Below are 141,230 nucleotides of genomic sequence, written 5' to 3' on the forward strand. Positions count from 1 at the left end.
TGATCTCACAAAGTTCCGTGGGATAGTCACGGAATTATTTTCTCATTTTTCCGTGGCATTCTCACGGATCTCCGCATATTTCCGTGGCCCTGCCACGGACTTTCTTTTCCGTGGCATTCTCACGGATTGGTTACTCAACTGCTTTTTCCTATTTTCAAACCATTGTCGCTTCGGTTTAGGGTTAGATTTGGTGTTTGCGTTAGTTTGTCACTTTAAGTATTGGTTTATACAATTTTTTCTGATGTATTCTTTTATATTTTCTAAACTTTAATCAATTGTCACCTGGCGTTGGGGTTAGAGTTGGGTTTGGGTAGGGATGTCATTTTATGTAAATCTAACCCTAAACCGAAGCGACAATGGTAAGAAAATAGGACAAAACAGTTGAGTAACCAATCCGTGAGAATGCCACGGAAAAGAAAGTCCGAGAGGTGGTACGACAAAAAGTATCGGGTACTACGTACTGAACCCAGTGGAAAAGCTCCCAAAAGTTAGCTGACCAGACCCAAACTAAACTAAACCATGGGGTACTATGCAATTGAAAAATGCCATTACTTGGCACCTATCCCGTGATCGATCCTGAAATCAATTCTGGGACGTGTTTGTGTGCACACATCAGTTAATTTTCTGGGATCAGTGCTCTGAAAGGCAACCCAGGCTGCAAAACCTAAAATACAGTATGTTGCTCCAGTTACATATCACTGCATCTTTCGATGGATTGAGTTGTTTCAGTGTGTTTTGACACAAGATTTTTCTAATTTTTGAAGGAGACAGGTATTCAAATAAAAACGTGCTCATCTTTTTTATGTATATTTGTGCTTTTTGGTACTTATTTATAATCATATGAATTCAAACGGGCAGCATGCCTAGCAAACTACGCCATTCTTGAGGTTTAAATGTATTAAAGCAACATATTTCAGGTTATGCAGAAATGTAGGCAGATGTTCATAATTCCAAGAAGCGTGTGTAGGTGAAAGCGGTTTAAGAGTAAACTCATGGGTTAAAAAGCAAATCAGACATGTAATATGTGATAATTAGCAAGTCAAACACTTTATTTATTTGTTTCAGCAAGCATTCTGTTTACTTTCTCCCTCCTAACCAAATAAAAACTGCTTCAGGCTTGTAATGTGCAGCTTGTGCTCCTCTATAAGAATCTCTCATGTTCACCCCCTTCCTGTATCATCTATTCATCTATTACTGTCAAGTGGCCAAATAAGTCACCAATGATAGGCACCCTACTACCCCTCATCATTTTACCCTAGTGCAGGACACAGACAATACATAAAGGCTTTTCTAAGGGGGAGTCTCGGCCCTCTATTCATAATGGTGACGCCCAGCTGCTTAGCTACGTCCTGCAGACTGTGGCCTATTGTTGTTGCTTTAGTCACATCTTCACCCAATAGACTCCCCCTGATGATCTATAGCTGGGCGGCAGTGCTAACCCAGACCGGCTCCATGGATCTAGCTGGGTGTCTCACTCCTGGGGTTGACGGATAGCCTGTCTTTTACCAAAGTATCCTAAATGAGTGACTTATCTGTCAATATCTTACATTTTTTCCACCATCGAGAAGGTGTCTATCTAAAAAAAAAAAAAAGTATTTTGGTTTGGTAGAGTAGCACGTCATTAAGATTAAGGCAGGACAACAGATGAGTCCAGTTAGCCTGAACACTTATAAAGAGTGTATTAATGGTTTATGTACCTCACTGGTGCATTGTTAATGGAAAATGTAATTTACTGTGTGATGCAGTTCAGGCCATTCTGAAAACTTTATGGTTGATCTGTCATGTCAACTGCTCAATAAAAAATCCTTGAAAATGTCAAATGAGACTCAGCACAAAGACCTGAAGGCTAGGTATAAAGCTCTTCACTGTGCCACACAACAAAATGAATAGTTTACATTCAAATCTTACAAATAGAATCAAGCAGATCTGTTCGATTCATTGTGTTGATATCCATAATCAAAACCCCTTACATTTGCAATTACACACATATACACAATGACTGTCATACGTCAGGCCCATTTAAAGTGAAGCGAAAAAGTTAGGCAAAAACTGCCTACAAAAATGTGTATCTTTAAAAGTTTGATCATGAACCTTCTGCAGATTATTTGCTTTTAAATGAACATTCTGTCATCATCTACTTCATCATCTCACCTTCCCAATTTTGCTCCAGATTCATGACGATTTTCCTTTTGAAAATAATGTCAGAGTAGCTCTTCTTCAGATAGTACATGCATGTTGTCCAGATGCAGTTTTGCTTTGTTTAATAAAAAATATTAAATATGCACATAAATATGTAGTAAATACCACTATCACATTGTACACTTATTTAGTGTTTTAGAGTTTTTTCTTTGGATATGTCTTATGCTGTTTCAATTAAAACAGTATGTAACAGTAAACAGTATATTTTATTTATTTATTTATTTATATTGCATTATTCACATATATTATCTTGCAAATGTCAGTACAATGTGGTCACTGTTATTTACCTCCTTTATTGTTATAGTTTGTACTATTTACTGTTGTACTTAGCACAAATGTGCCAATGACAATAATAATGACAATAATGATTGGTTTAATCAGAGCCTAATTATGGTGCTTCAAGGATTTCTGTTGTGTGGGGTGTGACAAAAAAGAGAGAAGGGGAAAGAGCGAGCAAATGGTCGTCTTTAAAAAGGTGTGATGCTTGATTGAAGTGTAACGTTTGGGTTAATTGCAGGCAGAGCTTCAGCCAAAGAACAGATGCCACACTTGTGCATCAATAAATGCTTATAAGTTACTTATTTAGTGCTGGCTGCCATGAAGGGAAATGACATGACTTTAAGCACAAGTGGCCTTGGGCAATTCCCCCTCCTTGTCTTGTCATCTCATATCTTCGGATCTACTCACTGCCTGAGAATAAACAGACATAGACAACAGGGCATACTGCAAAATACAAACGACATATGACCTAACACAAATGTTCATGCTTTACAGGCATGTTATTTTTTTATTATTTTCTGCCTCACTACAGAAACATTCCTGCATGGCACATTTCTCAATGTGTAGCAGAAGGCAATATTGTGCTGAAATTTTTATTTTAATTACACACAGTGTATTTCATTTTAGTTTTCAGTTTTTTTAATTTTTTACAATGTTGCATTGTTTCAACTCATGAAATGTAAAATTAATATATGAAACTGCAGGACATTTAGTTAATATGATAGATGGCAAACTTAAAAGGCATAAGGCATGCTTTCAGCTTCCATGGAAATGGCCCTTAAAAAGAAAAGAATATTATTTAAGAACAGTATATTAAAGTAAGTAACATATTTAGAGAACATACATAAAGATTTGAATTTAAAAGAAATTGAAAATTTCAATCAGTAGAATAAAAGTGATAATAATGAAATTAAGAGAATGTAGGTAGTCTTCTAGTAAGCAAGCCAAAAGGACGATGGCACTAATTTAACAAATTTTTATTTATTTGGTACTGATTACAAGCAATTATTTTTAAAGTTTATTCTGCTATATTATTTAACATACATCTATATGTTATTTATCTTTCTGGCCAGGTATATAGTTTTAAGACTAACCATTTTTATTGTGCTGTAAAATTGGTATTGCCTCATTTCTACTTTTGAAATGGAAAATAAGGTGAATAATAATATTTGCATTAAATTACACGTTATCCATTTTTACAGATGAATGCAGTCTCGCTTGACCGGTAAAACATGAATTATTTCTTTAAAGTCAAACTGTCAGTTTGTTTGACACTTTCTATCATTATTATGATATCTGCTCCCTAAATATTTATTTTTTCTCACTCTCTGTCTCACAAACACATGAACTGAATTCTTACTGCTATTAAATTGTGGTAGATCAGGTTAATCGACTTGTATTTGCATATTTGAGCAGAAGCTGGTGCCAGCAGCTCTGACAGTGTCAGAAAAAACACAGTGACGTGTTAAAGGTGACTCATGTTTGTTGTGGCTAAATTCAAACACATTGTTACTTCACCAATTCAAAAACCCACAAAAGTATGTGATATGTGATTTGAGAGTGTGTATTTGGAATTTTTGCTCATCTATTTCGACTACCATAAAAAAATGACCCATTTGCTTAAATTCTTGGTGTATTTCCATATGTTTTGGATCTGTATTATTAAATGTCTTTTGTCATTTATTCATGCATTTTCACAAGACAGACAGCAACTGTAATCCTCCTTGTTTGTTTGTCTATTCCTGTAAAAATAACAACATTTAAACACAACCAATGCCCTGAATACAGTAAACACACACAGCCATCAAAGATACATACGTTTTTAAATGAATGCATATTTTGTGAGTCAGTGTCAGTTAATAAGCTCACTTCACAGGCTGACATTGATTATGCTCCTTTTACAGCAAGGCATGAGGAAATGTTTAGCAGAGGGTTGAGATGAGAACAGAAGGTGGAGAGGAAAGGATTGAGGATCACTCACACTTGCACAGTGCAGCACAGATGAGTTCGGTCTGCTTCAGCCCAGCTGCCTGGGCATCTTCTCATAGCAAAGTACAGCAGACCTGTTTCCATGACATCATTTATCAGGCATTAACACTGTTAGCGAGCCATTATTTTCAGCTTTCTCTCCATTTTGCTCTCCCTCTCTGTTTGCATCACCTTTCCCTCCTTCTGCTGTTTTTTCTGTGTGTGTAGTGGCATTGAGCCAAAGATCTGCTCGTGCATTTCATCTGCAGGGTAATCTCTGGCCTCTGTTTAAATGGTGAACACTAGTCCTCCACTGCCCTGTGAGTGTATGTATTTGCGTGTGACCTGGGTGTGTGTGTGTGTGTGTGTGTGTGTGCGTGCGTGCGTGCGCGTGCGTGTGTACCTGGTAATTATCACGTTGTGTGGACCAATTGTCCCCACAAAGATAGGAATACCAGTATTTTTGTGACGAGGAAGCAAGCTTATAAATCAAACAGAATGATGTTTCTTGAAAATGTGAAGTAGCAGAAAGTTTTCTGTGATGGTTGGGGTTAGGGAATGGGGTAGGTAAGGGGAATAGAATATACAGTTTGTACAGTATAAAAAACATAACGTCTATGGAATGTCCACACAAAACATGAAAACCAGTGTGTGTGTGGGTGCATATGTGCGTGTGTGTGCATATTTGCGTGTGTGTGCCAAATCTTCTCACAAATACAAAGAAACATCATTAAACTTTAAATGGCAAATTTAAATCTAACAATCTTAGAAGGTTTGTGTGAACAGGGTTTAGGGTAAAAGGGTTAGAGGATAGGGGATATATTATTGTGGTATTTAAGCATTTAAAGTCTATAAAATGTCCTCACCAATATAATGAAACAAATCTGATTATCTCAAAATTTGAATTCATAAATTACATTTATATAGCGCTTTTCACCATTGTTCATTGTTACAAAGCAGCTTTAAATGGAATAGAAAAAAAATGTCAGAAAAACTGAAGAAAGCAAGGCAATTTTAGAATGTATATCAAAATGTAAAAAAACAAAGATTTGTGTTATATATTTGTTTTAGACACCCATTTATAAAAACTCCAGCCTAAGACATTTCAACCAACCTGCATTTCTAAATGGCTAAAAAGTTAAGTCTTTCAGGATTCTTTGTTGCTATAGTTACAGAATCCATGAAAGAGACAGATGTCATTTCTCACACCTGTTTGGTGGGTTGCTAACGTGGTTGCTTAAAAAACAACCCATCAACATTTCTTCTACGGGTAATAGCCCACATTGCCCTCTATGACGATTTCCAATATCAGACAGATATTAAAGATCAATTTAAAATCAACATGCTTTCATCTATCTTAAGAGTGAATTAATATTAAAGCAAGGAAAGTTTATCATTTATTTTAATCTTTAATTCAGGATCTGAACCGTGAGTTAAAAGTACGATGCAAAGTCATGTAACGCTTACTGCATCTGATGTCGCTGCAGCCTTTTTATTCTTTTCTGATCTCATTTCTACCACCTTCTTTTTTACTCCTTTCCTCCTCCTCCTTTCCTTTTCCCTTGAAATTGATTTCTTCTTGTTTGTCTTGGCAGTAATAAGATCAGCTGTGGGATTACATTTCAATGGCATAGCACCTTCAACCCCAGGCAAATGATTTGTCCAAACTTAATAATAAAACACTTACGATGTATTGTCAGAGGTAAACAGTAGTTGTAATAAAACGTTGCCTGGGGTACTGACTTCTTTTAACTTGTAAAACCCTATTTGGGTTGGCCTACACACCCACGGTAGCCACACCGTTATGATAAAATGAATTGCATTGAGACTGACAAGAAACAAATCTGTGCTATCTTCACAGCCAGGGAACGCCACAGTTCTGACCCAAATGAGACCAACAAACCAATAAGGTAATCCCCTTAGCAGAAAAAATCAATGCTTCTTTTAACAAAGATTTCTTGTATTAGTGGTGAAAAGCAGCACAATGTTGTGCAGAGACAAAAGTTCTTATGCAAACTTTCGGAGCAGGTGTGTATTCATGTGAATTACCCTCATTCTAATATCAGTGAATCCATTTTACATCAAGGATATACACAATTAGTAATTTTTACAACCTCTCGTATCACATCAAACTCTATGCTTTAAAAATAAAATGTGACCCTGTTTATATTTTATAATAAAAAATTTATATTTCATTGTATTTAATATGTTTGTTCACTATATTTAAAACTACTATTTTACCATAAATAGTGTTGACCTTATTTTACAAGTCAAACAAAATACAAAGACTAAGAACATAAGTGTAAAATAACCAGACATGGGGACTTGTGACTTGGTGACTTGGACTCGAGTTGACTCGAGTCGCTATTTTTGTGACTTGTGACTTGACTTGACAAAAAATAAAATACTTGAGACTTGACTCGGACTTGGACTTGGAAGTTAAAGACTCGGGACTTGACTTGACTTGAGACACGATGACTTGAATGACTTGAGTGTTAATCACATCATGTTTTCAGTTTAAATATAAAATATATAAATTATTTTTAAAAATAAAGTCGACCCAGCTGGAGCGCAGGCTGAGAATGGTATTGTCATGACTGAATCATTCATCTGGTTAGTTGGTAGTTAGCTAATGTAATAATAGCTAATGTAGCCCTCATTATACTGTTTTGGGGACAAATGTGGGCAAAATAATTTTGATTTATTTTTTAAAATACTTATTTGAATTTTTGAATCCTCCTTTTTAAGTTTGCCACCTGAACACACACACAGAGAAAAATAACTTGATTCTACAATGTTAGGGGCAGTTCACATGTCGCGTCTTTTGCGCGCTCAAGTTCGTTATTTCAAATTTAGGCGCGCGAACGGAAGAGGTGTGACGCGCTCGTTTTTTCTGGGCACATGTTTGAGATAGAGAGAGAGAGAGAGATAGAGAGAGAGAGAGAGAGAGAGAGAGAGAGAGAGAGAGAGAGAGAGAGAGAGAGAGAGAGAGAGAGAGAGAGAGATGAGAAAATGTAACAAAGTTTAATGTTGTACGTAAACTGTGTTTGAGAGAGAGGAAGGTTTTCAGAGAGGAGTCTGTTGGATGTTAAGCTGTTATTTGTTTTATGGACTCAATGTGGAAAATTTCAAACACGGTTGGCAGAAGTGAAAAATTAAATAATTTATAAAGTAAAAATTTTGTTTGATTCCAAGATGTATTTTACTGAACATGAGTATTTACAATGCAAATCCAAATTATTGTAATTTACTGATAGTTACTTATTGTATATCTTGTCACTTTAAGATCAGATTCTGCAGGTAAAATTAAAATAATACGGTGACTTGACTTGGACTTGACTTGACCTACTACAGGACTTGACTTGACTTGACTTGACATAGCCTGTGACTCGACTTGACTTGACTTGCCCCAAAAAAAAATACTTGGGACTTACTTGAGACTTGAAGGTTCAGACTTGAGACTTACTTGAGACTTGCACATGTGTGACTTGGTCCCATCTCTGAAAATAACTAAACTCAGTGCTGGAATTTACACAGTTATTGTTTATTTGATAAAGCAACACATATCCAACCTACAGCCTAAGCCCAGGCACTAGGCAAGCAAATTCATTCAAAGTGTGAACACTGACCTTACAAATAAGTTTTGTAATTGTACAGTGATACTATCAGATGAAAATACTACTTTGAAGAATACCATGGCTGGACCATTACAAAATTTGATTTTAAATTGTGACTAATGCCTTTGACCAGTAATCTAGAAACCGAGGGTTTGCATTATAATAATTACAAATGAATTATAACCAATATCCTACCCTGCAACTTTAAAAGAACATTCATTTATTTTATTAGTCATTATTACCTGTAAGAATATTCTCACAAGGAGGTTTTGTCAGATTAAGTTCTTTTTTAGGGCAAATTTTCTAAACTGTAGGCACAAATACACACATATTTTAAACAAAAATAAAAATGTGACTCTAAATTCTGACTAATGCCTGACTAAACACTGTTTGACTGAACTGAAAGTCCAGGCCATGGTAGTCTACAACATAGTTGTGCTATGGTAAATGAGTAGGTCAGTTAAAGGGCTTATGTGTGTGTGATTCTGGGAGCATTTGTATGATCCATGTGTGCATTGCAAGTGCCCTCATATGCAGGTTTCAGAATAGGTTAGTTAAACACCTGTTTGCTCTGACTAAGAACAGGAGCTGTTAATGGCCGGTCATAAATCGCTCACTCTATTGTGCTGTCACCAAGTTGAATTTGTCCTAAAAAAAGAACTTAATCTGACAAAACCTCCTTGTGAGAATATTCTTACAAGTAATAATGACTAATAAAATAAATGAATGTTCTTTTTAAGTTGCAGGGTGGGATATTGGTTATAATTCATTTGTAATTATTATAATTAGATATTTTGCCAGTCTTTTAACTATGCTATGTGAGATTAGTTTTCTCTAATACTCTTATCTTGTATATCTATGTACGCGATGTAATAAAAGTGTATGACATTTTTTTGTATTCATTCTCATTTGAATTTTCCCCCTTATTTCATGTGAGAAAACATTATTTCTCACATAAAAGTGCATTCAAATATTATACTGATTTGAATAACAAACATTAAACAGAACTGATATTGCTTTGGGGCTGGTTAAATTTGACTGCTTATATTTTCCTATGTTAAACACGTGTGTTTGCCTTAACACCCTATGTTCTTTGTGGCGCTTAGTTCATGTCTGTTAGCTTAATGCACTCTACTAACACCACTAAACATTGGAAAACTTTACCTTTAGCACAGATGTGCATTTGTAAACATGTTCCGTTTTGTAAATACAGGAAAAATGTAAAACTTTGATGACTTATATTAATTCTAGAGTCATAATAAAATGCTTTCTGAAAGTAGAATGTTTCCTTTTTTTAACTCTGTTTGCTCAAAGTTAAATGAACATGAAACATTTTCAGTCTTCAGTCTAAGTTACTGGCAACCAGCTGCATAATTACAGCACATTTTTTTAAGGGTGTAGGAAAGAATTAATGTCTATTGAAAAAAAGTATTGTTCTGCAATAGTATATTTGCACATGTTTGCCGGTAGTCTCCTTCTGTCTGTGTGTGTATAAAAAAAGTGCTCCTACTCCGAAACAACATTAAAACTCCCCTTATAGACTATTAAAAAAGGATCAAGCTCTTTGATAAGTCCTCTCATGACTTCCTGTTTCAGTAGGTAATGCATTATCCACTAGCAATTAATACTGAGCACTTTTGCTTTGTATTTCTACAGTACATAATGCATTCATATAACATTAAATTATGGACAATATATACTATATTCTTATTTGCTTGCATTCATTTTTTTTCCAAAATACCTGGATTTAACCTAATTGTGTGCTTAGATGCTTAGATGTAGTATCATTTCTTTTTTTTTAAACAAATCAATTTAGACAGAAAGATACTGAACATCAAATTCAAAGAAATGTAGACAGACAGTTTTAGTAAAAGAGCAATTTGAAACAGACGGCCCTCTCCATGTGGTTAACACATAAACACGAAAATCAGCAGCATGCTCTCTTTTGTTTTGTTATTTTCCAAGTCATAAAAAATAGAAAGAGAGCATGGAGGGAGGTGGAATAAAGCAGCATCAGATATGGAATCAGCTGTATACGGTCGCAAGACTCACCTTTTGGGCTGAGCCTTTTAAAACTTACATTTAGGGCAGAGACAAAAAATAACAGAGAGAAAAGGGGAGGGGTTTAAGGGATGAGAGGACGCAGGGGCTGCACAGACTCTACCACATTCTCTGTCTGGTTAATGCGGGTAGGCTGTAATAAAAAGCCACCATGTGCCAATTGAGCTTCCACAATTAACAGATTAGGGTGATAAAGAGGTGCATGACTGCAAGGCAGGGCTGCCCCTAGGCCTTCAGGCATCATGGGTAGGGAGTGGGCTGCTCTCCTGATGAGGGGCCCAGATAATCTTCTTCTCTCTCTCATTCTCTATCTCTCATTCTCTCTCTCTCTTTCCCTCCATTCTTAACCTCTCTCCCCCTCACAACCTCGTGCCCTAGAGCACCTTGGCAAATACCTGTTCAATATTCAAGTGCGTTTAGGCTGAGTGGCATGTCTGTGAAGGAGAGATACAAAAGCCAGGCGGAAACAAAAAGCGTGACATCTGCTAAAATGATTGCGAGTAAATATGTTTGACAATTATTGTTTACAGTGACAGTGGTAACAGTTCACGAGATCCTACCACATTTCTGTTTGCATTGAGGCAGATGGGCCCACAGCGATTCATTAGCAGACTGTCAAAAGCTTCATTCCCAACTTACTTATTTCATGTGGATCTGCTCAACAGTGGGAGGAAGGAGCTTATTCTTGGTAATGATCGCGATCAATTTGCCTGGTATAAATCAGTCGGTTGTCTGTCATTCGTTTCTCTGTCCTTTTTTAATCTTTTATATGTTCTTTTCTTCCTCCCACTCTTTCAAGTCTGCAACTGTAAATATTTACTGTTCAGTGATGGTTCCTTGATTTTGTGTCTTTGGGCTGTAAGTTAGAATTTGCTTTTGTGTGACTGAAGAATGACTTTAACCTTCGAGAATACTTGGAGAGGGAAACAGTCATGATGTTGTCCCGCGGGAAGCAACAGAATCTGTCAGCAACCAGAAATATTTTCCAAAATCATCCGTAATCAACCAAGGTTCTGGCTTCCAATGGAATGGTTAGACTGCCTCCCCTAGAGTCTTTCAGAGCTAAACCATCTCCATAAAGTACCGACTCCAGAGAGTTTGACTGCACCAAGACACGCTGCTGTTATGTGCTGTACCGTTAAGTTGATCCTAAAAATATCCAGTTATTATAAACAACATGGGCAGGTGCGTGAAGTTATGGAAGGCTTGGCATGATCTACGATAGGCTGGAGATATAGACACAAATTTTTAACATTAAGGACACAAATAGAGGCTAATAAATGAGTCGCTCTCCCCTTGAGTCTCCATCGCTGCTGAACTGATCCACTCAATCAAATGTGTTAAGTCATAATTAACCCCAGCTCCCGTTGCTCTAATTGAAGCCTATTAGATGGTGCATGTGATAGCGGTACAAACAGAGACAGACAGCCGTTGGATTGGTAAGTAAAGTACTGTGACACCTCACACAGTGAGAAACCAACACTTAATTATCAATGAGCTTTTCCAGCTTTCAATTGCTCTTTCTTTTTCTATTGTTTTCTCTTTCTTGATTCCCTGTTGTTCTCTTTTCTCTCTCTCCTGCTGCTCTCACGCCTCAGGTCCTCGTTCCTTTCATAAAAGTAATGGACTCTTTTAATGAAACTTGTGTTAAACACAGTGCTCATGTTTTTCTGAAGTAAAGGATGAGATTTTTATTCTACATTTGATTTCAGAAAATCGACCAATCAAGCGCTCGGTAGATAAGCTTTAAACGACACTTGTTGAAGCTACTGACATGGTCACTAACTTTCCCCTAAAACATACACTACCAGTTAAAGGATCAGTCACAAACCAAAATCGCATTGCTACAATCAACCAACTTCATTTGGTGGGATCCTCGCAGAAGTTCCCATGTTTGCTTACCTGGGCACTTGTTGGCTGCTCTTTTACAATTACTATTTTAGTTTAGTAAATAAAACTTATAAGTGGGTACAGTTTATTTGTCTACAAAACAAATTTTAAGCGTAAGCTTTTGAATCCGGATTTTAAGACTGTAAAAAATGAAATTGTGTTACTTGAGTCTATACTTTTTATTGGTAGAATAAATATGGTATTTATGTCCATTTTAATCTTGAAGTTGATTTAATCGAAACCTTAACTTTATCCATTTGACTGCATGTTTTAACAAGTAACATATGTCTGATGACAAATCTGATCAAATAAACCAAAATCTGTCTGTCCTTACACAGACTTTCATAATCTGTAGAATTGCTGCATTGCTTCTGGTGTTTCATGCTGTTAAGATGGTGCAATAGATGAGGTGTAAGTTAGATGGAAACACCTTGACTAAGGATTGTTTCTCATGAACATCTTTTGTTTGTGCCCTAAAAGACTTCTGGCAAAATAGCAAGAATTAAGAGAAAAGAATTAAAATTTATTTCAAATTGCCCAGGGCAATATTTCATAATAATAGTGAATCATATATCGTAATGTGGTATATTATTACCACACTGCAGTAGTTTGGATTCTGTGTTTCTCTAGTAAGTGATCCTAAGAGCCTAAAAATCCAATAGACAGCCCACTATCCTTACTCTCAGATGTCACATCCAACACAGATAAAGTGTTAGGCTGACTTTGTCACTATATAGTATGACTGTATCACATCCGTCGCATATTACGGCCTTGATTTCTGACTGGAACCTGGAACATTATTAAAGGAGTGATCAGCTGTTTTGCATGATGGAGGACTGAAAATATATTATTGAGGGTTAAACACCAATCTTTTCAGAGTATAGAGTACAGAGTATATATCAGTGTCTCAAAGATAATCATACTCCATGTTGTCACCAAATGTTGCCAGGGTCAATTAAACATGAAAAGAAAAGTTTGAAAAATGCTGCGGTAAACTTTTTTGAAACTGTGTTTTGCAGAAACGGTCTATATCATTGTAAAATTAGTGACATCGAAATAAACAGCATAAGGGATTAGCAATTTAAATAAAAATAATGTTTGACAGCAGTGCATCCAGCGTTGAAAAAGTGTCTAAATATATTCAAGTCTCCTGTTCAAGCTCTTTTCTAAATGCACAACATTGCAACAAGTAGATGTTTAACTCAACATCATGAAAAGGTTTTCATTTTGATCATGACATCTTATTTTACCATCCATGGAATTATCTTTAAAACACTTTCCATAACACACACAAAAACCTATTTAGCAAAATTTGGCTTATATGTTGCAATTTGATTTTACAGCAAGCTGCCTGTTATGCATTTGTCTCTTATTTCTGATGTATTAAAAGGTAAGTTCAGCCTTTCTGCAAATGCCATAATTACCTAATTACATAAATGCACATGTGCAGTCGGCTTGCTTGACTGCTTAGTTTAAAATAGGGGTCAAAAGGAAGTCATATAGGCTACATTGATGTAAAAATAAGATCGTACGAATTTACTTAACCACCTTGTAAAATACGTACGAATTGCCCTGAGATTGTGTTGGTTTTTGTGTCATCTAGTGGTGGATTGTGTTTAACCATATTAAAAGTTTGACTTATATATATATATATATATATATATATATATATATATATATAGTTCATTGGAGTTTTAATATATGCTTCTGATATTGAAAATAAATTTGAATAACATTTTGATAAAATAAAGTAAGTTCGTCAATTAATTTCCAGTAACAGCTGTTTGTGGCAAAAAAATATATTTCAAACCACTATTTAAAAACTGATCAAAAAATTATTTAATATCGTCTTTAATATTGACCAGTGTTTTCAGGACAAAATACTTTTTTAAATGTCAGGTCGGCGCAAGCTGTCACATTTAGATTGGGACACATCATGATATTTAATATTTAATTTAATATACTAATAAGCGTATGCAGATTTTTTTATTTCAGTTACAATATACAAAACAGTGTTTTGAAAAGTTTCTTACCTTTATCTGAAACGTCTGTAGTATGCTGTTTAAAGTGCGGCTGTATATATATTTTTGCAATAACGGCTGCATTGTTTTATGGTTCTTCCGAAGAACTTTAGTTGTATATATTTAAAAAAAAAAAAAAAAACTAAAAGAAATTAAACGTGTGAGGACATTCAAATATTGCATTAATATCACAACCAGAATGACACCTCAATTTAAAATAGATTCACAATATTTATAGTGGACCTACATCCTCCTTAATGTTTGTTTTAATAACCTTAATATTACCGCTAAAGGTACCATGAACCAAAGTGTGCAATAATGGTGTTGTGTGTATTGTGAAAAATGAAGAAGGGGACACGGGCGATCAGGCGAGCCTGTGTGTGTTTAAGTCGTTTATCAGGGTCGGGCACTGGCGCTGCCTGCAGCTATGAGTCGCCTGGAGGAAAATTCAGACCATGATCATCAAACTTCATCATAACAGCAGCTGCTCTCTGATGGGACAGATAGTCACATGAAATAGTATTCTTTTCAGTGTGAAATTATCACGTCTATTAATTTAGTCTCACTTTTCCTTCTTTACTCTCTCTCCGTGAAAACATGCTATTTCCAAACAAATGGATCATTTAGCTGCAGACATTTTTCATCATCGATTTACATAAAAAAAGTTAACCCACAGTAAACAAATTGCATTTAAACGCATCCCTCATTATATTTGCTTGTTTCTTAAGTCAAGCAACTAAAATTAGTTTTTAAAGTCTGTTTTTGAAATAACCAACTGGTGAGTGAGTGGCATGTTCTTACAATATTCCTTTAAATATGTCGAGCTAAATCACCAGAAAAATATTTTTATTCTATCTGCCATAGTATGTCCAAATGCGTATTATTAATATATTATTTTAGTAGTAGTAGTAGTAGTAGTAGTAGTAGTAGTAGTAGTAGTAGTAGTGGTAGTAATAATAATAAAATCTGCGCCTACACATGAATGAGTGGTGTAACATTTTCAGTGAGTTCAATTATTTTTTTAATTATGAAGTTTTTTTTAGTTATTTGTTTGTGTGTGTGTGTGTGTGTGTGTGTGTGCGTGCGTGCGTGCGTGCGTGCGTGCGTGCGTGCGTGTTTTTGTAGACGAAATCATTGACGTTGAAACATTTACAGTTACATTAATTACCGTTTCAAGACACCAACAGGCCAGGCACTATATACACTGGAAACAAAAGAGACTCAGAAGATGAGTTCTTATTAAGACTGATTGTAAAGATTGAAGGCGAGACTTTTTTTATCATCGTCAAATCTTAGGTTATATAGCTACTACAATCATGGATCAATCTGACAACGAATTAAGCCATTTTTAATCTTTAATCGGTGTAAATGAGCATCTCTACAAACACACAACTCCAGCCGTTGAGCAAATAAACAAACACTAGAATAGTCAGTCGATCATGAGACGACGGGTCCTTTCGGACGTATTGTGCTTGCTGTTGATGAAGCGTGAAGTGCATTGTTACATGTTCACATCATTGACGAGGTTCTGAGGTTTGATAAAAAGAGACAACCCTCAAGAGCAGTTGATTGAAATGGCGTGTGCCTGGCTGACGGGAGCCAGAGCGGGACAAAGCCCTGCAAAAGCACGGCCACTCCAGCAATTATTCCTGCACGCTGAATTTGGATTAGTGCAATGGAAAGAAGCATATGTTTGGCCTGCGGCGACACTCCCCCCGGCTGGCTTTAGAGAATGAGAGAGAGAGAGAGAGAGAGAGAGAGAGAGAGAGAGAGAGAGAGAGGGAGAGAGAGAGAGAGAGAGAGAGAGAGAGACTAGAATATCAACTATTTCAGAAATAAGGGCCAAACATAACACAGTCGTGAGTCTTTATTTGGGGGTACATGCGATGCAAATATGCTAAGACCTTGGACGGAAGTCAGCATGTGTATAGTTCGCGCAATGTTATAATGAAAAAAAAACATTCAAGAAGTATTTGATATTCAATTCAATTTATGAGTTATGCGACATCAAAGTTCAGAAAATCACACTTGATGTTTATTTTTTAATTTGCAGATCTTTGAACTTTATATATATATATATATATATATAGAGAGAGAGAGAGAGAGAGAGAGAGAGAGAGAGAGAGAGAGAGAGAGAGAGAGAGAGAGAGAGAGAGAGAGAGAGAGAGAGAGAGAGAGAGAGTCCTAACTTTATATCTTAACTTAAACATTCAAAGTCCACCTATTTAGGATAATTTGTTTATTTAAAGTCACTTAACGTTATCTAATCGATTACCTGATGGCTCGGGTAATTTATGGGTGATTTGATGAAGCTTCTGACCTTTTTTGACATTAAGGAGGCCAGCTCTGTTTAGTCGGGTGGGGTCAGTTGTGCGGGTGATGGGAGGTGTGGTTACAGAGCGCAGCGCAATTAACCATTTTGCGCTTCATTGGAAACAATCGCGTAATTCGATTTTGAAGTTTTTGTCGTTTGTTACACGTTTGCAGTATTTCCTTCCTAAAACATTCCTGACATTTATCAGAATGATAAAAAGCATAATGCTATCAGTGCTAAATATATACAGTCTTTATGTGATTATTTAATAACTTAATGTTGCATATAAAAATACACGTTTTATTGATATTCTTGGTTAATTGATAGCATTTGTTTCTTTTGATTATATTAGTTTTCTTACACATCCACAAACTGTGAAACCATTTAATTTTTGCCTTTAGGATTGATTTTGACTCATATAATCTTTAAAATACATTTGTTTTGGTGTAACTTAAAATTAAACATAAATGAAACCAGTAAATATATGTTACCATGTAGCACGTTATTTGAAAAAATGTTTACCTAACATTCAGACATGCAATACATTTTTATATTCGTTATTTACAGACAACAGAGCCACTATATTAACCGATTATCATTTTAATAAAAGGCCGATTTTCCCGATTCGTTGAAAATTGCAGTTTTCAGTTCAAATTAAAATCTCAGTGTTGCATAAATCGATTATTCCTCAATCCAGAAAAGTTGATTTTCCAAAACCACCAGGGCTGGGTTTCCCGATAACGATAAAACTTAGCACTTAAGAGCGCTTTCTACAAGCTACTTAACGAACATTCGTTGTTCATTTACGTGGGTTTCCCAAAGATGCACGTGAAACATCGCTCTCAGCTGGGTTTTAAGTGCTACTTACGAGTACTTACGAGTCACCTATAGAATGACTCGAATTTGTAGCAGAAGCTTGTTTAGGCAAATGATCTTTAGCCGATGTGCACTTATATTTTTTATAATATTTTTTATAATATTTTTTATTATTGTTCAATAACCTTTTAAATGTTTTAAAATTGTTCATAATGAAATATTATTTTCCGTATTTAGTTAGAACTCGTCCCACTGCAAAATGCCTTCTGCATTTTATCTTATAGTTTAGATTATTATTATTATTATTATTTGTTTTTATTATCATCTATGTTTATTTATAATTAGGGATTATTGCATTGTACCGTAAATATTTATTTGGTTTCCATACCCTTCACTGCTGTCTTACGATGCACTTATGAATGAACGATTACTCCAGAGCACTCGTAGATCTACGATGATTTTCAAGTGCTACTTAAGCTACGAAGCTTTTGGGAAACGGCCCGTAATTCTAAGATGATTCGTACGATCGTTTTTACGATCTACTTAGCCTTACAATGCTTTTTGGAAACCCGGCCCAGATCGCTTGTGATTAAGTAAAACTTAAACGCTAACACCCCCGTGCACAGGTGCTGAACTAAGGCCAAACACTTTACCAATATCCCGACAATTTTGTCACTCCAATACAAATGCCGCCAATGGTGCCAAAGAACGCAAACATAAAATGCAGATTTTAAACATTATTAAATATAGTACATAGATTTTACTACTATACATTTTTCTACATTAGGAATACATTTCCTACATTTTCCTGCATTACTTTGTTCAAGTAGTCCTAAAAATTCTTTGAAAATTTTTTGCATTTTAAAGAAAATTTAAAGTATAAAATAACAATTTAAATGAATTATGGCATGTGAGTTGATTTTAAATACACGTTATATGTTTGTCGTTATTTATAAATATATTGCTATTTCAAATGCATTCGTCCCGCTCAAACAAAAAATGATTAGACCTCTAATACATTTGAAAAATGGCATTAGTGTTAATGACACACAGGCACGTGATGATATTTCTAATTCTAATGAGTACTATTTAACATGATTGTTTTCCCTTAAAATTCATGCGTTTCTTCTGCATGTACAGGAGGAGCAGTCGGGTATCTTTTTTTTTAGAAAAAAAAAGAGCTATTGTGCCCGAGGTTAAAATCCCACACACAATCTGAGAAGCAGCCAACAAAAACAGTCTTGACAGACAATGCCTCGCTTCACCTGCTGCTGCACTGTGCATTGCAATTATGCCAAGGACATGTACAGTTAGGCTTCATTCATGCTATTTGAAAACAACTACATTTAAATCGAACAGACTCTCTAAGCCAAAAAAATTGTGGAAAATGACTGGCCACTATAGTAAAAATATTGTGCATGCAAATCGTTCTGTAATGCAGTGACAGGCGTCGGTTGTTCATGATCATATACAGCCAGCAAATCCAGTACGCTCCAATGGAGATGGATTTCCATGCGCGTGCTATCAATAAGCAATCAAACTGTAGTTAAATCTGAGTTATGCAATTCACAAAAATAACCATACGTGTTCAGACACGGTAATACCGGCATGTATATTCAATGAATACTAAAACTGGATGAGTTAAAAATTTTACCGGGATTGAAACACTAAAGTGGGGTGCCTACAACTGTAAACGAACCGTAAACATCAACTAGTGATTGTAATGATAAAAATAGTTTTTCGGATACAGCCACGTTCTAAACATAAGGTGGCGTCTACGAATAAAAGCATGGAAATAACAACTGCACTAACCTTCAGCTGGATTCTACATTTGACTGATTTTAAACAGCACTCTCGCTCGAGGGCTGAACTACACACATTCACTTCAAACACGAAAGAGAATTCATTGTTTTCTGTGTCATTTGGCTTGGCACAAAGCTCCCTGCCATATTTGAATGATCCTGTGCTCTGAACTAGGAGTTGAAAGTAAGTTTTTATATTATACTTGAGGGAAACAATGGGTTCAACTGCTTATTGCATGGAGCAATCGTCAAGGGAGAGTTAAACTCAATTACAGTAACCGTGCTGAATAGAGAGAGAGAGAGAGAGAGAGAGAGAGAGAGAGAGAGAGAGAGAGAGAGAGAGAGAGAGAGACTCGTGCGCAAAAGTAATGAATAAAAATCGACATGAAGCGTATCAAATATTTATTTTTTTTCTGGGCAACAGAGAACTATAATACATCGACAGGCATGGGAGCTATTGCCAGCACAGGTTTATACAATACAGATAAAACCGCCTCCAATTTAGACAGTGGACATACAATATCGGATGGTCCCAAATGTTGTGAATTTATTCGAAAGTAATTCGTAAGACAATATCCATTTATTGCTCTTGTGGTGCTTTGAGGGAAGAACAAGAGGTGATTGGCACAACACATAAAAAGCTCGTATAAAAACAAGATAAAAACACAAAACTAGCATTTTAATGGTCTCTGTAACGACCTTTTCGTTCTAAAATCGAATGGCATAAGTATAATATATATAGAAGTTGATGTTTACTTATTTCAATTTGTTCACTTGCTTCAGTGTCGCCTCAACATGCTACAAGAGGGCTGAATTGAAATATCCCAGAGAAGAATACCCCAGACTTCTGTTTTCTAAGAATCATAAAACCACATGAAGAACTAAGGGAATATTCAAACCCACTAAAACAGGAGGCACCAGATAAATAAAAAAGAAATTTTAACAGACGTACCATATTTACAATTCCCATTAAATTACACATAAATAAATATATACATACATGAACACAGATTCCCTCATATAGCAGTGAATCGTGTTAAAATTCAATGTTCAAGTTGGTCGCTCAGAGTGAACTTGAAGTCATGGCGTGGAGCTGCAGGTTCGTTTTTGTTTTAATTTTGTGTTTTGTTTTGCTTTTTGTCAAGTTTATTATTCACAATACTGATAAAAAATCATCCTCTTTCAGCCTGTCACGTGGCTACAATCGTAAATTAGATATTTAAGGAAAACGCTGATTTTCAGTCCATTGAACTCATAGAAAGGAGAGTTCATGTGAACGTCCTGTTGTGGCGGGTGTGTACTCCTCTCAGTGCCACTTCGATTTCATTTTGATTTAGAGAAAGGCCTTTTCCACGAATCCCAAGGTGAACTGTTTAATTCTTTTCTATTAAAAAATAATAATAATAAACGCGTTCAATTGGTCAAAATCAGGAAGTGGCGCCTCAATGAGTCATCTTGTTCACTAGTGTGTTCGTTCTATGCATTTTGTCATTTCATTTAGGAATGTGGTGGTTAAACATCACTTTCTGTGTTTCTCATCTTTGTCCCCTCCTTTAGAGCCCGTCTCGTTGTGACTGTTGGGGTTGTTGTTCAAGTACATTTTGTCCATGGCTTTAACAGCCTCCGTCAGATAGTTCTGCAACGCCGTGAGGGCCGCGCACATGGCAGGAGTCCCGAATCCGTGAGAAATAAGACTGAAGTGGGTCAAACAGCTCTGAATCCCGGGCTCGAGAATAGGTTGTGGACGTGAATTCCCCAAGGGCGAACGGTCTTGCGAGAGCAGGTCCGTGAACTCTTTGCAGATTTGTCTAAAAGGAGACACAATGCAGGATGCGTGTCAGGGTGAAGCTAATTACAGCTGAAGGTATGAAGTCAGAAATGTATTAGTAACACAATGTGCTCCTTATGTGTCCCATAATCAATAAGACACAAATTCCTTTTGACAGCAACTGACTTGGATAAGGCAGAATCACAGGAATGGGAAACACTTTATCAAATTGAAACAAAAATCGCATAAGTCAGTAATACGTTAACGTATTTATTTTAAATGTTCTGTATTTTAAAATTTTGAAATCTAAAGGTAGTGCATGTTCTATACAGGTCTCGTTTGCTGAAAATCTAAGATGTTCAAAACATTGCTAATTAACAGGTTGGGAAAATAATGTCAGCCTTTAGACTTTACGAATATTTTTTTGTTTTTCCATGTTGTCATATTACGGAAAACCACTTCATGAAATAAATTCCAAAAAAGTAATCCTTATTTATTACTAGTTACATATTAGCACATGTAAAACCAATTGACAGCAATCTAATGGAAAATAATTGGAAACAGATTGTTGGTATATAAACCAAACCACCACATTAACTGATTAATCTTGACGAAAATAAGTACTCGTAAATAGTGAAATTCGCTTGGACATTTAGATTCAGAATAGCACTTACTTCGTTGCCAATAACATGTTTTTTCTTTGGACTTGTTCATTTGGGTCGGAATGCTGTCGGTTCACGTATTCAGCTACCGCCTTGGCTGGAAACTCAGTCTCACATACATAACCAAAATCTCTGGCCAGATGCACAGCTTCACCTAGGAGAAAATGAGAATCAGTGTGCGGCCTATTCTTAAATATACTGCCATCAAATTTAGAGCAATTAACATCTTTTATATTTTTATCTAATTAACTTTCTCATCCAGTAAGCAGGACATCACTCTTTGTCAATTTCTGATATCGTTGCACCTTCATTTCATAATAGAAAATATAATTCTGTCAATACAGAATCCCTTTTATTTCGGACATAAAAAGAGTTAAAGATAATAACTGCAAATGATAATGACACTGTGCAAATGATTCGTGATCTTTACGAAGAAAGTTCTATATAGCTCTTTCAAAAACAGCTAAGAGAAAACCACATTCTTATATTTTAGTTATGAAATTTAGGTTACTCCAACCAGGCCTATGTGTTGGTTGATTTTTCCCCAAGTCTTTGGTTTTAATTTCCTGAAACAGTTGTTTTTTACAGCGGGCCTTCCTGTCATAAGCACAGAGTCCGGAAGAACGCATGCGCCAATTAGCATCAAAGCACAACTGCACTAAACTGCTTTCCATAAAATGGAGCAGATCATAAACAATAACAGCACTTCAGAAAACCAGTGTCCTCTAACTAAATCAGCGTTTGCATGCGTGTCCCTCAAACCCCCCTCTGCCCTTATCTCGCAGGAATCATACATTTCTTCAGGCTCATTACCATACAAGACCAAATTTCAATGAAGCACGATGAATATTACATTCAGTCTTCAGCGGCAATGATTAACAGGAACCAATGAACCGTCTCCAGCTTTCACCTTTAAAACCCACGGAACACCAAATACCACTGCACGGAATAATCACCTCCAACTTTGCAAGCAAAATGGATTTATTCAACAGCAACGGAATCTTCGCAGTGCAACATAATTAACTCATTTATTTTTTATAATTGCCTTTCAACTTACAGGTCAACTCCATCCATTCAGAAGGAATAAAATCGACACTGAATATAATAATAATAATAATAATAATAATAATAATAATAATAATAATAATAATGCTGTTAGGCTATACACCCTCTGGCAACAACACAAAATTTTAAAACGCCATTGAAGCCACAAAAAATCTATCTGATGAATTAAAAAATTTATTATGCTCCTCACAGGTATTTAAAGGCCCCTGTAATCCCACAAAATTCTTTAAGAACTGTATCTTTAGATTTTATTCTCTAAAACAGCCCTTCTCTATGTTCTCTATCCATTGTTGCTCTCTATTTCACGGATGAATTCAAATCCTGATTTAGGATCCTGCTTTAATGTAGCGGTAGTAAACACCTGCGTGATCATTAACCATACACCTACATATATTAGTCAAAAACTTACCTTCCACCAGTGACGTCAGGAGGGTGACGTTGGCGGCCTTGCGTCTTCCTGCAGGTAGATTTAATCCGATTTTGTCCAATTTCTCCCTTAAGGATCTTCCGCCATTCTTGGATTTTGCTCTTTAGAGGAAATTACAAAAATGTTACTACACACACAAATACACAACGCAAAGCGCTTATCAAGATGTAATTATTGGTCTATGTAATGAAAGTTCTGCTCACCTTCTCAAGACCCCACCAAGCAGAGAGGCGTTTAGGCATTCAGGCGGAGAGAGGCGTCTCTGAACCTCCGCTACTGTGACCTTGTACTTTGATGTTGAGCTGAGAAGTGAGAGACGACCCGGGACCGAACAAAATACTTCGTTTGGGTTTACCACACCGCCAAAAAGTCCATCCTTATTTATCTGTATGGCAGAAACGTTGCTGTTGTTCTTGGATATGGAGACAGGACCTAGGGAAAAAAACACAATTAGGTCCCTCATTCCAGTCTACAGCACCAACCAAATGGAAAAAAAGATGAATTGTTATGCAGCAGACAGCTATTGAGTAAGATGAAACATATGCGCTTATATGCACATCATCTCGCACGCCTATTCTGAATCAAAGGCAATATGGTCTTATCAAAATGGAAGGAAAATAGATACCACAGCAATAGCTTTTCATTCAGCTCATGAATGTAACTGCTGAATATGCCCCGAGTAATAAAGTGGCCTAGACATCAAATATTTCACATTATCACATGCTTACTCCGAACTCAGAGATGGTGACAGCTGAACATGCATAGCATTGCCTATCGTTCAGCACTCACAGCACAGTGCAGCAGTCAATGAATTGCGAAACTCATGTATAATATGCTGGAACTTAAAACCGACAATGAATAAGGAGAATCAATTCACAATACACTGGTAAATGTAGATTTGCCGAGTGCATGAATTGACTATCTCAAAAAGATTAATTTAAACACGTAGGTTAACACACAAGCGTACACCATATTGCGTACAAATAAATGTTGAGGCCTTAATCCTGCTGCAGTGCCTGTTGTTTCTTTATGTGCTAACCGGAAACAAACGCGCATGCACTTCTGGATGGATCAGTAGTGACAATAATCGCTCAAGTGAGATTATTAGAGACAATAGGACATAAACAAATTTGTGAGATCCCAATTATCACGTGTAGCCTATGTTCAATGAGCATATCTATAGATGTATACACGGTGCAATAAATTTAACTTTAAAGAACTCGCTTGTTTAAAAACGCAAAAATCTTATCTTACTGCATCTGAAAAAACAATTGGATCTCACCACGTTCTTCTACATCCCTCTTTGATCAATAACATTCTAAACGAAACAAAAGGGTATTATGATAAAAATGATTTCTATAAAAACATCCAAAATAATTATTGCACTATAGGCTATTATCTTCCCTTCCGCGTTTCTCACTTCTTATGCTATATCATATAAGGTAACCATTTTAAATTTAGTCCGAGACAAGCTTCGATTTAACAAACACCATCACATTAACAAATCGTTACCTATAGAGCCCGATGTGGAAAACTTGGTTAAATTGTTATCTTCAATCAATCGCAAGGCCTACAAATTCACCAGAAACAATTAGAAAAAATAAAAAAATGTCTTACCTTTCTTGATTACAGTTTGGTCTGGAATGTGAATTCCTTGATCTTCAACATGCTGCAAATATGAACAGCCATTAATTAATGGAATTAAGTACATGAAGAATGTAGACATTGTACCCCGTATCTTGTTTGTTAATAAAATAGATAATAAATCAAATAAAATGCTCACATCCTGCACAATAATTTAAGATTACATGTGGAAACCATGACTCATAAGCATAATAATCAAATAATTAAATCTTGTACTGATATTTTAACAATATGATTTATTACAAATTTATCCAAATACTCAAATAATAAAACAACAAATATATTTTGTATTTTGTCTTATGTATTAATATACTATAATTTTCCGCGATGTAGCAGGTAGACTACAATTATATTACTGGCAAACTAAGGGGGAAATACAGAAATTTAGTAAAAAAAAATTAAAAATAAAATAAAGGCAACATTCATCCAAAAAGCTCTATTTATATCTGTTACTGGGGTGAACAAAAATAATGAATACCTAAAAATCTGTTAAAGCAAAAATCTAAATGTAATGTGTATGTATTTTTCAATATATATATTTCATCTACATACAATATAAAATGTTCGTCAAGACTAGGATGGATAAGGTTTATGATGGAACATAAATTAGCGCAATGTGCAAAATTAAATTCAAGATAATATGCAAAAATTTTGTAAAAACTCATATTAAGCTTTTTCTTAATTCAGCGAAATTTCTTTTTACCAGTCAGAAATAAGATGTTGTGCTGTTATTTATCGAAATATTCAGCTAGAACAACTACCTAAATAAATTATCTTAAATATTTGACTACAGTATTTTATTACTATTTTAGTTGCTGTGACTACTAAATGTCACGTCTGTGTATAATATTTTTCATTATTTTCATTCATTAATTTTTTTAAATTTCTATTTACCTGGACATCTTCTAAAGAGTGAGGTATTCCATGTATAGGGATTGAATCCGTGAGTCCGGTCTCGATACCGTGACCAGACGGCAGCAACACTTCTCGGCGGTACTCTCGGCACAGCTGATGCGGTAACCCGCGGTGCTGGTGCAAAAGGCTGCTTTCCTGACTCTGCCGCTGGCCGGGCCAGCCCGGGTGCTGTGGCTGCGGCTGTGCGTGCAGAGAGTTGATAGAGTACGGGTCGTTAACGTGAGAGTAAGGGTCCTGAGATTGTGGGTAAATGGGCTGGTAAGGTGGCGGAAAGTATGGCGGCTGGAAGTCTGAGTTGGGCGTGTGAGAGAGTGGAGGAGCGCTGGTGTACGGCGACTGACCCACGCCGCCCAACTGGGGTAACCGAGCTGTGCCATTGCTGGTGCCGTCGTGGCGATCCTTGGGGAAAAAAAGATACACCGTTTAAGGGCTGTTTACTTTTTTCTTTCGTTTCTTTTTCTCTGTTTCCCTTTTTAAACACACCTAGAAACAATATGTCACCGTACTTTACGGAAATAGTTAAATAGAAATTTTAACATAATTTTTATTTGGCTAGTAATAATAATTAGAGTTAATATAATAGCTTATAATACAAGTTGTTAATGTTAAAAATGTCAAATAAACATATAGCTATTGATTTAGAAATGAAATATCCCAATGAAAGTCGAAGAAAATAACCAGTGCTCACATCAAGTATAAAGTCTTTGTAATAGCCTTTGATGCTACCAAGAACAGCTTGCATGATGGTACAGACAAAATGACAGGATAAAAGCAAACAATCGGAGAGTAATTGTTGAACGCAGTCCTCAGTTCTTTACCCCCAATAGTCACTCACCATCGCGGAAAAACTGTGCACTAACATCTGCGAAGATTCCCGGGGATTTCAAAAGACAGGAATTTCGGAAGAACAAAACGAAAATGAACGAGTAAATAAAATCAAACCAATGATAACTGCAGGACAACGTGTCTGTGGTCAGTGTTCAAATAAAGCGATAATCCATCAGAATCTAGGTAAATTCCAACTGTTCTTCATCAGCTCTTTAAATGCAGTGCTTTTCTCTAAAGTTTCTTAGATCCCTTTTGGCGTCTTCTGGCTCTGTCAGTGAGCTGTTCCCTCGCTTGAGCTCATGTTAGCACAGATCTGCCGGTTCCTCTGCACTCCTAATAGTAGATATTCATGACTATTAATATTACACGAATACTTAATAAGGAAAGAATGGTCGGAAATCGAGCGTGAAGCGAGGAAGCAACTCAAGGCAGACTGCACTAAATGACGTCCATTGAATGAGGAATCAGTATATCTAATCAGAGATGAGGAGAGAGTGAGTGGGAGAGAGAGAGAAAGAGAGAGAGACAAAAAGAGGGACATTCTCCTGCCTCTGACGAATCAGAAGGGGGGGGGGGGGTTTGAAAGGTTCGAGGGCAAGCAAAAGTGAAAGAAAAGCAGAATGAAAGGGGGAAGAACACAAGCAAGAAAACAATGTGCACCTCTGATTCTGTTGAAAATCCAGCAAACGCTGAGGGCATCTGGACTGGCACATTTTTACTGATCAATGGATGCTCGTCTTCCTCATTGTTTTTTATATTAGTCTTCGTCTGTTCGTACTCCATGGCCCACTAGAATCCCTCAGCACGAATTGAATCGCAGCAACGAAACATCAACACACTCCGATGCAGCTCAACTCATCCCCGAAGCGAATATTCAACAAACTTTAGGCGTTTCCACTTATCGTATACATACGTTTGTCTCAATCAAACGCGATTATTATAAACGTATTTATTTCGATCGATGCGAAAGAAAACCATAATGTGATGGGAAGTCTAGGTCTTTCCTGCTAATAGGGTGTGCAATCTTCAGAAACACGCGAAAACACGTTTTACTGGCTTCGTCACTCCGAAACTAATCGCTTTTTACTGCATTCGCCACAAACAAATCAGAGGAAATATAAGAACATTATGAAGAACATTTACAAGGATTTTTAAAACTAATTTAACAACTGTAATCGATTTTTTTTTTCAAATATGTTTACCAAACCTGCGGTTTTTGAGCCTTCATTTGTCTTTAAAAACAATAATTTCGATACTAGAACGTATAACGTCGAAAGGAAATGCAACGCGAAAAGGTGTATTATTATTATTTTATTATTATTATTATTATTATTATCATCATCATCTTCATCATTATTATACTATTAAAAGTATATAGTTTAAAATATAGGCATGTTTGAAAAACTTAAATGTGTTTTAAAGCATGTATTACTGCAGATATTTTCCCCCTTCTGCTGAATTAAACAAAACAGTCTGCACACAGCAAAATAGTCTAAAATTTATAATAAAAGTTTACTGTCGGAAAGTTTTACCGTGCAGAAATTTGGTTAATATCATGCAAAATTTGTATCAAAATGTGGTTAATCGGCTTACCTCACAGTCTTCATATTTAATATTATCAGTTAACTTCCAAAGCATTTTCATTGGTTGTGTGTAGAGTGAAGTACGCCTTCGAGTTTGACACAGTGCAGAGGGCTTGAGCTGCGCGCTCAGATCTCCCTCTAATGGTGGAAGAGAGATGCTCGCAAGCTACTGTAATAACCCTCATTAGCATATCAAGAGACCAAAGCCAATGAATATACACAGGTAGAAACTGCAAACAGAATTCCAGTAAGAATACTTTTACTGGGTTTCATTTGCATTTCAAAAGGTGTCAGCAAAAGCATGGGTTCATAGGGCGTCTGGTAAAACTTCTATTTATTTTTCAAAATTAGATTGATTTACCTAAAAAATATCAGGCAAGATAGTAGGCTATGCAATAAATACCTGAACCATTGAACATATCTGACGGATATTTCTGTCTATCAACTCTTCAGTGCTCGCGCTTTAACAATAGCTGTTAGAAAAAAACTCTCGTAAAAAATATTAAATAATATAAAACCAATTCAACAAGAAACAAAAGTGCCTCTATTTCGTCGGGCACCGTTTCAAGACTATTGTAAATTGTTGTCTTAGTCCTATGGTGTACCTGGGCCTGCAAAACACTTACAGTACTGTTATGCAAACATAGTCGATTCTACAGTAGACATACAGCTCTATTTAGACCGTGTAACGGCGCAATTTGATAAATGTAAATAATTAACACAACAACACGGCTTGTTAAATGTGAATGAGGTCAAGAGACAGGTCGCGGGGTCCAAGGCGTTGTCCCACTCTTATCTCCATTACCATTTTTGGTGGGGTGAATTCAGTTGTCATTAATGAGAGGCCGAAAGAAACTAAGACACAATGACGATTAAAACAAGCAGAGAAACGCGCAATAGAAGTGGATGGGTGTGTTTATTTTTGATTAGGGTCCTCATTGAAACTATTTGCACAAAAGCAAAACTTGTTTTCATGTCTGACACTACTTGACAATCTTTACCGTGGGAAAATGAGCGTTAAATTGTGGTAACCACATACGTATGCAAAAATCACATCTAAACACTCTGAAAATTGAATAGCGTTAATTTTAGAAAACAAACTATTTCGGTTTGCAAGCTGATCTCCTTTATGTTTAACGTAATGGAGCATGTTGTAATACCTTACAGAAAAGACATGGGTTATTACACTACCAAGAAAGAGACATTTATTAAACCGTCTTAAAAATGTTTAATATAGGAAAACTGGCTAAGAATTACGTAGGCCAGGCCTGCCCAGAATTAGTAAAATTAGTAAAACTTTCATAACACCCATTATTTGTTAAAATAAATAAATAACAACACGTTGATTTCTCCGTTCAGTTACCTCGAGGGTGCTGTATTTTAGACAAATCTGTTCACGACAATATTTTTACATGTTGTTTCGCAATTGCCTGCACTGTAAAAGTGTAGTCACTCTTTCACAATCCCAAACACAAACCACGGTGTAGGCTACAGTCATTAAAAAAAAACAATTTCACTTCAATTTAGCATATACCAATATTGTTTAAAAAAACTTTGTTAAAATGTTCTGTAGAAAATACAAAAGTAAATGCGTTCTCTATCACCTATACCTTATAAGGAAGAGAACGTACCTGCCAGTCTCCCATTCTGCCTATAAGTGACATTTTCGTGTCTTCTTTCTGAATATGGTACATCACACAGTGTTATCTCATTTGGTCTTCTGTCCTTAAGCAATATTCCACTTTACCTGAACCTAATCTATTCACCTGGCCATAAAAACAGAGCGCCACCTCACGGCGCATGCGCACTGTTACGGGCAAGACAGTAACACCTGAAAAAAGTAAAAATAAATTTTGGTATTCGTACTGCAGAAGCGTAAAATTACGTTGTATTGTTAAATCAAAATGGAAAGGATCCGAACGCTTTTAGATTATGTAGAAAACATGCAACGAATCAAGTGATGTTTTACGTTTTAAATTAAATATTTAAAATAATTCACTGTTTAAACATGTGCTAAGTAAAAATGTTCAAACAATAAATAAATACTATTACTACCGTAACATCATTTGTCGTATTAAAGCACTTAAAAAATAAAAAATATTTGGCCATTTTGAGTCAAATGAGTTTTTACTTATGAGTATCATCCAACATGTGTATCATTATTTTCTAACACAGAGCTTCTGTAATGTGAGAGTGGTTGCTGTATGTGTGTGCGCGTGCATGTGTCACCGACCATCTTTAACAGTTAAAAAGTAAAAATGTGCCGATCAGTAAAACAGAGATTTTGGTGCTGCTAAACACAAGCACATGCACGCACAGACACACACACACACACACACAGACACACACACGCACGCACGCACGCATGCACACACATTTTTATTTTATAATTAATAAAAACTTTATTTACTATAATTTTAGTGTTTTTACAAATAGCCTACATAATTAGACACGCGCCTGTATATACAATATTAAATTATTACCATTGGTTATTTAAGATTTACCCATCCATACCTAAATCCAAACAGACTTAAATGATATTTAAATGATGCTCCAAAAATGCTTGTTAAACACACAAAAATATAAAACTGACAGTTGAAATATAAAAAATAGTAAGAAGGAAAATTTTGAGAAAATTTTAAGAAAATAATATTTGTTATTATTGATACTAATTATTATTTTTTATTACTTATTAATTTATTTTACTTACTCAGGTCAACAGTGAGTTCTTGTCTAGACGTTGACATAACTAACCTGTCCTTAACCTATATTTGCTTTCTAAGCTTAAGCGTGAAATGTGTGAGACCTTTCCTTCAGAATATTAACAAGTATATTCTTTCTCTGACTAACCTGCTGTTCTCTGGTGCCCCCTTTTGAACAAAAATATGCTCTCCTGTACGAATGCCTAGTAAGCCTCTTTCTACCAGCTATAATTCCTAACCTTTGGACACTTCATTTAGCGATTTATGTCACTCATTCATATAATCTACAAAAATAAATAAATAAACAAACAAACAAATAAAATTTTATTTGCTCGCTTTTGTTAGTTTAACGAGGAGATGAACATCTATAAGGTCTATTAGGCTATTGCATAATTAAGTGGCTACATACAAATATTCGCCCATGCCAGAATACATTACTAACCATGATGCTCTACACTGAACGTTAAGCTGGATAATAAAAAAAGACAGTACAATATGCAGAGAACCTGGTGAGAAAAAGACGACAAATGGATTTTTTCTTATTTGGTCATCTGGCTCCATCTAACGATGGCATTTTGAACTGCAAAAAACTATATTAATTTTCATGAAAACCATGCATCTCTTAAATTACAAAGGTGTAAGCTACTTCTATTCTAAAAGTTTCATTATTTTTTTAACATTAATAAAAAACAGACCTCAATAAAAATAAGACCTGTCTTGCTTACCCTAATAGAGCTGAAAATGCAGTAACTAGTTAAAACACATAGCTTAAACTCCTAAACTATTAACTTAGCTCCTTGTACGAAATTGTGTTTAATATTTTTGGTTCCTAGACAACAGAAAGTTTGTGGCATATCATAGTTTTTAATGGCTATAAAAATTTAAATTTCTTCATAGTCGCCAGTTGTGATGCTCCGTAATTAACAATTAAACCGATTACATTAATTAATAAAAAAATAAAACATAGTTTATATTCAAAAAAAAAATTTGTGTGAGTTTGTTTTAACGCTAGACAAAATGTACTCCAAATAAACTCTATTTCCCATAACACAACTCGCAACGTCGTACGTCGAGCGTGCTTTTTCCTGTGGCGGTTGAATTATTGTGATATCAAAGGATCAAGAAACAGGTGCTACAGGAGCAGCTTTTGTGGTCCAGAGGTGGAATGCCCAAGCATCTAAGAGAACCTCAATTTTTTTAAGTGTATTCACAGTTGAGTTGTATGCAATTGTAATGGCAGTGCAATGGACGGAGCAAATTAAAAATCATAAAGTGTTGATATGCAGTGACTCTGTGTCAGCTATTAAGAGTATTGAGAAAGGGTCATCAAGGAGTCGACAATATATTATATATGAAATTCTTTTGGCAATTAGAGATGTGAAAATAAGAGGGGTAGAAATATCATTGATATGGGTGCCAGCTCATGTAGGTATTGTATCAAATGAAAAGGTTGATAAGTTGGCCAAGGAAGCTGTCCAAAAGGAAAATATAGATGTCATCATAAACCTATCCAAGGCAGAGGGCAAAAATATTGTGTGGCAAGAAACCATTTTAAAATGGCAACAGCTTTGGGAGCAGGAAAATAAAGGGAGGCATTTATTTTCAGTATCTAGTAAGGTATCTGATTCCACTAATGCATGTTAAAGAGGAGGAATGAGTCGTAAGGAGCTGATGATTATGTCTAGAATGAGGATTGGTCACACAATTCTGAACAGCACTTTATTGATTTTACGAAAGCATCAGAGTGGGATGTGTTCATGTCAGGAGACGGTTCAACATGTCTTGATGTATTGCAGAAATTATGATCACCAAAGACAAGGGTTTATAAGAGAGTTGTCTGAAGTTGGTTTGGAAGAAATATCACTGAAAAGTATTTTAGAAGTAGGATCAAGCGGGAGGGGAAAACATTATTTTGTCAAATTTTTGATAGACACTGGATTATACTACCGAATAAACGGGTATAAACGGAGGTCGGAGCCATCTGCAAATGGGTGGGTTAGCAGCAAGTGGGTGGAGCTTTAGCCGCTGTACAAACTTTCAGAGGATTCACCACCGTCCCATAGAGACAGAGCGCAGCGCCCTGAAAACCACGCCCACCGGGGGGAAAACAATCCAACAGTCTCCATTGACTTTGTATTGCGAGAAGCCGCCTCCTTGTCATTTCTGGCTTATAACAAAAAATAGATTAATGCCTAAAAACTGCTGTGTGACAATATGTACATATAACAAGCCAAATAACCCAGAAATAAGTTTTTATACGCTGTCGAGCCGTTAAACCCAGCCTTTAAGGAGAAAAAAGTGGATCGCCGACTACGTTTCCCCTAGTGGACGCAGTTCTACTAATAGGAGTACTATGAAAAGTTGCCTGTTTCCACTTTTGTGTCTTTAAACGCTGGTTTTTTGGGGTCGACAGCTTATAAAAACTTATTTACAGATTAAACTTAAAAACAGAATGATACTTAAAGGACAAGTTCGGTATTTTAGACTTAAAGCCCTGTTTTCAGATTGTTTATGGTGAAATAGAATGGTTTTGACTGAAATTTCGACATTTTCGGCTGCCCTGAGAATTTTCGCGTGTTTGTGTTTCAGCTCAGACCTCTGCAATGGGTTTAATGGTACACTGGAACAATCCTTCCTAAAATGCATTAAACTTTCGTTTACAAAGACGTGAAACTCACCGAGTGGTCAGGGGTGTTCACTGGTATGCTCACACAAAAATCGCTCCAAAAGTCACTTTAAAGGTTGGGTTTAACGGCTCGACAGCTTATAAAAACTTATTTCTGGGTTATTTGGCTTGTTAGCTGTACATATTGTCACACAGCAGCTTTTAAGCATTATTCTGTTTTTTGTTATAAGCCAGAAATGACAAGGAGGCGGCTTCTCGCAATACAAAGTCAATGGAGACGGTTGGATTGTTTCCCCCCGGTGGGCGTGGTTTTCAAATTTGCATAACTGCGCTCTGTCTCTATTTGAAGCGTAAACTCCTCCTACTTGCACATTTCTGAAATCCCTCCTACTTGCGGCATAAGCTCATCCCACTTGCGGCATAAGGTCCTCCCACCTGCAGTCTCCGGGCTGCAGCGATATATACTTGGAAAATAGTGCCGTAAGGTGTCAATCCAGTAGATGGCAGCAATGCAACTTTTTTGGATGCCGGCTGCCGTAAAATCTCAAAGAAGAAGAAGAAGAAGAATTATTGTGATGTCATAAGCAACTTAAGAGCACGCACAGGAGCAAGGACATCGGCCACAGTCAGCGAGTAGGAACGGTTTCGTATTTTAGTTAATAGCGTTGTAGTTTATCACTGCGTGTAAGTGTTTGTTGGTCTGGTTGGCTATACTCGTGTCCTTACACGTTTGGTGAAACATGTCGAAACCATTTCTATTCTATACAATCTCTATAAGCTTTAAGTCAGTGTCTGTTTGTGTTTCACAACGTGAGTAGGTATTGATGATGGCTGTGGATTGGGCTGGATATGGATATGCAGCACTGGTGGCATCTGGAGGAGTTATGGGATATGTCAAAGCAGGTAAGTGCATGTAGCTTAAACCATACATTATAAAAAGTAATATCATAGGGAATATGGAAATTGTAAGAATAAGTCCAATTGATTCCAACACCAACGCCTTTGTGCTAACTTTGAGGTTGTTTAATTAATGTAAGGTGTAGATTAATTTAAATCTAGTATTGGTGGTTATAATTGGGCCAGTATAATCTTGTGGGGGGGACAATCATGACAAATTGATCTGTGTCTGTCAAATGTAATGCCCAAATGTAAAAAAATATATATATATATATATATATATATTACATATTGACACCAGGACAGGCTAAAAGTATGCTAACTTTGATAAACTTCTGTTGACAATACCAATAGAAAATGTCTGAATTTTTACAACGGATTTGTTTTTCATCATCATGGGCCAGTTGTTCAAAAAGTTTAATCTGGATCAAAATGATCCGGATTTGGAAATCACATTTTTTCCTATTTAGGATCAGGTAATCCGTCTTACTTTTATGCCGGTTTTTCAAAGCAACATTGGATTGGATCACCCTGATCCAGATACACAGTTTTCAAGATTACCAAATCCAGATTACCTGTGCTCTAAATGGGACAACATATCACAACATGTGCTACCAGCTATGTGAAGAACGGGTAGAAGAACCAATATGGGATCACTGTAAGAGTTTTTAATTTTGAGACAAAACACAAAAATAACATAAACATCCATTTATAATTTCTTTTATGAACCCTCATCTGAGTCACAAAAAAAAAATATATCCAATAACAAATACATTGTGGGCGCACAGGACGCTTCAAGTGTCTTTTCTGAGCTCCTGTGACTGCTGGCTCTACCAGTGAGGGTCCAGGTTGTATTTCAATAATACAGTAGGGCTGAGATCCAGAATGAATGTTTCCTCACTTTCCTTTACAATCGTAGGCTCACCATCCCCTACAACAACTCGAATCCCATGCAGAGCTTTATAGTTTTCACCTCCAATAATGTCCAGAACCACTTCTGTGTATTCATCAACACTTCCATTGCAAAACAAGATGTGCAATTGAGCTTTTAAATGGAGTTCTGAAGAGACGCTTTGCATGCCTTAACTACTTGCGTGTGGAACCACAGGGAGCATGCAACATAATACTAGCGTGTAACGTCCTGCACAACATCTTTACCAGGTGCCATGTCACTCCCTGTGATGATGTTTATGATGCACCTGAGCTGTTTGAAGAACCAGACCAACCTCTGGCATTCTGTCAGAATGAGGGACTGAGTGGACGTATAGTAAGGGATGCCATTGTTAGACATTGTTTTTGACAGGCTCATCTCTGGTGATTGTTTCTTTGAAATTAATATACGGTGATGAATGACATAAACTTTTTTGTTTGTGATTGAAATCTGTTTGGGGGATTATTTCACATTTCATTATTTTTACTTTACTGAATAGCTTAATTGGTAGCCTATGTCTACTATATCTACTTTATCACTGTTACAACGGTTACACAAGTCAAGTGCAAAATATAAATATACACTAAATGAAACAAATGTGTTATTTGACCAATTTTAAAGTTTTTCTTCATTTCCCTCCTGGAATCCACCTTTAAATCCTACCCCCTGTTGGGATCAGGATAATCCAGTTTTTTTGGATCAAAGTTATCCAAATCCTACTGACAAGTTTTGAACAACACAAACTGAAGGTTTGATCCAGATTTAAACTAGAATTGGATTCTGTGATCTGATCTGATTTCAGATTCCTTCTTTCCCTTTTGAACAACCCATTTTCAAGATTTGATCCAATCCGATAACCAAAATCCGATCAGCTTACCTTTGAACAACTGGCCCCATGAGATCCGCTAATCTAATCTGTTCTTTCAAATGTTCTAAATCAGGACCTTTACCCTGTTTGTCCCAACAATTGCCACTTGCAGCTATATTTAGAAACTGAGTAAATGGTGTTATAGCTTGATCTGCAATGCATGTACAATAATGTGTAGTGTCATGTACACAAAATAAGTTTTTTGCACTTTTAAAGATTTAATATTCTCCTTGCTTGCTGTTGCTATGTTTCCAATATTTAGCAAATGAGGCCCATTGTATAACAATGTTGTTTGATTTTTTTCATCCAGGCAGTGTTCCATCCCTGCTTGCAGGGTTGCTGTTTGGTGGTTTGGCTGGGTTTGGGGCCTACCAGACATCACAAGATAACCAAAATATTTGGGTGTCTTTAGGTTAGCAGTTTTCCACATATTGTCATGATAAAATTATTGCTGAATTAAGTGGCAGTAATGTGTTTCATACTCAATAAAAGCAAAGACTAAGAAGGATTACACAGCAGCTCTAACCGAACATCACTTTTTCTCAGCCACTTCCGGGACTCTTGCGGCTGTAATGGGAAAGAGATTCTACAGTTCACGCAAAATCATGCCAGCTGGTCTTATTGCTGGAGTGAGGTAACATTTTTGCATTTAGTTTTATTTATGTTCTTTTAAGGTTTAGTTCAACAAATAATTTAATTGCTGTTATTCTTCACCCTCACGCTGCTTTGTAGTATCCTGATGGTGGCCAAGCTTGGAGCCGGAATGCTACAGAAACCACAGCAATCATGATACATAAAAGGGTCAATCATGTTCTGCTTTTCTTCAAATGTATATGCCTTTCTTACAGACATGGTATTTTGTATAAAATTACAATAAACTGTAAACAAAAAATATAATTTCTTGTACGTATCAACAACCGATTACAACATAATCTTTATTTCAGCTAGGTTAAACCCATTTATGGTCACTAGTATCTACATATGTTTAAGTGACAGTTTACATGACAGTTCTTTGGATACAGGAAAGACTGGAAAATGCCTTTTTTAATAATACATGAAAATATAAAAAATAACCTTGCAGGAAGAATCAAAATGTACATTTGAAATGTAGAAAGAAAAAGAATTATAAACTGCATACTTAAACATGCCAAAAAAGTTTATATTACAAAAATATTTGGGGTGCATATACTGTGATCTACCTATTACATTGTAAAAGAGAAGAACATTGAATGCAGGCATTAGATGCATTGACTGAACAAGAATTAACAGTGAAGAGTGAAATTTTGTTTGTCAACTTTTCACAATCAATTTGAGCGGCCATGAGCCTGAAGTTTAGAGGTGGTGTGGACCTATCCTTGCTGCTTCTCTCCAGAACATCATGATATAAGCAGCCAGTGTATTTATTCAGTATTCACGAGTGTTGAATGGACCTCAGTCCTCATGGCGTGGAAGCTCTATCGGTGACTTCCATATTTTGCAGCCCAGTCGACCCGCCCGTGCACTGGCTGAACCGGTGCGGCACGAGAGACAAGATTGGCAGAGTTTTTGCCCAGAGCTGAGTAAATCGATCCTTTGAGTTGGGTTCTGTCAGCTCTCCTTTTCCATCCATCATAATCTGTGAAGACAAACAGTATTTCACACCCTGGCAAAGTCACAGAAGCTGAAAGTTGCTTTTGATGAAATTACATAATAAAGAGACTGGGTCCAAAATGAACACTTGCAAATGTGAAGAGAGAGAGAGTTTTTATAAACAAATGCAAATAAATAAACCTTTTACAGTTGGCCTGAAACATAATACATGAGTTAAGTAAGAATGATCTAATGTCACTGATATCCTTCAAGCAACATGCAGAATTCAGATCAAACTATCTACTAAAAAAGCATCAGACAACACTCACATGTCTTCTAATTCAATTCGAGTTCATCTCTGTAATGCCTTTTTCAGAATGGTGCATTGTTGCAAAGCAACTTTACAGTAAATGCATATAAGTAAAGACAGTACAGACAAAGAAAAAAAATGAAGATATATAGTTCACATATACTCTGAAAATAATTGGCTGTAGGTTTGTATTTGGGCTGTTATATTTATAATTTATATTTAAGCATGTATGTTTATGATTTGTTTTCATAAAATTAATATCACCAAAACTGTACAATTAGTGACTTTAATATAGTGGGACATTTTGGGAAATCAGACAATGATCTGCACTGTTTGTCATTAATGTGCTAAGTAAAAAAAATAATACATAGTCACAGAGATACTGGCTAAGACTGCTACTGATCTGAGGTTTTACCTTCAGAGCTTTCAGTGAGTGAAACTGTAGAGGAAGGTTTGGACTTTGTAGATTTAGCTTTGCCAGCTTTAGAGTCAGCAGTGGCAGAGAGATCAACTAAAAGCAAATATAAATTATTTGTTGACAGGAAGACATGGAAGGAAGGAAACATCATCTCAATTTACTAAGCTGAGAGCTTTAGCAACAGAAAGAAGTTTATGATGGTGTAAGAAAATAAAGTAATAAAAGGTGATATGGCATACAGAATGCAAAAAAGGACACTAACTCACTATATATTGGGACACTGATGACTTATTTTCTAGTGACGGGACTACTTCAACTACTTGTATATCACCGCTGATTTATCAACAACAGACAGAAACGGTATCTTTCTGAACAAGAGAGCTGACTGAGACGCACCCAGAGTGACAAACCATCAGGAGAACTGGGGCCCGTTTCACTAAGGAGGTTAAACCAACTCTTGAGTTAAAACTTGAACTCTTGAGTTGACTTACTCTGAGATAGAAAACTCAGAGTTTTCGGTTACAGAACAGCTGATCTGAGTTAGTTCAATCGACACTGAGCACGTTGACTTTAAGGTAAGCGCATGCACAACCACTATGAAAACCCATCATCAATGGTGCTCAGATATTACGATTTACCTTGGCTACAGCATGTAAAAAAGAGGTCTAAATCCTTTTTATTACTAAAAGTGTTGCTGTAAGTGTACAGAAACTACCAGCATATATTTTAAAGAAAAGAGTTGTTGTTGGAAATACTCTAGTACAGTTAATTTTTCCATCACCGTTAAAATGTCAGAAGTAAATAAACGGAGGACTGTACGTACACCTTATAAATGAATATAATGACATGGTTTTCAAAAACCATATTTAAACCATGGTCAGTGTAATAAAACCATAGTTTTACTGATAGTAATCAATACACCAAAAAGCCATGGCTAATTTTTGTAAGGGGTTTGTCATGAATAAAACTGAAATACGCCAAGCCGGTAACCGAACTCAGGTCGCCGACAGTACGTCTGCCCACAGTACGTCTGCCCAGACTACTGCGGACAGCACTACCCAGTGGTTCTGATGAGGGAATTTATAAGAAATGTAAAGGCAACTGTTCAGATCATCAACATCATCATCTACAGGATCCTCTATAAAAGTACATGACATTTTAGTCACTTAGACGGTCTATGCACCAAAGTATATAATATTAGCTTTACAAGTCATTTCAATTTACTATTTAATTTTTTTTTTGAAAGTTTAGTGTAATATATAAAAAATATAAAGTCGTAAGTTAAAATGGTTTGCACTGGCAATTTAATTATAACTTAAAGACAGCCAAATATTTTACAGTTTATGTAATAAAAATGTGCAAAGAGAATGTACTAAAGCAACCAACAAGATTAAACACAGCTACTTCTTTAAAAATGGCGAGGAGACCACAAGAAACTCTTGAGTTTACAGGATAAAACCTGCTCCCGACCAGGTTAGGTTCACAGAGTAAGTTACCCCGGAAACAGACTCTGAGTATAAGTTACCTCTCCTTCTGAAACAGGCTTGACTTACCAAGCTGTCTCAGGTTTAACCTACCTCTCATTTTGAAACGGAAAACTCAAGAGTGTCCCTCATTTCAGGGTTAACATACTCAAGAGTTTTCACTTAACCACCTTTCTGAAACGGACCCCTGGTCTCTGTTCAAAAAGTCTGCTTACTGTATGTAAACATCAATGTCTGACATTCATTTTTTTAGTTTTCCAGCCACTTTGACAAGTGCTTTCCAAAGCCATAAAGAATTTTCACTAGCCGAAATTTTGTTCTTAGGAAATTACGTTTTATATCATTAAAACTTACTTGCTTAAACCTTGCTGTGAAGAACCTTTAAAGCACCTTTATTTTCAAGATGCTTTTTTTAAGAGTGTTCCGCAAAACTATAAAAATATATCATCCCTGCAGCACTCTATAAAAACACAGAGTATTAAACAATGCGAAATAAAAAATATGGTACAGAAAAATTACATTTTGATAAATGGAAACAAAAATTCCACGAAATCCCATGACTTTCAATGTCTGGAAAACACTTTTTAAAATTCCATGAGATTCCAGAAATTCCATGACCCGTGGGAACCCTGTGTATAATACTTATAACAAGTGACCATTGTAATATTAGACACCAAAACCATAGTGCAGGCAAAAATAAATATCTAACTTTTATCTTTGTCTGTTATGGAGTATAAGGTTTTTCAAAAGTACAAAAAGCTGATTGACTGCCATTGTCTTTCTTTCTGATTTGTGTGAACGATATCCAAAGTGACTCACAAAAGTAAAGGAAAACAACAAAGGGCCAATACACTACATGATATTCATCCTGCCCAAATAGCTAGTGGAAGTGACTGTGTTACACGCCATAGCTAACACCCACCAGCATTTGGCAGGTATTAACTGGCATTAGCTCTGGTAAAGATTGTTATTAATAAAAGTGAACTATTAAAGGGGCTGAATGTAAGTTATTACTTAAAAAAATCTTTAAGATAGAGTTTTCATTTGTATATTTATAAGGCAACCATAATGTAATAGAAAGAATGACACCTTGAGTGTCCTCCACGGTTGTCTCTATCAGCCTGTAGGCTCTTTTCTGTTTGAAGGAGTCGGGTCCGAATTGGCGCGAAATTCAAAATGTGACGTCATGCGCGTGCTCGTCTTCCTGGGCGTTCCATATAGACGCGTACGGCAGTCATTAGTAAACAGCGGCAATCGCTAGCATGTTTCAAATGGACTCTGTAGACGGAAAGAAGCAAGCAACTTCCAGCACAATCCAGACACTTGTTATACAATAATATGGAAACTCCTCGTAAGTTTAAAAAAAAATCCTTATCTAGTGCGGCCAAAATAGTGCGTGACCGGCGTCGGGGAAAAGACAAGATTAAACATCGGATTGGCATTTGATTCTTGGAGGGAGCTCCGGTCAGCGCTGGGTATGAAAACAGACCTTGAGCAGGTTTCCTTTTTACTGCAAAGGTAAGACATAGTTACAGGGCATCTGTAATATATTATGTTATTGTTTTTGTGGTGTAACGCTAACGATAGCATTTATTTTGTGGTGTAATGCTAACGATAGCATGTAGCACAGGACCGTTTCAAAAGTTACTTTCTTATATGAATTATCTTTATTCAGAGCACGAGTGCATTAAGATTGTGAGTGTCGGGAGTGTGTTTTACAGTGTCGTGTTACAAAACTTTTAGAAGTAGACTTCTGTTGAAAATAAAGTAGCACTGCAACAAAATTTAAGCACTTCTAAAATATGGTCTGTCAAACAATAACCTTACAGTACTGTAACTTTTCTTACATTTGTAAACATGCAGGTGAATCTCAATGAGCTGTCTGTGGTTGCTATGGCAACTCTGGTTGTTGTGGTCATGCTCGTACGAGTGTGCCCACCGAGTACGAGCATGAGACTGGCTGCAGTTTCTATAACGGCCACTGGTGTCAGTAATGGTTAGAAATTTCTCAACTTACGGAGAGCACCTTTAAAATAAAACAAACCAATTTAACAAAATAAAAACTTGCCCAAAAAGAATATCTGCTCAAAAATTGTGCACTGTGCTAAACTCTAATGAAATAAATTTGAGAAAGTCCCTAGCACACTTCACATGGGTGTTCTGTGTATGAAATGCAGGCTTGCTATTTATGTAATGTGTTAAATTCAGTAAGTTATGTTAAAGTCCCACTGTGGTGATAATCAAGTTTTGATAACTGCTGAATGTAGCATCAATTTATAAATATATGGTCCAAGGTGGTGGACAAAAGAGAAGGCAGGGACTAATTCACATAAACCCCATTCACACAGACCTCTGGTCCCAGAAAATACCCGTAAAATTGCCAGACAAGCGTCTGTGTGAACAAAAACTCGTTCCGTTAATCTTCTGGGATCGTTGCCGGAAAGAGGACCTAGTAAGATACGCGGGTAACCCTCTGTGTGAACAGAAAGCCGCAAGAATGCCGTAATGGGCGTGTCGAAGTGAGGACGCGCGCGTCATCATCACAACACAAGTTATGGTTCAGCTCCTAACAACGAGAGATAACATGCATATAAACATTCAGGGAGCTCGTCAAATATCCACTCTGAAGCTGAGATCATTCACCAGAATAGAACTGTGCGCTCACGAGCTTCTTTGTAGTCTTATCATTAACAAAAATGCACGCGAGTTGTTTCTGGAGAGAGAAATAATAAAAAATATGCAAACTTCAGACGCTGCGTAGAAGAGAGGGCGGGACTTTCAACAGGTCACGTGTCTTTCCGGGACTGGGTAATCATGTCAGTGTGAATGAATAAAATATCAAACTGTCCCGGAAAATTCCAGGATGCCTGTCCCGTGTATCTTACGGCATATCTGTGTGAAAAGGGCTATAGTCATATCCATGGTCAGAGCTGTGTGACTGAGTAGAGGCGGGGACTGATTTGCATATTAATTGATCTGCATACTACATCAGGGGAGGGGTATATCTTAACATTCAAGTTGTTTAAAAGCATTAAAAACGTACTTTAACAGAAAAAAACTTTTACACATGCTATTATGATGCTCAAAGACTACTTTTAAGTTACCGACTATAATCGATTATAGGGGTATTTGAGATGTTGTCTTAAAATGGGTGCCCAAGCTCAGTCCTGGAGGGCCAGTGTCCTGCAGAGTCCTCCAGCTCCAATCTTAATCAAACACACCTGAAGCAACTAATTAAGGTCTTACTAAGAATACTAGAAACTGAGGACCGAGTTTTGTCATCCTTGCCTTAGAAGGTATGTGCAGTAAACAGCAAGGCACCTCACTAGTGTTTGGACAGATGTGTAAAATTCCTACATATTAAATGGCAAAACTGAATTCTTACGTGCATGCTGGTTTTCGAGTGGGGTGAGTTGAATTCTTTGTCCTACTGATCCCACTTCTTTCTTCTGGAAAGAGGGGATATATCGTCCAGATAGATTGTATGTGGTAGTTACAAAGTTTCCTGTAAGCACAAAAAATTAAAATATAAACATCTGGGAGAAAATGTATCATTTTATTTTATTCTTAAAGTGTCATTTTGGGAATAGTGAGAACAATGCAGAGAACAACGTTTAATCTGTTCACTTTTCTCTAGTGTTGTTTCTTTAGCTATATCTGTGGCTTTACCACTGCGTTCTACTGAAAATGTGTTAACAAATGAGGGAAGTGCATGTAGGGAGAAATAATTGACACTATTATTTCAGAAGTAAAATGCGACCTGGAGTAACATCAAATGACAAGCTTTACAAGCAGGACTGGAAAAATAATGTATACTCTAAGAATCTATTTCCTTTAAATTTAAAGATCAGTGAGATCAGGGACTGCTGAGGAAATTTCACAAAAAATAGGAACATTTGAGTGTTGTCCCAACCATTAAACTTTTATGGGCAACACTAGGGATGCGCAATAATTTGCATGTGATTGTCATTGCGCATCTCGTCAGTAAAGCCGGTTCCGTGATATGAAGTAAATTGCCATCACTGCTTTCAGATGGAGCAGCATTTACTGACAAGCGGGTCAATTTCGCATTAATTATGTATGCAATATGGCCCACCTTGTTAGTGAACTACGGCTTTGTGTAGTAAATGCTGCTCCATCTGAATAGCAGGTGATGGCGATTTGCTACAAATCAAGAATCATGATATCGCATGCAAATTATCTCACATCCCTAGGCAACACATGATTTGATTTCTTCAACAAACAGTGGATGACCATGGCACTCTTTTCCTTAACAAAGACTTTATTATTTTATTACACTAACAGACCTGCTAACCTTGGAATTTTTTTTTTGAGTACAGTAGCATCAGCCGAAAGGACAGAACACAGGTTTTTAACATATAATTTCTCACACACGCACGCACGCACGCGCACACACACCTCTTGGTAACTTTCAAGGTAACATGCTGCACATTGCACTCACTTTTTCCTATCCTGCCATACTCTGCTTTGAAAATAATTATAAATGTAAATAAAATCATGTTTAACAAAATTTGCCATACATGGTGATTGATAACATTATTAATGTTAAATACTGTATTCTCCAAAGTTTAGCACGTCTGCACAAACACTGTTAAAGTGATATTCCTGTTAAATAGTATGTGATAGTTCACCCACAAATGACATTCTGTTATCATTTACTCACACTCATATTATTCCTAAGCTTAATGATTTCTTTCTTTAGTGAAACACAAATTATTTTGACAACAAAAATTGTTGATTTCCCTGACTAGGAAAAAATACAAATGGAGAGCAGTGGGGACCAGAGACTGTTTGATTACCAACACTCTTCAAAATAACTTGTGTTCCACACAATAAAGACACTCTTTGGACGCTCTGTTCTGTTATGTAAACTGAATGACTGAATACATTTTTTTTTTTTTAGTTAAGTATCCCTTTAAGACAGTATTTTAGAGTTAACACTGCTTTAAATTCAACCATAACTGTCTGTCTTTAATTTATTGTAGCTTTGTTTACAGTGCAGTACAGTACGGCATAGGCACCTATCACGTGGGTGCTCGAGACACGAGATATTCTCCATGTTTAAAACTTTATTTGATGTGGTTTGTATACAACATTTAATTTATAGACAATTATCAAGAGCACGTTATTGCAGAGTGCGTCAGGTGGATTGCCTTCACTGAGAGTGAACTTTCCGTTTTTATTTGACTAAAACTGGATGCTTCCCCCACGATAAAATCATGGTACTTTTTCGTAAGCGCTCCATTATAAATTATGCTAATTAACAAATCATAAGTAATGTTAGCACATCTTGCGGTCAAGTGCACCTTATGAAACGGAGCCCGCGACCGTCAACTTTATAGGATTAAGCATAGGCGGAAATCGCGGGGGGTCGGGACCCCCCAGTAGTTATATCGGACCTGCATCTGCCAAAAAGTGATTTATGACCCTGTCAATCACATTTGACAGGTGGGTGGGGCTATCAATCAAAATCTGTACAAGCTGTCGAGTTTTGAGTGTCGTATTTTATGGTTTTAGTCTGCTGTCTGGAGTGTGTCAATCAGCGCGTTGTTTTTCATGTGTGTGTGTGTGTGTGTGTGTGTGTTTTTTGTCACGCGAATGTTTGTCATATTTATTGATGTGAAAAAAGTTTGTTGTTTTGACTGTCCAGTTTTTGGACTGTCAGTTTTTACGACCGGTGTGTGTGTGCTCTCCCCACAGTCCTGCATTCCTTCACAGCGGGGGCAGGTGTTCAGCGGTCCTGCCAGACTAAAACCTGTTTATTTTAAACTAAATAAAATTTTAACCGGTTCACGAGATCTGTGAGTCTTTTCACGACCCGCTCGCTATGTTCACGCGCATTAAAGCTCGCTCATCGGCGGTGCCAGAGAACGCGCCGGGTGCACGTTCTTATGTGCCGTTAAGAAACTTTTAAACGTTTTAAAGACATTTTATCTCATCTCCTGGGTTTGTTTTTAATTAATGTCTCCATAAACCCCATCTGTGAATATGTATTTATTACACAATAAATGTAATTCTACCCCCTTTGACAAAAAGTAAAATGTTTATTTTAGATTTAGGGAATTCTTGAACCAAGTCTCTGATTAAAACTTTTGATTGTAACATCACAATTTATTTAATGAAATATTCCGTATACGTGTATAGTTTAAGCAATGCCCTATGCCATAACCCTCAGTGCCGTCAATACTACTTTCTTTAGACTAAACTAAACTTAGTCTAAACTAAATAAAAATTTAACCGGTTCACGAGATCCGTGAGTCTTTTCACGACCCGCTCTCTATGTTCACGTGCATTAAAGCTCGCTCACCGGCTGTGCAAGAGAATGCTCCGGGTGCACGTTCATATCTGCCGTTAAGAAACTTTTAAACATTTTAAAGACATTTTATCTCATATTCTGGAGTTCGTTTTTAATTAATGTCTCCTAACCCCAGGTGTGTAGATGTGTATTTACGATAAATGTAACACAGTCCGCATTGTCAAAATAAATGGTTTCTTGAACATGGTTTTCCTGTGAAAAAAAGTTAGTTGTTTTGGACGTCCAGTTTCTGGACTGTCAGTTTTTACAAGCAGAGTCTCTCTCTCTCACCATCCGTTTTCACCCGCAGCCCCCAGCGTGTCTGAACAGCGGGGGTGTTCAGCGGACCTGGCTGCTTCTAAAACTCTGTGTTGGTAAAATAAATGTAATACAGCCACTTTGACAAAAAGTAAAAGGTTTATTTTAGATTTTAGGTGGAGCACCAGTGCCTATTTATGGCAAACACTGCAGGATCTATACTTTTGTTTGTAACACCATGAATTTATTTAATGAAATATTCAGTACGTGTATAGTTTAAGCAATGCCCCTATGCCATAATCTCTGGGGCGTCAATACTACTTTCTTTAGACTAAAGGTTATTTATTTTAAACTAAATAAAAGTTTAATTGCTTCACGAACTTCTCGAATCTGTTCATGCACCGCATTCTATTGCTCACACCATTAAAGCTCGCGCACCGGCGGTCCCAGTAGAGAACATACGCGGATGCGAGCTCATATCTGTCGTTTTAAAAGAAACATTTTATCTCATTATCTGATTTGTTTTTAATTAATGTCTCCTTAAACCCATCTGTGAATATGTGTTTATTACACAATAAATGTAATTATGGCCGCTCAGGCAAAATAAAGGTTTATTTTAGGCGCATCATTATGCCATCCTCACAAAGATCATGATTAAAACATGTTATTGCATAGAGCAATAAAGCGCATGCACTCTCATATCTGTGGTTTTAAAAATAAACTTTTAAAGTTTTTTACACATTTTTATCCCATCTTCTGGTTTGTATACAATGTGTCTCCTAACCTCCAAGTGTGTATATGTGTATTTACGATCGATGTAATTCTGTCCGCATTTTAGATTTAGAACCATGTCTCTAATTAAAACATGTCATGGTTTTAAGGTGAAACGCCCCAGCGTGTATTTTATGGCAAATTTTGAAGGATCTAAACATTTGTTTGTTTCTTATAGACAATCAAGAATTAAACATTTAGACGTGTCTGAGTAAACTTATATTTGATGTCACATGAACCAGGCCACGTCGGGCTTGTGTCTGTGTGTGCACTTGTGTCTTTGGGTGTGTGTGGTGCACGTGTGTGTGTGTGTGTGTGTGTGTGTGTGTGTGTGTGTGTGTGTGTGTGTGTGTGTGCGTGCGTGGTTGGCAGTTATCACGTGGTAGGGGTCCCAAATGATCATTGGACGGGGTTTTGTGAAGCGGAGCAGGCCCTGGTCAGCCTGTGGGGTTAGGATCAACTTATGGCGCTTTTCCATTGCATAGTACCCCACGGTTTAGTTTAGTTTGGGTCGGGTCAGCTCACCTCACTTTGGCGTAGTTAGCTTTTCCATAGAGTTTAGTATCACTTCGGAGTGGGAGGGATTATAGGCGTGTCGTTATATTTACGCTGCCTACTGCTGTGACATCATACACGTGAGAGTGTTGTTGTACATTCCCATACATTCATTTATTTCTCAGTCTGCCACAAAATTAAAACTGGCCACCACAAATTGATGTTTGCACATCGCGTTTATAACTACCTCTGTCTCACATGACAGTTTCTGTTCAAACGCCCGACCCGTGGCGTCAGTCAACGGCGCTCCGCTGAGCCTCTTTCAAGTTGCATTTAAGCATATATAATGCGGACGTGCACGTCGCGAATGTGCCGCCACAAACTGCAAGTCTGGAAAAAACTGTTATGGTGTCCCGGATTCTCAACCTGTGGATGTTTTTCATCACTAAAAGGGTGTTTGGAAACTTATAGCAGAACACAGATAACAACATGTTTGCTTGAGACAGCGCAAGCTAGCAGTAAGCTAAAGCTAATATTTACATTATAGCGATGACGCTTCTCTCAGACAAATCCGTGATCTACAGTGTTTTCGCTAGGGATGCACCGAATCCAGATTTTTTGGGTTCGGCCGAATACCAAATCCACTGTTTAAGATTCGGCCGAATCCGAAACCGAATACCGAATCCTACTCGCATCCTTATTCCATTACAGGGCTCACAAAATTTCAAAATCCCTAGTAGCCCTTAGGGCAGGCACTCTTCAGTTTTTGGTAGCCCGAAATTTTGCCAATACAAAGCCAATAGGGCCTCTAACCACAATGTTTAATCTGCTATTCTTGTTGTTGTTTTGATGCTGTTGGTTTTTTAACAAACAAAAAAAACTGGATTTCCATGTTAACCATTTTGGTTTCCATGTAAAAATGTCCTGCTCATCCCCACACCAGATATACCCACCATTTAAAAGTGGTTCAGTGGGTCACAAAACTCACAGTTTGGATCATCCAGTTAGAGATTGGATAATTTTTTCGATCAGAAAAACAGGGGCTACTGTCGCTTTAAGAGCGATTCTGCACAGAGTCTCTTCACTGCCCGTACAATCTATATCACTTTAAAGCTTGCTGCGAGAGATTTAATTTTCTTACGTGAGGATAGTAATGACTGACAGGACAAAGTTGGAGGATTTGCACAAAAATCCATGACAAATCAGTACGGATTGCTTCATGTACTGCGGCTTCGCCCGATCGCGAAAGTGAAAGTAAAACTCGAGCGCGCGCTCAAACGCAATTTAAATACCCAATGCCTGAATTACATGCACCACAATTACCCATTCAAATCTGTGAGAAGATACATAGGCATTTAAATATATTTTTTTCCTCCCTATAAGTCAAGATAGCCTGACGGGCAGGGCGGGGATGCATTTTGATAGCCCGACTGCAAAGCACAATGAAAGCGATGCGGTGCGATGCGTTAGTTTATCCAGGTGCATCCACGAAATGTGAAACGCCCCTAAGGCTCACCGGAAAAAAAAAACACTTATCTTCACGTCAGCACCTGATGTGTGTAATTAACGGCTGCGTGACGTCGACCAGTGTAGCGCAAGCTTAGGGTTCGGTGGAAAAAAAATCTAAGATTCGGCCGAACCCGAACCCCTTCAAAAAGCCCAGTATTCGGCTGAATCCGAATCCTGGATTCGGTGCATCCCTAGTTTTCGCGTCACGTTTGGTATCAGCTCGGGTCGCTTGGAACCCCAACCGAGGTGGTATGAAAAAAGTATCGGGTACTACGTACTGCACCCAATGGAAAAGCTCCCAAAAGTAAGCTGACCCGACCCAAACTAAACCAAACCGTGGGGTACTATGCAATGGAAAAGCACCATTAGGTTAATTATCTGGGTAAATTAGGTAAATTATCTGGATTTTTCTTTTAAGAAAATGGAATATTACTTTAATTTATGGCATAAAATTATGCCATTTTAATGCACGTTAAAACCCCACATGGATCGAAGGCTTAGTCAAATATGAATATCTTCTTTATTTAGTATGACATGTTTTTGTTTAGAAAGAAAATCCTATTTAGCCTACCTTCTCCTGTGAAACCCGTTTTTCTCATTAATGCCAGCTGCAGAAAAAACTCTGCTCTGTGGTTATCCAGTGAGAACAACAAATGGATTTAACAAATATATCTGAATTTAATATTATGTTACAAATAATGCAAGCTGGCTTGATACATTATTGCTGATGGTGCAAAGTTACGAGCTTAATTTAACAACACTTCACAAAACGGAGCTATTGTTTGCTGTTATGGCATTTGCCGTTATCTGGTTGGTTATAACCACATCCACAGATAAAATAAATGTTCTCCGTTTTTCGCTTTCCATGTGTGTCTTGTGTCGTTTTAACAACAAAATAAACTAGGCTATATAAGGAAGCTAACAAATCTCTCATGATGCACGCTGATGCGGCGGCAGAGAAGCACGTCTAACAACCGGCATTAAAACTCTAAACACTTAAATTAGTCTGCAATCTGAATTACCAAAACAATCAGAAATACATATTTTCATGTAAACTTTACATTAACTCTTTCACCGCCAGCGTTTTTAAAAAAAATTTGCCAGCCAGTGCCAGCGTTTTTCATAATTTTCACCAAAGTTTAATGCCTTCCAGAAAATGTTCTTCTTTAAATAAATAAACATACAATATACCAAATGAAAGAACAGACCCTCTGCTTTCAAACAAAAAAAAACCGTTTCATCCTACCTTTAGTGGTTCTTTTGTAATCAGCTTTTGAATATGGGTAGGTTTTTGCAAAAACACCATATTTTGAGCAAAAAGCAAAAATAATTCCATTTTTATGACGGACTTTTCATAGAGATCCCTTCCAGAGCGATCTTTAAAACAGACACGGACATGCAGCAGCTTGCCATAGGGCAATACTTCCGGTTTTAAAAAGTGGATAATAGCGGTATTGCGGAAAGACGGAAAATCTCGTCATTGGCGGGGAAGCGTTTTCTCTTAATTGACGAGATATCTCGTCAATGGCGGGGAAAGAGTTAAAGTCTGTAAAAGACCGTAGAGGTGATGTGAAAAAGGATCAAATGAGCAGTAGCCGTAATGCTGCGGTGGCGGATTAAAAACATTTGAATATCATTTTTTTCCATTCTAATTACGCGCGCACGTAAAATCAGCATACTTTAATCAAAAAACAATGTTAAAACATCCTTGAAGCTTAAAGAGAATGACACATTTAATATTTTACAAATGTTTTTATTTACAACTCACGGAAATGCCTGGAAGTGTTGTGAAGCATGACACTGAAATAAAAAAATAACAAGAGACAGACAGAAATGAAAAAAAATATATATATTTTGCCGATGTTCGCGAAAGCTTCATGGGACAGAGCCACTTTGTCCTCAGCCGGCGTCTGTGCAAGGTTGACGATGACGGGCCATTGTGAATGGCAGTGAGTGCTCCACCAAAGTGCCCAGAACCATTGCCTGAAAGTAAATTAAAATCCATAAAATATAACCTTGCAAACTATCATACATAGGACTAATATGATAAAACAACGTGTATCCATACTGTATGGCTGATATGCAGTGAATATCAACATACATTTCTGTTCAATAATTATAGTAATAATGCATTTTATATGTAGGGCCCCTTACATTGAATAAACAATCTCAAAGTGCAAGTGTTCATAATGTAAATTCAACTAACAACACAATGTAAAGATTTCATTGACAGACTTTGATGCAAAATGTAGTCCTTTATTATACAGAAATTTGCTGTTGGTGTATTAGCCTAGGACAACACGCTCGCCAGATTGTTTTATCTAAACAGCCCTATGTTGTTAAAAATTACTGTTTACCAGGTATACAGCCACCAGGAATGAATGGGGCTAGGCTAAATCCTAACACATTCACAACTCGATGTACAAAGATTAAGTGCATGCATTGAAAAAAGATAGGTATGTATTAATTAGTCTAAGTTGAGGTAAGAACATAGTAAAATATTGAAAAACGGTGGGTTTTCTTTTAACATTACTCTCGCATCAGCTGTTGTGTAAACAGTCACATTTACCCACATCACGAATGACTGCCTGCGCAAGCGCGCACCACAGCCACCGTAATGAAGTTACTCGTAACGTTAGTTCAAAATTCGAGTAGTAGCCGTATATCTCGGAACTCAGGGCAGAGCACCCGGGTAACAATAAGCCTAGCTAACAATCGTCCTGCTAAGTTAGCTAACATTAGTCATTTTGCTCGAAGCATAGGCAAACTTTATGCAAGGTCTACGTTTGTGCATTACTCGCCGTTGACTCGTTCCTAAAAATACAATATAAGCGGTAGCAAACGCTAATTTAAGTCAAGCAAACAAATAGTTGTTGTTTTTGCTCCAAAAAAGTTGACTTACCTTGAATAAGATGGTTCCTTCATGTTAAAAGTGTCCATCAGACTTGCGTGGAAGCCAGGTGTGTCTCTCATCCAAAGGACCGCGCTGTCTTCAAGATTCTGAAGGAAGTGCTAAGATTCCGTTTGGTCCAGAGAAAAGCAAATGCTAAGATTCCGATTGGCCCAGAGAAATGTCAATTATAAGGATTATCCAATAATGTTTGGCAATTCTAGCCCGCATGGCATTCAGATAAAGGGCAGCCTCCCGAACCCCCCACCACCTCAAAAAAAAAAAAACTCTCAGGTTCTACGCCATTCACGTGAATGACCCAATTGACCAAGAAAATGGCGATTGTCGCCGAAAAGCGACAAGTTTGCAGGTCTGTAATTATTATTGCAGATCGAATATTTGACCATTCGTGCACATCTCTAATTTGAAAAGCAATCATGTTTAATGTCTGTTATTCTGGATGTTAATCTGAACGAATGTTTAGTCGGAGCTTGTGAAAACTGTACACAAATGCCCAGAGAAAATCCGCGGGTTTGGTCACAAACATTATGGGCGTGGGCGGGAGTGGAACTCACAGGTTGCGGGCATCCTGGTCAGAAATTCGGCGGACGCGGGTTTGAGAAAAATCTAATCCACACCGCAGATATGTTACTTCAGACAAGCACGTGCAGGTCGCGGTTTCTGTTTGCGTCATCACATTATTTTATACAAAATTTTCGGTGGCCGAATATTCGGTGCATCCCTAAAAATAAACCTTTTACTTTTTGTCAAAGTGGCTGTATTACATTTATTTTACCAACACAGAGTTTTAGAAACAGCCCGGTCCGCTGAACACCCCCGCTGTTCAGACACGCTGGGGGCTGCGGGTGAGAACGGATGGTGAGAGAGAGAGACTCTGCTCGTAAAAACTGACAGTCCAGAAACTGGACGTCCAAAACAACAAACTTTTTTTTCACATCAATAAATATGACAAACATTCGCGTGACAAAAAACATGGACAGGAAAACCATGTTCAAGAAACCATTTATTTTGACAATGCGGACTGTGTTACATTTATCGTAAATACACATCTACACACCTGGGGTTAGGAAACATTAATTAAAAACAAACCCCAGAATATGAGATAAAATGTCTTAAAAACATCCAGAAACTGGACAGTCAAAACGACAAACTTTTTTCACATCAATAAATATGATAAACATTCGCGTGACAAAAAACACACACACACACAGGAAAAACAACGCGCTGATTGATACGTCGTAAAACACATTCCTGACAGCAGACTAAAAACCATAAAATACGACACTCAAAACTGGACAGCTTGTACAGATTTTGATTGATAGCCCCACCCACCTGTCAAATGTGATTGACAGGGTCATAAATCACTTTTTAACAAATGCAGGTCCCATATAACTACTACTCCCCCCCTATCTGAGGGTTGTCCCCCAAAATATCATTAAAATGTGTATTGAAAATAATTGAATTATTTAGAATACTTAAAATAGTTGTGTAAGAAGTAAAACAATACAAATGCAAACGGAGCAACAACAAAAACGTTTTAAACATTTTGATTCCCCCTCCCTTGTCTCACAGTGGTTTGGTCCACTGCCAGCACCCCTTTTACCTCACCACCTACACACAGTCCGGTGGTAGAGAAGTGTACGGAGCCGACGCGTTAATCAGCTATATACCTACAAAACAACGTTTCCCATCACTTATCAGTTTTTCCTCATATGTTTTAAAACTGGACTATTTGAACATATTTTGTTTTATAAGAACAGAAGCAGATAAACGAACAAGAAAAAATTTTTATGCATTCATGCAGAGGTGGAAAGTAACAAATTACATTTACTCACGTAACTGTAATTGAGTAGTTTTTTGTGTACTTTTACTTTTTTTGAGTAGTTTTTAAGTATGTTTTGTTTAAAGTATTGTACTTCGCTTCATTTTAAATCATATCCGTTACTAAAAATAAAAAAGCAGGGTGATAAAGACGTGCCACGAATGATTAATTAATGGGCGGGGGAACGCGCAAAAAGAACCATGGAGAGGGACGAGACAGGCGCGGGCCAATGCGAACCCTCAATTCAATCCTTATGAAAGAAACCCCTGGCCACTGACGCGAAGCGATTGTTGGTAAGAATCATGCTCTGGAGTACAGAATTGCCGAACAGGTTTTTACCGCTAATTTGCACAACGCGTTTTTAATACATACGCATTATCTTTCGAGGTCTAGCAGCTTCGTGTCAAGTCAAACAAAACTTAAGAAGTCCTTGAGAATGCGAAGGTCATTAGACATTACAGAGAGAGAAATTGAAAGACATAAGGTACACAGGTCAGGGAAGCTAGAATACAATAAACGTGTAAAGGATAAAGGTATATAGCATGGCACTCATCTCATTATATGCTCATTTAAACTAGGTATGTAGTTTAATAAAATTATGTATGTTACCAGCAATACATCAATTACAACCTTACTAGTAAATTGTATTTACTAGCTGCTGACCTCATATTATTTTTGCTTCAAAAGTGCATAACTCACCTGTAAAAAAATCATTAAATAATTCCATAAATTTTTCTTAGTTATAAAAAAAGCTTTTTCTTCAATTAACTTTTTGTTATTGCACTTTAAAGATGTTCCTACAATAAAAAACAACTAGTTTGAGATTTTTATTCCCTTGTCCTTTTTTAACTATACTAGAATCCTCCACCTCTCCCCGCTGTAAAAAAGTAACTTTTTATTTTAGACCAGTAACTTTACTTTTACTTAAGTAAAATATTATTAAAGTAACTTTACTTTTACTTAAGTAGAATATTTTATTACTCTTTCCAACTCTGCATTCATGTGTATTAAAATTACATTTGTGTCCGTTCATAGAGAAACGTTTTCTCTCTGTACACATTTCCTTGCAAGTACAATTTTGCCTGTATTATTGGTGTCCCCTTCAAAAATTGTTCTTAAAAAATTTTATGTTTATTGTCCCCCCCAACATTTAGATGAAATTTTCGCCCCTGGGATTAAGCTAATGCATTATTTCAGTTTTGCACATCCACCCTGACCAGTTTACCTTAGGGGGTCAGACGCCTTCACTCTCCGTTGAAAAAGGCTGTGTCCCAATTCAAAGGCTGCGACCTTCTAAGGATGTATTTTAAGACCGATTGCAACCCAATTCAGAGGATGCTTAGAATAAAGCCTCAAAATGCGTCCTTATTTCTCCGCGCTGTTAAGGATAGAACGAATGGATCCTTAACAGCCGAGGCTATCCCAAGATTCATTGCGTGCCTGCAACGGCTGAATATAATGGCTGGATATTCTAAAATAAACAATTAAAACCTTTATTAATTAAAAGTCTGTATTTATCAAAAAAAATTCTTGTCACTGTTTTAGTATTATAAGTTATGTTTTGTGTTTATATTCTTCTTTTTATGTTGCGTATATTTCTAAGGTTGATTTATTTAATATACTGTTGAATAGTTTAATCTACATCAACGTGTCATATTTTCTAAAATAAATGTTTTCTGTTTAATATTTTTCTGATTCCATATTTATTCAGAAACGTTTCCGCTGTGTCTGACAGGTACGGTGGGCGCATGCAGCAGGTGGGTACACTATATAACATTTAACATTTATAATTCCACCAAACTATTGTAGAAAGCTTTTGGAAGGATACCCAAAACGTTTGGCCCAAGTGAAACAGTTTTGGAGCAATTCTACCAAAAACTAAGGAAGTGTATGTATACTTCTGACTTTGATGAAAGTGATAAGAAAAATACATTAAAAAATTTCCCTTGCTCCATTCTGACATTTAACAAATGCAAAAAATATTTTAATATTTATTGAATTATTTATCTAAAAAAGAAAAAGTTTATTCTGATGTAATGTATGACAGAAAAGACATTTGTTAAGTTTTTGTTTTTTTCTGAAGTGTATGTAAATATCTGGTTTCAACTGTATATCCAGAGATTGGATGTGGGCTACTGTTTAAACCACTGTTTTGTCTCCACAGGTTATTTTTTCCTGCGGGTTAAAGAAGAAAGGATGTCGTTCATTAGTTATTGGTATTTGGGCTGTGAAGAGTAATGGGGATGCTTTATAGATAGTTTTGAATGTTCATTTTGATGGTTATGAAACCCAAAGCTGGCAACCCTGGCTGTGCGCTCGCGCGGATATGCAGTTCGGATTATATAGAATGTACACGTTAACCAACATTTTAATCAGATTGCAATGTTAAGGGTGCATGTAACTGTATTGTCATACCCTTCAATCGGATTAAAGGAATAGTCTACCCTTTTGCCATATTAAACTTTGTTATAACCTCAACCTAGACGAATTAATGCATACCTATCTAAAGGCTAAAGCGTGCACTGTACACCGTGTTGTGAATGTGTTAGCATTTAGCCTAGCCCAATTCATTCCTATGGTACCAAAAAAAGCTTTATTTTGTGGCACCATACTTACTGGTATAACTCCTCATGTAACAGTCTTTAAATAGGGAAAACACGGAAGTGTTTGCTGGCTTCCCTGTTTGGTACCATAGGAATGAATGGGTCTAGGCTAAATGCTAATACATTCACGACGCGCTGTACAGTGCACGCATTGAAAAAAGATAGATGTGTATTAATTTGTCTAAGTTGAGGTAATAACACAGTTTAATATGGCAAAAGGGTAGACTATTCCTTTAAATTTAGTCAGATTGACACAATGTTGTGCATATAAACAGAGCCTGTGAGTGGTGGTTGCCATGGCAAAACTCAAGAAACAAAATTTTGCAATAATGTTACAGAGTCAAAACGATCCCACCCTCATGTTTCTAGGATTTTCTGATGCAGAGACACAGGTCTTGCTAAATGGAGGTTAAGGTATTCTCATTGGTTGCTATGAAATGGTTTGGCATCCACACACGATTACTCAGAGGTGGAAAGTAACGAATTACATTTACTCACGTTACTGTAATTGAGTAGTTTTTTGTGTACTTTTACTTTTTTGAGTAGTTTTTAAAATCTGTACTTTTACTTTTACTTAAGTATGTTTTGTACTTCGCTACATTTTAAATCATATCCGTTACGGAGTAATTTTTTTTTAAAACAAGGTGATAAAGACGCGCAACGGATGATTGATGGGCGGTGGAACGCGCAAAAAGAACCCTGGAGACGAGACAGGCACGCGGTAATACAGACCTGCCTCAGTTCAAATCTTATGAAAGAAACACCTGACCATATTTAAAGCGACCACTTTCCACTGACGCAAAGCGAGTGTTTCTTTCATATGAAAGGTAGGATTCATGCTCTTGAGTATGAAACGACCGGGTTTTTACCGCTCATTTGCACAACGTGTTTTTAATATCATGCGCATTATCTTCCGAGGTCTAACAGCTTCGCGTCAAGTCAAACACAACTTCAGAACGTCCTCAAGAATGCGCAGGTCATAGACATTCCAGAGAGAGAGAGAGAGAGAGAGAGAGAGAGAGAGAGAGAGAGAGAGAGAGAGAGAGAGAGAGAGAGAGAGAGAGAGAGAGAGAGAGAGAGAGAGAGAGAGAGAGAGAGAGAGAGAGAGAGAGAGAGAGAGAGAGAGAGAGAGAGAGAGAATAAAGGTCTGACATCAGGTACCCAGGTCAGGGAAGCTTGAAGACAATAAACGTGTCAAAAGTATATAGCCATGGCACTCATCTCATTATATGCTCATTTAAACTATAGTTTAAAGCCCCACTGTGTAGGATCTACTCCCATCTAGCGGTAAAGCTCTATATGACAACCAACTGATTATTAGTTTCTAGCCCCCCCCATTCGGAACGCGTTTTAACTAGTACGGTGGCCCTGTCATGCCAAGGTTAACATGGCTTCCAGTAGCTAAAGCAAAAGCAATGAAAAAAAATGAACAATTTGCATTGTCCTTTGCCTGTGATCCGTCAAAGCACACAGATTTATGTTAAACATGTAAAAAGTCTGATTGTCATGATATGTCCGCTTAAAATCACATAAGTTACAAAAAGCAATCATAAACGTAGCTTAGACACTCCTTTTTCATCCACGCGAGGAAAAATATCACAGGGGCTGTTAAACTTGGTATTAAGATGTGTTTTCATCGATCAGATCACAAGTGGACGAGAGAGAGACATTACGTTTACACTTGGTGTTTAAATCCGTCTCTTTTTGTCCATTTTCGACCGCTTCTCTTCAGATTACTGAGGAGATGGTCTGTGGACCAGTTCCTCTCCTGTCATTTACTCATGAGCTAGAGTAATGACGGGTTTAAATGGACGCGAACTAATATGTCAGAGTCCAATGCTTATGTTTAAGTAAACGTTACATGTCCGTGTATATGTAAGAGCTTTCTCTGATATTGGTAATAAGATCGCTCAACTTTCACACGCTTGTAAAATGAAACGAAAGACGCGCAGATCAGACGCTTTTATCAATGAAAGGCTAAAAATAGCGCTGTACACCGTGTGTTTGTGTTAGAGTTCAGAAAAGATGAAAAACATTTATCTCAGTACCTCAGATTACATAAATGGGCGGAGAGACGGCGTGTGGCTGTTCCAAGACATTAAACCACATGAACGTTTACACTAACAAGTGTTACGCATACCCATGCTATAGTTAGCCAAGGAACTATAAAACTTCAAGTTTACAACATAAACTGTATAGATGTAAACGAATATGCTGAATTACCTGTGGTGAAGATAGAAAGTAACTTGAGTCCAATGAGCCCCATCTTGGAAAACTAACTCCAATATTGACTTTGGTCTTGATGTTTTTCCTGTCGCGTTGTCGTTTAAAATCCCTGTTTCGCTTCCTTGGCGACTTGTTTTAATGTCCTCGAGAATAGTTCTTCAACAGGCTTTCAAAGCATTAGATCGCAGGTTTATCACGGCGTGCGGCCGAAGGATTCGCAGGTCGCATATCCGGGCTGCATACGTCATCAAGCCTGGTTTATTTAAATTAACTGAGCATTACATTCGCAAGTCATAAGCATATTACATCAATTTACAATTAACTAAGAATAAATGTCAGCTTTATAATTGTTAATATTCTGAAATAAGACTGTCTTGATGACGTATACCGCCTACACATGCAACCTCCGTAGGCTTCAGCTCGCGGCCAGCTTGAGTGTGCTCTGAAAGCGCGAAAGGCGGAGCTTGAATTTCAGGAATGTCCCTCGTCGGCGAATGTATTTCAAAGATGGAGGCACAACATGGATTCAGCCAGAGAGCGCTACGGCGGTATGTATTTTAAATAGCAGATTCTACACTTACGAGAATACTTTGATTAGTGGGGTGGAAGTAATTACACATGAATGAGCACATACTTTTGGAAGAAAACATGGGTTTTTGCTAAGAATTAACTAAAAAAAGTACACACTGGAGCTTTAATAAAATAATGTATGTTACCAGCAATACATCAATTACAAACTTACTATAGTGTTTGTATTTACTAGCTGCTGACCACCTTCAAAAGTGCATAACTCAAATGTAAATTAATTAAAAAATTCCATAAATGTTTCTTAGTTTAAAAAAGCTTTTTATTTTATTAACTTTCTGTTATTGCACCTTAATTGTAAAGATGTTCCTACAATTAAAAACAGCTAGTTTGAGATTTCTATTCCCTCGTCGTTTTTGAACTATACTAGAATCCTCCACCTCTCCCCGCTTTAAAAAAAAGTAACTTTTACTCTGAGTAAAGTTAAAATGATTTACTTTTTACTTTTACTTGAGTAGATTTTTAGACCAGTAACTTTACTTTTACTTAAGTAACTTATAAAAGTAACTTTACTTTTACTTGAGTACAATATTTTATTACTTTTTCCACCTCTGCGATTACTTTTCAAACCACATGTAAAACGAAGAATTATTAGCCCTCAAGAGTTCCTTTAAAAAACTTCCTTAAGTGTTCCTAAGGCCACAAAATGACACCTTCACAAAAACTGCTCTAAAAATATCATACGTCAATATTTTTTTTCATTTTAAACGATGCAGTCTTTTAGAACTACTTCTGCCTGAAACATAGATATCAAATATTGATTAAATTTGTGGAAATTTTAACCATTTATATGCCTGTTTGTTTACATTAGCCCATGTTTTTTTTAACAGAAAAAAAAAAAAAACTAAATATTTTCCAAAAAACACATTTGAACCACCATGTGATTATTATTATTATTATACCCTAGGATGGGTCAAAGATTGGTAGCAACATTGATTTTCATGCATTGTTATTTTTTGAACAAGGTCAGATTTTATAAAAAACTTCCTTAAGTGTTCCTAAGGCCACAAAATGACACCTTCCCAAAAATTGCTCTAAAAATATCATACGTCAATATTTTTTTTCATTTTAAACGATGCAGTCTTTTAGAACTACTTCTGCCTGAAACATACATATCAAATATTAATTACATTTGTGGAAATGTTAACCCTTTATATGCCTGTTTGCTTACATTAGCCCATGTTTTTTTTACAGAAAAAAAAAAACAAAAAACTAAATATTTTCCAAAAAACACATTTGAACCACCATGTGATTATTAGGGGTCAAGCACCGAAGGTGCTGAGACACCTATTGGAATTGTACTTTTTTCTTCTTCTTAGCCATTGGTGTCTATGGCAGCCCTATGAACCGTATGTAGGAAAATGATGAAATTTGGCACAGTTGTAGAGGTGGTCATAAACAGTCATGTGACCAAAAATGGGGTCTCTAGCAGTAACTCTATAGCGCCACCATCATCTCAAAAATTCAATGTTCAAATGGTTATAACTCATGATCCATTTGCTCTATGAAAATTCTACTTAGTACACGTGATTGCTCTCCTCATGCTTATTGTTTTTAATACCTTACAGTAAGACTCCACCCATTACAGTAGCGGCCATTTTGAAATGTAGCGTATTTCGTTTTTTCGCTACTCCTCCTTCAAATTTGGTTCAATTCTTATGAGATTTGGCACATGTGATCTTTGGAGTGAGCCGCATAGAAATGACTGAACAGAATTTTGATATTTTTCTTTATTTAAAAGTAATTAATGCGTGAACTTAACGAGATTGACGCAAAATTGGTTCTGAAGCTGTATCTCGGTCATTCTTTGATCAATCGAGATGAAATTTGTTACGCTTCATGTCGACCATGAAATGGGGGTCCATGCCAAATTTGGTGACAGCGCCACCTATGGGTCATGAGATAGTAAAAAAGGCTATTTTTGCGCATAACTTCTGAATCGTTTGTCAGAAAATTATGATCTTGGTGTCTACGGATTCCTTACCTCATGCCGCATCTGTCGATGTGTATTATGCCGGGTTTGACCGAACCGCCTGTCCGCCATTTTGAAATTTGTCATAAATTGTTATAACTTTTGAAGTATTGGATATATTGGCGCAAAAATCGGTAGGAAGCTTTGGCATGATGTCCTGATTGTATCTGGGAAGTCAGAATACAGCGCCACCTAGGGGTTATAAACTATAACAGTTCTTATAGAACTGCTCATAACTTCTGAATACTTTGTCGGATATTAATTTTCTTTGTGAAATTGTATTCACTGGTTTATGCCGATTGCAACGATACCTCGTTTGTCATTTTCCATCATTCTGTTCATGTGTTATTGTAAGGCATATGGTAAATGATTTTTTCGCTACTCCTTTTACAAATTTTGTTTATTTTATGCCAGGTTCTGCTCGTATAATGTTTGGAGCAATCCGCACAGAAATGACTGAACAGATTTTTCTTGCACCTAGGAATTTTTTTGAGAAAAACCTCTGTAAAGTTGATCGTCCCTGTGATGTTGTCTATTTGTCATAGTTAATTACTTTATATTACATTTTATAGCGTTACTCTACGGAATGTTCTTCTTGTCTTCAATCTCACTTGAGCTTTTTGATTCTCATATACATTGTATTTCTGTGATTTCTGCTCTGCTGTGTCATTTCTACATCTTTGGTGATTGGCATATGTCAATGCTTGCATTTCTGTAATCTCTTTCCTGCTGCCCCTTGGGCTGTGTCTGCTGAGTGGCGCATCCACTAAGTCGTATGCATAGAGATCCTGAGTTCATGGGTTCGAATCCCACCTGAGGCAGGTGTTAATTTCTTCTATTAAAGTTTTGTTCTTTCCCACCTATTCTTCTTGACCTGTGTGTAGTTCACATATGTTCTATTTTTGCCATGTTTTCTGTTGCTGCTCTGCACTGCGGTGGTTCTGCTCTGTCATTGCTACGCTTTGGGTACTTGCTGCGCCTTGTGTTCTTGATGCACCTTGGGTGGTCAATGCACATTGGGTTATTGATACCTTCTATGTTGCTTGCTGTGCTTTGGGTGCTCATTACGCTAAAGGTGCTTGGCCCCGAATCGCTGCTTGCAGCTATATTTATTATTATTATTATACCCTAAGATGGGTCAAAGATTGGTAGCAACATTGATTTTCATGCATTGTTATTTTTTGAACAAGGTCAGATTTTATAAAAAACTTCCTTAAAGGCGGGCGTACACGGTGCGATTTTTGCTGTCGTAGGGGCTCGCATGCGATTTTTTTTCCTCGGGAGCAAATCGTTCATGCTCGTATGGTCGCGGCTCGCACCGTGTGAGAGGAATTACGAGCCGAGCCGAGCAGGTTACGAGCACCTTACGACCTCCCGATAATTTTTAAACATGTCAAAAAAGTTCGGGAGCTGTCGGTATAAATTCGTAGTGTTGGTGCGGGTGTACGAGACGATCTGGCAAAGCACTTGAAGTTGACCAATCAGAATGTACAAAACGCAGAAGAAGAAAGACAAATGTAGCACTGCCACCTCAAATATTGATGACTACTCTATAGCTGGCTATGTTTCGCGCACATACACACTCCGGTGACCGGACATCATGACAAATATGTACAGGTCCTTTCATTGACGACCTCTTGATCAGCTTATTTGCCTGAAAAAAACCTGTCATACATGTTTTTGTGATGTCGGGTCACAGCTTTGGATGTGTGTGGAAACAGGAGAGAGTGTAGTTGTTTTAGGCTATACCGCTGTTCTGATAAGTGCTACCACAATGCATTAAACGAGGCTGATATTAAAACTTTTTTGTTTTACTTGTTGATTTTTCTTTACTTGTTAATATGTTTTATCATTATTTACAATGTAAACATAAAATAAGCCAACTAAATTATGTAATAAATACATTTAAAAATTATTAGACTCCGTGCAGAGACCACTGGTTTAAACAGTACAGGATGTACAAAGAATGTCGCAATTTTTGTGTAATCCAAGCTGTGCCAAAGTTGCTGTAGTTTCATAAATGATTGGATATTAAAAGGGCTGTCGCGACAGAAAAAAGCAACGGAATGTCCATGTTTAATAGGCTAAGATATGCATTTATTGAGAGAGAGTACATAAACATGATGATCATATGCGGAGACGATGTTTCCCATCTTATTATGGAGCTTCTGCTTTAACAACTGAGATTGTTCGGTATTTTTACCCACATATATATTCTTTTACATATTTTCGACCAAAGGAACAAATGATATAGCCCAGTGTAAGTTATATGGTAGCCTTAGCTTGTTTTGAAATGATGAGAACATTTAAATGACTAAAAATGTAGGCTATCTCTGAAACTTTATTTAAATAATGATTAATTTGTTTTCATACTATATTTGTATTGCTATGTATTAATTTACATATAGGCCTACTGTGAAAATGCCCTATATTAATATGCAATGCCTTCTGTATGGCATTTATTTTGTGCAGTTACAGCATAAATGCTGCGGTCTCACTTTTACTTCAAGACACCGCATTGACCGAACATTTGCACATAACAAGCCTAGACAATGTGCTTTATATTAAATTAAATTATTTTCGTTTTACAAATTAATATTTGGCTATAGATGTGTTGTCTTAATAATTTAATTATAAAGGGAAAGGCGTGTAACGTTAGCTTGCGTTTTACCTCATTGCTCCTCATTCTGCATTTACAAATAAATAAATAGGCCCACTGAATGTGTTTTTTGAACGGTCATATTTATAAAAAAGCAACAATATATGTAACATTAATAATAGCAATATAGATATTTACTCACTACAAACATGATATATTAAGACGGTAAAACCGCATATGCGCTAGCACGAACAATCACTGCCAGAGAAATTCCTTCACCGCCACAGCACTAGACCTATATTGCAATTTCGGAATGCATAAATAGAAATACAAAAGAACAGAAATTCCAGGCTGTTTTATATACTAAGCCAATATCTTTACCCTATTCTTTTTGTTTTATTTTTTGTACATTCTGCCACAACGAAAGGTAGCCTACTTCATCCTCACAGGTGTGAAAATGCTTACGTCAGAATTCGTCAAGTCGTACAGTAAAATCTTGTCGTGTGTGACTGCGTCCGAATTATTTTCGTATAAACTCACTCGTGTCGTGTGCGAGAGCTCACGACGTTCCGACCGTCAGAATTCGCACCGCCCAGCTTAAGTGTTCCTAAGGCCACAAAATGATACCTTCCTAAAAATTGCTCTAAAAATATCATATGTCAATATTTTTTTCCACTTTAAACGATTCAGTCTTTAAGAACTACTTCTGCCTGAAACATACATATGAAATATTAATTAAATTTGTGGAAATTTTTACCCTTTACATGCCAGTTTGTTTACATTAACCCATGTTTTTTAACAGAAAAAAATAAAAAAACTAAATTTCCCCCCCAAAAAACATTTGAACTACCATTTGATTATAATTATTATTAGACCCTAGGATGGGTCAAAGATTGGTAGCAACATTGATTTTGATGCATTGTAATTTTTTGAACAGGGTCAGATTTTATACAAAACTCACACTTCCTAAGGCCAAAATGATCCTAAGGCCAAAATGACACCTTCCCAAAAACTGCTCTAAAAATATCATACATCAATAATTTTTTCCACTTTAAACTATTAAATGTTTTAACACTACTTCTTCCTGAAACATATATGTCAAATATTAATTTAACCCTTTAAATGCCAATATGTTAACATTAATCGAACCACAGTGTTCGGCTGATGTCGTGAAACCTTTTGTGGGACACCGTAGCCTAGATAGTGACCTGTCCTGATTTCTCACTCCAAAAACTGAGGACTGATTCATTTTTTATCTGTAAACACCGTTCAGAATGAGCACATAAGCCTGCAGTTTCTCTGTCTCAAGATCTCTCCAGTCTGTGACTGTCTCCCATGTAGGTTTGTCATGGCCCCAATATGCTGCAGGATTTCATGCATCAGCATCAATGAGAAGCTTGAAGTCAGGGCACTGATTCGGGCAGTGGCGTGTGTGAGCCCTGGGATCAAATCTCTGGCTGCTGGGAAGTAGCGGAGCGTCTCCATGTTTGTGGGAGACCAGAAGATTTTTCAATATTTGACGTCCATCCTGCCGCCACTTCATCCATCCGCTCTCACCTTCTGACAAGTCTTCTGAAGATCCCTTTAATGAATTAGTCTCCAGCTGGTCTACTTCCACCTCTGAGGCCTCCGTGTCAACCTCAGAATCCTCGGAGGAAGATGAGGAGCCATCCTAGCTCTTGAAGTGCATGATTATTTCAGGAGCCTTATGTGTGCTGTAATGCCTTGCCATTTTCACTACTTCTGCTATACTGTTCATACTTATAGCAGTGTACATGCATGAACAACATGAGCGAGAACCAAAATGAACATTGATTTTGTTTCGGTTCTGGCCTCTCACTGTTTTTATTACTGAATTAGTTTATAACACAGAATGTGCCCTTCAAAGAGATAAGAATTTGGATATGTTGAATATGCCCCCCTGCCCCACTCAACACAGACTCCACCCCAAAATCACCACCACCCCCTTACCACTCAGACACACTTTTTTTACACACACACCAATTTTCAACATTAAAGGTTTATCTTTTCAGCAGCTATGCGGTCCGCAGAAAACAGCAAAAATTGTGACATTTTGATGAATGCATGAAATGGTAAAAAGTAGCGCCACCTGGTGGACAAGTATAAAAATTAAAACTTCAAGGCCAGTAGTTTAAAATGATATATTGACATAAAGGTATGTATTAGTTTATGTTAAGATAAATGGGGGGGTCAAAAATGGTAGTTATAATGGTTTTCAATGGGGCAGTTTTTGTCCTTAGGAACACATTAGTCGGTTTTTGCGTAGCTTAGCCATTTTAAGCTAATTTAAAAAACTGAAACCAAAATTCTAAAATGTATCAAAAATGATTAACCTTTGGCAAGTTTGGGCAATATTCAATCATCACAGTCAAGATGGTTTAAAAATCAAAATGGCACAAAATGTCCCTAGGAACTCTTAAGGGTAAGTATATAGCATTATTAGTATATGGTCCAAAAGTTATTTGGGGTGTGACGAGACACTTACTCCACTAGACGAGATGGGATTTTTTTTTACACTTTTGAAGAAATCCTCAATAAAATATTTGAATGGGATCATACATTTTGAAATGTTTTATTTATCTGGGACTGTCCCAACAATTATTTTGGCAATTACTTACTTTTAGCCAAACAATGTTTAAATCCATTTAAATCTTTAATATTTGTCCAATTCTTTGCAATATAAATGATACAGCCACTGCCATTCTTTAGCAACCAGGGTTGCCAATGTCTGTCTCTTTATTAACCCTAACTTTTTTTATTTATTCTGTTTTAGAAGTGACTTATTTTCCCCTTTTTTGCACCGCTCTTCTCTATACTCTTGTACATGAATCTAGTGTTAAGCAGTTATACAATTAAGTTCATTAAGTCATCTGATGCATCTAGAGACTAAAGATGTACTTATCCTCTTTAGCTGTACTACAGTTTTAAACTACAGTGTACATCTTCCAGAACCCTACTTGAACTTAACTGTATAGTAAATAATTTGCTTTTAATTTAATAAGCTTTTGGGTGGTTATTTTAGTTCATTTGCTCAGTGTAAAAGGGCGCCTCTACGAAATATGTAGCCTGTTTACTTTCAGGGCTAAATAAACTTTTGTACTTTGTCCTATTCCATGCCCAAAAGTGTTGATGTGTGTTTAAAGGTTTTGGGTGGGAGGTGAAACTCTGGGCATTTTTGCTTTTATCAGCAGCATTGAGGTGCTCTATGTTCTTACTTCTAATGGAAGTTTTATTTTGTTGTGTTTAAAACATGTGTTTTGTTTTGTTTTACTATTATTTATATTTTGTAATTGTATTTACATGTTCAAAATAAAATAAAATAAAATAAATCGCTATTCTTATGGGAGAGCTGTGGTGTGCCATTCACCGTCATACTATCATACATTTTTTTTAAGCAAATTTCAAGCATTGAATACCCTTAATTTCTCAAAACAATGATGGAGTGATGAAAAATATGTGAATGTGTTTAAAAGCTCACATGCTGGGCAACTGACATTCAACAGGGCTGAAGTAAAAAGAAAGAAGAAAATCATAAATCGGTTGGGTGGCGGAAAGATAATTTCATTTTAACAGCGGATTTGAGTGATGTTAGAGCTGATCTGTGCATCTCTAGACCATGCCCCACACTCACACTGTAGGCGAAAGAGTTGATTTGTTTTGATAGTGCCTGAAATGCTCTTCTATTAATGGCTTACTAATAGTATTTTGACCAATTATCTAACACAGTGATTCCCAACCGGGGGTACGCGTAGAGTTTCCAGAGGGTACGCGAAAAGATTTACATTTTGCTTTGATCTCATTTACTTTTAATAAAAATGTCTTTCGTTTGTCCAGTCATTTACCGAAGATTGATTTTTGTGAGGAAAGCATTGTAAAATTGACAACTTTGTAATTTTAATCTTATCATTAATATAATTAGCCGTCACGAGTAAATGCGCTGCATGATCCAAAACGCAATAGCGATGTCAAACTCAAGAACGATCTGACTATTTTCAATGAACCTGAATAGTTTCTAAAGACACAAAGTTTATAAACTATAAATAATGTTCAAATAATGTTATAATATTCATTCCCGCTGCCATTACATTTTCAAATTATGCAAAAAAACTTTTGCATTGTTTTTGGCTAACATATATTGTATTTATAAAGAATGTCTTAACACATTTTGTTTCTCTTTATATTTGAACAGAATAAATTAACTTATTTGCACACTTTAATTATCAGTAACTTAAATGGAGATTTTAGTAAATTTAGGGCATTTACTAAAAAGGACGTGAGAGCTCAATTCCAAATAAGCGCTGGAGTGGATAATTTGCGTGTGATTTACTACAAAGACGCAAATAAAATACACAGGCACAATAATGACATAAGAACATTTCTATAATGACCATTGCAATCTATTAGAGCAGCGCAAATTAGTACAGGTCGCAAAATCGCAAATAAGAGAACTCGGCAGGACATCGCAATGAAAATGCGGACTGCGGAGTGTGAAATTCCATCTAAGTGAAAGTAAGACGAAAGATGAACGGTAAAAGAAATTTTGAAATACCTGATTTGACTTCTCCTCGTGACTTATCCTCCTCTTTTCTCCTCAAATTAAACACCGCTTGGCTTGGCAAACTATATATATATATTTTTAAGTATGTTCCTCTGGCAAAATTTAATACTCTCCTCGCATTAATGTTGCTTCAAAAGTAAAACTTCCACAAATGCAAATGCAATAAGGTCGCAAAAATAACACCTTTTCAGAGCTAAATATCTACTGCGTGTCTTTAGTAAGTTCAGTCGTTATTTAACGCCAAAATGATGGTTTGCGCAAGCTGTTAGTAAATCTGGCCCTTAAAGGGGTCATTTGATGAAATTTTTTAATTTGTAAAATAAGTCTTTAGTTCCCAGAGTCCATATGTGAAGTTTTATCTCAAAACACCCTACAGATAATTAATTATAGCATGTCAAAATTGTCATTTTGTAGGGCTGAGTAAAATGTGCCGTTTTTGGGTGTGTCTTTTAAAATGCAAATGAGCTGAAAAAATGCAAACACTGATCGCAATGATAGTGGTTTGTTGAAATAAACATGCTTCATCAGTCAGTGCTTTTTACTTTAATGTTTAAAATTAATAAATATTACTAATTATTTGTCTCTAAAACACAACTTAGGTTTAGTTTCGATGAAGGGGTACTTGAGCCTTACTGATAGGGCTGTGGGGGTACTTGAGGCAAAAAAGGTTGGGAACCACTGATCTAACACACTTCACTTTTAAGAGCACTTAAAATGGATTTAATATGAAATTAAAAATCACAAAGAAAATGAGCAATGGGTACCGAAGGAGTTTCAGCATTGTTATGTTCTGCTCACCTGGAATGATTCTGGACGCGGGTGCTCCTATAATGGGTGCTAGGGGTTTGTGCATAACTGACGTGTCCCACAAGTCTTTCTCCATCTCCTTGTTGCTCAATGATGGTGTGTTTTTGCTTATTAAACCTTGGATTGAAATAATTATCATGAATAATCTCACATTAAACCAATCTGAGCATAGCAATCTAATGTAATAAAAGATAACATTTCACACACAACTTGCTGTTTGTATTCATGATGATGATGATATAGCTTACTCTTTTTCCACAAACAACACATAGCTGAAAAAAAAAGCTTGATCTTGCCTGGCAGATATCTGGACTGGCGCAGATAATGTTCTTTGGCTAAGGAGGTGGTCAGTTGACAAGAGTCCGGCTGGTTCAGTCTGCTGGTGTTTGGTAGTTTAGTAACAGTGCTGAATGTGTAAATAGGTTTCTGGTCCCTGGGCCTACAAAGGTTTCAGTAAAAGAAGAGTACAATGTAAATGTTTCTTTTTAAATTGTGCAATAATGCAACACAACAGCTTTTTAGAAACCTAACAAGCTGCCAGTTTTAATCCATTTTTTTATATGACACATATAGAGTCATATCTGTGTGAGTCACAAAGTTGCTAGCTTTATTTTAGAATAAAGTTGAAGTTCTGAAAAAACTAGTAAAGTAGAGTAAAGTAAAGTAAAGTGATCGTACTGTTGAGGGGTTATCTCATCAGGGCCTTTGCTGGGTTTTTTTGAGATGGATACTGCCGTATCAGAGCAATCAGACTCATCCCAGCTGTCAGAGGGTTTCATGTTGGTCTGTCCCCACCTTCTTCGTCCGTTCTTCAACCCAATCAAGCTATTCTCACCTCCGACCACCTTGTGTGAAGAACAAAAAGCACAGCTGCTGTAATTCATATCATGGATTTTGCTCCATGTGCTTCACCACTGCATAAATGATTTTACCACAACAGTATGGATGGTTGCATAAACAGCCTGTCCTCATGTCTGTGCATTGATACCATGTGAAAGTAACATATTTAATAGGAGTATATTAAATTTCGCTAAGGCTGGGGAATGATTCAGAATATATATATTTTTATTCCAAGGCACTGGGAATTGAGAGTTGATTCCAACAAAGCAAATTAATTCCTTTATAATAGCCTAAGAGTGAATTGCATATTGAAAACATTTATTTACAATACTTTGTATTTATTTACACTCACTTTAACAGTAAGTGCATTTAAAACTGTAACTACTGTAAACAAGATGACATAATGTAAATGTACTAATTCCACTATAAATTTAAAGGGCAACTAACCTAGGTGTTTTCGGCAATATAAAAATAGTCGCTGATATCCCTAGAATGTGTCTGTAAAGTTTCAGCTTAAAATACACCACAGATTTAGGATGTTGAAAATGGCCATCTGAGGCCGCATTGAAAAACATGCTGTTTTTGTGTGTTTCTTTAAATGCAAAGAAAGCTTCTGTTCCCCTTTCCCATATGCAAAGTAGGGGGAAGAGCGCTTACACTTGTGCTTTGTACTACATCAAAAAATGCGTCTCTGGCAGAAGGTTGAACTATGCACTCATAAGGTGGAGTCTGTGAGCGGTTATGGTTGGGGTGTAATCAATGTGACATCACATTGATAAGGGATCCCCAACAGCCTGTTTTGTTTGACTGTTGCGGTTTAAAGGAGATTACACAAAGAAGAATACATGGATTTTTATAATAACAGGATGTTTCTGCACCCACACTGGTGACTTATTTTCTGCTAGAAACACATTTAAAAGTGCATTTTCTAGGTTAGGGGGGCTTTAAGTTATATATTTTGTTGTTTAGCAATAATAAAACATGTGAATACAAATATGTTGCCATTATCTAACGATACTGAATGATAAGAATAATGTAGAGCTTGCATGGACTGCCTAATAACTGACTATTTTAAATAGGTATTTATTAATGAATTTATGATGTTTTAAATAGGAGAGGGTTTTATGCTTTAAAGTCCTGGTCAGATATTAAACATGTTCCTGGAAAAAAAGACAGCTTTCTTTGCTCTGAAGCAGTTGGGTTGTGTGTGCTGTCGGCCCTTTCCACTCGCGGGAAAGCTCCCGTTTCTCTCAGCTTTCAAATACCGCTACAACCTAAATGGATGCTCTTGATTGTGTTAGGGATAGGGACGGGGCCATTCACGTATTTGTGCCATGATACTGGAAAATCAAATCATTTCCAACTATCCAAATAGTCAAAAAATGAAATGCTGACAATAAGATGAAATTTACGAACTTTCCTTTAAAATAATGGAGAACTATAATGCAGCAATACAAACCAAAATGGCACAGAATCAATGGAAATCTCGGAGCTCATTTCATGACAATTTTTAAGGTGGTTTTGTACCTTTTGTATATATGGAGCGAGAGGGTCGGCTTGCCGCTCTGTCTGAGAAAGAGATTGAGGCAGAGGAATCTGCTGAAGTGGCTGATGGGAGCTTCTGTTCTGAGCTTTAGCCTGAGATGGGAGCACTGGTTCTGAAAAAGACTGCAGCTCTGATCTGTGTTCACTTGACCCTGCCGTCTTTATCTGAGCCTTCGGTACATCAGGGGTCATGGGACGGGGGCCCAGAACCTGTCCGACTTGGAAGTATGGGTATCTGAGTGCCTGAAATGATATTCAAAACCAATTATTTTCATATTAAATGCCTCCACATTTACCTATTCAAGTTCTCCTCTCTGGTTTTGATGAATAAATGTTTCCAACATTTGTCAGTGAACACCAAGTGTTACAGCACTGTTGTGGTGCATAAATACAATGATAATATTTACCTTTACAGCAGATGGTCTTTTCTTTGGATCCCACTGGAGAAGATCTCTCATGAGATCTAAAGCCTCATTGGTGGCATTAGGTATTAGGGTTTTTAGAGGTGTAGGAACACATTGAGGAAAGCGGAAGTTCATTGTAGCAGCTAACTGATAACCCTCTGGCCAGTCTGACTGCAGATGTTAATGACAGACAAGATTTGCTATACTTTGCACCCTTTTACCATCAAACTATAAATGCTGTAATAAACTGATCACAGACAAAAGCACCACACCACAGATTTACAAGCTCAAGTTTGTGAACTCCATATCAAGGAGTTAGCTATGACAGCATCACATTTCATAAACAGTACATTAGATTCACATAATACCTTTCTAACTGTACCAAGAACCTGGCAGATCTTAAAAATCTCATCAACCTCACTGTTGCCCGGAAACAGTGGTCGCAATGTGTAAAGTTCAGCCATAATGCAGCCCACTGCCCAGATGTCTATAGGCGAACTATACACAGGCGATCTCAAGAGCACCTCTGGAGCACGATACCTGAACACATACAAACAAGGCAGAGCTTACTATGTATTCATAAGAGTGTATATAGTAGACAAAGTAAAGTAAGTCTTAGAAAAGTAAAAATTATGGGCATAATTGTCTCTAACACTGGCTTGAAGAGATGCTTGACCACTTTTCCATGTAATATTTTTGCTACTTTTTTAGGTGAAAGAGGAGTTTTTCTCTTGCCTAATATTAAATTTCTTCACAAAACTTCACTGGGATTTATATCACTTAATAAAGTACATCAACCAGAAAAATGCCACTGCTTTAAAAAAAATCAATCAATCCATGTTTATCTAAATATGTCATAAGTGTCCTCATTTCTACACATGACTGTAATATAACAAACTTTTTTTAGTTGTAGTATACCTCACAGCTAAAACAACCATACCGAGGACCATAAAAGTAACATAAAAAGGTAAAAACTGGGACTTATACCAAAAGATGTATGTTACTTTAAATTATGAAATTTTATTGTTACCCATACCATCGCGTGGAGACATAATCTGTGTAAGGAGGCCGAGAGCGAATCTCTCGAGCCAATCCAAAGTCAGCAATTTTCACAAGTTCTGGACCCATACACAGCAAATTTTCAGGTTTCATGTCCCGGTGAAAAAATCCTACAGGATCATTTGATAAGAATGTTGTCATCAACAGACACATTTTTATTATTAATATTGTCAATATGTTTATGACAATGCATCTTTATTGACTGCATTCAGTTGCTTTAACCCAGAGAAAATACAGAGACTTTGAGCCTTCATAACAACATTAAAGGACTTAATAAATTAGACTAAAAAAGTTGTTATTAAGCGATTATTTAGCTAAAGTGAAACTGTTGTCAATATTAATTTACTCCTATGTCCTCTAACCATGCATGACTTTCTTTTTTTTTTATTAAACACAAATGAAGACCTTTAAACATCAAATGCCAAAAAAGCACTAGAAATGTAGTCCATAGGACAGAACAGTTACTATATCCAAGTGTTATGAAGACATATGACTTATTTAAATGAGAAACAAACACAAATTAAGAAAGAAATTCATAGATATCATGTCAGTCTGCCCAATATGTCTTTTGTAAAATCACACTAAAGAAACACAAATTTAGCAGGTTTTGGAACATGAAGGAGAATCAATAATGACAGTTTTAATTTTTAGGTAAATAACGACAACTATAATATATATGGATCTGTATTTACTTGAAAAAAGATGTCACAACTCTATCTGCAAATGTAATTTGGAACTCTCAAATTAACACTAAAGGCTGATATGATAATTGGCTAAAGAACACATTAGAGAAGAGCAAATGAACATGCAATGAAAGAGAGGATCTTACCATGCTTGTGCACAAATGCCAAACCGGAGAGAACTTGAAACATGATGTTCCTTATTTCATTCTCAGTAAACATCTTATTTTCCCTGATGTTAGAGAATTTCACACAAGAACGAGAGAGAGAGAGAGAGCAAAAAAGAAAAAGAGAGGCAAAGGATAAGAAAGGAAAAGAACCAAAAGCGTTTCATTTTTCAGGATGTGTGAGAGTCAGGGCTGTACTGTTTCATTACAACTTTTGTGAAGGTATTACAAGCAGTTTCATAAAAGAGGTCATATCATAAAAAATATAATGTTGAACACTGTCTCTATTTCATAAAGAGCATTTATTGAAATATGTGAACACCGTCCTATTTAAAGCAAGTATACGTGACCCTGTCTGTGAAATCCATGCTAAAGTGTCAATCTAAATATGAGATTAGGACCACTGATGTCACACTGACTTCCATCTTTGACATGAACTTAGTCAGTCAATACTTAAAGATATCAAGGTTATATTTAACAGAATGATTATATGTAGGAAACAGTAAATCACAAACAAATGACTTTAGCTTGGTTTTCACAGACTGGGTCACAAATATTTTTGCTATAACTAGGCGATTTGCAACTTCGATTCCCACACATCCTGACACCTCTGAGATGAAAGAACAACTTCAGTCTTCAGCAGAAAAAGCTAAATCAGACATCTGATACCAGACTAAGTTGTTCTAGTTTGTTGGACATGAATATGACGGCCCCGTGACCTACCATGCTTATGAATAAATGATAATCCCTGCAATATTTGAAAGCTTATATTCCTGATGACTGACTCTGGGAACAATTTGATTCTGGAGATAAAGAATCAGCACAGCTGTCAAATATTCAATGGCCACAGTGACAATTTCAGAATGCTTTGACCGGAGAAAAGCAACATAGGAAACAAACAACAATAGGCAAAGGGGCAGATGAATATGGATTCAGTACCTGTCTTTCATGAGCTGGTAGAGGTTTTCTTTCATGTATTCAAAAACAAAGTACAAGTGATCGTTCTCGCGTATCACCTCCTTTAACTTCACCACGTTTGCATGATTCAGCTTCTTCAGTGACTGTAACATACAATTAAATAAAAACAGTTCAAAAGTACAAGCGACACACTGTATATGTAATATAGGGGACTCCAACATATATTTTCTGTAACTGTATTTTAATGTGGCAGGATGGGTTCATGCTATTTTTAAGGTGAGGTTTTGACCAATGTTTTGACCAATGGGTGGTGACTCTGAATGTATGCATAGCATGCCGGTCGTAGGTGTGCGTCATTTTTGGGGGGCCGTTACGTCATCAACGTGCCATCTGACAGGCACTTCAACTGCAGTAGCTACCGTTCAACCTGAAGAGGGCAGCACTTAGATGTTTTTACACCATATATTTGCAGCATTTAACACTTTACGAGGCGGTTTCCCAGACAGGGTTTTGCTTAAGCCAGGACTAGGCCTTAGTTAAATTGGGAAATTTAAGTCATTTTTAAAAGCATAATTTACAAATAAACATTACTCGTGTGTATCTTAAGACACAACACTCGCACCGTTATACTTTAAGACATGTCAGAGCAAGTTGTTTTCGATCAAGACAACACTAAAATTTAAGTTAGTCTTGGACTAGACTTAAGCAATGTCTGGGAAACCGTCCCTATACCCAAATGTCAAAAAAGTTACTCAAATCAATGAAAAGCACTAATAAAGCCCCATTCTTACAGATCACTTACTAAAAAAAGTTGGTTTAGGGTTTAGTTACTGTTTAAAGGAGGAATTTATTCTCTGCTTAGCGGGGAAACTGGTGCTGCGTTCTTTTAGGGGTGGGACTAACCTCTTAAAGAGGCCCTTCCACATAAAACCGTTTTTACTTGTATTTTTTGATATGTGTTAGGTCCATATGTGTTTGTGTTGTGTCATGAATGTGAAAATTAACTTCCACCTCCTCTGTCAGCTCTAGCCACTGAAAAGAAAGAAGCGGAGAAATCAGGTCAGTTTGAAAAGCTTATCAGTGTGACGTGGAACTGATCGAGGTCATTAATATTCATGAGCTCTTCAACTTGAGACCGTGCCCACATATTACGTGTAGTTGAGTTAGTTTTCATAACAAGTTACTGCAATGATGGCTAAACGTTAACCGTACCGTATTCGGGCCATTGTTTTTCTTCGAAAGACATTATTCCGATTTAACGAGGGAATCATAACAGTTGCTAAATGTTTGGATGTTCAGAAGAAGGCTGGATTTGAAGAGAGACTGCGATTAAAAAGCAATGCTCCTCTATCAATATTGGATCTGGACGTAATGGTGGCGCAGCTTATGTGAGTAAAACGCTTTAGTGCTATGTGTCACTGTGGTGGCCGGTGTTTTCTCTTCCGAGAGACGGGAATTCATGCTGCACACTCTTTGAAAGGGTTTATGATAAAAGACACGCCTGTTTGTGGGAGTAAAACACTTTAGTACTATGTGTCACTGTGGCGGCCGGTGTTTTTTCTTCTGAGGGACGCGAATTCATGCTGCACACTCTTTGAAAGGGTTTATGATAAAAGACACTCGTGTTTGTGTGAGTTAAACACTTTAGTACTATGTGTTACTATCAGTTGCGGCCATTGAATGTGATAAAAAACACATGTGTGCAGGGCCTGAAGTTAACTTTTTTGACCACCAGCCACTGTGGCAGGTGGATTTAGAAATCCACCTGCCACAGTGACTTTTTACCAGCCAGTTTTTTTTTGCCTGAATAGTGAATGATAACACTGTTTTTCATTTATGAATTAAATATAATAATTTTTAGAGCTATAAAAGTGAATTTCTCTTTGTCTTAGGTTGTTTGATTAACATTAATGACACAGACTTAAGTATGTTAATTGAGGTTACTGTCTCTTTAAGACCATCACAGACACAGTTTTTGACTCTCTAGTCTCTATACATACACTTAAGTTAAGACATAACGAAATGTTTTATTAGAATAAGAATACTGTTGAGATTATTTTGTTTATTATATGTGCCCTGTCAAGAGCAGAAAGACTTTATGTACGCTTGCTTTGAGGAAGGCGTCTCTCCGATGTTCCCTATTGAGTGCCCTTAAACCCGCGCGCGCACACATATACGGAGGGGGCACAAACTGCGCACATAAACGCCCCACATACGTTTGTTTTTCATTACTCTATTCGCAAAATGTATGTTAATATACTACAGTATAAGACACAGTAGCGCAACTCTCTTTAAAGTTTACACATCCAAGAGTTCTGATCCGTCACAGCAGAACTACACATCTGTGCAACTGTGATTATACTGTAGTCTATGTCACCATTGCATTCTCATCCCATCTCATCAACAGTTTAATACTTACTCGCACATCCAAACATAGTCAGAGAAGTGCCTCATCTTCTTTCCAATCGCATGAACGTTGCGAAACAGCAGTCGCATCCTCTCAATGAATCACTCAATTTGCATCAGTGATATGCACAGGTTGATAAGAAATGAGCGGTTGCCGGTTACCCAGACAAATATTTTAATGATATTCGGGCCGCGGTCAGTCGGTCGGGTTTAAAAACTATTTTGAACAATTCCAGGCGGGTTAGTTGAAAATGTCGGTCGGGAGTGGGTTGTTTATACATTGACCCGCGCATCACTGATTCGCATTGGCTACCCGCCAATGTGGCTGGTAGATTGACAGTGTTACCCGCCAATTGCAAAATCCACCCGCATTTGGCGCGTGGTCGGGTGTTAATTTCAGGCCCTGCATGTGTGTGTTTGTGCATTCGTTACACACGCGTCAAAGGGTTTATGTAAAAGACGTGTGTGTGTGTGTGTGTGTGTGTGTGTGTGTGTGTGTGTGTGTGTGTGTGTGTGTGTGTGTGTGTGTGTGTGTGTGTGTGTGTGTGTGTGTGTGTGTGTGTGTGTGTGTGTTGCTACACGCACATCGAAAGGGTTTACGATAAAAGACACGTGTACGTTTGTGTTTGTGTGTGTGTTTTTGTGCGTGGGTTTACGATAAAAGACAGGTGTGTGTGTGTCAAAAGGGTTTATGATAAAAGATGCGTGTGTAAGAAAGACACTGTGTCTTAAGACACTCACTTAACATTAAACTGATTACACATGAGATTAAATTGAAAGTTAGTTTGAACAAAAATCTGTTATCCAATCATAGCAGTGGGCGTTTACTTCCAAGTCGTCAATGCAGCCCGCCCATTAAAACGGATCATTTCTCTAACCAGCCTCAAAATCAGGGTACAAAATAGCCTATTACTTATTGCTTTTGATGTTTTTGGATGTAAAAACTATGCAAACGTCATGAGTAGACCTCAGACAACAGTATAAAACAATAAAAACGCCAGAGGAAGGGCACCTTTAAATGATATTATCCCGCTGCAAGCACGCTCGTTGCTAACATGGATTTAACGGAGTGGAAGTTGGATGAGCAAGATTTGATGAATGCGGTAGATATAATCAATTTTTAAGCATTTTGATTTTACGATTCCTGGACAAAATCATTGCCTTTGATCAAATATTGGGGCAAATATATATAGAGCTAATATTGGGGAATAAAGCCAAATTCGTGTTAAATAATTATTGATTCAGTCAAAAACTCCAACAGCTTTGCAACCAGAAGCTTAGTTGCCTTAAACTAAGAAAAGTACTAGAGGCTTCCTGAAATTAATGTTAGATGCATTTCATTATAATTGCCCTCTCATCATTAAATGTTCTGCAATACTGTATGTGTAAAGTAAGCTCAAGTTGAAATAGTACAATTCCATAATCTACTTAAAATGCTCTATTTTCATGTACTTATTTTGTACTTAATATAGCCTAAATATTTTTTATTTGTTCTTTAGTACATTAATATAAAATATGCTAAAATGTCATTAAAAAATGTATTTAGGTACCACTTGTAATACATTTGAACCCATCTTTGTATGAAAGATGAGTACAAGTTTACTTCAAGTGTATACATTTTTGTAATACGAGATAGTATGTTAAATGCAGTTCAGTTTATATTCATGACATCTCAAAATAACACCGATAAGGACACCTTTGTTTTTAAGATTATTTTAAGTACTAAAAAATTAATTTTGGTATATTATGAAGTGTGTGAAAATAGGGCACTTTAAAGGGATAGTTCAACCAAAAATAAAATTCTGTCATAATTTTCTACCTCTCATGTTGTTACAACCCTGTGTAAATATCTTTATTCTGAAGAACATGACGAAAGATATTTTGAGGAATGTTTGTAACCAAACCTTTAATGGGCCCCAGTGACTTCCATAGTAGGAAAAATAATACTATGGAAGTCAATGGGGCTCATTAACAATTTGTTTAAAAAACATTAGGTAAAATTAAACTGTAAGGAAAAACTTGAGAATTGGGTGGAGCAAGGGGGTCGCTGTCACAAATACCCCCTCCCCTGACCGATGTAATCTCATCTCACTCCAAACTTTTGGTAAAACTTTAGAAGCAAAAGCAGGGCTCTCATTTAGTTTTTTTGCAGGGTTTCCCTGGTATGTTTAATTGCTTTCTTTTCTTTGGTTGATACCTTAATCATTTTAATTTTAAAATCATTTGATTTTTTAACCCAATTGTTTTAGTTGATTTCCTTTTTTCTTATTTCTTTCATTATTACTTGATTGTGAAGCCAAGAGCATTTTGTCAGCAAAATTTTGAGTTTTGTTTGTTTGACTTATGCAGACTCCAGACTCCTTTCATATACATACAAATATATTTGAAGCTGTGGAATTTTCTTGTGATTTACTCCACCCAGTGTAGTGAAAGCCTTTACTCAGTGCAATTTGGTCTTTTGAGCTGCATTATAAGTTTATTTATTTTTTTAGGGATGCACCGAAATGAAAACCGAAACCGAAACACCGAAATAGACTATTATGCCAATTATTAGTACAAATGCATTTATGGTTATATCACTGTGCACTTACTTTACTAGGGGTGTGTGACAGATCACAAAACTCACGGTTCAGATCACATTACAGTTTTTGAGGCACGGATCGGATTATTTTTCAGATCAGCAAAAAGGGGGTGGGGAAAATCTAATAACAAATAAAGAAATTACAAATATTTATAAAAAAGAACAAAGCTGCACATTAATAAGGGCTAACATTAGCATTAGGTACAGAAATCGAATTAAATGAGTCATAACACTGTCTTTATTGTATAAATTAAATATATTATTATTTTTAGAGCTATAGACTTAAGTAGGTTAATTGAGGTTACTGTCTCTTTAAATAAGCAGAGACTGGTTTCTGACTGTAATCTATACATACACTTAAGACATAAACAAATGTTTTTATTAAAAAAAGAATACTTTGGAGATAATTTTGTTTATATGTGCCCTGTCAATAACAGAAAGATTTTACGTTCACTTGTTTGCGTCTCACTCGTGTGTGCACTATTGAGGGCACTTAAACGCGCGCGCACACAGAGAACGAAGGCGAATCCCAAACAGCGCAGCATAAAAAACGTTACGTTGTTTTTCATTGCTTTATTCGGCACATGTATGTAAATGGACTATACAGTATGAGACACATTTGCGCGACTCTCTCTAAAGTTTACACATCAAGAGTTCTGATCTTTGAAGGGCGTACTCACTGTGATAATCAAGTCTGGACCGGACACAACCGCATGTGTCTCTGTGCGTACTTTAGTGCCTTTTTGCAGTTAAATACATCCACGACACATACATGTTGCTTCAGACAAGCACGTGCAGGTCGCGGTTTCTGTTTGCGTCATCACAACATTTCGGCTGTATTGTTTCGGTGATAAAAGTCTTTCGGCCGAAAGCGGAAAATGCTCTTTTGGGCCATTTGCGGCCGAAAATTTTCGGTGGCCGAATATTCGGTGCATCCCTAATTTTTATTTTATTTGACAATTTCCTCTGTTTGTAAACTTTCTTTGCTTACGGCGCTCATTCAAGGCAAAGCGCTTGCATCCAGTGAAATTATTGGTTATTTAATTAATTTCCCTTTGTTTTGGCAGGATCTGTGGACAGACGAGTGGCTCTGTGGTGGTGGTGGTGTGTCCTTCACCGTTTGTTGTGGTCTTCACTGACACCAGTCTGTGTGTGCTAATGTGTTCACCTGATTGTAGTGATTTATTTAATTCTGCTATATGAGACTGCCCTGTTGCCCCAGCTCCTTTGCCCACAACAGAAGTGTGTTTTATGTGTGAAATGAGTGGCCATTTTTAATATTTGTAAAATTCAAATAAAAATGTTTTTGTACCATTATTTCTGTCTCTGAATCCTGGCGATTTGAACCTGTGCGTACCTCTAGGGGGCACTTGTTCATTATTTTGTTAAATTTCCAAAGTGGAATAGTCGAAAATTAATTCTATATTGGCTGTTACAAAAGTTGCTTATGCTTAATTGAGTTTCGTCTGAAAACAAGACAAAAATACTAAGAAAATGTTTTCTTGAAAATCACTTTTTTGCAGTAAATGTAGTAATATAGTGCTTTTTACAATTTTGCATTGTTAAAAAAGAAGCTTTACATGGAATAAACAAAAATTTAAAAAGGGTGTACTCACACTATGGGTGCTGTTTGACAAAGTACAGTTTATTTGGCTAGTGCAATGGTTCTCAAATCCAGTCGGCCCCCCCCTCACAGAATGTTTTAGATGTCTCTTTATATGAAACACCTGATTACACTCATCAGTCCCCAGTCCCCAAACAAAACAAAACTGACACAATGGCAAAAGGTCGGAAGACCAAATCATATCCAGCAAGGAAATGTTTTTCGTGTTGTTACATTAAAGGACAAGTTCTGTATTTTACACTTAAAGCCCTGTTTTCAGATTGTTTATGATGAAATAGAACGGTTTTGACTGAAATTTCGACATATGCGGGAACTGCCCCGATAATTTTCGGGTGTTTTTGTTTCACCTCCCACCTCTACAATGGGTGTATAGGTGCACTTGAACAATCCTTCCTAAAATGCATTAAACTTTCGTTTAAAAAGACGTGAAACTCACTGAGTGGTCAGGGGTGTTCACTGACATGCTCACACAAAAATCGCTGCAAAAGATGCTTTCCAACAGGTGTTTTACCATTCGTTGTAAACTTGTGGACCTATTTTTCCAAACGCCTCACACCCGTATATTCTTCCGCTGAGTCTTGAATAATAGACACTCCAGCCCAGTTGGTGGCGATAATCCGCCTTTGCCAATTGCAAGAATACAAACAACGTTCCCGGCGGCGGAGTAATACCTTACCTCACAGTACATCTAATACAAGTCAATGGAGTTGGAAAAAACTACAATAAAACCTGTTGGAATGCGTATTTTGCAGCGATTTTTGTGTGAGCATATCAGTGAACACCCCTGACCACTTGGTGAGTTTCTCGTCTTTTTAAACGAAAGTTTAATGCATTTTAGGAAGGATTGTTCCAGTGCACCTATAGACCCATTGTAGAGGTGGGAGGTGATACAATGAACACCCAAAATTTCTCGGGGCAGCATCATATGTCGAAATTTCAGTCAAAACCGTTCTATTTCATCATAAACAATCCGAAAAAGGGCTTTAAGTGTAAAATACCGAACTTGTCCTTTAACACTTTGTTTACAGTTTTGCGCTGCTTAGCCTGGTTTGGCAAACAACGCGTCCAATTCGCGAACTGACTCCTTTGAACAGATTCATTTTAATAAATGGTTTAAACAACAGATCTGTCCAACACTAAACCCACAAGACGTCACTGTCAGCACAATCAGTCACTCATAGCGCCTCAGAAATTAGAAAGTAAATGTGTTTAGAAAGATTTGCCCTAAATAACAGTCTAAACTAAAAAAACTTAGATGTTTACTATGTTAACTTTATGATGATTAAATAATTTATCAGGTCTACCAAAGAAGGATTTTATCCTTCAAAGCAATAAAAGCCATGGTAAAAAACTGATCAAAGAGCAAGAAATGATGACAGCCGAGTGTCAGGTAATATCTGTGTATGATAAATGCATGGTGCTGCGGATGTTATAAAATAAATTTTTTAAAATACTTTGGCTTAAATAGTGAAATTTTTGCATTTAAAATATCTGTTAGTGTTGAGGACATTTTGATTATTATGTACAAATAGAAAATCGGCCAAACATATCGGCCAAGAAAATTGGCGTCATATATCGGCCATCGGCTGCCCTGATTTCTAAATATTGGAATCGGCATGAGCCAGAGAAAAAACCATATCGGTCGACCTCTAATAGGCTCGTTATAGTCGTGCATAGGTCCTACGGCGTAGCCGCGACGGCGTAGGTTTCCGCGTCGGTTTTCATTTATACTTTTGCGTCGTCGTCCGCGTCGATGTGCAAACACACGCGCAAACCGCTGGTAGGCAGTATCCACGCGTGTAACCACGGTAGCATCGCGACCGTCAGAGAAAAAGAAGCTTGGCAAGTTAACCCACAAACGGAGAAGAAACAGCAACTTGTTGTGTATGATTTAAGAAGACCAGCAATGATGGAAGTAAATAAACAGTGACTTTTGTTGCAATTCGAGTTAAAACACTCCTCAACTTGGCTCATCTTTGTTTTCACCGTCGCAAACGGAAATACCTATGACTTAGTTTTTTTTACCTGACGGGAGGGCCGTAGCTACGGGGTAGAACCTACGCACGACTATAAATCAGGCTTAATTCTGATTCATAAGGAATATAACAAAGAAATGTGTGGATATTAACAATTATAGGGTGGCTGTGTATAAGGACACACATTTATGTTCAAACACTATGTAAAAGAAACTTTTGCAAGTTCTCTTTATAGAATAATGCATTTCATGTTAAATTTGTCATGTAAAAGGCAGTTCTTACCTTGACCTCCCTCAGATTAATGCACTCCTCCCAGGAGTAGAACTTCCTCTTCATTCTGTGAAAAACAATGACTAAACTCATCTCCATAGTTTCTTTACCAACAAACAACTCGCATAAATCAGTCCATCATCTGAATTTACTACCCTATTATTAATAGAACAATACTTCTACATCTGTTCATGTCACTGAGCATTAGTTTTGTTGACCTTAGAACATTTAGGTCCTAGATCAGAAACTGGGATGGAGTCTATATTAGGACATTTTATTTCAATTTGCTTCCTTTCCCAAAGTCTCATATTGGCATATCCATGAGGAATTATGTAAGAGTGAGAGCAGCTGTTAGTGAGACACAGGCTTGGCCACTTTCACCCGAGTATCACTTTGCATAGTAACTACTTGTTGGTCACTATATCTCAGGGACGCATTTATAATTTACATCACCTGCTGCCACTCAAACAGCAGACGTGTGTGTGTGTGTGTACCTGGTAATTATCACGTTGTGGGGACCAATTGTCCCCATAAAGATAGGAAACCTGTATTTTTGAAAATGTGAAGTAGCAGAAAGTTTTCTGTGATGGTTGGGGTTAGGGTTTGGGGAAGGGAATAGAATTTACAGTTTGTACAGCATAAAAACCATTACATCTATAGAATGTCCCCACAAAACATGGAAACCTGTGTGTGTGTGTGTGTGTGTGCGTGCGTGCGTGCGTTGAATGAACCCCTTCTCAGGTACATCCTTAAGGAAAGCCTGGGTAGAATTGTTACAAGAACTACCACACGAGAAGGCAGACCAAAGATATAAAATGACAGTATCAAATCTGAGAAACCGGTTTATTGTCTCCGGCTTTTTATGTCAAGAATTTGAGACATATTATGCTGCGTTTACACCAGCCGTGGTACAGGCGGCAAGCGATTTACATGTTAAGTCAATGCAAAGACGCAATTAGGCATCCACGTGTTCCGCACAAACCGCTGTTCTCTCTGTCCGACTCTGGCTGGATTTAATTTCTCAACAAAACTTGTGCATGTCTATCGATCTATAACAAATTAAACCTCTAAACAGTTTACATTCTTAACTTGAATGCAGATTTTAGATTAATATTAGCCACCAATCATTCCCTTTAACTCTGTTGTTACGTCACAGCAAGATTACTATAGCTTGAAAAATTTTAAATGCTAAGGAGAGAAGATAAAAAGAACACAAAGATTTCCTTTGTAAGCTGCCTTACAAACTTATGTGGTGAATTTAGATTTGCCAGCATAACAGAAGACTTATAGTTTTCAGAAAGAGTGCCTGAAAGACTTTGAGTGGCTCAGCATCATCTGCCACAAAGAAAAGTGAAATATTAACTCATGATGTGCTAACCCAGCTAGATGAAGCTGTGCGTAAGGCATCATGTGTAGGCTTAGTTGTGGATGAGTCCACTGACTTGTGTGACAATGATCCGCCGTAGGTGTATGTCAGGTTTTACAACACAGAGCAGAAAGCATACTGTGAAGATTTGTTAGGTGCAACGCCCCTTCAGACCAGTACAAGAGGAGAAGACCTCTAACTGGCTATTAAGGAGATGTTAACCACTGATGGAGCCTCTGCTATGATAGAGAGAGGGAAAGGAGCTGTAGCAAGACTGAAAGAGGACAAACATGAGCTCATAGCTTACCACTGCATCATCCACCAATCTGTCCTCTGCGCCTCCTTGTTAGAAGAACATGCTGAGGTGATGAATACAAATGATGAAAATAAATTATTAATTTTCTTAGGGCATCTTCTTCCTACCGGCATTGCATGCTTAGGGAATTTCTCAGAGAAGTTGATGCTAATGCTGATGATCTTTTGCTGCACAACAATGTGAGATGGCTCAGCAAAGGGGACCTTTGGTCCATCAGGATGGAAGTAGCATTTGGCAGAGCTAAGAAGTCAAAAGGCAACCCAGTTTTCTATCTTTTTAGAACATGAGAAACAGATGGATAATGTGGTCTTGGCTGAAATCACTTTACATCTGAATGAACTAAATTTGAAGCAACAGGGCAAAAACAATGTGATTTGTGAATTAATGACTGTTGTCTGCTCCTTTCAGAGAAAACTTGAGGTGTTCAAGCAAGACCTGCAGAGTGACTGTGCACACTTCCCAGCAGTGCAGGAACAGGTTCAAGTACAGAGAGATGTGTCTTCTTTTGTTGACTTTATTGATAAGCTGAAAAAAATTCAGCAACCGTTTGGACAGCTTCAGCTTTGGAAAGCAGCTTACCATGTTCATTCAGAACCCATTTCTCATCACAGATCTCAGGGGGTTCTCAAAGAAAATCACACATCACTTTAAATGGCTAAATGCTGGGTCTCTCTAGATGCAATTGATCGATCTCCAAGCAGATGTAGCCCTGAAAGAGCACTTTGTAAGAACAGACCCATCCACTTTCTGGCTCCAACTGGTCCCTGAGACAGCTTTCCCAGGTCTGAGAAAAGTAACCCTATAAATCTTGACCATGTTTGGCACTACATACAACTCTGAGGCAGCTTTCTCTACAATGGACTTAATCAAAACTAAATATTGTTCCAGGCTCACCAATGAGCACCTTCACATGTGTATAAGAATGGCCCTGACTCCATTCAAGCCCAGGTTTAAAATCCTGACAAGCCAAGCTAGAGCTCAATTCTCTCACTGAGCAAATTATGTGGGAGTGGGATATAAGAGGGGAAGAAAGTGATTCTTTAAAACGTTTAATTGTTAAGATGTGTTGAGATTTATTAAATGTAAAATTGGTTGAGACTGTTGAGTCAAGATAAGAAAGCTTTTCCTCCCTTTTGTTTTTCTGAAGTTAAGCACTTAATTTGAACATACACAATTTTTACATTTTATTGAAATTCTCTTATCTTATTTTGAAATGTAGCCCTACTTTGATGTATTTAAAGGGCGTGTTGCAGGTTAACCACCACTGTTGATTAATGGGTACATAAATCACTCAAAATATGTATATCATTTTTAAAATGTCTCAAAAAAGGTCTTAAAGACCCTTTTTTTAAATGTTTTTGGTATTAACGGTTTTTTTAAGCAATTCGCCGATGATATCACGTTGGGTAGAAGTAGATGAAAGCCTCAGCCAGAGCCATAGAGATAGATGAGACATTTATTGCCGTTTTATTAATACTTACGTTTATAATATGGAAATCATATATACATAATAGGAAATATATAATGTGGTATACTGCAAAGTTACCCTGCTAATTATTATTTATGATATATGTGGAGATAAATAAAACTAGTGATGCACCGATGTATCGGCCGATTTTTAATGAATTTGAAACCATCGGCATATCGGCAATAGCACGAGAAAAACAATCAGTATCGGCCTATTAATTAACTGCAGAAAGAAATCCATTATATGTAAAAAAAACCGAGTTAATGTTGTTAATAAAATAAATGCTGAATAGCAAAAACCGCCTTTGAAGGTTGTCATGCTGTCTTATTATATTTGTTTTAGCTTAATTTGTGTCTCTCTTATTATGTTGGTCAGTTGAATGTTAATTAGATCAAATCCATGTTCAGTAAAAATAATTTGATGCAGAAATAAACTAGCAAATAGACCAACTGTATAGTATTGTATACACGTGTTTAATATCGGTATCAGCATCGTTATTGGACAGAAGTTGTCTGTTTAAATCGGTATCGGCCCAAAAAAATCCTATCAGTGCATCCCTAAATAAAACTTAGCAAATCTGCTGATTCAATCCATTCATGTCCTGACCACCAGGCTAGAGAGTTTTAAACATCCTTAATCCACACTTACTAGTCTATCATATAATATCTAAAATATATTTTTATGTGAAATAAAAGGAAGTTTTTTTATATTGTTTATGCGATCATTACGAATCACACAATCATTTTATACACAGAAGCAGTGGTCAGCAGCTGCAGCGGGCTTGAATCCGACCGCATACTGCAATAAACAGGCGTTCGGCGGCATTTTACATCAAAGGATGACAGGCTAGAAACCAATCACTGATCCCCGTATTTTTATAAATCCTGGACATGATTGGACCGGCCGAACGGGTTGAGCACTTTTATATTTGTTGAGCTGTGTCTACCAAAAAGTCCTGCCATCCAGCCATTTGTTCATGACCGCAAGCTGAAGCAAACTTGGATTCTGCAGCAAGACAATGATCCAAAACACACCAGCAAGTGCACCTACACTCTAAAAAAACAAACGGTGCTATATAGCACCAAAACAATTGCTTTGGATCGTAACGATAGAAGAACCATTTTAGTGCCATATAGAACCGGTGAAGAACCAGTGAAGCACCAGTGAAGCACCAGTGAAGCACCAGTGTAGAACCATATAGGGGCCATATAGCACCACATATGGTTCTACATAGCACTATATGGTTCTACACAGGTGCTTCACTGGTGCTTCACTGGTGCTTCACTGGTTCTTCACTGGTGCTATATGGCACTAAAAATGGTTCTTCTATCGTTACGATCCAAAGCAACTGTTTTGGTGCTATATAGCACCGTTTGTTTTTTAGAGTGTATGAATGGCTGAAGGAAAACTAAATACAGACTTTGGAGTGGTCTATTCAAAGTATGGACCTCAATCCTATTGACCTTAAAAAGGCGATTCATGCTCAAAAACCCTCCAATGTCACACGCATCTCATCAGTAAAGCCGGTTCCTTGATTAGTAGTAAATCGCCATCAGCTGCTTTCAGATGTATTGGTATTTACTACACAGAGCACAGAGTTCACCAATAGGCGAGGAAATATCACATTCATAATCGCTGATTAATCGCCTGTGATTTTAAATGTGATATTTCCCAGCTTGTCAGTGAACTATGGCTCTGTGTAGTAAATGTCGCTCAATCTTAAAGCAGCTGATGGCGATTTACTACTAATCAAGGAACCGGCTTTACTGACGTGATGGGTTTGACAATTGCATGCGATTAATCGGGCAGCCCTATATTTTAGATTTAATTTATCATATTTACAGCTCTTCTGTCAGCTTTTAAAAGCATTTAAAAATCACTCCGCACAATTCCACTGATTTTTCCTAAACATTTGTGCAGAAATAGCAATAAAGTTGGCAGATTCCATCTGGCCCTGCTAATTTTATTATGACCCACAGTTCAGCATTGTACTGTAGTTATAACCATCCATATTATTGTAGTACCATATAGTTTCAATTAAGTTCCTTCCAAGTTTGTTCTAGATCATTAGACATGATGTTAATGTGCCTTGGAAGTCAATGTAAAACCAGTATTCTTAAAACAAGCTACCTTTGGTTTTAGATAAAGTCTAAAAGTAGAGCTGGGAAAAAAAAAATCGCCTAATATTCTCATGCTTGTCTCATCAGTAAAGCCGGTTCGGTGATTAGTAGTGAATCGCCATCACCTGCTTTCAGATGGAGCGGCATTTACTACACAGAGCTGTATTTTACCAAGAAGCTAGGTAAAATCGCGTTCATAATCGAAGACGATAGAACACGGTTTTGCCTAGCTTTCAGTGAAATACAGCTCTGTGTAGTAAATGCCACTCCATCTGAAAGCAGGTGATAGCGGTTTACAATGAATCACCAAAATCGCTTTACTGATGAGAGACACATGAGAATCAAAGAATCACAGAATTTTTTTTGCCAGCTCTATCTAAAAGTTTTACGCACCTCTTGATGGCCACTAGTTCTCCAGACTCATTGCTTTTCCCCATTAGGACGCTGCCATAGGTCCCATCGCCTAGCTGCTTGAGTGTTGTGTAGCGGTTCATCCTGAGAATCACAGTACTGACAGACAGCCCTCTCGTGCTCGGATCCCTTACTCTCTCATTCCTGTCCTGTTGATGATCTTAAGAGAAGTCAAGCAATGAACTCCTCTCCATCCCACTGTTGGCACTAAAAAGGGGAAAAATTATTTAACATTGTTTTCTGTGAAAGAGCGTGAAACAAAGGGTCTTACCCTTCACTGCTGGTGGGAATGGACCTGACAGAACTCAAAAAAATATGAAAATGGAGGGAAAAATTAACCATTTTATAACCATTACATTATAACGTACAATGAATGAAATTAGGAATAAAACAATATCAAATTGAATTGCGATTAAAAACTGACAATAATGAGAAGAGATTTTTACTCAATATGAATAAATCTAACAGTCTGATTGCGAGCATTTTCCACCATAAAAGGGAAAGAAATTAAAGCTCTGAGGAAAAAATATGAAAGTGAAGAGTTTAACATTTGTAGCATAACATAGTGCAGAGCCAACCAAAACCAGGGCTCTACACTAACTTTTTGCACTGGTTGCACTGGTGCACCTAACTTTTTTCTTAAAGGAGCATTTCACCCGTAGAAACATTCATCTTTATTGAAAGTGTGTCATATCTGTAGTCGAAATGTAACATACATTTAGAATTTGGTGCCTATTTGACCAAGAAAAGGGGTGTTTGTAGTCTCATCCCCTCAACAAAGATATTGGACTTCCTTCTTTCAATGATGCAAAATGATGATTTTTTTCATCATTGAAAGAAGGAAGTGCAACAATGAAATCTGTATTTCTCCTGTCTCAGCGGCAACTGAGGAAATGATGCATGACCATTCAAAAACATGCCTGGGGTTCTAACTATACAAAGCTTAATGCAAATGGGTGAAGTGTCCCTTTAAGTGCACCAGCACAAAAGTTAGGTGCACCCAAATTTTTGACTGCATTACATTTAACACCGCAGTTTTACAAGCGCCCATGGTGGTTAAATGTACAGAATATAAACTAACGTGTATTTAATAATTTTCATTCTATGATTCTCTTTTCCCTCACAGCCATTTGCTTTTATGTTTGTTCTAAAATCTATTTCCTAAAAATACTTTTATTAAATTGCTTTGTTCCCATCTTTCATTTTAGTTTTAATGTTGTGTGCAGGATTTGCCATTGCTGGTAACACAAAATAAGAAGTTATATATATATGTAGAACAACATGTAAGTGAAAACATAACTCCCCAGTCATACGAGATGCATAGCTAATAGTAGAGAAAACAAAGACTGAAAACTTCAGACTGAAAGTTTGTTGGCTAATGATGATTTTCTACAAGACAATGCAGTGATTATAAGGTGGTGTTATTCCTTAGGTTAATATCTGGTTAATGAGTACAAGAGCACATAATGGACTTATTTAACTTATTTATTTGGCATTAGAGAATTCAGTATTGATGAGATATTAGTTGATATAGTGGTAATAGGAAAAGGTGTTTCAGTGTTTCATGTATTTAGGCTTTCTTCTCTTGCGCAAACTCGCTCTGTTTTACGCACACACATTTTGGCTCCCTCTCTCGTGCGCACAGACTCGGTTATGAACGGTTATGGTGTTCCTGATTCACAACCTGTCAATGTTTTTCATCGCTAAAAGGGAGTTTGGGAACTTACAGCAAAGCACAAAAGACAACAGGTTTACTCGAGACAGCGCAAGCTAGCATGTAGGGCTGAAACGATTCATCGAGTTACTCGATTTAATCGATTCAAAAAATTCCTCGAGGCAAAAATTCTGCCTCGAAGCCTCGTTAAATTCCTATGACGCGCACTACACGCGCCGAGATCTGATTCACACGGACCGTTGTTCAATGTTCAGGAAGCACATCATAGCGCGTGGTACATTTTGAATTTAGTTGGCGCGATGGCGGAGCGAATATGTCCATAAACGGCAGAGAGAGACTGTCTAAAGTTTGGGATCAATTACATTATCATTACATTCAGCATCTGAACTGAAAACATCCACTGCTGTTTCACCAAGCGTCGATGAAACAAGGTAACATAGCTTTCGCTGATTTTAATCCCATACTGTATTTGTAGCGGTTTGACTAGATATGATGTTTAGCTTTGATGTTTTCGTATTCACGTTCAATTGCTTAAAAAAGAACCCCTTCACAAACACGCATGCACTTTACAGGTGTGTGTACAAAAAAAACGGCTCCACAGTGCAATCATTTATGGGCAACTTGTAATCTGACATATTTTGTTCCATTATAATAATCTCTGTTTTATTGGAGTTTAGCATAAGTTATTCTCTCTCACGCGAGTCAGACCGATCGCGCAGTGCATCATATGCTTAAACTTTTATGTAGCCATGCAACAATAATTTCAGCATGCATTCACTGTATACAGCGGGACGTGATGTCGTAACGCGTTTTTTTCGAACGGATTCTTAACCTAAAATGCACTGCAATGCAAGTGATGCAAACCAAATGCAGCGTTCTATTGAAAAGGAATGTATGTTTTTCTGCCGTACCAAAATGCAATGAAGCAACTGAACGTCTGACTGGGGTGTCACTCTTCCTCAAGCACAGCACGCGTGCACACAGAAACACAGGTGCACGTGCGCGCGCACACACACAGGTTGTTACCATAGCAAATAGGCTCACCCCAGAAATGATATATTACATGTTAGTAGCCTAATGGTAAATGCTGCAGGTGTAGAAATGTACATAAACCAGATATTTACTTTGATGTCAGTGCTAGATTACAGCATGAAACCTGTTATGCATATTAATAAATTAAAGTGCTTAATTGTTGGCACTGGCACTTAATTTAATAATAAATAAAATAAATATAATAAATAATAAATTAATAGGCTTATTTTTTGGAGCCAAATACCTCAGTTTTTTTTAGAAATAAAAGCCAAATGCTTGAACATTTTACAGCCACGTCATTTTCGTTATGCATTATTTGTTTTGGTTGTTTAAAAACACAAACAAAATTTTTATCCGATTACTCGATTAATCGATCGATTCAGTGCTAGATTAATCGATTACAAAAAGAATCGATAGCTGCAGCCCTACTAGCATGAGGGTAAAGCTAATTTTTTACATTACAGCGATGACGCTGGTAGTGACGATTCTCTCAGACCAATCAGAGATCTACAGTGTTTTCATGTCACGTTTTGGTATTAGCTTGGGTCGCTTGGAACCCCAACTGAGGTGGTACTAAAAAAAGTATCGGGTCCGACGTACTGCAACCAGTGGAGAAGCTCCCGAAAGTAAGCTGACCCGACCCAAACCGTGGGGAACTTTGCAATGGAAAAGCACCTTAAGTAACCTAAGCATTGTTTAACGCTGTGACGAGCACCCACCGACAGAGAAAGAATTGGGGGCCTATGAACACGCACGTTTGTTAAGAACTGTATATCTGATCATTGTTTGCACTAATTTATTTCAAAATATATGTATGCATTATGTAAAAGACCTATATGCATCAATGTGCACTTGCACATACGTGCGTGCACGCACCCCCCCCACACCCACAGACACAATCTATAACCACAGCACCACCACAGTGAATTTGTGCATTACCATTGCGGTGGTAAAAAAAAATGCCAGGGACTTACTGAATTGATTGTTTTGTTAAATTGAAAATCAATTAAAATAAAAGAATACATTTTTTACCCAGCCCTAGTATTAAACAATGTTAATATGAACCTTCTGTTTTCTTTGTCAAATTGGCTCTTGATTGTTTTAAAAATAAGCAATTTTAACTTGTTTTCATGAGCTTCTATAACCCATTTTTCTCAAAAGAAATGGACAAAAAAAATAAACATTTTATAGCATCAGATGACAGTTAAAGGTGGGGTGCATCATCTCTTAAAGCCAATGTTGACATTTGAAATCACCTAAACAAACACGCCCCTACCTCTAAATGAATCTGGACTAGGGCTGCACGATTAATTGAAAAATAACCGAAATTCAGAAACTTTAACCGACCTTATTTTATCATGTCAGTAGGCCTGGGGCGGTAACCGGATTACCGCCATACCGCGGTCATGTGACCCATGCCGCGGGTCTGAGTTCATCACCGTCATAACCGCAAAAAAAAACCAAAAAAACACTTGAAATATTGGTCTGCACTTGTGTGTATATGTGGGGATGTTATACACGCAGCTTGTTAACAACCGAAACTTATTAACTGAACATTAACTGATATGATTTTAATATTAAATTGTCATTGAGTAGAAATACAGGTGACGTTGTCTGTCACTCGTTAAAAGTAATACAAACATTTTATCTAATTTGAACGTGCAAACAACCGCAACAGATCAACAACAGAATCAGGTTTCATGCATTATCAAATTTTCACGCAACATAAAGAGCATGCTATCAGTCCAAGGATTAATATCCAAAGAGGTTAGATTGTCTCTTTTTTCATCTAGCCTCAGTGTTTCCGCTATATACATTCAACCGTGGCGGCCCGCCACTCATAAAACATCCCCGCCACGCCTGCGGTTGTGGATAGAAGGGATACAGCAAACGAAATCTCGTTGGATGAGCACTGTTTTATCCTAATCCTTTAACCAAACCCAACTCTAAACACAAAATTTCACACGATTGTAGGATGTATTTGTATCTAATTTAGCCAGAACCGCTGTTTTCATCCTAATAATCCTACCTCCAAATCTAATCCGTAACTTTTCGGCATTTGCTGTATCCCTTCTAGACAAAACCCACAGCGGGAGCTCGCAAAAAAGCTACTGCGAGACTGGCTGTCTTGAAATAAATTCCTTTCTGGATTTGCGTTGTTCACTCATTTATAAATAAATCTCCTAAAATATCATAATTTCCTCCATGGGTTTAGTTTCATGCACAAATAGATTTAAATCAACAGAGGATTATTAAGCTACGTTTCTGTTTTGAGAAATAATAATAAAATAAATAAGCCTATACGAAATATGTTGCACTTAAATAATTATTAAATTGACAAAACGAATAAAAAAGTATTTGAGTTTCTGTTCTTTTTTTGTGACGCGCTCTAAAACCAAACCAGCAGAAAGCACGTCATGTTTTTAATGATTATAAATAAGCACAAGGTTTTCTCCTTATTGTGAGTTTACAAAAATAAAAATACATCATTTGAAGTTGCGAATGTTGTTTTACTTTTATCTTTATGACTATAAATTTAGGGTGATTTAAGCTGCAAGGTCATCACGCATATGATGTTCACCGGCGCATATCTACACCAACACAGCGCAGGGCTGCGAGAAAAGACATAATTAAACTTTTGATTTAACATATTACGAGTTTTTGGACATTCATTTGGAATCACTGTACTCATATTATCAACTTATCTGGCCATTAGTTATTCAGTATAGGCTATAAGCGCAGCGCACTGCTGAGCGCTCAGCTGTCAGTCAATCGTCTGTGCTTTAGATCGACACTCACAAAGTTTCACATTAAATGATAAGATATTTGTCCAAAAACAAAAGGCTAAATACTGAATACTACTTATATGCGACTGCAAGACATTAATAGTCGAATCTGTTTGTAAGGAAACTTACATTATTCCCGTGGAAGAGAAGAACGTTGGTAATAGAAACTTGAGGCAGACGGTGAGACTGTTTTATCTGTTTTCAGACGAAACAGCAGGGTCGGGGTACCCGCGGGTGAACCGCATAATATTTGATCTAACGGGTGTAATAGGCTATTCGCGTGTCATTTGTGTTGTAGATGCAGGTCGGGACTCAATAGACAAGATTAAATGCGGGTCTAACATCCAAGACCAAAATTCGACTCGTTTTTAAATGACCCGTGCTTATTTGTGTTTAAGATCTGTCTGAAGACCGGTAAAGGTTTATATTTAACTGCGCGATTTGCGGTGTGACCGGCTCGGGGTCACAGTCTTTATGTCAAATGGTACGGGTGTGAAATAAAATTGCTGCTGATGTCGGATAACTGGTCGGTTGTTCTGTCAATCACAGCGGTGCGGATTATCAAACAGGACTGCATGACTTTGTAACAGCTCTGTACGCTAAACACGAGGACGAACTTGCAATGCACACTACATTAAAACTACAATGAAATATCCAAACTACTTACGCAGCTGTGTAACGTTTTTTTAAGAAAATACAGTTTAGATCAAACATAGAAAAGCAATATGCTATAAATATAAGGAAAAGTAAATGACAGCGTGAAAATTATAAAAAAATACATGTTAGTTTACTGTAGCCTATATTCTACATTAATTTTTTTTTTTACATTTATAATCATCATGGGCGCCCCCTGCCGCCACAGCTGAAAAAAATCCTAGAGGAAACACTGAGCCTACAACAGTGGCCATTTCTAAAGCAGGACACATTTCAAAAAGTTTTGCTTTTGCGTCTTCTTTCTCTGTTTGTGGAAAAAGACAGATGTTTAGGTAAGGGTCGAGGACAGAAGCGTTCTGTACGAGCACGCGCAACAGAGGCGGACTGCCCGGGCGCGCGCGAGACAGACGGACCGCGTCATCTTGCGCACACATACGCGTCTCAGTGCAGCTTCCCAGCTATACTCAAGCACGGACACCTATGCAGTACAAGTGATTTCTCATACAAATGGTTATTTAACCAGACCATCAGGGCAGCAATAATTCGCGTCATTTACAGGCTATTCACAAATTAAGGATAGAAAAGTGGCAAAATGTCTGCAGGACGTGTGTACACGCACAATGCGTTAACATTTTTTTTAACTGATAATATTAATTGTTCAAGTTGTTGAATGTTGAAATTGAAGAAATGTGGGAGGAAATAATATTCACTTTACATGTTCCTTAAGTAATTTGCACATGTTTTGTATTGAAGATAAATAAATCATGCATGTTATTTAACTCGTTGTCTTGCCAATAAACCGCAAAACCGCAGGAATTTGTTGATTACCGACCGCGGTAAAAAAAATACAAACCGGCCCACCCCTACATGTCAGTTATTTTCGGTTATTAATCCTGTTAATACTTTCCCTTTAAAACATACTACTGCGTGTGAGGTTACGTGGCTCCGCCCCGTCCAGTCAGTAGTATAGAGACACATGGAGGAGAACTCAAACACTGTATTATTAACTGAGTAGTAATGGTGTCACGATTTCGATTTTAAATCGAAATCGATCGAAATTAAGTCACACCCTCGAACTTCGAATTAAAAAATGGGATTGTCGATGCTGCCACGCCCCCATGTCACATCCGGTCGGCTTGCCAAGCGGGGGGAAAAATCTCTGAGATTTATATTTTAAACACAAGGGAAGTATTGCTACAAATCTTTGAAATACATATCATAAACAGGATCACTACCTAGTAATCTGACTTCGGACAGAGCGCAGCTCTCTGCACGTGCACGAGAGTGAGAGAGCCGCCAAGATGCAGCGGGTTATATTTTAAACAAAATGGATAGTTTGCCTCAGCTCGCATGAAACACATAAAACTGAACAAATACGTAAGGATTACTACTTTAGTTTATGTTTAGACTTCGAACAGATGCAAGAGCGCGTGAACGTGAGACAGAGAGAAGCGCAGCTGCTTATGACGTGCTGGAATTATTTTAGATGTTAGGAATCCTAGACCCGCGCATTAAGTCCATGTGCGTGCAAGAAGGAATCCTACAAGCTTTCTTGCGTAAAGTGAAGCCCACAAAACCCCCATGCGAGGTAAAGCACGTAATGTGCATGTTAATGTGAAACTATAATAATAATAATAATAATAATAATAATAATAATAAATAATAATGACATAGCATTTTTATCTTTCAAAAAAAGGGGAAAAACATTGAGAATCGAATCAAATCGTGACCTTAGAATCGAAAATGTAATCGAATCAAGGATTTGGAGAATCGTGACACCCCTACTGAGCAGATCATCTAGTACCAAAGAAAAACGAAGTAGTTGCGCATGTGCGGGCCCCGTGATAAAACGGAATGCGCAATCGGGTTTTTACCGCAAATTTGCATGACGCGTAAAAGTTTTATTTCACCTTGCGCTCAGTTGAATATCTACCGATGAGTCTACGCAGCCCGGGTAAAGTCAACACCTCAGAACCGCGAGAAGACGCGGGCAAGCAGGTTTAATTAGACATGGCAGAGATGAGAGAGAGATAGAACGCGAGAACTTCTAATCTACATTAACACCAGAAACATTATAGATGAGAGTAAAGGTCTTAAATAGCAGTGCCCAGTTAAGGAAAACTGAATAGAAGACAAGAAACGTGTAAAGGATACAATGTGTATTACCCTGCCACTCAACTCATTATCTGGATATAACTTATTGTATATGTATGCATCTTATGGCTAGAATTAGTCATGTGGGTTGTATGAATCTTTGGATCATAATTTCCTATTCTGAAAGTTTCATCAATTGTGCATAATAACATGTATAAAAAATAAAAAGTATAAACTTGCAGTTAGGCTTGCCGCGATAGTCGTGAAACGGTGATAACCGGTGCTTCACCCTCTCACCGGTTAGATCACTTGCACCGCGACAGTGACGACACCGTCTTTCACCGTCGTTTTGATATTTTCGTGTAATTAAATAATTTAGTTTCGTTAGAGAGAGCAAACACTTTCAACTGAATGTGTCTGCTGAATGAATTCAGCAGAGCTGAACGTGCGTCACGTCACAGAGCAGCAGGTGTCAGATTTCATTTATTTCTGTCAGAGTTTGCGAGACAAGCTGACTGACCAGATGATGACAGAAGAAAAGCTGTGTGCTTACTCGTTTTTGTTATAATATACATACATGATGTTTAATATAAGCGAGATAATTTTGTTGTTGTGTTTTTCAATAAGAAAAATAATAAACCCATCATTCAAGCAGCGCTTTATGGAAAAGTAGCTGGTTGCTCTGCTTGGGACTGGCGGGTTCTGTGAGAATTACCTGCACACATTGACTCAAGCACTTAATTAAACCAGCTGTTGCACTCACATTGCACGCAAATTCATACGTGATTTAACGCAGCGTACGCAAGCACTGCATTTAAACAGTTGCGTAATTCAAAAGTGAAAGTAAAATGTGCACATCTGCATGCGCATTTATAAGCCCCTCCCACCCGGTGAAACCGGGATCACCGGGTTTGTGACGTGCCGATTAACCGGTGGGAAAATTCTGTCACCGCGGCAACCCTACTTGCAGTATACAGTAAACTAAAATGTGACTGTTGTAATGTTCAATAAATAACCTTAACAACTAATACTTTCCTCTTCACTTAATTCTTTTAGAATCACAAAGATAACAACAAATGCCCCTTCAATAGAAAAATATATCCCACCTTTAATATCTGAGCATATTTAAAATACAAACCTTGCCAGTGAACTATGAGGCAAAAAATAATAATAATCGCTCATTAATCGTAACCGATGTCAAATGTTAAATTAACCGAGATTTCGATTTTAGGTCAAATCGTTCAGCCCTAATCTGGACCTTCTTTTGATAGACCTGCCCCACACATACACAACCCAGGCAATTATGTTGGTTAGTAGACACGCCCCTTACTGCTGATTGGCTACAAGTGTGTTTTGGTACTCGGCCCAACTTTTTCAAAAATCATGCACCCCGCCTTTAAAGATCTTGACAGAGCGTTTAAACGCAATAAAGGCAAAAACACATCCTGGTCATATCAGTTCATTCCAGTTGTAACAACACATCGTGAACATACAGTAAAAGACCTTACATTTAGTTCAGTGCATTACAAAATATGACACCAATGGTGTTTAAGTAATGCATCAACAGAGAGCAAACACAAAGAGTGTAACTTAGTTCTCCACCAGTAATCCGATTTAAGAGGTATTAGAGGGTCTGAGACGACACATGTAGCCAAGATGGCTTTCTTGGTCACTTAATAGGCTAAACACGTGCAAATCAACATTTGGACATGTAAATAAATGGAGAGAAAAAAAACATATAATTGACTGTTTTTTTACTATTTTGTACATAAAAACCCTCTAACGTTATGAACACGCTATAAAATATAACGGATTTATTTATTACATTCACTTACGACTGAATAAAGATTTAAATTAAAACTAAATCAATGAGTGAAATCCAATTTTGATGCTCTGACTTTCACAGACAGCTTCAATACAGTAAGTTAACGTTATCCGTGTTAATAGCTTGTGAGTTTTAATATGGAGAGTTATTCTCCCACATAGATAATCTTTTAAAACAACATATTAAATACAGACATTTTAAATCATTACACTGACATTATTGAACACTAATGCTATTCCTCGGTATTTATCTAACGTTAACTAAGAAGTGTTTAGATCTGATTACTGGGCTTGACTCTGGCTGTTGTGCCTTTTCTCCATTTTAAACTCACCGTTGTGATGGCACGCTTTCCTAATCGTCGTTGTCTGGGTGTATAGATATGAATGATGTGTTTTAGAGAGATATAATTGTGAGTTTATCTATCTGCTAAAGAGGTGTTATCCATCCTCACCCTGGCAACAGACACTCGCAACACAGCCAACAACACAAAGCAAGCCGGAAGTCTTCTTCTACTTCTCTTATCTTTAATGGCGGTTGGCAAACCAGCTTTTGGTGCATTTTCGCCACCTACTGGGATGGAGTGTAAATACCTAGGATGATGGAAAGAAAAAACTTATATCTAAAAATAATAAAAATAATTTCTATAAATCCCTTACATTATGTGTATCAAACGTGTATCTCTGAAATACTTAAATAATATAGGGTATACATTTGATTGTACCTGTGCACTCTAAAATAAATATTTTATTGCTAATTGAATTTTCAATTCCTTTAGTTCTTCCACAAGTTGAGCTCGTTCATTATTATATTCTTGACAGTGAACAATCACATGCTCCACTGTTTTTGCCACCCCACAGTGGATGCATCCATCTGTCTCACTTTTTAAAAATAATAATTTAATCTGGTGTGCCCAATGCGTAGGCTCGAGATAATTCTATCATCTCATCTGATCCATATTTTCTCCTTTCACTCCCCACGTTATCCTGAATATTATACAGATGTCTTCCGTTTTTCTCCAGTTGTCTTGCCAGATATTTATAGCAGCTTTTCTTATAATGCACTATAGCTTCAGCTTTGCTTAATGCAATCTTGGTAGCACTTTATACAGTACGTGTATTGACCTTGTACATATTTGGTAAATATGTTGTACATGCAGTGTGGTACACTACTTACTTTTGAGTATCTACATGGTAATTAAATGGTATCTCTAGATAAGTAGGCCTACTGGGTAATACCAGATACATAGGCTACTTATAGTGTAGGTATACTGTAACTAACAAGAAACTCTACTGTACTTACAAATGAATACAATATATATATAGTACTGACATGTAAGTGTGGGTTAATGGCAGGTATTTATTATGTACATATATGATAACTAATAACAAAAACTGCTGTACTTAAAAATTGTATGTACATGGTAAGTGTGTAGTACATACAGGCCTACGTATAAGCTAATTAATAACAAACATTACTGATGTGTCATTTTTGTACTCAATATCTTTGTCCTTTATTCTACCCTTGAAACCCAAGCATTAAATGCTGTTCACATAACCTACCGGGTACATTCACTGGTTTGTCCATAGTAACTACATGGAAACAGGACTATAAAATAAAGTGTTGCATTTTACATAGTTATTACACAGGACCTACCACCTAAGTTTTAGCATAATATATATATGCCACTGTCAGGCAACCCCAACCATTGAATATTGTACACATTATCTACCGGGTACATTCACTGGTTTGTCCATAGTAACTACATGGAAACAGGACTGTAAAATATATTGCTGCATTTTACACAGTTATTACATAGGACCTATCACCTAAAATCATAGTATGCATATGCCACTGTGAGTTATATTAACTAGTAAAACCATAAAATAAGATGCATTTTTGTCTGTAACTTAAAGGGATGTATTGGGTTCCATCAACTGCGTGTTTACCATCATTTATCACAATACTTCCAAAATATTTTTTACTACTAAGTCTATGGTGACTTACTTCTTTGTGTTTACCATAATTTCTCAAAATATCTTCTTTTGTGTTCATCAGAAAAAAGAAATTCATACAGATTTAGAACAACATGAGGATGAGTAAATGATGACAGAATTTCCATTTTAAAGTGAACTATCCCTTTAATTATACATTCATTTGTATATTGTATAGCAGCCATATCACCCTGTAAGACAGCTTGCCCACTAAAGCTAAGCAGGGCTTAGCCTGGTCAGTACTTGGATGGGAGACCACCTGGGAAAACCAGGTTGCTGCTGGTAGAGGTGTTATGGCCGTTTCACACGGTACGCGGTAAGCTGCAAAATCGCCGCGTAGCTTCAGCTTTTCTCTTGTATTGGAAGCGTTTTGTGCAGCATTTAGTGCAAATATGTTTATCTTCAACGGCGCCTGTCATGAAGTACCATGTCCGGAAAAGGAATAGGATTTTGGGTGCACGAGCAAGGCGTGTGGACCAACTCCACTTCACCTCTGTAACCGCCCCCGTTTTGCCGCTTACCGCACGTCTCCTATTGAAAAAGAACTAAACACTCGCGGTTGCCGCGTACCGTGTGAAACGGCCTTTAGTGAGACCAGCAGGGGGTGCTCACCCTGTGGTCTGTATGGGTCCTAACACCCCAGTATAGTGATGGGGACACTATACTGTCAAAAAGCACCGTCCTTCGGATGAGACGTTAAACCGAGGTCCTGACTCTCTGTGGTCATTAAAAATCCCAGGATGTTCTTCGAAAAGAGTAGGGGTGTGCCCCGGCATCCTGGCCAAACTTGCCCATTGGCCTACTAATCATCCCTCATTCTAATTGGCTATATCACTCTATCTCCTCTCCACTAATAAGCTGGTGTGTGGTGGGCGTTCTGGTGCAATATGGCTGCCGTCGCATCATCCAGGTGGATGCTGCACATTGGTGGTGGTTGAGGAGATTCCCCCGTTCATATGTAAAGCGCTTTGAGTACTGAGAAATAATAATAATAATAATATTCATTTATATTGTACATTCAAGTACAGTAGTGTTTTTTGTAACCCGAGCGGGAGCAAAGAGTATAGAAGTACAAGAGGGGAAACTCTCATTCGTTTTTGGCAACAGTCACTAGGTGGCGCTTCAGTAGCGTGGCCGCCATTTTGGAATGAAAATTCTCACAGCCAATTCATTCTCAAATCATTCTCAGCGAATCTCACAGCCAAATCAGAAGCGCAATAGTAAGTTTCTTGAATTAAAATTTTGTTCACTTGCTACACCTACACGAAACGCTGTATTGTCTTGTATGTATGTGTTGATTTGTTGTTGTTATCAGTTGTGGAATCCAATCATTAAATAGATCACATTTGAGGTATTTCTTGCTTTATTATGTAATTCTATTTTGTGCTACTTTACACATTTACTACTATTATTAGTTACCAACTCCACTAGGTATGAAATATATTTTGTACATATTAATCCCCTGGATCCCGCTACAAACATTATAATCTTAGAGAACATGATGCATTGTTCTGTCTGATATCCTACAGTATAATTGCCACTTTGAGACAGTGGCTGTTGTTGTTGTTTTTTTACTTAATCCATTTCAAGCAATTCAGATGTATATGTGTGTATATGTGTATGTATATGGAGCCAAAATATGAGGGGCTCTATTTTAACGATCTGAAACGCAAGTGCGAAGCGCAACGCGCAAGTGAGTTTGTGGGCGGATCTTGGGCGCTGTTGCTATTTTCCCGGCGGGAGAAATAACTCTTGCGCCGGTCGCAAATCAATAAGGGGTTGGTCTGAAGTAGGTTCATTATTCATAGGTGTGGTTTGGGCGTAACGTCAAATAAACCAATCAGAACGCTAGCCAACATTCCCTTTAAACGCAAGGGCGCAAGTTCCATGGCGGGTTGCTATTATTATGACGGATTTACCAGGCGCACGCCAGGAGCGGTTCACAGCCGAGGAGACCGACGTCCTTGTACGGGGGAATCCCACGCTTGCCAGCATAAATCGGGCACGCCGTGTAACGGGAGGTGGATCTGCCTCAGGACTTGACGCCAGCAGAGGACATCGTTGCGTCCACCCTCACCGCTGAAAGGGTTAGGGGGCTTTGAAATCGGACCCAAGAAACGCAAGCAAGGTCCAACCCCAAAGTACTCTTACAAATCAAGTTCATATACATTAAGGTTTCTTATGAAAACATTTTAACTATTATTTACATAAAATAAACGTAATACAGCCACACAACAAAGTTATGAAAATATTTTAATCGTTATTTGCATGAGAATAAATAAAAACTATCACCACAATGCTCACCACTATGATTCCCCTTATCTCGTGTATTAATATTTTTAAGTGTAACAATTTATGATTTGCAAAAATAATTGTTGCATCTGTGTAGATTAGATAAGCAAAGTGTATGCGCGTTGTGCACGCTATACATTATGGTCAAGCATGCGCCCTTAAAATAGCATAATGAACAACGTGCAACGCGCCACTGACTTTAGACTAGTTTTTTTTGGTTAGTAGCGCAACTGTTTTTTGAAAATGCAAAATAGCATAAGAGATGGTTTGCGCCGCAACACACCTCCTTTTTGCGCTGAACCGCCCAGGGAGCGCAAGTTCATTCCCTAGTTTGCTGACGTGCATCTGTGGAGGGAAAAACCCTGCTGTGCGCCGGCGCAAAATACGAATGATACATGCGTCACTGACAAAGTCAATTGCGCTGGGTGCAAGATAGGGCCCTATGTGTGGATGAGTTTATGTCAGTATCTATGTAAAATTAGCCTATATAAAAGTGGAAGACTTGTCTAAATATCTGAAAACAAGCTGTAAAAAGGGATTAATGATCACTGGTCTGATTGTATGTTATTCTGTGTAATCATCATTCAGTTTGAATTTGATCTTTTAATGTACAAAGTAGCTGATATTGCCATTACTTCTAGTTGACTCCCGATTCGCTTTCATTCCAAAATAGCGGATTCGTGGGGCTGCTGCTGGACGCTGGTGTTGCAATGGAACGTTCTATTGAGTTTCCTCTCTTGTACTTCTAAACTCTTTGGCGGGAGTAATTATGAGTTTGGACGCCAACTAATATTATGTCGGAGTCCACTTGTTTAACAAGTAAACATGCTGCACAGAGTTTTGTACGTGTGTATGTTAGAGCTTTCTCTAAATTTTCAGCGCAATTGATGAAATAGGATCGCGCAACTTTCACACGCTTTCAAAACGAAACTATGGAGATCAGCCGCTTTAGTTTTATCAATGAAAGGCTAAAAATAGCGCTGTTCACCGCTCACGCCAGAAGTAAAAAAAGACGTAAAACTTGTTTAATACCTCAGATTAGATAAATGGGCGGAGAGAAGGCGGTCGCGTGTCGCTGTTCGAACACGTTCAACCATATGCGTTCCGCAACTCCAAAGGATCCGATCGAAAGTGGTTTCGACTACCTCTGGATGTGGTTGAAAGTAGTCGAAAGTGGACGAGCTCAAAACTTTTTGAACACCGTTTACACTTGGCATTAACATCGTCCACTTGTGATCCGATCGACAAAAACGCATGTTAATACCAAGTTTAAACAGCTAGAGTCAAGCAAGAGGTCACTTGGTTGCCCAATGGTTCATAGGCTTATGGGCCGCATCTACCTGCACAACTGCAGGCTGCAGTTTCAGGACCGCAGTTCTAGGACCGCCATTCTAGGACCATAGGTTTTTAGTAACAACCTACTTGCCACTTAGCGAATTAGAGGACACGCAAAGATGGATGACAATCAGGGAGTACCAAATGTGGATTAATTTTATTTGAACATTAAATACAATCGTGATGCATTTCATTGGAAAGTTAAAGCTCCACTGTCAGGCAATGAATACAGAAGATCCCAGTGCAGTAAACAGAAAAATTTATTTAAATAATAATGGGTGCAAAAATGACAATAGCACGTCTGGGCAAAAGCCACACCAAGGCAGACGGCTGAGAGCGGGGAGCACACACAGGCACTGGGGCGAAGAACCACACACGTTCGGGCTCCGGCCAGACAACGAACGGTGGGAGAGAGTATATATGGCTGCTCACTTCACGCAGGGAAAGCTTAGTCAGCCCAGCTGCAGGCACACGAGCCAGGTGGTAGAGAGGAATCCTGCAACGGGCAGAGAGAGAGAGAGAGGCGGTCAGTGTCTTCAGCAGAGTCCGTGCTGGACAGCGCACAGGGGCTGTCCGAGTCTTATGCAGAATTACGCGCCGAAGCGCACTGCGGCTGGACAGCACAAGATGGAGACAGGCGCTCGGAGAATCCACAGACAGAGTGTTCACAGCGGCTAGATGGGAGACACGCCACTCAGGAGAGACTGACAGCAGGCGGGGAATCTGAAGGGGTAAAGTCAGCAGAGAGCACAGAGAGTAATCCAAAATCAAAAGAGACAGATACTAAGGCACGACAGGACAGGACTAGAACTAGACAAGCTAGCTGGCAGGAACATACAAAACGAACTTGCAAGGAGCAAACAAACACACAGGGATAAAATACTAAACCGATTGGGCATCAAATGAGTATCAGGTGAGGGACGCAGGTGAAGGAAATGACACTGATGAGACCCGTGACAGAGCCGCGCACGTGTGAAACTGTCAACACAAAAACATGAACAGAGAAACAAAAATACAGCGGTCACAGAAACCAAAGTCACGACAGGACCCCCCCCCCCACGACCGCCCCCAGGCGGTCCATGGGAGGACTCACCCCGTCTCCGACGGAAGTCCACAATCAGGTCAGGGTCCAAGATGTCCCGGGCCGGTACCCAGCACCTCTCCTCCGGACCATAGCCCTCCCAATCCACTAAATATTGAAAACCCCTGCCCCGCCGACGCACATCTAACAGGGATTTGACAGTAAAAACTGGGGCACCGTCCAGAAGCTGCGGGGTGGGAGGGGTGGGGGCAGAAGGGACAGGGTTAAGGGGAGAAAAAAAAACAGGCTTCAGTTTAGACATGAAAAACTGGATGAACCCGACCGAGAGCAGGAGGCAATCTGAGCTTAACCGTCACCGGGTTAATAACCTTTTCAATACTGTAAGGCCCAAGGAATCGAGGTGCCAGCTTACGAGATGGCCCTCGGAGAGACAGATCCTTGGAAGAAAGCCATACCTTCTGCCCACAGATAAAACGGGGCGCGGGTCTACGGTGACGATCAGCCGCGGCTTTGGTCCGTCTGGAGGTCCTAAGTAATGTATCTCTAGCCCTCCTCCAGGTGCGTCTGCAACGTCGAACAAAGGCTAGCGCAGACGGGACCACCGCATCGAGTTCCTGAGCTGGGAAGAGAGGGGGCTGAAACCCCATGGAAGCCTCAAACGGAGACATCTTATGGGATGAAACAGGAAGAGAGTTATGTGCATATTCTACCCAGGGTAACTGTTGGCACCAGGAGCTCGGATATTGAGATGTCAGACAGCGGAGCGCACGACCAAGATCCTGGTTAGCCCGTTCACATTGCCCGTTGGTCTGTGGGTGATAACCTGAAGACAAGCTGGCTGTGGAGCTGATCTGTCTACAGAACTCCTGCCAAAAACGGGAAATAAACTGAGGACCCCTATCAGAAACCACGTCAGAAGGCAGACCATGTAAGCGAAAGACGTGCTCTATCATAATCTGAGCCGTTTCCTTGGCAGATGGAAGCTTGGGCAGGGTAACAAAATGCGTTGCTTTAGAGAAGCGATCCACAATGGTCAAAATTACAGTGTTACCTCTAGAACTAGGTAAATTGGTAACAAAATCAATGGCTATGTGAGACCAAGGACGGGAAGGAACAGACAAGGGCTTAAGCAGACCAACTGGGGCTTGATGAGAAGCCTTATTGCGGGCACAAACCTGACAGGCTAACACAAACTGTCTGACATCGGAGCCCATAGAGGGCCACCAAAATCGCTGACGGACGGCAGCCAGCGATCTCCGAACTCCAGGGTGACAAACTAGCTTGGACTCGTGACCCCACCGGATGACCTCGGAACGGAGCGGTACCGGAACCCAAAGTCGACCCGCTGGGCACCCCTCTGGCACTTCCTCCTCCCGTCCGGCCTCCCTCACTCGTTGTTCGATGCCCCAGCGCAGAGCCCCCACCACCCGCCCCTCCGGGAGGATGGTTTCGTCTCTGTCAGCACTGGAAACCTCGAACAACCGAGAGAGGTCATCAGGTTTTGTGTTTTTAGAGCCAGGCCGGTACGAGAGGATGAAATTAAATCTGTCAAAGAAGAGCGCCCAACGAGCCTGACGTGATGTTAACCTCCTGGCTGAACGGATATATTCTAAATTCTTGTGATCCGTCCAGACCAGGAAGGGTTCCGAGGTCCCCTCCAACCAGTGACGCCACTCACCCAAAGCCAATCTGACGGCCAGCAGCTCCCGATTCCCTATGTCATAGTTTCGCTCTGCTGGGTTAAGCCGGTGTGAGAAGAAAGCGCAAGGATGCACCTTGCCATCCTTACGTGATCGCTGAGATAGAACGGCACCAACCCCGACATCTGAAGCATCCACCTCAACAATGAACTGGGAGGTAGGATCTGGAATAGAAAGAACAGGAGCAGTGATAAACCAGGACTTTAAATTATCAAAGGCTTCCTGAGCCTCCCTACCCCAGACAAACCTCTCCTTGGTGGAGGTGAGAGCCGTAAGGGGTTGAGCAATCTGACCAAAGTTTCTAATGAATCGCCGGTAAAAATTGGCGAACCCTAAGAAACGCAGTAATGCCTTACGAGAGTCGGGGACAGGCCACTTAGCCACCGTTCTGACCTTCTCTGGATCGGGACGTATCTCACCCTCGGCTATCACGAAACCCAGAAACGAAACCGACCTCTTATGAAACTCGCACTTCTCCGCCTTCACATATAACTTGTTCTCAAGCAATCGGCGTAAGACTCGGTGGACATGCTGAGTGTGTTCCTGCATGGAGGGAGAAAAGATGAGAATATCATCAATGTACACAAAGACAAACTTGTTAATCATGTCCCTCAGCACATCATTAACCAGAGTCTGGAAGACAGAGGGGGCGTTACAAAGCCCGAAAGGGAGAACGCAGTACTCAAAGTGTCCAGTAGGGGTATTAAAGGCTGTCTTCCACTCATCGCCCTCTCTTATGCGCAATAAATGATAGGCGTTGCGCAAATCTAGTTTAGTGAAGAACCGCGCTCCCTGCAAAAGCTCAAAAGCAGAAGACATTAAAGGAAGGGGGTACCTATTCTTAACAGTAATGTCGTTCAAACCCCTATAATCAATACAGGGACGTAGGGAGCCGTCCTTTTTTTTAACAAAGAAAAACCCCGCCCCTGCGGGAGAGGTGGAGGGACGGATGAGACCAGCGCGAAGGGCATCATTAATATAACGGTCCATGGCCTCTCTCTCAGGACCAGACAAAGAATAAAGTCTACCTTTAGGCGGAGAAGTGTCTGGGAGAAGTTCAATAGAACAATCGTATGACCGGTGGGGAGGAAGGGAGGTGGCCCGGGCTTTACTGAACACCTGACCGATATCGGCATATTCCGCCGGGACCCTGGTCAAATCAACCGCCGAAACCTGAGGGAGAGAAGAAACACAACCCGAAGCAGCAGAACCAAGACAAGACACATGACACGACTGAGACCAAGCTAAAATGACATTGAGTTGCCAATCAACGTGGGGATTGTGTTGTGTTTGTTTTTGTCTCCCTGTCTCGTCCTCGACTCTGAGGACAATGAGACAAACAGACCCAGTTCCTGTTGCTGTGAAGGTCATCGCACCACTAATCAACTGGCTGTCCTTCAACGTGACGCCCAACCGATGCGCGACCAACGGCCACCGGCTGAACCAGTTTAATCCGCTTACACGCTTCCTATCCCTACCGTGTCTATATATTATAAATATAAATATTAATCTCTCCCTAGGGTTTTTTGTCCTTCTAGGATTTTTTCCCATTGGGTTTTCTCCTAGGGGGTTTTTTAGTCCCAGGGAGAGTCAGCCAACTTTGGCTTAACTTAGCACTTTACTGTATACGTTACATTATTAATATGCTCGCTGACACGGTTTTTTATCCTTAGCCGCTATATTCTACTTCTACTATGTATTGATTTTCAATGTTCTCCTCTACATCTACTCATGTAAAGCTGCTTTGCAACAATTAACAATTGTGAAAAGCGCTATATAAATAAAATTGAATTGAATTGTGCCAGCCAAGCATGCCCTAAAACAATGGGTGCAAGCGAGGCATGAAGGATGTACAACACAATCTCCTCACGGTGATTGCCAGAAATAAAAAGACTTACGGAAGGAGTGCAGTGCGTGATCTGTGCCATCTGCTGACCCTTAATGGACCAGACATCAAGGGGAACCTTTAAAGGAACGGCAGGGATGCCGCACTGACGAGCCAACTCCTCACTGATGAAATTGCCCTCAGCGCCCGAGTCGAGCAGTACGGTGGTGAAATGATCGAGGCCAGCAAAGGATAAGGTGACAGGAAGCTGAGTGCATGAAGTCGGGGAGGATTTCCTTGAAGTAGCGCCCACCAGGACTCCCCGGTTCACCGATGGGCGGTCCCTTTTACCGGACAGGATTTGGCGAAGTGTTCCGGTTTGCCACAGTACAGACACAGACAGTTCTGGAGGCGACGCTCTCTCTCTCTCTGCGAAAGTCGCATTCTACCCAACTGCATGGGCTCAGTCTCCGAAGTTAAAGGAACACTGTTCTGACTGGACTGAGAGACTTCACTCTGATGTACACGATGACGCAGTGTGCGGCGATGATCGCGAAACTGCATCCGAGCCTCCACCCTCAATGCTAACTCAATGATGCCGTCAAGGGTATGGGGCAAATCGTGGGTAGCGATCTCGTCCTGAATGTTGTCGCAGAGACCCTCAAGGAATTGTGCCCGGAGTGCCGCCTCGTTCCAGCTGCAGGCTGTGGCCAAGGTCTTAAACTGGATGGAAAAATCAGTGACGGAGCTGGCTCCCTGCGTAAGGCGGGCCAGCCGGGCAGCGGCGGCATCTCCGCGAGCTGAACGGTCAAAGAGCTTCACCATCTCCTCACGGAACTCCTCAAAAGAATGGCAGCAAGGGTCCTGGGCATCCCAAACAGCGGTGCCCCATTGGCGTGCTCTCCCGACCAACAGGGTGATAACATAGGCGATACGAGTGCGCTCAGTCGCATAGCGACGAGGCTGGAGCGCAAACACCAGAGAACACTGGGACAGGAACGCCCGACAGGAGACGGGGTCACCGTCGTACGGAGGAGGGTTGGCGGCATGGGGCTCCGAATCTCGGGAATGGTGAGTCCTGTCCAGACGAGACGAAAGCTCATTAAAGCGAGCGGACAAATCCTCCATCTCCCGGGCTGTAGTAGTGAGCTGATCGGTGTGTCTACCCAGCCAAGCCCCTTGCTGAGCGATCGCTGAACGAACGGAATCTGCATCTGCGGGATCCATGTTGGCAAGTTCGTTCTGTCAGGCAATGAATACAGAAGATCCCAGTGCAGTAAACAGAAAAATTTATTTAAATAATAATGGGTGCAAAAATGACAATAGCACGTCTGGGCAAAAGCCACACCAAGGCAGACGGCTGAGAGCGGGGAGCACACACAGGCACTGGGGCGAAGAACCACACACGTTCGGGCTCCGGCCAGACAACGAACGGTGGGAGAGAGTATATATGGCTGCTCACTTCACGCAGGGAAAGCTTAGTCAGCCCAGCTGCAGGCACACGAGCCAGGTGGTAGAGAGGAATCCTGCAACGGGCAGAGAGAGAGAGAGAGGCGGTCAGTGTCTTCAGCAGAGTCCGTGCTGGACAGCGCACAGGGGCTGTCCGAGTCTTATGCAGAAATACGCGCCGAAGCGCACTGCGGCTGGACAGCACAAGATGGAGACAGGCGCTCGGAGAATCCACAGACAGAGTGTTCACAGCGGCTAGATGGGAGACACGCCACTCAGGAGAGACTGACAGCAGGCGGGGAATCTGAAGGGGTAAAGTCAGCAGAGAGCACAGAGAGTAATCCAAAATCAAAAGAGACAGATACTAAGGCACGACAGGACAGGACTAGAACTAGACAAGCTAGCTGGCAGGAACATACAAAACGAACTTGCAAGGAGCAAACAAACACACAGGGATAAAATACTAAACCGATTGGGCATCAAATGAGTATCAGGTGAGGGACGCAGGTGAAGGAAATGACACTGATGAGACCCGTGACAGAGCCGCGCACGTGTGAAACTGTCAACACAAAAACATGAACAGAGAAACAAAAATACAGCGGTCACAGAAACCAAAGTCACGACATCCACTGTGTACTTTTTTGAGTTAATTCTTAGCAAAAACCCATGTGTTCTTTCAAAAGTATGTGCTCATTCATGTGTAATTACTTCCACTTACTAATCAAAAAATTGGGACAATGTTTCTAGATGGCTGCTTTCTGACTCCAGTTTATCCAGAGTCTCCTTGTGGGGCCCACGGACCTAGTCTGGAGACCATTAGTCCAAACCTTATTGACTCAAGGCGGGAATTTAGGTCTTTATGAGCCATTGTTTTTGATGGACCTGAACACTTACATATAAACTGAGTAATCTCCCAAAGTTTTACCATGGACTGTTCACTGTGTGGAAAATGTTCCAAAAAAGAGAATGACAAGATGTGAGTCCCTGTCATGGCTGTTGAAAGAGCCAGTACTGCATGGCACTCATTTTAACATAGAACCAGGGGCGTCAGTTTGTGTTGAAAAGTGGTGGGGATAAAAGATCAGATGAAAAAACATTACAGCAGGACGGAAAAAATATTGAATAACGGCGCATCAAAAATGGGCATAGCGTAGGCCGGTCAACAACACAAAAATACGCATAAAAACCTCAACAATGTTGACTGCACATGTAACAGTCCCTACAACACCAGCTCAACCGAACAGCGCCAATACACTATACTGTAGAAAACAGCAGCATGTTAAGTCAATGATTACAATAAAATTCATAACATATGTAAAAGAAAACACACCATAAACACAACGCAACATATGTGACCCTGGACCACAAAACCAGTTGTACACTGCAAAAAATGATTTTCAAGAAAAAAAATTCTTAGTATTTTTATTTATTTTCTTATGTCATTTTGCTCATAAAGAAAAGCATCTATTTAGAGCAAAATGACATAAGAAAATAAGTCTAGATTTTAGACCAAAAAGACCAAATGTAACAGATTTTGTGCATAAAACAAGCAAAAAAATCTGCCAATGGGGTAAGCAAAAAAATCTTAAAATTTTTTCTTAAACACTAAATTCAGGAAAAAATTGCTTACCCCTTTGGCAGATTTTTTTGCTGTTTTTATGCACAAAATCACTTAATTTGATACTTTTGGTCTAAAAACTAGATTTTTGCTCATCAAGAAAAAAGCATCTTAATTTAAGAATTTTTCTATATTTTTACTGAAAACAAGACAAAAATACTAAGAATTTTTTTCTTGAAAATTTGACTTTCTTAGTATTTTTGTCCTGTTTTCAGTAGAAACATCTAAAAATTCTGAAATCAAGATGTATTTTCTTCATGAGCAAAATGATTTAAAAAAATAACAAAAACTGTTTAATTTAAGTGAATTTGTGCTTAAAACAAGCAAAAATATCACCCCATTGGCAGATATTTTTTTGCTTGTTTTATGTACAGATTCACATAAATTGTATATTTTTTTTCTAAAACTATAGACTTATTTTCTTGCTTCCTTTTGCTCATCAAGAAAAAGCTTCTTGATTTAAGATTTTTTTTTTATTTCTACTGAAAACAAGACAAAAATACTAAGTAAGAAAGTCATTTTTGCAGTGTAAGTCGCACATGTATTGCTTGATTTTTCAGAACATTTTAACCAAATGCTTTCAAAAAGTGGTGGGGACAAAATCAGCCATTTCAAAAAGTGGTGGGGACAGGTCCCCAGTGTAAATGACACCTATGCATAGAACGTATAACAGGACCCTTCATGCTACAGTTGTTCTGGTCTGATAGTCACTCTGGGACATGTGGTTGATCTATGTGCACCTAGTTTGAGCAGCACTGTAGGTCTAGCCTCTCGAGTTAGATCCATGGATCGGCTGCTCAAACACGAACTCACAAACACTAAACTCTCTTTAAACTGCTAAGTGACTATTGTAACAAGCACTGTCAACCAGTTATTGATGATGCTTTTCCTGCATTAACACTTGTTCCTGATTTTAGAGAATGTACCGGTCAACTGTTAGAGTCCACAGAGACTCTTACAAATGAGTTTGATGTCATGTAAGGGAAACAAAATGTTTGTAAAAGTTTTAAACAAAGGCAAACTAAGTGGTCGGGCTAATACTCCTTGAAGAGCTCATTAGTGCTTAACAATGAGGTCCAATCTGATGTACTGTAACTTAAGTGAAGACTTTTTGCTTCCAGAGTTAAACAGTTTATCACTGCTTTTTAGGTTGTAGTCGACTGGGTTCTCTGTTTCAGTTGTTACAACAAATGTTCATGATTTTTGGGGAGGAATTTTCAGAAGTTGATTAATCTTTGTGTTAGATACAGTCAGAAGTGGAGAATGAAATGTCAGTTGTTTAACTTTGTATTGGGTCAAGCAAAAATGGCTATTTATATCAGCAGAAGAAATAAGATAGAAGGATCCTCAGACTCAGATTTAGAAGCCAAATTAAAAGTTGATTTCAACTTTTACAGTACTACAAATAATGTTGAGGAATTCATAGACATTTGGTGTTTTAAAAAATGTTTTATGTACTGTTGAGGATAATAATTCGTTTTTTTGTGACTGTTTTGATTTAGATTGTGTTGTTTCTATGTTTTTTATTGTTTTTGTTTATTTATAATTATGGTGTTGTAGAAATGTTTTGTTTTGGATAAATAAAGAGGTATTAAAATCTCTATATCTATAAAATCTCTATAAAAAAATCATATATCTATCTATAAAAAAGGAATATTTGATATGAGCAAGGCCTTTTGTTTAAAGCTTTAATTCACTGTGATTAAACATACTAAATATAACAACCACAGTGTGCAGCTGTAGCAGAGCATGCAGATTTAACAGTATTTACATAACGTAACTAAGTTATAAATATAACTAATATAATCAAGATAAATATAACAAAAAGTATAGAGGGGCCATTCCACCGAAACAGTGCTGTTTGCATGTTGTAACTCGACAAAAGTGAAGTATTTTTTTAACATTAAATCTAATAACACATGTTTTTACTTTTCAAAATGACTATTGGTCAATCTCAGGTAACTATATTTATTTCCTTAAATTTTTTAATGGCATTTTGGTAACAAGACTAAAAGTAATAAGACTTTATAAGACTATATAAGTTTTTAGCATAGATTAGCATATATATATAGCTGCTTTAAATATGTGCTAATAATGATCCAGATTATATAACTTACTCTTGAAAATGTGAATTGGGGGAAATGTGTTGGGTAAAAGGACTGATGTGCATTTTATCTAAAATATTATGGCTTATTTAAAGCAAAGATGGGATATGGACCCACAAAAAAAATGCTAAAATACAAAGATATCTAAAGAATGTTATGCTTAATATTTAAAGGTAAAATATAGAGATAGAGAGCAGGGATGTAAAAAAATGCTGTTTTTCATTGTTCTGTGCAGTTTAGTTTAAATTTGTAAAATTTATTTTAGGGTTAGTTTTCTTGCATTTTTATACATATAATGAATTTCTGAACAAATGGCTGTCAAATTGGACAGGCTGCTTGTCGTTGTGACGGTCGTGCTGTGTTTGCTTTGTTATGGCAGATCATCATTCTCGGTTTTTCTCACAATCGCTGGCTCTCTTGCATAGTTAAATAGTATACCGGAGGGTAACAGGCCACCCCGGGGTGAACATCTGTTTCGTCCTAAGCAGTTTCACCGACAGATGGCGCTATCAGATCATATACGCATATGTTGCGTCCGAAACCGCATACTCTCTGAACAGTCTCTCAATTCGAAGGCTGCAACCTCCGGAGGTCGCATTTCCAGGCTGCATACGTCATCAAGACGGTCTTATTTCAGAATATTAACAATTATAAAGATTACTAAAGAAGAGTATACTTAGTTAATCGTAAATTAATGTAACATGTTTATGCGAATTGCGAATGTAATGCTCAATTAACCCAAATAAACCAGGCTTGATGACGGATGCAGCATGTATATGCGACCTCCGGAGGCTGCGGCACTGCCAGAATGGAGGGTATGCACGTGACGTCACTATGAGTTGCATAAGACAGAGCGGCAGCATTTGAGTACAGTGTGAAATCAGCGAAAACACGGGGAAAACGCGTCTAAATGGGAAAAAGTTGTTGTGCGATAGACTGTACCAGAGTCGTATAATAATAGAGTTACGACACTCACATAGACGTCCGTTGTAAGAATGGAATGCGGAAGTAACAGCGTTTCATGTAGTGACCGGTAGCATAGTTCCAAACGCAGCACTGAAGCCCATTCATTTCAATGGCACCTGCTGGTAAATCGATGAAATTACCGTTTCTCTTTACATTTTCGGACATTTCATTAATATAGTCAACAGTGATATTTTATGAACTCTGCTGTAGGTAATGATTTTCGTTAATAATAACTAGTAAATTTTTTATATTTTAATGAGTTGTGTATAATGTGTGAATAATATAGATTTAATGGTTTAATATTTTATTACTGGTGGCCATCTACTTTATACTTATCTTTTTTATATATTACGAGTAACACTAGGGGGCAACAGCGACAAGCTAAATGCCTTAAGAAAGTCACACTGCTTACAATGCTGCTATGTGTTTCATTGTGTTTGGTAAGTAATACGAGTGATGTATCCTCGAAAATCATGTATGATTATATTAACATTTAATGTGTGTACTATAAATACAATTAAATATTAATTTAGTGTGTTTATGTTATGCTTCACTGTTACAAATAACCGCGTTGGCGATCTTTTTTGTGATTTTAATATAGTAAAAGTGTAGGAATTATGTTTTTAGCAGATTGATAGCCATTTATATAGCCATATTTTGCTACAAAAATAAAAGATAAACTGTGTTGCTGTAGTTGGTATAGATAACCACAGTTATCTTTGGGCCACAATTAACTGTTTATCTTTATTAACTGTTTTACTATATTTACATCACTCCCTAGTAAAAAACTGTTATAAACATAGTAGTGATCAATTCACATTACAAGCTAATATTTATCTAAAATAGCTGAAAACCTATGCAAACAGATTGACAGCCCTGCTTGGTTTGGAACTGCAGAACGTTACATGAATCACGTGACCGCACGGCGGCGAGATCAAAGCGTTTCGTAACTCTGTTATTATACGACTCTGGACTGTACTAACAGATTAACAAGAATTCGGAGCTATCGTTTTACAGACTGCCAAGAAACACCAAAAGGAGAAGTAAATTGATCGTTTATTCCCAAACCACAGGGGGCTTGACAGATCACTATCAAGCAGAGGTTTTACTTTCTACTTAAACGTATTTTTTCAACTATTTGTATTTTATCTTTGTTTTTCTTTGGAAAACATACATTCCAGAGCAAATATTATCATATTTTTACTCTATTACATTTCATAAATAATGGGGTGGTTTCCTGGACAGGGATTACCTTAAATCCTGACTAGACCTTAGTTTAATTAGGAAATATAACTAGTTTTAACAAACAAGCCTTGCTAAAAACATTACTTGTGTGCATTTTGAGGTAAAACAAAGGGTTCTGATGTATTTAAAGATATATCAGTGCAAGTTGTTTTCAGTTTGGGCAGCTCTTACATTTACTTTAGTCTAGGACTAGTCTACTCCATGTCCGAGAAACTGCCCCAATAAGTTTTTGTTTTACATGTACAGTTTTTCTCAATTGCTTTGGCTCATTTCTTGAAACAGAAATTACATTTTCAAAACAACATGGACAAACCTCCAAACCACTTGGCAATTGTTCACAACAGAATTGCATTTCTCATTCACTTCATCAAATGGCAAATGTCTAAGTACATGTCTCAATATATCATTACCTCTTTGCAAATTATTAAGTACAGGTAGCCTACATTTAGCACAATTTCCAAGTGAATAGATCTTGTTGATCTAAACTGATTGGTTGATTCTCAGTCTAATGGTTGTTCGCTTCAAAACATGTCAGCGTCATTTCATTGTATAAGTCATCACATGCACAATAGTCTGTTCAATTGGCTAAAATCAGTCAAAAACAAACAGTTTTTCTCAATTGCTTTGGCTCAATTCTCAAATGAAAATTTTATTTTCCAAAACAATAAGATCAGATCTCTAATCAATTAGCTTATTGTTCACATCAGATTGGAATTTCTTACTGATTTGAGCAAATTGCAAATGCTTTGGCACATGTGTGCAAATAATAAGTACAATCGGCTGCTGTTTGCCCAACAACTAATTGCATATGTCTTGTTAATAAAAACGCTTAGGTTACTCACGTAACCCCGGTTCCCTGAAATAACGGGAACGAAGCATTGCGTCAGTTAGCTGACGCTATGGGGGAAACTCCTGTTTACTCCGTGACTGAAGCCTATTGGTTAACGTCTGTACAAAGTACAGACCAATGACGTTTGAACCCGCGCGCGGGAGGAACGCGTCCTTATATAAGCGCGGTTCAATCGTCAGGAGCTCATTATATTCGACTGAAGCGCGCAGCCGAATAACACTCGCTGCGTAGACGTTTGTAGCACGGCAAGAGACGCAATGCTTCGTTCCCGTTATTTCAGGGAACCGGGGTTACGTGAGTAACCTAAGCGTTCCCTTTCAATACGGTTCACTTCGCATTGCGTCAGTTAGCTGACGCTATGGGGGAACGTAATCCCATCACGCCGTGCATACACAACGTACTGAAGTGCCTTACCGGAGAGACACTGCGTGTGGCCCTATACCCGGCATATTCACAGCTTAAAAAGCAAATGTGTAAGCACCATATAAATTGTTGACGCGCACACGGTGGGGTTTTTTACGCACCGGGGGCACATAACATAGCACAAGACGGCGAGGTACCGAGCGCGCCGCGGCTGTGCGAGATAAGTAAATTCAGAGTCACGTTGGTGAGCTCGCTGAGCGCACCGTGGTGTACACATAAAACGCATGAGCGTGCATGATTGAGCCGAGAGAACCTGCGCTCGTAGGGCAGGGACGTCTAAGCTGTACAATCTGACAACGTAGACGGCGAAGACCAGCCGGCCGCGTAGCAGATATCAAATATAGATATAGATACCCCTGTAGACCAAGTTCATGAAGAAGCCAAACTCGCAGAGAGTGGGCTCTATATAGGACATAGCTCATAGAGGGGCGTGAGCCAGTGCGATGGTTTCAACGATCCATCTAAATAACCACTGTTAGCAACAGACATACGTAGTGAGTGATCTGCGAAGCTCACGAACGGCCGATCTGACTATAATATGCGGCAGAACGGTTCGTAGCGTGGGATTATACAGATACCACAATAGTGTGAACCCAGGTGCACCCTCGAGCGCATCGGGATGCATATAGGTAGTATTATAGTGCACAGATCGGTGAGCTTTCCAAGCGCGCCGTAAATGTGTATTGACTATAAATTGCACGGGCACAGGTGAACACTTGAATACATCGTGAATGCATATAGATGAATCAGAGTGTTATAATGCACAGGCCGGCAAGATTCTCGAGCGCGCCGTCATGTGTTCTGATAATAAATTGTGCGCACACGGGTGAACTCTTCAGTGCACCGTGAATGCGTATAGATAAATCAGTGCACAAAACGCGCCGTGAATGTGTACAAATATGATTGATGAACGTAACGGTGGGCACCCAACGCACCGTGAACGTACACAGATGAACAACAATGTATGTGTCACAAATCATAACACAGCTGTGTATACAGGTGAGCTTTCCCAAGCGCATCTTATTGTATACCAAAATGTTATAGCGTGTACATGTGAGCTTCTCTAAGCGCACGGTGGACGCATATAATTAAAAACCATTTCGTGCATACAGGTGAGCTAATGGGCGCACCTTTAATGCAACAAACCTCAGTAGTGCGAAGCAGGGATGTCGAAGCTGTAAACTGACAACGTGGACGGCGGGGACCAGCCGGCCGTGTCACAATTGTCAAATGAGAAACCTCTAAGACCATGCCCATGCTCTAAGACAAGTGAGCATAATTGTCACGGGAGGTGATAACGTCAACGATCCATAAATAGCCTGTATTGACAGGTGCTCTAGTGAGTGATCTGTGACGCAGATGAACAGCTGATCGTCTGATGTACGTCAGATGTATGTGTCATCCAGGACCTTGGACAGTTCCAGAGCGCTGTGCCTCGGGCACCGTCCGCATCTGAGAAATGACAGGCTAATGAATAAAGTGAATGGCCAGCCGTAAAAGCATGGTTCGCTGTTACCGCCGCCGTCCGCATCTGAGAGATGACAGGCTTGTGAATTAAATGAATGGTCGGTCGTAAAAGCGTGGTTCGCTGTTATCACGGCCACATAGATATAGGTAGGGGAGAGAGCCGCCGTGCCTCTGTAGTGAGGAGAAAAGTGTTCCACCCACGATTCGCGGGGGGTATTGACTTTCAAATGTCACTAGACAGAATGGATCAGACTTTGCATAAGGACGCCTCGTGAAAGGGGTCCTAGCAGCTTGTGTCAATGTGTCATAAGGCACGTAATGTAGGTCGTGTCCCACGGATGCCATCTCCGCACGCCCATCGTAATGGGTTAATATTGGTAGTTTAAGCATGAGATGCGTATCACTCTGATTGAACATAGCTTATAAAGCGATGCAATGAGTTTATAAAGGAGATGACTCGTCAGCTTGTTCAGGGGGCGAGATCTCAGTCTGGTTCGGTAAATAATGAAACCACCGTAGATTGCCCGACCGCATTATCACAATAACACGGTCGAGAGTGCTGCAGTGCTAAATCATCCTCTTAATGTACCGTATTCACAGTACAAGGTGATTTATATGAGACAAACGGCGTTCCACGCGCCGAAGGCTGATTGCCGTCGTAAAGCGTGTTCAACCCACAGCAAATGCTGGGCTAGCTCGTAATGACAGCACTTCATGCAGCAGTGTGTAACTTAAGCAAGCTTCCCGGCCGTCAGCTCGGGGCGGGACCTTTGCTTAGTCAAACTGAAGTGGACTTATGAACAATGCCACGATATTCAGCTTTCTGAGGCTCGTTAGAGGGGTACGTGCGCCCGTCTTAAACGAGATGCCGCGCGCGTCTGACTGTGCGCGCGCTTTAAGCTTTGAAACTTATTGTGGCGGGTAGCAAGCTCACTTGAGGTTGATATTACCCTTAATATCTCCGAGTATTGGAGCGGAGGTGTGAGCGTCTTCGGATCCGCTAATATAAATCAGCTATATGGCCGAAAAACGTCATAAACCGCTTGGCTGTAAGCCTTTGAGTGGCCGTCCGGAGAGGGCACGATTCAAACGCTTGGAGCCATGCAAAAGTCTGAGGCTGTCCTTCCTCTAGGAAGAGAGAATAACAGCCGTAAGACCGTGCTCGTTTGCGCCATCAGCATCGTAGCGGAAAAACTGAGGTGGGCTGCGAGCGAATTTGGCAGAAAGGTGTTAGAGACACCGTACAGTCGTGGGGTGTCAATACACAGTATATGGCCAAACCGGGGTTTTTTCGGCTAGCGTCGATAGAATTATGGACAGCGGGCCGTGTGTGCGTATTACTGATTGCTTGTCAGTAAGGCGATAAAGTGTTTAGAGACACCGTACAACCGTGGGTGTCAATACACAGTATAGTAAGCACGGAAATTACTCTTTTTAGAGGAATTAAATACCGTTCGCCACTATAGTGAGGTCGCATAGCCGACAGTATTACACAGTATGTTTGGATAAACAGCACACAGAAAACATTTCAGGGCAGTCCAGCCGAGGCGCGACATAACCCCTTTTTCCCAGACAGTTTCGTTCTCTGTTGATGCAGCTATGCTGCGGAGACCAGAGCTCAGCCGTTCAGGTGCACAAGCCTCAGTAGTGACGGTGACCGAACGGCTCACGGAGCAGGGTAGTATGTCTAGGTGGTTTAATGTCAGACTGAACCCATCGCAGAGAGGAAGTCTGCCGCGAAGCCCGCGGTTTTGCCGTTTATTAAAAGGGCAGAAAAACCGGGTATATATATATATAAGAATGTACCAATATTCAGCGCACTGATATAGGACGGGACTGAATAAAGGGAGGTATTCGGGCCTCAGTATATTATAAACAAATTCGTTCTGCCTCTGATTCCGTCTAAACCAGAGAGAATTTACCAGGCAGACGAAAAATGAGCTATCTGAAGTGAGATCGGCTCAGGCCAGTAAAGCTCTATAATAAGTGTTTTAGCGCTCCAATAGAGGCGTGTCCGCCTTATCGAGCAGACGAATGAGATCGTGCCGCTCCAGGAGGGGAGGGGCATGAAGCTCTCTTATAATGAGTGTTCTTGGTGCTCCAATAGCGGCGAATCGGCCCTATCGAGCAGACGAATGAGATCGCGCCGCTCCAGGAGGGGAGGGGCATGAAGCTCTGTAATCGTTGAACACTGGACAGCTGCATTTAGAGGCAGCGAGCCGTAATACCGCGTGCTAGCTAAGCCGTTAAGAGACCTCACCACTGTGGGGAAAGGAGCGAGGGACTCCGCGAGCGTGGAGCACGAGTGGCTGTGCTATGACAGAGACAGGGGCAGACCGCCCGTGTTTGCTTGTCGTATGCATCTATCCAGGTCTACGGTTCCCCGCTTGTTCATCTCAACAAGAGAGGAACGGCAGAGGGGAGCAGCAACACAGACAGAACAGCCATGCGTCGTGACGGTATCACCCGATGCACTCGGGGGATTAATATATGTGCCAGAGATCTCGCCACTGAATGTGAGAGGAGCAAAGGGACTCTGGAAGCATGAACGGTTGCGGTGTGACAGAACACAGGGGGGGTTAGTCCGTGTGTGCTTGTCTATGCATCCATCTAGTCTCATGGCTCGCCGTGTGTTCATCCCGGCGAGAGAGGAACAGCAGGGGGAGCACGAAACATGGATAAGACAACCAAAGCATAAGCGCGGTCCCGGCGTGGGAGGTGCCAGACCGGTAACGCGCTCGGAGGAAATTCATAGCAGAGAGGCTCACCGAACCGCTGTGCTGGACGCTATTACAACAGCGCCTGCTCTTTTAGCTTATAGCTTTATATTAAAAATATTGATCTTACCGGGCGGCCGCAGGGGAGACCTCGTCAGGCGTGTGTCCGCTGCACAGGGCTCGAACCACGGCAAGCGAAGGCTATCTTCGGTTCTCGGCCGGAAAGCGGCAGGGGAAGACGCTAGACCTGGACTCTGCTATCTTCGGTTCTCAGCCGGAAAACGGCAGGGGAAGACGCTAGGCCTGGACTCCGCTGCAGGGCTTTTGTCAACGGCGAGGTAAGGCTTCTTCTTTTTCTTCGGAGCAGCGAGAGGTTCGCGCTGAAGGAGAAAATAATGAGCTCCTGACGATTGAACCGCGCTTATATAAGGACGCGTTCCTCCCGCGCGCGGGTTCAAACGTCATTGGTCTGTACTTTGTACAGACGTTAACCAATAGGCTTCAGTCACGGAGTAAACAGGAGTTTCCCCCATAGCGTCAGCTAACTGACGCAATGCGAAGTGAACCGTATTGAAAGGGAACTGATGAGTCAATTCTCACTTAAACTGTCAAACTCTTCACAACTTCTCAATCATTTGTCATCGTGTACGTCATCACATTCAAAACGATCCATTCACTCATCAAAAACTGCTAAACACGCGTGTACATTACATAAATATCTGACATTAATATTGTTTGTAGAGTCCGTTCTCCTCTATGGCAGTGAATACTGAACCCTGAATCCAACCTTAGAGAAGTCCCTTGGATGGGTGCTACACCAGGATGCTGCGTGCAGTGCTTACAGTTTTTCTCAGTCGCTTTGGTGCATTTTTCACATCACTATTTACATTTGCACAACAGTTAATGCAGTTCTCAAAACAATTAGTACAAACTGCAAAACCTAGTTGATAACCTGCAAAAGCGTGTCACTTGCTCAAAATGGATAGGTCATTCCTCAAAAGCAAGTATTCATGTCAATGAAAGTGTCAGTGTCATCAAAATGAAAAGTCCTGACACCATTGTTTATGAACAAGATAGTCAAATGGCTTAACCATGTTTTCATTATGACAGTTTACGTTATAAATGTTTTTCAATGCAAACAAGTCAGATCTTGGTGACACTACCTGCAAATGCTCAAGAAGACAGCACTATATACTATTTGCACAGCTATTTGAAAAATACAGTAAAGTTTCACATTACTGTATTTAGTGAGGTAACTGAGTACAAGACACTGAATATGTATGTTTCACATTTTTACTGCATATGCTAATTTGTTCACAGCATTGCGCAAAAGAAAAAATACACCCTTATTTACAACAAACAAAAACTCCCTTTGGGTAGAGCTTGCTGTAAAGAATATTGCAGTACATATTGGAACTGAACATACAACAAACATAGCACTGCAATCATTCATGAACATCCAGACATTCCTCTCTGTCTGGCCACATAATTTGAGAAATTGTTAAATTTAGGAGACATTTTCGGGAAAAAAAGATTTTAAAAAATTATTTTGACAACTAGTTCAACATGATGACTATTAGTTTTATATGGAATGACTATTCAGCAGTCACAAGTATAGTTAATTTTGACTGACATGACATAAGCAAATGATAATGTTATAAAACAGCAGAGAATTGTATAAAGGCAATTGATGCATGTCCAAAAGCATTTGCAATTTGTTCGAAGTAATGAGAAACTGCTACTATGATGTGCACAAATGACTAAATGTTGTGGAGGTTGAACTAACTGTTGTGCAAATGTAAATAGTGATGTGAGAAATGCACCAAAGCGACTGAGAAAAACTGTAACATCAGCAAGAGTGTGCATGTAACCAACAACATCCTGTATGAGGGAGTACCAAGAGTGAGCAACAAGATTGCTGTGGGGAGAATGAGACTTGCAGGATATTGCCGAAGGCATCGAGAGCTGCCAGCCAGCAAGCTGGTGCTATGGGAACCAACACATGGCCATCGGTCAAGAGGACGTCCCACGATAACATATGTTGACATACTCAAGAGGGATGCAGGAGCCCAGAGCACCAGCGAACTGGCCAGATGCATGAAAAATCAGGATGACTGGAGGCAACGATGGAAGGCTCGTCTGAGGACGACATAGAGAGAGTAATGTCTGCTACATTGGTTGATTCAAATTGTATTGCAATTAGAGGTAATTTGCCAATCAACCATTTAACCAATGAAGTTTGGGAACATATATATGTCACAGGTCGGAGCGGACCACCCATGGCCGGACTTACCATTGGGCTTGAGTGGGCTTGAGCCCAGGGGCCTCGGCCAATAGGGGCCTCCGTGCTTGCTTGCGTTCGTTTGATTTGTTCAGTCGTTTTCATTTTTTATTTTACAGCCTATTGGTTGGTGCAGAATTGTTTGGTGCTGCATTTAATTCGTTAATATATATATATGTCAGTCATCTTGGTGCTGAATATGACGCGCTGCGTTTACTGCTTTTGAAACCCATAGATGCTAGTACAATAGCGAATACGCGAAATGGGAGTCATGAATGAGCTTTACAGATAATGAGAAAGAGCAACGCGAAAATGAAGCGCTCAGTATGAAAAAGATTACTAGAGTAGGCTATGGTCTTGTAACTCAGTTTTTTCTTGTTTGTTTGTAATCTTACGTGATACGCAGGTATACGCAGTATATCCACTAGTAATGGTCAAGGATTTCCGTATACCCATTTAAAAAAGCGTGAGGATACTTAACAGTGTGTGACAAACCTTTGACACTTTCATTCAGAAATTGACATCTGAATCACTCACCATTCGCATGCTGCACTTGCTACTTTGGCGGGTTTAACCTCATATACAGTCGGCTATTTGGTATTTGGTGCATTTGACTTCATGCGGCACTGCGTGATCCGATCATCATATGAAATCAAATTATCACGGCGCAAAAGTGATTGTAAAGCAGACGGGTGTTTTCTAGTGGTTCAACAACAGCAAAAACAATTACATCAGAGTACCGCGAGAGCGATTCGAGAAATCACACAGAGAAGTCTGCTTTCTAATCGCTCTCGCGGTACTTTGACATCACCAAGCGTTCTGCGTAGCGCCAAATGAAATCCAATCTGTTCGCAGTCTGCAGTTCACGCGACAAACAGTTTCTGTGGAGAAATAAACGAGTGAAGCAGAGCTACGAAACATAACAAAATCCGGAGAGTTAACAACGCACATGATTATGTCAACATTTAAATCATCAGTCCAGTTCATTTCATTAAATTATGGCCATGTTGATGTCCTGATGGTTTTTGATATAATCCACTAGCTAGCCTAACTTTCCTGTAGTTTCTCTTTCAGCATGTTTGCTAACAGAATCACAGTTTAAACTTCTGAAAAGTGTTCATTTTTATATCTACGTTCAAGGTTTTAATGTATTACGTTCACATCAGACGCAAAATTAATTAATGATCATCTTCTCCACTTTGGTTTTTGGTGTCTAATATTACATGATGGTCTTGTCATAATTATTAAATAACATCCTAAAATCTTTACTTTTTCATTCTTAAACACTGCACCCCTTGTACGCTATTTGCAAAAAAATACACTTGTTGATTATGTTTATAACATTATATGGTGTGTAATAAGGTGAATGTTTATCAAGACTATTATTATTTTCTTAAGCTAAGTCTTACATAATGATTTTAAATGTTGTTATGGGGTATTTTTTAATGTGCATGATTAATTTGAATGTGTGACAGCCCTAAAAATACATGATTTAATTTTAGACTGGGCTTATGTTCTGCTTTAGAGATATAGGGGCAGTTTCCTAGTCAGGTCTTATCCTAGTCCCAGACTAAAATGCATGATTGATCTGTCTTAATTTAAACACATCTTGCACTGATATATCTGGGCTGCTGGAATCAGATGGGGGCTGGGGAACTTGTGTAGATGCCTGGACTCGTCCTCCCGAACTCAGAGGTGCGGGGAAGGGAATGCCTCTTGGTAGGCCTCGTACACAACAGGTAAGTAATTCTGGTTTTCCTTTCTCTCTTCACCAGTCGGCAGCAAGTAGCTTTCTCCAGACCTCTGGCCCTGGGCTTGCAAGAGGAAATGACAGATGAACGTGCAAGGGTACGTATGTAGATAGCCTACAGTTAAGGGTTGTTGTTTCTATCCAAAGAGCTTACGGTCCATCCACTGATTGTGCTGTGTTTGATGCACAGCAGGGGTCCCGGAGGGTACGCAGATCTGTATCGCAGCTCTCAGTATTGGACGGACGAGCATGCAGGTGAGTACCCCGGACTTTTAGCTTTAGGCAAACAGATAAATACACAGGACTCTTGACGTTGGACAGACAGGTATGTATACGGGCCTTTCACTTCGGACAAACAGGTAAGTACAGGGAGCCTTTAACTGTGGGCAGCCAGATGAGTATACAGGGCCTTTAACTTGGGGCAGACAGGTGACTTTACAAGCAAGTCTTCAGGTAAGCTTAAAAGATGGCTGTGTCTCATATGACCTTTTATTTGTACACGCTGTGACTATACAAATCGCAACATATAAATAGGAAAATGTTGGCATTATTTTGTCACTTATTGGGAGCAGTATGCTAGCTGGAGCCATTTACTTCCAGTCTTTGTGGTAAGCTAGGCTAGCGGTGGGTGTGCCAGACAAGGTTACGGGAAACACAGAGATAAAAAGGGTAAGTATGAACTTATCTAACTCTTGGTAATACGTTGAATAAGCTAAAGTCCCCAAACGTCGGTGTGTTCCTTTAAAAAGAAAAATTTTCTACTTTTACTATGTAGTTTTTTTTACCTTTAAATAATGTCTCTAAAATTATTTCAGTGATAGAACAACTTTTAACTGGACAAATTGTACTATTGCTGCAACCTGAGCAGCCTAGCTGCTACAAGCACACTCTGAAAGTGGCGGTGGAGGGTAGGAAACACAGCCCTCAGAAGAGTGTCTGATACCAGGCACTGTTGCGCTTTTCAACCACATGGGGGAGCTGTAAGTCATTTTTACATGGAAACTACATAGTGTTGCTTTAACTGCCATTATTCCTTAATGGGAATAGGATAGTTCACCCCCAAATATTTTTTTATTTTATTTACTCACCCTCATGCCATCCAATATGTCATTGACATTTTCCTCAGTAGAACAATAAAGAAGATATTTTGCAGAAACCCTACTGCTCTGTGATTCATATAATGCAAAGCGAACAGATTTGCCAGTTCCAAAAGCACATATATCCATTACAAGGGTCATTCTATGAAAATGGTGGCTTTCCTGTCCCAGCCCCAACCACCAGGAAAAACACTTAAAATTGTCAGATAATGACACAAAATATATGTTTTTTGTTTTATTTGAAGTGTTTTATTATAAAAAAAAAAAAAAAAATGTGTAAGACAGCTATATTGCAAACCATTTTTATTTATATTGTAGAACACGGTCAGTACCATGAAATTGGCTTGTCCCTCGTGTCAGGAGACGTGGTTTAGTGACATATTTTGAGTTAATAAATATATTATTCTCCCCCTTTAAATGTCATAATACAAAGGGAAGTAGTACAGTTATTTACAGTGGACTATTTAAAAAACTAAAATATCAACTAAATATTATAAATAATTTACAGGGAATACCTGTCCCTCAATATTATGTCACTGGTGTTCCAATTTATAAAAACCACCACTTTGAAAAAAAATCAACATCCTTGCCAACTTCTTCCTGGGTCAAACATGCATTGTAGACATGGCTGTTTTGAAAAGCACATGGTGAGTGTTTATTTGTTTATTTGTTTATTTATTTGGGTCCCCATTAGCTTCCACAATGTGGTTGCTAGTCTTCCTGGGGCCCACAAAGTGCTAAAACATATACACAATTAAAATACACCAAGTAAAACATACATAGGTTTTACATACATATAACATAGCCACATGTATACTTTTATCCACATATACACATCACACATACAGCATTTAAAAATCTCATTACCTATAACAGTCACAAATTAACTGGTATAAGACTATTAATTGTCCTCTGTTTTAAAGTCTTCTTAAAATGACATATGTTGGATATATGCCTTATTCTTAAGTCCAATTTATTCCAAGCAGATGCCGATCTAACTAATACTGTTCTTAGCATACAATTGGACCTTGCAGATGGAACCACTAACACACCTGAGCTCACCTGACGCGTTACATGTCCGTGACAATACCCACTAAAAACCAATTTGTCTACAAAAGATTTTGGATTATTTTTAAATAGAGCATTATGCATATAACATAAAAGACTTATATTAAGTTTTTCCTTCACCTTAAGCCAGCCCAAACAAGTATGCATTTTATCCACACTAGTGCGAAAAGAGCAACCAAGGGCTACCCTTGCAGCTCTGTTCTGTAGGATTTGTAATTTTTTCAGATGTTCCTGTCCAGCACTGGACCAAATTACTGGGCAGTACTCCAGATGTGACAGAACTAAAGCCTGGACAACTGTTTTCATAACTAATGGTGGACAATATACTGAACATCTCCGGGAAACAGCAATTCCTTTGGCCATTTTAGACACAATATGGTCAATCTGATCAACCCAAGAGAGCTGACTATCGAGCTTCACACCCAAGAGTTTAGTCTGACTCACTTGCTCTACCACAGATGTATCAATAAATAAATTTAAATTACAAGGCATGCCAAGCATATGTTTAGTACCAAAGACTATACATTTAGTTTTAGATATATTGAGAGCTAATTTATTAAATTTCACCCAATTTGTAATGGCATTAAGTTCACCCTGCAAGGTGCAATTTATGTCCGTTATTGTGGGCGATGCATAAAACATTGTAGCATCATCTGCATAGAGTACAACATCTGCTCTTGACACAGCATGTGACAGATCATTAACAAACACAGAAAACAACAATGGACCCAAACAGCTGCCCCGAGGAATAGAAAAAGCTCAGAAAACCTCCCATTGAAAAATACCCGCTGACTTCTACCAGAGAGATAACTGCTTATCAATGATACAGATAGATGTGAAAACCCATAGCACTTAAGCTTAGACAGTAAAATGTCATGGTCAATAACATCAAAAGCTGCTGTGAAATCCAGCAGCACAGCACCCACAAGCTTTTTGTCATCTATAAAAGTTAACCACTGGTCTATCATTCCTACCAATGCAGTGTTAGTGGAGTGTCCTGGCTTATAAGCATGTTGTGAATTGGAGAGCAAATCATTTGATACAAAGTACTGCATCATTTGATTAAAAAGTAACTTTTCAAATATTTTGCTCAATATAGGTAGAATGCTGATTGGTCTACAGTTTGATTCAGTGAGACCCAATCTATCATCTTTCACTAAAGGTATAATTTTGGACTGCTTCCAAATTTCCGGAAACACCCCACTTATCACAGATCTATTAAAAATATGACTAATAGGCTTGCATAAGATGTTAGCAACAGTTTTAAAAATTTTGCCATCCAAGTGATCTGTACCTGCAGTTTTTTCCTCTGGGAGAGAGAGAGCAACATCCCTTCAACAGTTTCCTCTCTAACTGTACCAAATGTCAATGAACAAGATTTATTCCTCATAATGTTCTTCACATTACTACAAGGTGAATCCTCAGGGTATGATAACATACTAGATCTTAAAATTTCTGTTTTCTTTATAAAAAAGTCATTCAAATGATTTGCTATATCCAAAGGTTTAGTGATTATTTCTGCTGCTGTTTCCAAATACTTATTAGAACACTTTGGCTTTTTACACATTATTTCATTTATCACTTTCCACAATTGCTTGCTATTATTTAATGAGTTACTAATCTTTTGACTAAAATATATTTTCTTTTTTAATCTATTTAGCTTTGTCACTTTATTTCTCAACATACAATAATACCTTTCATCCATATCACTTTTAGATTTTAGAATTTCAGCTTTGGCATTATCCCTTTCCCTCATAATAGATTTTAGCTCGGCATCTAACCAAGGAGCATTATTGCCTTTTATCGACCTTTTTCTAATTGGTGCATGTTTGTCAACTATTTTCACAAACCTATCCATGAAAATACGTAAAGAAGCATTAACATCCTCCTCGTCACAAACCGCCGACCAAGTGGACCTTTCAACATCTTCCACAAACACATTAGAATCAAACGTTTTGTAAGACCTTCGATAGACAATCCTTGCACCAGATTTAGGCAATTTAGTTTTCTTTGTTGTGATGATTAAATTATGATCACTGCATCCTACTCCTACTGAGATGACATGTGAACACAACTCATACACATTTGTAAAAATGTGGTCAATGCATGTTGATTTGAATTTACCATTCAGAGAAATTCTTGTGGGTTGTGTTACAATCTGCTTAAGGTTAGAAGCATTAGTTATAGTGATCATCTTTTTACGTAAATAACACTTCTTTGAGAACCAATCAATGTTGAAATCCCCCAACAGAAAGATGTCTTTGGTTTGAGCAGATGCCTTCTCAATGTTATCACATATTTTTTCCAAATACTCTACATTCGAACTGGGAGGTCGGTAACCGCAGCCCACTAAAATGGGTTTGTTAAACTGAATATTTAACTGTAGCCATATCATTTCAATGTCGCTGCTCATCAAATCTTCCTTTGGAGTGACTACAATATTTTCTCTAATATAGAATGCAACACCCCCACCATTTTGATTTCTATCCTTTCTAAATAGTCTATACCCCTCAATAACTAGCTGTGAATTATCAAAACTGGAGTCTAAGTGTGTTTCTGATAAAGAAAATACATGAATCCCATTGGAACAGATGTTTATAATTTCATGTACCTTATTTCTGAGACTACAAATGTTCAAATGAGCTAAAACTAAACCTTTCTTAGGCAAGTTTGAAAGTAAATTTGTCATATTAATAAGATTAAAACATCAAAGCAAAAACAAAACACAAACATCAGGATAAAAATTAACGGTCATGAGCAGTTATTCAGATGCTTGCTTCTGTCCATTTGCTGGCCAAATTATAAGCTTATCATACCTTAAACTGGCTCTTTCACCTTTCTCTCTTGCCTCTTTCAGTTTTGGCAGCAGTTCACGTCTCCTCTGCTGCACCAAATCAGAAAAGTCTTCATTGATATAAATGTTTGTACCCTTTAATTTCTTAGTGGAAGAAAGGATACGCTGTCGATCTTTAAATCTAAAAAGCTTCACAACAACTTTTCTTGGCTTTCTTCCCTCATGGAATTGGACAATCCGGTGGACCCTTTCCATCTCGATTGTAGAACCATCCAGACCCAAATTATTAGACAGCATTTGTTGAATCTTCTTTTCCAATCCACTGATTATTTCACCTTTTTCCTCTGTGATCCCATCAATTAGTAGATTAGATCTCCTTGACTGATTTTCCATTTGATCTAACTTCTCCAACAGATCCTCCAATTCCTGCTTTGATTTTGAAATGCTGCTCTCAAATGATCTAATTTTTATGTCAATGTCATTCTTCTTAGCTTTCATCTCATCCATGATGCCTTGTGTGAACTGCAGACTAGTTTTTAATTCTTGCACATCTCTAATCACATCATCCAACCTTTTCGCATTTCAATCCATAATAATTTGAACGAAGCTCTTGAAATTGTCCTGTTGTTGTTTTAACATTTCCTTATAAAATTCTCTCTGCTGATCCATCATGTGGGTCAACACACCCATGGTTACAACTGTATCATCCTCTGATGGTTGTTTACTTCCTTTGGGAGGCATGATTTCACAATCTTACCAAGATGTACTAAGATAGAGGTGGCAGGCCCACCAGGCCCAAAAGCCTCTCAAACAGTTGACACGATGAAACTGTCAAATTCACTCGTCACACAAGTCCAATATTCAAAATATGGAGACTAAATGCATATATTGACCAAATGCTGACCTTAAAGTAATGGTCCAATATGTGATTGCAATGATTTGTATTAGATTGTAGAGAGCTCACATAAGCATGGCAGCCAACTCTTGCTGTCTGTATCTGGAGTGTGCACTCTCTCCTCATCTTTTAGCAATTCAAAAAAATAATTTGATAATTTCATGCGAGGACTTAAGATGTGTCACTGGTGTTTTACAGTTTATAGTAAGGGGAAAGGAAATTTTATTAATATAATTTTTCAAATTGGATGATTAAGTGATTTATTTACAATTTAAGAAGTGTGGTTTGAGCTACTGTGGCCGCAATCTTAGATATGCCATTGTGTCTGCAGATTTCTCACTGGTGTTATCGTCACTGGTGTTACTGTTGCTGCTGGTAACACTAGTGACATGACGATAACACCGGTGACAATCAATAACACCACTAAATTTTTATCAATATAAGATTTACTAAAAGCCCCAAAAATTATATTAATAAAGACTTGTTAGCATTTCATTACTGTTTTAATAATGTAAACACATAATATTGCTTTCCTGTTGTCATTGGTTTCACTTTGCTGGTGTTACCGCATGGCATATTGGTTTTCTAGCATCAAAGTTGCCCAAGTTCATAGAATATGGTTTTTGTATCCACCTAACTGTTGCTGCATTCATTAGTAAGTATTTTAAGGATATCATCATTCAATTTTGATCACTCAACAGGGCTCCAGACTGTGACCAAATGGTCGCATTTTGCGACCAAAATTTGAGAGTGTGGGACTGAATTTTACATCCAGTCGCACATGTGCGACCAGTAAATTTGCCTCCCCACCCTCCGTGTTTTTTTTATACATTAAACGTGGAAGGGGCACGTCAATGATCAATGAAATGAGCAATGAGACGCGAGCGCACAAGCAAACAAACACACACACAACCACACACACACGCTCATGAGACGCAAGTACACACTCGCGTCTCATTGAGTGATGCCTGTCTGTGGCGGCCAATGCCTGTGAGAAGAGTAGGGAATGGCCACTGTAAGTGGCTAAAATGTGTGGAGGGAGAGGGGCCTAGAGATAACATTGCGCGCGTAAACATCTGTGGGAAGGAAAGGGAGACAAATATCATCACAACCTGATATATGCGTTCGTCTGAGCGATGAGCAAGCGAACTATTGATTCGTTCTTCCGACCTGCGGCTAGTGTACCAGTGCCTACAGTGTCTACAGTGTCATCATCGGTTGATGATGATGCGGAGTCAGAGGTTGGTGTGGCGAAAAAAGCCCGCACTCACCATTTTCGCGAAGACTGGCTGAAAGAATTCAGCTGGCTGAGGAATAAGCAGTCGAACGTTATGAACTGCGAATACTGCAGCAGCTACCCCAGAACTGCGTGGAACACAAAGTTTGCCGATAGAACAGGTATTTCGCAGTTTAAACACAATACACTGATGGAACACAGTATCAGCCTAAAGCAGGAGTGGGGAACCCTGGGTCCTGGAGGGCCACTGTCCTGCAGAGTTTAGTTCCAACCCTAATCTAACACACCTGAATTTCATTTCCAAGTAATCCTGAAGACTTTAAATTGATTTTTCAGGTGTGTTTAATTAGGGTTGGAACTAAACTCTGCAGGACAGTGGCCCTCCAGGACCAGGATTCCCCATCCCTGGCCTAAAGCATCGAGTATGCCGTGACATGTTTATGAATAAAAAAGCAATTCCACTGCCGGTTGCTTTTAGAAGACAAATGACTGTAAATCAGAGCGCAGATGAGACAGAGACAATGATGAAATTTAACACAGCCTACTTCGTTGCTAAAGAGGAACTACCCTTCACCAAATACAAAAGCCAGCTCGACCTTCAAAGGAAGAATGGCTTAAAACTTAACGAAACATACAACAACAATACAGCATGCGCACAATTCGTTGGAGTAATTGCGGATACTCTGAAGGGGAAGACTTACACGAAAATCAAGGATGCTCCGTATTTATCAATTATGATCGATGGGGACACCGACGTTTCAACAAAGATATGCGAAATCATATACGCAAGGATCCTAAACGAAGGGAAACCAATGAATATTTTGATTGGCCACATTGAAGTCAAACATGCACATGCTCAAGGTAAGTTTAATTTAAATTATGTTTAGACCTATATCATTAACTTATTTAGCTGTCATTACTTTGAATATTTATAAGTTTAAATAATCACTTAAGGTGCCATAATGGCTGTGCCTCAAGGTATGTTTAATTTAATTCACATTTTGCTTAGACCTATTACTAACTTATTTAGCTGTCTTTACTGTGAATATTTATTGGTTTAAATAATCACTTATGGTGCCATAATATTTCTGCTGTGAGGTGTGATGATAACAGAGGGAAAAACTGTTCAGGCCACTACTGTTTTCGTCCAGTGTAAGACATAATTGTAAACCATTGTCATGTGCTTGCATTTTAAGGTGTATATGATGCCACCAAAGAGGCCTTTCAGCATCTAGGGACAGAAACAGGGTGGTTAGAGAAGACAGTTGCAATGGGAGCTGATGGTGCAGCTGTCAACCTCGGGCATAAAGGAGGGGTAATAGCCCTCCTCCAAGCTGAGGCAGGGGCTTTTATTTGTCCCTTTTCATTGCATGCCACATAGGTAGGTTAAATGTGAACCTTCAGAATAGAGATAGGGTAGTAACCTAAAAACTCCATGTTTAATTTTAAGTTTAATTCATTGTAATTGTAGACTGGAGCTGGCAATGCTATCTGTACAAAGGAAAATTCAGATGGTGGATCATGTCTACAATCTCCTCAACATGGTTTGGAAGACATATCACTTTAGCAGCAAGTCTATGAGAGAACTACGAGCACTTGGAGAGGAGTTGGGTGTTCGTGTAAATGTCCCAGGTAGTGTCAGTGGGACACGCTGGCTACCACATGTGAACCGGGCCCTCCAAACCTTGCTAAAACCTGGAGGAAAGGATAAACATCTGCAGAACCCTGGCCAGTTCACAGCAGTGTATTACCACATGGAACATTTGACTGCATCATCCACCAATGCTGATATTGCTGGGAGATCAAGAAAGGTCTGTATTTAATTTCAAAATTTCATATTTGGGAGGCATACAAAATAACTGATATTGGTGGTTAGTGGTTAGTAATTGGTTATGTCTTGCAGGTCAAGAAGATGATGGAAGATGGAAGCTTTGTGGGTTTCTGTCACTTTTTGGCTGACTTGTTTGAGGCCATAAGTAATTTCAGCTTGCTTCTCCAAAGAAATGATGTTATTTTGCCTCAGGTAATGTTGACATGTTAAGAAGAATATAGTTAAACAAATAATTTTAATCAAGGAATATGTAGCTTTTACCCTTGTTTTTCACAAGGAAAATGTTTTACAGGCTGTGAATGGGATTGAGAATCTCCTTGCAACTATTGAGGCCATGTCAGTGAGAGGCAGAATTATTGGTAGACCTTCAGACCCAGAGAAGACAACAAGAGGTTGAGGGGGAGACTCACCCTTTGTACAAGTTTCAGGTGAGCAGGTTTTTTTAAAGTAAATTTTAGATTTGGAGTTGATTTATTTATTATTATTATTTTTCTTGACTAAAAATTGTTATTCATGCCGGCGCAAATGACACCAGACTCCGCCAGTCGGAGATCACCAAAGATACTATTAAAGAGGTGTGTGAAATTGCAAAAACAATGTCAGATAATGTAATATGCTCTGGTCCCCTCTCCCCCTACCGGGGTGATGAAACTTATAGCAGATTAGTGTCTCTTCACCACTGGATGTCAAAATGGTGCCCTCAGCATAACGTAGGGTTTATAGACAATTGGAAGCACTTCAGGGGGAGACCTGACCTGCTAAAGAGAGATGGCCTTCATCCGTCATCGGAAGGAAATGCTATACTCTCTAGAAATCTGACCAATACTCTTAATTCTAATACAGTCTGACTACCCAGGGCCCAGGTCAGGAAACAGATAGATCGGCCTACCCGTCCATCTGTTAGCTGCTCTGACATGTCAAGATCACATATATCCCAGAACCTAGAGTCTATCTTACCAGAGTATCAACACATTTCAACTGTGTGCGTTCCTCGAACAAACGAATACAGAGCACCGTTTACCTCGTCTCCTACAAATCTTACTAACATAAAATTAGAAAACAATACGTTTACAGATGAACCTCGAATGTTAAAATTCGGCCTTCTTAACATTAGATCGCTTACCAATAAGGAACCCATTGTCAATGAAATAATTACTGACCAAAACTTAGATGCACTCTCTTTAACAGAAACCTGGCTTAAAGCAGATGACTACACTAGTTTAAACGAATCCACCCCACAAGACTACTATTATAAACATGAACCGCGATTAAAGGGGAGAGGGGTTGGTGTAGCTACAATATACAACAACATTTTTAAAGTTAACCAAAAATCTGAACTAAAATTTAATTCATTTGAAATAATGCTATTAAATATGGAAATAACTGATCGTAACCATAAACAGCTCTCTTTTGTCCTTGCTACAATCTATAGACCTCCGGGCCATCATGCAGATTTTCTTAAAGAAATATCAAATTTCCTGTCTGACCTCTGTTGGACTTTAATTGTCCTGCATGTTCTTTGAATGAGGAGAATAGACACGTAATTCAAATCAAATTATTTTTAATAAGTATCTCAAATGAAATATTTTCAGAGCTCTGGGTCAACACTGTCCCTGTCTTTACACAACACCAATGCAGAGACAGATCCCCCGAGGAGCGGTTGATCTGATCTGCCTCTCCCTCTGACCCAAAAATATATATATGTGCAGTTGGGTGGGGGCCTGTTCGATGGAAGGTTTTACTTCTTTCTTAAAGGTTCACCAGACCCGTTCGATGGAAAGTTGTACTTCTGTTTTAGAAGTTCATCATGCTATATAAAACTATGACCGTTATTTCACCCTGTCGCCCCGACATCCTGTTTTTCTCCCCAGGTGTTTCTGCAAAGCAAAAGTTAAAAAACACACATACATACATACCGCAAAAACTCCAAGCCTGCTAAATTTGCACATGACATTTAAAAGTCAACTATCAAAACCCATATACAATGGAATCATATCTCTAAGTCTGCTAGACTAACTTTAGTACTATATGCTAAAGGTTAATACTCAAAGCTATTCTTAAAATCTTTATGATTAAAGGCAATGCAATCATTAATAATGCAATAATAAAATCATGATTATTCAAAGCACGGTTAATATTCATATTTCAAGGATATGCGGATGTGGGAATGTTCTAATTTTCCTTCATTCCCCCTTTTGATCTCCTTTACAGGAGATCAACCTCTGACTCCTCCTCCTTTGGTTCTTCTTCGTTTAGCCCTACTGCTCCCAGCAGTGGCATCTGATACGGAGGAGGATCCTTCCCCTCCACCGTCTTCACGATCCACCTGTTACACAAAGATCTGATACATGGAATACAACAACACCCACAGTTTACCAGTATTACTGCCACCACCGCAATAGACATTATCAATGAGGTTATCAGCATGCTGTATTGCCCAAACCATTTTGTCATCCAGCTATTACATGGGTTCTTAATCCCTGAATTTTTGTCAGTTTATTTATTTGTTTGTTTATTTTTTTAAACAGGCACTACCGCAAATATATGATTTCTTGTAAATATTATCTCTGCTTGAAAATTTTCTAAAAAAGATAGGCACAAACCTTAGAATATAGATTATCATAAAAGAACTGTGAAATATTTGGTGAACATGTATTATAAACATCCTGTAAAATATAGCAAAAGTATATCCTCCACACACTCAAATATAACCAAAATATAGTAAATATTCCTCTAAAACTGTCACTCAATAAAAATGTAAAATATCCCAGAAATAAAAGAACTATGAAACAATTGTAAAAATATAGATGAAGGCTGTAAAATATAGTCAAACTGGATGTAAAATAATTTCAAAACACACACGTTAAAAGTAAACTGTTAAGCCTGCAAATCTATACCACAAGAATATATGTTAATTCAAGATAATTGTAAAATATCTTCAAAATGTCCACGTAAAACAATCAATAAAAATGTACAACGATGTTATGATGTCTTCAAAAATACTCCTGAAAGAAGTATGGATGATGTTTTTTTTTTTTTTATATTTTGATGTGTCATCAAATATTTTCAACAATGCTCACAAAAGGATATATTAAAGTGTAAGTCCTTTGAAAATCATAAAATATTGTAAACTGGAAAACCCTTGAAAATCACAATATGTAGAAAAATGTAAAAATCTTTGAAATTCTCAAAAATAGTCACATGTAAAATACTTGAAACTCATGAGAATGGTAAAATGTAACGCCAAATCACCAAAAATAGTAAATTGTAAAATACTTGGAAGTTGTAAAATATTGAAATGTGAAATCTTAAAATCTGAAAGTAGAAAAGTGTCAAATATTTGAAAATCATGAAATAGAAAAACGTAAAATATTTGAAAACTCTCAAAATGGAAAAATGTAAAATATCTGAAAAATCTCAAAATAAAAATTTAAAATATTTAAAACTCGTAAAATACTTCACAATCTCCCCTTTTTCACTTATTATTCCCTTACATACACAGTAATGATTATTTCTGTGTTTTGGAACTCTTCTTTGATTAAATCCCTTACTTTTTCCCACTCTAATCTATCCCGACAACACCCAATCCTGGGTATAGCCAACTTTTTTACCCTGTTCTTCACAGTGTTTTTTGAGTTCATGTTCTGGACTGTTTAATAAGTCCCCCTTTAGTTCTTTGAGTGTTACTTTTGTGTTCTTTTGAGAAATGTCAACCTGCTGTTGGGAAATGTCAACCTGTTGTTGTTCCCCTGTGTTGGATTCCCCCTTTTGGTCCTGCAGTTCCTGCAGGTCCAATCTTACCATATCCCATAGGAGCACCCAATCCGCCAATTGAGTGATTTCTGCATCTGGATGTGCATGAGAGATGGTTTTCTGTTTGGAAAAACTTGAAACAATATCATTCAGTTTGGTTAATTATGTTCTGTGATCTAGATTTTTATTTGTTCAGGGTGCACTGGTTTGAATGGACCAGGAAATGAACGACCCGTCAGAAGTTCAAATGGTTTAAATTAGGTCATGCGGTTAAGATTCATACGTTTAACTTTTCCCTGTCATTTAGGATGGTATACAGTCCCAAAACGGAAACGCAATCCCAGTGCACTCTCAACCTTTTGTAAATCCGCATTCTTAAAATTTGTACCGTTGTCTGAGCGATTTATTCGCGGAAAACCGTAACGCGGAATTTATTGGTTAATCAATCACCGAAATCGAATCTTCCTCACCCGTGGGCCACTCCTTTGGCCAACCTGAAAACACATTCATGAAAACGAAAAGATAACGTTTACCTTCCACTCTCTCCCCCATGTCTGTGTAATCGATAACCACTTCCTCACCAGGTCCCCGTGGAGGGAAGACTCCTGGGGCATATTTCACTCCAGCACGTGCATTGTGTATGGAGCATACCTTGCAGTTAGCGATAAATTCTTTAACTTTAGCAGCCAGGTATGGATGCCACCACTGGTTAAGATTGGAAATGGTTTGTTTGATTCCAGCATGTGAGGGGGTGTGTGCTTGAGTGATAAGGGGTTTTATCATACTAGGTGGAATAACTGGTTTACCGTCCGGTCCTACCCAGCCGTTGTTCAAACGTACCGCCCCCTTTTGAAGCCACATAGACTTTTCCTCAGGTGATGCTTTGTGTTGCTCTACTGCTATGTCTGGGTCAGGTAAAATGTTATTGGTACCTTCCTGTTCTGCATCTTGTAACACCATTTGTGTGACGTACCGTGCACCTTGCTTTGCCGCCATGTCGGCTATCCGGTTACCCTGTGCCGCATCTGAGTTACTGGTATCATGACCTTTACATTTTATGATTGCCACCTGATTGGGTTTCAAAATAGCTGCTGCTAATGCTATGATGTCTTCCTGATGTTTAATAGGTTTGTTGTTAGCAGCCATAAAACCACATCTTTTCCACTTAGGTAATTCTGTTACAACTGCACCCACTGCATAGGCAGAGTCACTAAAAAGGTTGATTATTTTTCTTTCTCCCCACTCTAGCGCCTCTGTCATTGCCACAATTTCTGCTCTCTGAGCTGACTGATGTCCCTGTAAAGGCTCTGCTATCAATATTTCAATCTCTTCCTCTTGCAGTGCTGCAATACCTATTCCTGACCTCAGTGTTCCACTCGAATCTCTGAAACAGCATCCATCTGAAAACACCATAACTCCCTCTGGAATGATGTGTGTCAACAAATCTGGTCTAATTTTCTCTTCCCTTTCCACGGTCATACAACAGTCATGGGGTTCTCCTTCTGTCCAATATGAGGCCATGTTTATGCCCTCATGCGTGAAAACCAAATTTGGTTGTGCGAGACAGTTTTCCAACTTTCTTTGTCTCAGAGTGGAAAATGTAAATGATGACGAATTCACAAAAGCTACCACAGATTGTCCGGTGAGTACGGTCAAACACTGTTTCTCACATGCTCTGCAAGGGGTAAACAGAAGAAAGCATTAGCGAGATCGATGCAAGTATACCATGATTGATGTTGAGTGATTTCATTCAGAGAAGTGTATGGGTTTGGAACAGGTAAAGTTGGAGTTTTAATGATTTGATTGATTGTTCTCAAATCATGTGCCATTCTGAATTTTCCTGTGTTTTGTTTTTCCACAGGCAGAATGGGTGTGTTCCAATTGGAATCAGCATACTCTAAAACCCCTGCGGTTAACAAACCTTCAATGGTATCTTTGATACCTTCCTCTGCCTTTTGTTTGTGTTTATACTGAGGCCTCCAAATTGGATCATCACATGTCAGCTCGAACGAAATTTCTGGGTAATTTTTACAAAACCCTACATCTGTGGGACTCTGAGTCCATAACTGGTCGGGCAAACTTTTCAACATTGTTTCAGCATCTTCATGATCACTTTTCTCCCTACCATGCCATCTTGTGAGCCATTCGTGTTCCAACACTATAGT

The 141,230-nt window shown here is 38.4% G+C and overlaps 3 protein-coding genes across 10 annotated transcripts; 1 reads left to right on the forward strand and 2 right to left on the reverse strand.

Moving 5' to 3' along the window:
- Nucleotides 1-19,352: 19,352 nt before the first annotated feature.
- On the reverse strand, nt 19,353-29,640 carry tfap2a (transcription factor AP-2 alpha). Of its 5 annotated transcripts, none has more exons than XM_065287985.1 (7): nt 29,491-29,640; nt 25,428-25,847; nt 24,507-24,558; nt 23,093-23,321; nt 22,872-22,990; nt 21,410-21,551; nt 19,353-20,775 (listed from the first exon to the last, which is right to left on the reverse strand). In XM_065287985.1, exons 1-7 carry the CDS (start codon nt 29,551-29,553, stop codon nt 20,487-20,489), a joined length of 1,314 nt encoding a protein of 437 aa, XP_065144057.1. In that variant the 5' UTR covers nt 29,554-29,640; the 3' UTR covers nt 19,353-20,486. The 5 variants fall into 5 exon arrangements, with proteins under 5 accessions (XP_065144057.1, XP_065144059.1, XP_065144055.1 ...); XM_065287987.2 differs by lacking the exon at nt 29,491-29,640 and adding an exon at nt 27,870-27,935; XM_065287983.2 differs by lacking the exon at nt 29,491-29,640 and adding an exon at nt 26,937-27,296.
- Nucleotides 29,641-33,678: 4,038 nt separating this feature from the next.
- Nucleotides 33,679-36,780, forward strand: tmem14ca (transmembrane protein 14Ca). 2 transcript variants are annotated; one of them, XM_065287993.2, is made up of 5 exons: nt 33,679-33,820; nt 34,006-34,090; nt 36,194-36,295; nt 36,430-36,517; nt 36,616-36,780. In XM_065287993.2, exons 2-5 carry the CDS (start codon nt 34,012-34,014, stop codon nt 36,671-36,673), a joined length of 327 nt encoding a protein of 108 aa, XP_065144065.1. In that variant the 5' UTR covers nt 33,679-33,820; nt 34,006-34,011; the 3' UTR covers nt 36,674-36,780. The 2 variants fall into 2 exon arrangements, with proteins under 2 accessions (XP_065144065.1, XP_065144067.1); XM_065287995.2 differs by having other exon boundaries at nt 33,746-33,871.
- Nucleotides 36,781-36,823: 43 nt separating this feature from the next.
- On the reverse strand, nt 36,824-99,841 carry mak (male germ cell-associated kinase). Of its 3 annotated transcripts, none has more exons than XM_065287990.2 (15): nt 99,666-99,841; nt 89,251-89,475; nt 83,600-83,654; nt 74,752-74,873; nt 74,536-74,615; nt 72,943-73,075; nt 72,275-72,446; nt 71,910-72,077; nt 71,485-71,745; nt 69,796-69,962; nt 69,414-69,556; nt 69,109-69,234; nt 43,050-43,169; nt 38,178-38,273; nt 36,824-37,498 (listed from the first exon to the last, which is right to left on the reverse strand). In XM_065287990.2, the coding sequence occupies exons 2-15, from the start codon at nt 89,349-89,351 to the stop codon at nt 37,338-37,340; spliced, it is 1,905 nt and encodes a 634-aa protein (XP_065144062.1). In that variant the 5' UTR covers nt 89,352-89,475; nt 99,666-99,841; the 3' UTR covers nt 36,824-37,337. The 3 variants fall into 3 exon arrangements, with proteins under 3 accessions (XP_065144062.1, XP_065144061.1, XP_065144063.1); XM_065287989.2 differs by lacking the exon at nt 74,536-74,615 and adding an exon at nt 73,795-73,877 and having other exon boundaries at nt 36,825-37,498; XM_065287991.2 differs by lacking the exons at nt 38,178-38,273; nt 74,536-74,615 and adding an exon at nt 73,795-73,877 and having other exon boundaries at nt 36,829-37,498.
- Nucleotides 99,842-141,230: the final 41,389 nt, after the last annotated feature.

This window comes from Paramisgurnus dabryanus, chromosome 22 (assembly GCF_030506205.2).
Source record: "Paramisgurnus dabryanus chromosome 22, PD_genome_1.1, whole genome shotgun sequence".
Classification (NCBI taxonomy): domain Eukaryota; kingdom Metazoa; phylum Chordata; class Actinopteri; order Cypriniformes; family Cobitidae; genus Paramisgurnus; species Paramisgurnus dabryanus.

Coding starts and splice junctions, on each gene's coding strand:
- tfap2a (XM_065287983.2), bottom strand. CDS start 27,059: ATGGAGTACGAACAGACGAAGACTAATATAAAAAACAATGAGGAAGAC. Junction 25,848..26,936: donor GATTTTCAACAGAATCAGAG/GTGCACATTGTT, acceptor TTTTTCCCCAAG/GATCGCCACGACGGCACCAG. Junction 21,552..22,871: donor CCTGACGTCACTGGTGGAAG/GTAAGTTTTTGA, acceptor ATTTTCTCCTAG/GTGAAGCTGTGCATCTGGCC.
- mak (XM_065287989.2), bottom strand. CDS start 89,351: ATGAACCGCTACACAACACTCAAGCAGCTAGGCGATGGGACCTATGGC. Junction 72,447..72,942: donor GATTATGTCTCCACGCGATG/GTATGGGTAACA, acceptor GTATGTGTTCAG/GTATCGTGCTCCAGAGGTGC. Junction 69,557..69,795: donor GATGAGATAACCCCTCAACA/GTACGATCACTT, acceptor AAACCTTTGTAG/GCCCAGGGACCAGAAACCTA.
- tmem14ca (XM_065287993.2), top strand. CDS start 34,012: ATGATGGCTGTGGATTGGGCTGGATATGGATATGCAGCACTGGTGGCA. Junction 36,296..36,429: donor AAATATTTGGGTGTCTTTAG/GTTAGCAGTTTT, acceptor ACTTTTTCTCAG/CCACTTCCGGGACTCTTGCG. Junction 36,518..36,615: donor GGTCTTATTGCTGGAGTGAG/GTAACATTTTTG, acceptor GCTGCTTTGTAG/TATCCTGATGGTGGCCAAGC.